The sequence below is a fragment of the Pongo pygmaeus genome, chromosome 6 (genome assembly GCF_028885625.2).
Source record: "Pongo pygmaeus isolate AG05252 chromosome 6, NHGRI_mPonPyg2-v2.0_pri, whole genome shotgun sequence".
In the NCBI taxonomy this organism is placed as follows: Eukaryota; Metazoa; Chordata; class Mammalia; order Primates; family Hominidae; genus Pongo; species Pongo pygmaeus.
The window spans coordinates 127,566,342-127,708,452 of record NC_072379.2 but is presented as its reverse complement, the minus strand read 5'-3'; the positions used below and the strand labels follow the sequence as shown (position 1 = coordinate 127,708,452).

At 45.0% G+C, this 142,111-nt stretch overlaps 5 protein-coding genes, 1 non-coding gene and 2 pseudogenes across 42 annotated transcripts in view; 2 read left to right on the top strand and 6 right to left on the bottom strand.

Moving 5' to 3' along the window:
• FLNC (filamin C) overlaps window positions 1-2,381 on the bottom strand; it is a 28,933-nt gene extending 26,552 nt beyond the window's left edge. For all 4 annotated transcript variants that reach the window (XM_054494785.2, XM_054494783.2, XM_054494786.2 and 1 more), the window contains exon 1: window positions 1,712-2,381. In XM_054494785.2, the coding sequence (XP_054350760.1) occupies window positions 1,712-2,063 (352 nt within the window). In that variant the 5' untranslated portion in view covers window positions 2,064-2,381. The remainder of the gene's footprint in view (window positions 1-1,711) is intronic.
• An 8,159-nt stretch (window positions 2,382-10,540) lies between these two features.
• Window positions 10,541-41,430, bottom strand: CCDC136 (coiled-coil domain containing 136). 19 transcript variants are annotated; one of them, XM_054495109.2, is made up of 18 exons: window positions 41,275-41,430; window positions 40,381-40,488; window positions 38,197-38,451; window positions 38,031-38,105; window positions 31,145-31,468; window positions 27,918-28,029; window positions 27,155-27,320; window positions 26,780-26,920; window positions 26,286-26,444; window positions 25,826-25,996; window positions 25,145-25,330; window positions 23,052-23,246; window positions 22,328-22,555; window positions 20,371-20,883; window positions 19,759-19,980; window positions 17,748-18,029; window positions 16,733-17,053; window positions 10,541-10,872 (listed from the first exon to the last, which is right to left on the bottom strand). In XM_054495109.2, exons 1-18 carry the CDS (start codon window positions 41,330-41,332, stop codon window positions 10,762-10,764), a joined length of 3,627 nt encoding a protein of 1,208 aa, XP_054351084.1. In that variant the 5' UTR covers window positions 41,333-41,430; the 3' UTR covers window positions 10,541-10,761. The 19 variants fall into 19 exon arrangements, with proteins under 19 accessions (XP_054351084.1, XP_063524506.1, XP_063524509.1 ...); XM_063668436.1 differs by having other exon boundaries at window positions 16,733-16,869; XM_063668439.1 differs by lacking the exon at window positions 23,052-23,246.
• Window positions 41,431-49,292: 7,862 nt separating this feature from the next.
• On the bottom strand, window positions 49,293-49,364 carry TRNAP-AGG (transfer RNA proline (anticodon AGG)). The gene has a single exon. It is a non-coding gene; the product is annotated as a tRNA-Pro (tRNA).
• Window positions 49,365-61,307: 11,943 nt separating this feature from the next.
• On the top strand, window positions 61,308-64,655 carry OPN1SW (opsin 1, short wave sensitive). Its single transcript, XM_054494140.2, has 5 exons — window positions 61,308-61,659; window positions 61,944-62,112; window positions 62,437-62,602; window positions 63,214-63,453; window positions 64,433-64,655. The coding sequence occupies exons 1-5, from the start codon at window positions 61,308-61,310 to the stop codon at window positions 64,550-64,552; spliced, it is 1,047 nt and encodes a 348-aa protein (XP_054350115.1). The 3' UTR covers window positions 64,553-64,655.
• A 940-nt stretch (window positions 64,656-65,595) lies between these two features.
• On the bottom strand, window positions 65,596-97,957 carry CALU (calumenin). 2 transcript variants are annotated; one of them, XM_054494142.2, is made up of 7 exons: window positions 97,569-97,957; window positions 88,233-88,464; window positions 82,325-82,518; window positions 78,026-78,192; window positions 77,228-77,288; window positions 69,393-69,592; window positions 65,596-67,991 (listed from the first exon to the last, which is right to left on the bottom strand). In XM_054494142.2, exons 2-7 carry the CDS (start codon window positions 88,451-88,453, stop codon window positions 67,887-67,889), a joined length of 948 nt encoding a protein of 315 aa, XP_054350117.1. In that variant the 5' UTR covers window positions 88,454-88,464; window positions 97,569-97,957; the 3' UTR covers window positions 65,596-67,886. The 2 variants fall into 2 exon arrangements, with proteins under 2 accessions (XP_054350117.1, XP_054350116.1); XM_054494141.2 differs by lacking the exon at window positions 82,325-82,518 and adding an exon at window positions 82,592-82,785 and having other exon boundaries at window positions 97,569-97,759.
• Window positions 97,958-103,451: 5,494 nt separating this feature from the next.
• Window positions 103,452-128,000, bottom strand: GARIN1B (golgi associated RAB2 interactor 1B). 15 transcript variants are annotated; one of them, XM_054494135.2, is made up of 9 exons: window positions 127,866-128,000; window positions 122,962-123,113; window positions 121,346-122,226; window positions 120,049-120,233; window positions 118,006-118,258; window positions 113,757-113,878; window positions 110,206-110,243; window positions 106,998-107,165; window positions 105,264-105,957 (listed from the first exon to the last, which is right to left on the bottom strand). In XM_054494135.2, exons 3-9 carry the CDS (start codon window positions 121,592-121,594, stop codon window positions 105,944-105,946), a joined length of 1,029 nt encoding a protein of 342 aa, XP_054350110.1. In that variant the 5' UTR covers window positions 121,595-122,226; window positions 122,962-123,113; window positions 127,866-128,000; the 3' UTR covers window positions 105,264-105,943. The 15 variants fall into 15 exon arrangements, with proteins under 15 accessions (XP_054350104.1, XP_054350108.1, XP_054350103.1 ...); XM_054494125.2 differs by lacking the exons at window positions 122,962-123,113; window positions 127,866-128,000 and adding an exon at window positions 106,266-106,391 and having other exon boundaries at window positions 105,263-105,957; window positions 110,206-110,249; window positions 118,006-118,348; window positions 121,346-121,856; XM_054494124.2 differs by lacking the exons at window positions 122,962-123,113; window positions 127,866-128,000 and adding an exon at window positions 106,116-106,391 and having other exon boundaries at window positions 105,263-105,957; window positions 118,006-118,348; window positions 121,346-121,856.
• Window positions 126,831-126,898, top strand: LOC129041811 (U7 small nuclear RNA; annotated as a pseudogene).
• An 11,567-nt stretch (window positions 128,001-139,567) lies between the features above and the next one.
• Window positions 139,568-139,685, bottom strand: LOC129041850 (5S ribosomal RNA; annotated as a pseudogene).
• Window positions 139,686-142,111: the final 2,426 nt, after the last annotated feature.

Here is a 142,111-nt window from a genome sequence, read left to right as displayed (position 1 = left end):
TTCCCTCCCACCCTCAAACCAGCTTTTGCTTCTTCCCCTCTGCTCTGAGCCGGCCCCTCCTCTGCTGAGCCAAGGGGGCTGGAGCCAGGCACCGCCAAGGGGGAGGGGAGAGGTGTGCTCAGGAAGGACGAGGCCTGGAGAGGGGCCGGGAGCCCCCGCAGACTGGAGGGGAGGGGAAGGCTGAGCGGTTTCCTATATGTCTTGCCGAAGCCTCTGGCTCTTCCCCCAGACCCCACCTGGGACAGTCAGTCCTGCCTTTCAAAACCCAGCCTGCTGAGGATGCCGGCCCAGGACTGACTCCTCTCTGACCCCTCAGCCTCCATCACGTAGCCCTCAGTCTCACTACACACTCCAGGCTCCCTCCCCCACCCCCTGCCCTCAGCCTTGTCCTTCTGGAAAGCTCAGAGACATCTGCTGTGTCACGGAGGCAGGGCTATTTCCAGGACAGGGCAGGCGGGTGGGGTGGGGTGGGGGGGCAGTATTGGGGCAGGAGGGGGTAAGGGCTAGGGAGCGGACTGGACAGGGCAAAGGGCCCTGGGCTGACCTCAGCTGCTATATCAGGAGGCCTAGAGATGGCCCCAAGGGAGAGTGGGGCTGACAGACATCAAGTCATCTGGAGAAATCTCAGGGAACATCCTGTGTGGGGCCCACCTGGCTCCACATGAAACTCCCCTCCTGGGGCCGTGGGGTGCACCGTCCAAGGACCCCGTCCTGCAAATTCCAGCAGGGTTCTTAAGAGCTCTCCACAGGGGTGGGCGGGGGGGGGGGGTCTTCCCCAGGCCCCCAGCCTCAGGGATGACTGCAGGACTCTGAGGGCAGGACAGCCTCCTGCCACTCCAAGCCCACCCTTGGTGTCTCTGCTCCCAAGACTGGAGTGCCTCCCCGCCCCCACCCTGCACTACACACCTTCCAAATCTGGTTACACTCAATGACTTCCTCCCTTCCACAGGCCTTCCCCTCCCTCCCCGCAGCCCAGACCGTTAGCTGCAGCCAATCCCGGGGTAGGGGGTGGGCTGGGGCAGGGCCTGGACTTGCGGAAGCCCCCTCCACCGCAGGCTGAAGCAGGAGGAGGACAGTCAGGGGTTAAGTCTCCCCGCGCTCGCTCAGTGCCTTTTTAGGTTTCTGAGGCTGGGCCCTGCCTGTCCTGGCCCCCGGGCCTGAACCCAGCTGCTGAGCACATGCACGAAGAGGGCCTCCCGCGCCAGCTCCCCTCGGCCCCAGAACCCGCAGACGCGGGCAGTGGTTGGGGACCTGTCTTCAGACCTCTCCCGGCCCGCGGAGGGGCTGTGAAGCTGGGGAGCCACTTGTTTTGTTGGGGTCGGGGAGATGCCCCCAGGAATCAGTGACAGGCACTGGTTCTGTCCTCCCAAGTGTGGGCTAGGGTTGCCCGATGGAAAGAAAGGGGACGGTGAGCGGAGGCGGGCGATGGGAGTGTGCATGGGGAGGCGGCAGCTGGAGGGCTCGCAAACCCTAAGGCCTGGACTCCCCAGGGCACCCAGGGAGTGCTCGCTGTCCCCAGAGGGGTGTGCAGGCAGTGCCCGTGGCCCTTGTCGGTGTGAGGGAGGGCCGGGGCCAGGGTCTTCTCTCTGTACCGGGGGGTGCCCTCTGCCCTGTCTCTCAGCTCCCCGCACGCCCACCCCGCACCTGTGTCCCCTGCCCCATGGGACGACCCTATCCCCGCAGCGCCCGTGCCCTCACCCCCCGCACTGACCTATGGACACGAGCTTGATGTGCTCGCGCTCGAGGAACTCGAGGGCCACGGACACGTTCTCCAGCTTCATTTGGCGGAAGTTGGGGCGCGGATGGAACTTGCGGTACATGCGCTTCTGGCTGAGCACCTCGAGCAGCGCGATGAGCCGGAGCCCATCGCTGAGGTCGCGCTGCAGGTCGGTCAGGCGCTTGCCCACGCACTTGAGGTGCTCATTGCACCAGCGCGTGAATGTGTTCTGCTGGATCTTCTTCCACGGCGCGTCCTCCGCCAGGTCCTTCTCCGTGGACGGCATCTCGTCTGTCTCATCGCCCAGGCCGAGGCCGGCGTCTGAGTAGCCGCTGTTGTTCATCATGCTGGCGCGGGCTGGGGGTGCGGCCGGGGTAGGGCCGCGGTTTGGGCTGTTGGGGGCTGTCGGGCGCTGTTGGGGCGCGACCACGGGACTCGCTGCGCTGCGCTGCGCTCCTCTCCAACTTCTCTCGCGCCGGGGCTGGCGGGGCTCGGCGGGCCTCCTAGGCGCTCGGCCGCTCTCTGGCTCTCTCTCCCTCCAGGGGCGGAGCGGTGCTCGGGAAGTGCGGGCTGGGCCGGGGCGGGGGGTTTAAGAAGCCCCCGGACCGCCGCCCCCCCGCCGCGCCCGCGGCCCCCGGGTCCACGTCAGAGCGCCGGCCTCCCAGGAATGCCGCCCGGCCCGCGGGTGGGGGCCGCGCCGCACAGGACGCCCCGCCCCTCCGCCCCTCCCCCGCGCCGCCCGAGCGGCAGGACGGGGTTGAGGGCGCCCACCCCCTGGGCCCCCGGTGCCGCCGCGCTGGAAGGTGGCGGGGAGGGCCGACAGTTCTCCATCCACACCCAACACACCAAACTGTCAGGAATGAAATATGCTCCCTCCACACCCCGCACGGGCTAAAGAGGTAAATGGGGAAACTGAGGCCAGTGATTAGGGCAAAACCCACTGATCTGGTGTTGACAGAATTTTCTAGACTAGTTGGTGGCAGGCTGTTGACAGGGCCTGCGAGGGCTGGCTCCTAGCCCAGGGCATTGTCCACCTGTGGACAGGGAAGGGAAGTGTGTGTGCTTGTGCAGAGACGGCCTGAGAGGAAGCAGGGACCTTGCCCAGGCCAATGAAGGAGAAGCCTGCGGGGGGGCGGGGGGTTGTGTGTGCCTCCCAGCCATTGCTGGACTTTACAGATAGAAAAGCCTCATGTAGGGCCCAAATCCAGAGGCCCAGGAGTAAGACCGGGGCCCCTGCCCCTGACTCAGTGTCCCTGTCACCAGCCCGTTTGGCCTCATCGCCTCAGAATGAAGCTGAGCTCAGGAAAAGGGTACCCAGTGACTCACACTGTGTGTCCCCCTCCCCCAAGTCTGACTCAACTGAGATGATAAGAGGGGAAGGAGAGACTCTTCCCCCATAGTGCCAAGGAGCCCCCTGGGCAACATGCCCATTTGGGCCACAGGGCAGATCCTGCCAGGGAAAGGGTGGGTCAGCCAGGCAGAAACAGGGAGAGCCCCAGCCAGAGCAGCCAGGGGGAAATGTGACCAGGCAGGTAGGCAGGGCCAGGGGCAGAGTGGTCAGGGAGAGCCTAAGGGAGCCAGCCGGGATGCCCAGGCAAAGCTGCACTCAGGGCAAGCCAAAGGCTGCAGGCCTGGGGAATAGAACAGCAGGGAAACCGAGGCACCCAAACAGACTCTCTGGCCTAGGGTGAGGAGAAAGAGCTAGAGAACGTATTTCTTTTTCTTTTTCTTTTTTTTTTTTTTTTTGAGTTGGAGTTTTGCTCTTGTTACCCAGGCTGGAGTGCAATGGCATGATCTCTGCTCACCGCAACCTCTGCCTCCCAGGTTTAAGCAATTCTCCTGCCTCAGCCTCCCAAGTAGCTGGGATTACAGGCATGCGCCACCACGCCCGGCTAATTTTGTATTTTTAGTAGAAACGGGGTTTCTCCATGTTGGTCAGGCTGGTCTCGAACTCCCGACCTCAGGTGATCTGCCCGCCTTGGCCTCCCAAAGTGCTGGGATTACAGGCGTGAGCCACCGTGCCCGGCCTAGAGAATGTATTTCTATAAGGAGAGGATCCATTCTGCAACTTTGTAACATACATGCAGCCATATCTCCCAGTTCCCCCTTTTTCAAGCCATGTGTCCTCAGCTTTCCCATCCTTCTAGACCTAGTAAGTCGAGCTGAGCTGGCTAGGAGGCCATATCTGAGCCTGAGAAGTTTCTTTAAGCCAGGGAAGGTTCTGGGCCCTTTTAGATGAATCATTATATCTAATTCCTCTTCTCCCTCTAGACCTGGTGTAAAAGAAGGGATAGTGAGCATCTTTGGGGGCTCTTTCCCCCAAGGGCCAATGAGGGCACCCCCTGTTACGGAGCTGAGGAAAAAGTGTCAGGGTTCTGTGGGGGCAATGCTTATGATGATGGGGGTCTATGAATACTTTCTTTCTCTTCTCATTGAATGAAATTGCCTGGTCCTTAGGTAGGGAGGGGGAGGAGTAGAGAAGGGACCAGAAAGAGCAAAAGGACCTGCTGTGCATGGCTGGGGGTGGGGGGAGCTCTGGGGACCCTGATAGTGACAGGCGAGGTATAAATAGCCTGGGCCCTGCAGCTCATGTTCTGTCGGCTGCCTGTGACGAGGTGCTCAGGAATTCCACTCTCCTGTTGGCAACCCCTTCTCCCTATCTCTAGAACTCTCATTCTCCCCAAGCCACCTTCAACTCATGGCTAAATCCACCCATCAGGCACCCATGCTGTCCATACACTTGAGAGGCTGAGCTCTGCCGTGAAGAGAGGCCCCGCTCCTAGGACACACAGCTGGGCCTCACAAGGGAACTGTGTATGTACAAAGGCCGCCTTCTGACAGCCAACCTGATATGCCAAGGGCTCAGGGTTCAGCAGTGCTGCCTCTGAATCCCTGATGAGTAAACTGAGACACAGATCTGAGAAAGGATGCATTCATCTTTGAGCTGCTGGGGAGGAGAAAGGGTTAAGGTGAGGTAGCTCGGAGCTGACAGCCCCTTTACAGACCCCAATGGTCCACAGTCCTGTTTTGCAGGCATTATCTGAGATCCCCCAGCCAGCTGAGCGCCTCTGTTCAGGTGGGAGAGGCCGGAGGAAGCCAGGGAGGGGAGAAGGAACTCCCAGCGTAGCTTCCCTTGCTTTCCCTCTGACTCAAGAGCTTGCTCCAGGGGAGGTCAGTGTGCGGGTCCCAGGGGATCAAGTGAATGGTTGGCAGAGGAGAGGAGGGTACAGAATGCCAAAGGATGATTCCCGTCACCCCTCCCCCCCCACAACCATCCTCAGAAACCTGAGCCTGTTGCTCTCCAGGATAAATCGGGGCCTGACTCAGGCCCCAGCAGTCAGTGACACTCAGCCCGACCCAGGCACGGGCTGGTGACTCAGCCCTCAATATAGCCCATGAGCCCAGGCCCTGGGCCTGGCCAGCCAGGCTGGAACAGACCGTGCACAATGCTGGGCCCGGCCTGCCAAGTAGGGCCCCCTCCCCAAGGAGTGCTGACATGCTCCTCCCCAAGCCAGGCAGGGGCACACAGGGGGTTACAAGGGGTTTCATCAGCTGAGTATCTGGGCAGTGCTGGCTGGGGCCACAGGCCGTTTATAGCCCCCTGACTCACCACCCGCTGACCTATCTCAGGAGACCAGGTTGCTGGCTCTTCACCCGGTCCTGCCTCTGCCGTCAAGGGGCTCTGCTCATCAGCCACCAATATTGGCCATATTTATCTTGGGCTGAGCTGAATCCAAGTGAGCGGATACAATGAGCCATGTTTGAAAATCCTGTTTTTCTGGAACCAGGGACATTTCCACAGTCACCTGTGATGACACTGGGCTGACCAGGTCATAGCAGGCACTTTCAGTGATACTGATACTGACTGTGGCTCTGACACAGGTGCCAGGGACAGTGTGGTAGAGTGGAATGATCCATGGGCTGAATTCCAGCCTCTCTACTTCTAGCTCTGTAACCTTGGGCAAGTAATGTAACTCTTTTGGGCCTGTTATCTCATTTTTTTTTTTATGTGTGAAAATGGAAGGAAATCACAAGAAAGATGATTAGCATGGTGCCTGGCATCTAATAGGTGATCCAAAACAATTAGTTTGCTTCCTCTGATTATCTTGGAGACCAAGGGGTTCTGGTGAGAGAGGCCTTCCCCTGCAGCTCTGTGTCCACACCCCCATGGGGACCACTGCCTGGATCTCCAGGCTGTTCCCCTCTCCCCTTCCCTGCAACCCAACATTCCCTCTGCCACAATCAGAACCAGCAGTACCTGTCATCTTTAGAACCACCCACTCTGCCCCAAAAGCAGCTGGTCCTTGCCAGGAGTGGCAGCGGGTGGCTGCTCTACCTCTTGGCCTGGGAGGGGAAACCAAACAGGGCTGGGCTGCAGGGAGCTCGCAGAAAGGAGGCAGTTATGCAGAGGGCAGCAGGGGGGAGAGATGGAGGCTCCTGAAGGTGCTTTGAGTCCCTGGTTCTAGCGCACCTAGGCCCAAGTGCACGCCTGCCTGTGGCTTCCAAGGCATACCCCTCCAGACTTAAGATCAATCCCTCCTGTCTTTTTTTTTTTTTTTTGGTATAAATTTAGAGGGTACAAGTGCAGTTTTGATACATGGATATATTGCTTAGTGTGAAGTCTGGGCTTCTAGTGTAACATCACCCAAATAATGTACATTGTACCCATTAAGTAATTTCTCATCCCTCCCCTCGCCCCACCCCCCCACCGCCCCCCTACCCCCTGCCGCTTCAAAGTCTCCAATGTCCATCAGCTCACATTCTATGTCCCTGTGTACACATTACACACATTATACACATTCTTTAACTCCACATTTTTTTTTTTTTTTAAAGATGGAGTCTTGCTCTGTCACCCAGGCTGGAGTGCAGTGGCACAATCTTGGCTCACTTCAACCTCCACCTCCTAGGTTCAAGCGATTCTCCTGCCTCAGCCTCCCAAGTAGCTGGGATTACAGGCACCTGCCACCACGCCCAGCTAATTTTTGTATTTTTAGTAGAGATGGGGTTTCCCCATGTTGGCCAGGCTTGTCTTGAACTCCTGACCTTGTGATCCACCCGTGAACAGGTGTGAACCACTGCGCCCGGCTTTAACTCCACTTATAAATGAGAACATCCTACTGCCTTTTTTTTAAGCTAGCTCAAGTGAATGTTTCACATTCAACAAAAAAGATTCCTCTTTAATACACCTGGGTAACAGTGTATCATTAAGACAAGGAGACAGTCCAAACCAAATGAAGACAATGGAATTCTAAAATGAACAGAGGGCCGAGTGCAGTGGCTCACACCTGTAATCCCAGCACTTTGGGAGGCTGAGGCGGGCGATTCACTTGAGCTCAGGAGTTTAGACCAGCCTGGGCAACATGGCAAAACCCCATCTCTGCAAAAAATACAAAAATTAGCTGTGCGTGGTGGTGAGCGCCTGTGGTCCCAGCTACTCTGGAAACTGAGGTGGGAGGATGGCTTGAGCCTGGAAGGTGGAAGTTGCAGTGAGCCAAAATTGCACCACTGCACTCCAGCCTGGGCAACAAAGCCAGACCCTGTCTCAATCAATCAATCCATCAATTAATCAATGAAACAAACAGAGAAGGACATGTTCTAAAGGGAGGGGTTTTGTATTCTAAGCAAAAAAGTGGGAAAAGCAGGCCCACATTCCTGTCATTAGGCAGGGTCTAGGTTCAGGTCCCCTAGCTGGGGACCACCCTACTAGAACCTGACTTCTATCCTGGCTTGTAATTCCAGGTTAAATCAGTGATCTTTGGTGTCTTAGTCCATTTGGGCTGCTGTAACAAAACACTATAGACCGGGTGGCTTATAAACAACAAGAATTTATGTCTTACAATTCTGGAGGCTGGGAAGTCTGAGATCAAGATGCCTGCAGATTCCATGTCTGGCCAGAGGCCTACTCCCTCACGGATGGCTGTAGTCATTTTTTTTTTTTTTTTTTTTTTGAGATGGAGTTTCACTCTTGTTGCCCAGGCTAGAGTGCGATGGCATGATCTCGGCTCACCACAACCTCTGCATCCCGGGTTCAAGCGATTCTCCTGCCTCAGTCTCCCAAGTAGCTGGGATTACAGGCATGTGCCACCACGCCCAGCTAATTTTTTGTATTTTTAGTAGAGATGGGGTTTCCCCATGTCGGTCAGGATGGTCTCGAACTCCTGACCTCAGGTGATCTGCCCGCCTCGGCCTCCCAAAGTGCTGGCATTACAGGCATGAGCCACTGCGCCTGGCCTGGCTGTAGTCTTACTATAAACTTACATAGCAGAAAGGGTGAGGGATCTCTCTGAAGTCTCTTTAATAAGGGCTCTGATCCCACTCCTGAGGCCTCTGGTCTCACGACCTAATCACCTCCCAAAGCCCCCCTCCTAATATTATCACTTTAGGGGTTAGGGTTTCAACATATGCATTTGCAGGATAGGGGGCAGACACAAACATACTTACCATAGCATTTGACTATAAGTCCTTTCCACCACCCATACCCATGTTCTTCAGTCAACTGGTGGCGGCAGTAAAGTGGGTAAATAGCAGTCTCACTACACTCAAAAGCAAGCAGCCAGTGGCACCAGGTCAGTTGTGAAATAATTTCTTTAGGTTACAACTGAGAACATACAATCTAATATAATTGACTAGGGTGGTGCTTCTCAAATCTTACTGTGCATACGAATCAACTGGGCATCTCGTTAGAAATGCAGATTCTGCATCAGTAGGTCTGGGTTGGGGCCTGAGATCTGCCTTTCAAATAAGCTCCTGGGCAATGCTGATGCTGCAGATCTGTGGGTCACATGGACTAGCAAGAAGCTAGACCAGCCTAGGTCAGAACTGTCTTCAAAGAGGAGTCACTTAGAGCTGGGGTGCCCAATCCCCAGGCCATGGACCAATACTGTCAGGAACTTGGCCACACAGCATTAGGTGAGTGGTGGCTAGGCGAGCATTACCACCTGAGCTCTGCCTCTTGTCAGATCAGTGGCAGCATTAGATTCTCATAAGGAGCAGGAACCCTATTGTGAACTGCGCATGTGAGGGATCTAGGTTGCACACTCCTTATGAGAATCTGGCTAATGCCTGATGCTCTGAGGTGGGACAGTTTCGTCCCGAAACCATCCCCATCCCCTCTCCATCCGTGGAAAAATTGTCTTCCATGAAACCGGTCCCTGGTGCCAAAAAGGTTGGGGACCACTGATTTAGACAAAGGCAAAAGAGGCATGTGGCACTGTCCTCAGTTTGCCTAGTTGCAGTCACGTTTCTGGGAGGCTAGTCACAGTTTCAGCACTAGCCCCATGTCTGCCAAAATGGACTTTCGATTCAGCTGTGTCACTTCTCTGGGCTGAATACAACTTGAAAATCTCCTAATTCTAAATGTCCTTGCTACTCCCTGTAGGTAAGAGCTAGAGAAGGAATGAATTCATTTAGCTTGGCAGTGCTACCACAGTATACACTCTGTACATGTGTTTCTTTGGATGTTTGGTTGAATGGAACAAAGTCCTTTCGGGTGGGAGGGAGGAAGAAAGAGGGGTCCAAGGAAAGCCAGGAGTCATGGGGTCATTGTTTCCACTATGGTTTCAGAATATGCTTGGGGCTGGGCACTATGCCTCATGCCTATAATCCCAGCACTTTGGGCAGGCTGAGGCAGGAGGATTGCTTGAGCCCAGGAGTTTGAGACCAGCCTGGGCAAAATGGTGAAACTCTGTCTCTACAAAAAATATAAAAATTAGCTGGGCATGGTGTATGCCTGTGGTCCCAGCTACTTGGGAGGCTGAAGTGGGAGGCACTTGAGCTCAGGAGGTGGTGGTTGCAGTGAGCCAAGATAGTGCCACTGCACTCCAGCCTGGGTGACAGAGTGAGACCCTGTCTCAAAAAAAATAAAATAAATAAAATAAAAAGAAAGAAATAAAAAGAATACGCTTGGGGTCTTCTTTCGTATGGAAACATTCATGATGATAAACTCCAATCACAAAGGTTCCACAGGAATGAAGGTAAACAGGAACACACATAAACTACCCTCATCATTCTACTTGTCCCAATTAGATCCATCTTCAGGCCTCTGTCCTGCTCTAAGCTCCAGGAGGCTGAGCTTGAAAGATTACATCACCTGGGCACCTCTGCTCTTTGTCTTCCCGTTGAGTTCAGCTGATAAGGTACCAGTAGAATACCGGCAGGTGAGAGGAGAAGGTAGGGGAATACATACCCCGCTTCATCACGGCTCTGGCGGGGGTTGCACCCCATGTGGCTGCCACTTCTGCCTGGGGCCCATTTTCAGAGCTCCAGCTCTTGCTTCCTTTCCTTCCTACTTCAGCCTGGGATGCTAACAGCTTTACACTGTTGCTAGTGCCTGGTACTTCACTATTTTTTGTTGCTTCTCCTAACTCTGCCTTTTGTACATAGTCCCTTCATTAAACTCTCTTCATGTAAAGCTTTGAGTGTGCCACCTGTTTACTGCTAGGACCCTGGCTGATTAAAGTCATCTCTGAGGGCGAATCCCTTGAGAAGTCACAAAGGCTAAGCCACGAAGGCACACACGTGGATCTTCTTAGGGCAGCCTTCTCATGTAGATAGGTGTGGGCACAGAACCTAAGGGGAGGTCTCCCCAGCCCTCATTCACTCCATTTCTCCATGCTCAGGAGAGTACCTCAGGATGGGGTTAATAAGCACAGACTAACCCCTCTGTGAGTCAGGTGACAGCACAAGGGGCTAGCCTCATTTCTGAGGTCATCTGCAAGGTGAGAAGCCATATTCAGGAGTCAGACCCTTATGTGAGGTACTTGGGGGACTGCTCTGTTCTGGTTGTGTTGTGAGGCATTTCTCAAATAAAAATCCACAGTCTCATGTAATTCAGTTGATATTTAATTACAAGGAACTCAGGTTCTTACACAAGGCAGGAGATGGAAGTCAGCCGCTCCCCACAAGCCTTTTCAGCCTGGGTGACTGAGGCTGAGGAGATGGGGACACATGGAACATATGGGGAGGGTTCTGGCACAGTGTGTCCTGCCCAAAGCTGAGGGTGGTGGCCACTGGGGATCTGCCCTCGCGCTGGCCAAGGTCTGCCATCACTCCATGAGGCAGAACTCTGACTCCTGCTGTCGCATGTTGGGTAACACATACAGAGCCACAGCTGCAATAGCCAAGAATACCATAGGCTTCCACAACCCAAACATGTTCTGTGGGGACCAAAGAGAAACTGTGAGTGCCCAGCCTCCTGAACCCTGCCCTAAGCCAGAAGTCACCTGCCTATGGGTGCCCAAGACACCTCAGGAACATTGTGGATCAGTCTCTCTTACCTCCTGGGTAACCGGTGGAGGTAAGTGATCTCTCAGTCCTGGCACCACTAGACATGTGGCCCAAGACTGTACACACCATCTTAGGTGACCACCTGTATTCAGGCCTCCATTTCTCCCCATGGGCTGAGAATACTAGCTCCCATGTGAAGAAGCAGGCTCAGGGGCCAGACTTCCAAGTGGTTGCAATGAGAAAGGACTGGATGCCATGGCAAGAAAGAGGAGGGGAAATCTGGGGCTTTGGGAAAAGCAGCAGCACCTCATTAGTTTCACTGCAGTGAAGTGAACTCAGAGTCAAGAGGATGGGGAAGGGGGAATAAGGCTGAGGGGAAATGAAGAAAGTGCACCATGGAGTGCAGGTAAGTAGGAGGTTCTTAGGCAGACAAACTTTGACAGAGAATAACATTGGTTCAAGGAAATTTAAGGAAACCTGTCACTGGGCCTGGGTCATTAAAACACTCCTAATCACCAGGTATGTTGACTGACTTCCTGGTGCATGTGCTAGAGTATGCTGAGGCTTCCAGACACTGCTGGCCACTAGGGAACCCTGCTGATTCATGGGACAAGTGGCACCATCGAAGATATCCAAAAAGCATCCATTAGGTAATATGAAAATCTCAGACAAGAAAATACATACTTGGGGAAATAGGTTTTATTTTTATTACTTTTTTGCTCTACTACCTGAAAGGTAGAATTTGGATTTTGAGTCATAAGCTATGGCATAGGTAACAGAAGGATGGTTTCAAGTAAAAATGGAATATAGCCCATTAATGCTAAGAACACATTTTCTCAGATGATAATTGATCTAAAAAGAGGACTTTAAGCCTGCTAAGAGCAAAGAAAATCTCCTGAGCTTATAGAAATAGCTACTAAGAACAACAGAAGGTATGAAATGGAAAGCCAAGCAATGTTACAGGTGGATATACAGAGTAACTCATGTAAGAAAACCAAGAGATCCGGAGGCTGAGGGAGGAGGATCGCTTGAGACCAGGAGTTCAAAGTTACAGTGAGCCATGATCATGCTGCTGCACTCTAGCCTCGGTGACAGAGTGAGACCCTGTCTCTAAAACCAAAAACAAAAACTAAGAAGGGAGCTAGCTAGAAAAAAATATTAACATGCTCAGATGCTTCTATCCTAATGTGCATTGCTAAGAATGTTAGTCTGGTGTTCTTAAAGAAGGGAGGAGCTGAAATCCTTAAATGTGACCCGTGCACCTCACACTGGGCAAAGGCAAGCTTCTACATGGGATGGGGAAAGGGCTGGTGTGGGTGTCCCAAAGGGGTAAGTCGTGTCAAAGTCTCCTTTTAAACTAGGTGACCTAAGTGACAAATCACCGGAATCATGTTTTTGGACATTGAGTTGTTTGACAGAATTTTCTATGATCTTTGCAGATAATATGCAGAAATAAGGGTAGGATGACAGTACAGTTTGTTGAATGGCAGGTAAGTGACCAATGAGCTGAATAAAAGAACCCCAAGCGACGACACTCTAGAGGCTCTGTCCTCACTCTGTCCTCTGTAGATGAAGACAGGGAAGGAGGGCTTGCCACCCCTGTAGATGATGTGAAGGTGGCAGAGGAAGTGAATATTTTAAAACCACAGGGTCAAGATTAAAAACACATACACACAAAACCTTATAAGGTAAGAACAATGAACTATAATAGGGAAGAATGGAAAATTCTGCCTTTGAAGCCTCAAAATCAAATGCAGGTACAGAATGGGGAGAGGACGCTTAGCATACACAATCTGCAGAGGGGCTTATAAAAAATACATGAAATAAATAAATAATATATTAGTTACCTAAAGAGCTAATGTGATCTGAGGTTGCCTAAATCCAAGTATGGTGTCTTCCTACTTGGGACCAATGAAGAGAAACCGCTCAAAATGAGGAAAGACAATAAGGGGAAGCAAGACTGGAATCTTATCTGTTGCTAATATTGAGTCCTTATAATCTGATTTGCAGCTTCCTGGCTGTTTTACTTAACTTCTCTATGCCTTAGTTTAATCATATATTTAAAAAAATAGGAGTAGCTTCTTCACAGGGTTGTTGCAAGGATTAAGTCAGTTAATATATGTAAGTGATTAGAACAGTACCTGACACATAGACTGCATTTTGTTAAGTGCATGCTCTTTTTATTAATGATGGGGTATTTTATAGTTTATAGAATACTTTCATCTACTTCAACCCCTCTAGTCCTGACAAAAACCTGTGAGGAGGGCAGAGGTTTGATCATCCTTTGCTTACATTTGAAGAAACTAGAGCTCAGAGTGTACATTTTGCTCCCTGGGACAACGCCTGTCAGTAGAGACAGACTCAACCAAGTTCTTCTGACCGCCTGGCAGCCACGCTTTCTACCACACTGTGCTCCCTCAGGTCCTGGCTGCACAGGTGCATGTTGGGGCCTCCTGGAGCTCTGGGGATAACAGGCCCCACCAGGAGAACCCTTCACCAGCAGTTCTTCCTCTCCCTCTGATTAGGCCAGGCTGGGTCTGAGGTGGTGGAAGGCTGTGGCTGAATTCTTTGGGTTTCACCCGTAGTGCCTTAAGACTTCTGGGGGACAACGGGAGAAACAGTTATAGAGAGGGGCCCCGTCACTAAAGCAGTTGTGGACCAGGGAGTAAAGGGAATACCTAAAGTCAAGAAGAAAAGTGGAGGCTTGAAGATGATTAACAGGAAAGCTGGGGAGAGAGCAGGAGGAAGGACAGAAAAGGAAATGGAGAGAAGTGCCACCAACAAACGCTCCAGTTGCCACCCTGTGCATTAAGCTACATTCCATTCACAGGAATGTGAGAAGAGAGGAGAGTGGAGGAGGAGGCAGGGAAAGCATGAGAGAGGAGCCAATGCAGGACTAGAGAGAATACCTTATGGGTTCCAGAAGGCAGGTGGAACCCCAGGCTTCTACCTTAGGCCATAAGACCACATTCTGCCTCCTGAATTTGGTATCCTGTTGACAGTCTAGAATACATGTGTGGGAGCTGACAGGAAAGTGGCCAGAATATATCAGTCTTGATTTCCTGAGAACACACATCTCTGGCTAGTAGAAACTTTTCACTAATACCTCATTCTCTCCAGAAAACCTAGCTTGGGAAGCCAATTACCATGGAATCTGGCCCACAAAACAAATAGATAACTAATACAATTTCCCGGCATTCTGTTCTGACTTTTCTGGAGACTGGAAGGCCAGAAGCAGAGAACTGTTCAGCAGAAAGAGCAGAATACAGTAGGGGTTCGGTTCCATTTCACCAAGCTTGATGGACCAACTTAGGGTGCCCTCCTACCAATGCCCTGGGAGGATCATGAGGATCAGAGCTCTTCAGACCTCCTCTCTCTCCCAACAGAAGAGGGATTCCTTATTTTGCCATCTTGGGTAGCAACAGTAGTGAGAACTTGGCTCTGGAGTTAAACCAAGACAAAGAGAGTCCAGGCCAGCCTTGCAAACATCAGCTCATCAGAAGTGGTCAGGCTAGCCATCACACAGAGGATGAGCGGGGAAAAAGAAGTAGTGAGGCAGCTTTGACAGTAGCAACCAAGCTGGGCTTATCCAAGGTTTTCCCAGCCAAGGATTGAAACTCAAACCATGTCTCTGGCAAGCATTCCAACCTCCTATGCATTACGAAGACATGCTCAGAGATGTCAGAGGCTTTGCAGTAGCCCAAGGAAAAGTCAGAACTAAAACTCAGACCTGAGCATCACCTATTATAAAATGGCACAAGCAAGAAGCAAGCAGCTGGGAGAAAAGGGAAAGAGGAGAGGCCAGGGCAACCTGCACCCTCCCTCTATCCCTCAGAAGGAGAGGAAGCAATACCAGTACCTGCATTAGGACGACGTCTCAGCCCACCAGCACCAGAGCAAAGCCGAGATGACCACCAGGCCTACAAGAGGCAAGGAGAAGATGGGGGGATCGGGGGTAGGGGATGACTGCAACACACCAAAATGAGAAAGAAGCACGAGGAGAGACCAGGAGATGTGAGACATAAACACATGGATCCAACAGATAATGAAGATGAGAAAACAAAGGGAAAAGAGAAAGGAATCAAGAGGTTAAAAAACAGGTAAGCTAGAGCAGTTGCATGTCTTTTCTGCTGCCTGGGCCTTGGTTCTTTCCACCGGCAGTCTGCAGGAACTGCAAAATTGAATGGGTTAAGCAGCAGCTAGGTCCAAGTCAGGCGGTGAGTCGTTTTCTTTCTGTCTTGTCATATACTTCTCATATCTTGTCAAGCAGGAGGTATCTGCATCTAGACCTTTCTTGTGACTTTTCCTAGGTTGCTCTAGGAAGAGCCAGTCTTCTACCAGGCCACCTGTGCCTTTGTTCTAGCCTGCTTTCCATTAAGTTTCTTAGTATTTTGGGCTCTGGTCCCTTTGATCCCCTAGGAATCTAATGATATCATTGTAAGACAACATGTACTGAAACAAACTGACAAGGGAGAAGAGCTAGTTCTTTCACTGCAACAATCTTCCAGAGAGAAACTGATTTTGCAAGGTGGTAATACGCATGCCCTAGAGCTGCCTGCAAAAGACGCAGGACCCACGGGGCAAAGGGATCTCTCCATATATAGAAACATAGAATATATTTGAAGTAGAAAAATCAGGTCTAGCTTTAGAAATGTGGCACCGAAGGTAAAGACATCTGTGAGGCTCTGAACCAGCACGTGGTGGAATATGATGAGCTCAAGGAAACATGATAGTGGGAGGGGCTGCAGTGGTTCTGACTTTCCACATCTTAGGTAATGGTCCCCTGGCACAAGGTAAGCAGAGCACTGCACACTGGATCCTTAGCCAGTGCTGAAGACCAAATTGCCGGAAATTCCAGATATCCTCAGAGTTGACTGGATAATCCCACCACAAGAGGCTTTTTTCTTTACCTCTGTTTAGAACAGAAAGAACCTGTAATGTAAGCTGAGGACTTACACAGGAAATACTCTAACTCTGTAGGGACTCTGAGCCCTGAGTTAAGCCCAGGGCAAGAATTCAGTTGCTATATACCTGCAGAGACATACCAGTTATGAAAATATGGAAGTACTTCTATATTGTTGGTAAGTTACCCCTGGCATTCTGGCATATATATTCCAGGATACCTCCACCCCAACCTCTCAATGATCTAGCAACTGAAGGGTTAAGGCTAGGGATGGTCTCCTTGGACTAGTCTATGCTCCTACTGTACAGACGTGAAATATTTTCACTATCACTCTTGATCACTTCCAGGCCCCACCTTCATGTCCTGTGATATACAGAATCCAGGGGGCGACATGAGCCTACAAAGAAGAAATTATCCCCTGACACACCCCTAACAGCAACAACAAAGGTTAAACCTAACAGGGCACCATAGGAAAACCGGACTGAGTGACTTGCCCAGACCGACAGAAATGGCCTGAAGTAGACTTCACACTGTCAATGTCCTTCCTGCAGTGCCAAAAGAGGGATGAGGGAACACTCCCGACATAAGGAAGGTAACAAAGGCTACTATGTAAATGAAAGGACTCCAGAGACCCCACGTTGGTTCCCAGAAAAGGTGGTCATTGTGAGGTGGTTCCACAGCAAACGGGGCTGAGCCCATGATTTCCTGCAGACAGACTGCTCTCGTCTCCCCCTTCTGCATCTCCACCTCCCCGAAGGGTTGTGCCTTAAGAGCGCGAGGCCTCCACTCCTGGAGACATCCATCCTTGGTAGGGCCACCCATTAACTCTGAGGTATCTGAGCCCAAGACCCCACTTCCCACTTGATCTAGCCTTTGGCTCTGGTTACCTTTTTGCTCTCGGAAAGTCTGAGGGGGTTGTTTTCTTCGGCACTTTCAAGGGAAGGGTCAACGTCATCTTCCTCCTCTTCACTGTCTTCTTCCTTCTCCTCTTCCTCTTTGTCCTCTTCATTTTCTTCCTGATCTTCTGTGGATTTAGCTTCCCCAGGATCTGCTGGCTCCGCAACTAGCTCATCCCCACACTGCTCCTTTGCTTCCTCTTTCACTTCCTCCTTTTTTTCCTCCTCCATCTCCTCTTTCTTTTCCTCCTCTTTTGCTAGTCCATCTAATTTCCTCTGGCTGGCCTTGTAGTACAGCACTACCTCCAGACTCTGTGGGGTGGGAGTAGGGCAGGATGGGGGCTGCATTACCTGTGAAGCTCCTAATCTCATGACAATGCTGTACTAGCTCCAGGAAACATGACTTCCAGCATGTCAGAGTGCAAGGGTGTGGCCCGGTGCTCTGGGACTGTGAGCCAATCCCCTGAGCATATGTAGAGGGCATCACACCTCACCTCTCAGGACCACTATGTCTGTTGGCCATTAAGCCATTTCAAACAGCTGCCAGAACTAAAGAGTCTTGGGCTCTGCACCTAAATTGTTGCTTCCCACCCCTACAGTGACTCTTCTTTTACCCAATCTTCTTTCACTTATTAGTACATAACTACTTTGAACAAATTCCTCCCTCTTCATCTATTTGGTCCTTCTCTTGGGCATGTAACCCAGGAAGAACAAGAGCCCCAACAAATGGGGCTGGGCAAACTGAAGGCGTTGTCCAGCCTAGGGGCTGTGGTCCTTTGGGGCTGCACCTCCCGATGCGAGTTGTCTGTGTTCCACTCTCCCCATAACTTCACAGGAAAAGGGAGCACCCACTTTCTATTAAGATGGGAACCACTGTAGACACTTCAGAGATCCCAGAAGCTTCTCTACAAATCCCTTACCTGGTTGAAAGGGTTGTGGAGGCAATGCTTCTTCCCAGGATCTCCTCCTCCTTTCTGCTTATCTGGCTACCAAGGTTACTACTCACCTTTCCGGTCTCAAGGTCGCTCTCAGAAGTATCCGAGCGTGGTTTGGTCACCTTTTTCATTTTAACCCCATTGGCGTTCTTGTTCACGTTCTTATTAGCATTCTTCCCCCGGGCTTCTTTGACAACAGAGGGCCTCTTCTCCCTGAGCTGGCGGAGCTCCTCCTGGCAGCACTGTAGCTGCCCCTCCAGCTGCTCCTGCACTACCAGAAGCCGCCCCTGCTCATCCATGCTAGCCTGGTATTGCAGCTGCAGCTCCCGCAGCTTGGTCTGCAGTTCTTTGATCTGTTGGTAGTGGAGGGCCAGTTACCCAGAGTTGGCTGGTTATGCAACCAGTTGGCTGACCACGCAACCAACCTCGGCCCTGCTTGGGGGTCACTGTCTCAAGAAATCTCCCTGTAAAAGCCCATAGGAAGTAGACAATAAAGAAAATATTCAACTGTGGAAAATGAGCCTCTCAAATAGTTTTACAAATAGCTTCTCCTAACTTGAGGCACCTGATGATGTCCATCTAATAAGATGAAAAAAATGGCAGGGCGCAGCGGCTCACTTGCCATCCAGTGTAATCCCAGCACTTAGGAGGCTGAGGTGGGCAGATCACTTGCGGTCAGGAGTTTGAGACCAGCCTGGCCAACATGGTGAATGAAACCCCATGTCTACTAAAAATACAGACATTCGCTGGGCTTAGTGGAGCATGCCTGTAGTCCCAGAAACCTGGGAAGCTGAGACAGGAGAATCACTTGAACCCAGGAGGCGGAGGTTGCAGGAAGCTGAGATCGTGCCACTGCACTCCAGCCTGGTGACAAAGCGAGACTGTCTCAAAAAAAAAGAAGGTCAAAACAACGATTTAAATGGTGTTGTCTACTGTGACTGGGGAATAACAACAGGGCTGCTACCAATTCTGAACCTCAGGGATTTATTATATAATTCTTTTTTTTTTTTTTTTTTTTTTTTTTGAGACAAGAGTTTCACTCTTGTTGCCCAGGCTGGAGTGCAATGGCATGATCTTGGCTCACCGCAACCTCTGCCTCCTGGATTCAAGTGGTTTTCCTGCCTCAGCCTCTTGAGTAGCTGGCATTACAGGCATGCGCCACCATGCCCAGCTAATTTTGTGTATTTTTAGTAGAGATGGGGTTTCTCCATGTTGGCCAGGCTGGTCTCAAACTCCTGACCTCAAGTAATCCACCCACCTTGGCCTCCCAAAGTGCTGAGATTACAGGGGTGAGCCACCGCACCTGGCCTAGAATTCTTTTTATGAGAACTCCTACTTCATCCAACCCATCTCTCTAACAGGAACAATTACATAAAGAACTGTGTTGTACCCTCCTGAAGTGTGTACTGGGCTCCTGCACCTTACCCTGGAAACAGAGGCAAGTCACATCCTGCTCCCTGATCTCGGGTTTTGTCTTCCTTGGCTGATGGCAGCACACAACCATCCCCTCAGTAGGTACCAATACTAGCCAATCTGGGCCCATGTGTTCGCTGCTCTCTGAATCTCTCCCATATGTATACAAAGAGACCCCCACTGGACTGTGAACCCCTGGCCAGAGACAAGACCTCTGTCCCATTCCTAGGGGGTGCAGAGCACTCTTCTTGGCATTGTGAGAGATCCAAAAGGAGACATGTCCCTGTCCTTGAGCTGCTTACAATCTAGTTGGTGCTCCTAGTTGGTGCACTGGGAGACAAGGCAAATGCATACAAAATGATGAAAGAAGATTGGCAAATGCAAAAATACAGTTCTACAGAAGTGGTCTAGAACACAAAGCAAAAGAGAGAACAGAAGTGGCAAAGGGAGAAAGAGAGAAATCATTTGATGAGAGGAGTCCTGATGACTAGTAAACCCCAGCTCCACGGGCACTTGGGAAATGTCATCAGGGATGGAGCAGACTGCCCAGCCTCTGAGGTGCATGCTCTCCCTGCTTTGTCCCTCTCTCTTTAGCCTCTCTGAAGTGGCCATGATCTCTCTGGCTCCAGGGGCTGCCAGAGGAAACCCTGCCTCCCTGACAGTGGTTACCTCATTCTTGTCGCTCTGGGGGGCCAAGGGCTTTTCAAGGCATTCCATGCACTCCTTGAACTCCCTTTCACAGGCATCCAGCTCTTCCTTCAAGTCTTTCTGCTTGGCCAGTAATTTTTCCATCTGCTCTTGCAGCTGGCTGTGTTCCTCCTGGCTTATCTGGTACATGGCCTGCACCGCCTGCAGCTTGATCAGCACCTTCGCAACCATTTCCTCAAAGTGCTGCGGGGGGTGGGGAAGCAACAATAGCACCCTGAGGAGCACCTCTGCCCCACTCTGCTGGGCCCTTCCCTGAATACCAAACAATGGCCACCAGGAACCAGAGCTGCCCGCGGGGGATTACTATATTTACCCCCATAAAGAGCACCGTGGCTGTGGTGAGGAAACAGACTGAATCTTATGGGCCTCTGTCCAGATGGGGGCTTCTCTCTATGAGAGGGCTGAGTGGGAGACCAGGCTGCCATGGGTAGAGGGCTTCGCTTACTTCCAGTAGTTCCCCAGGTCAGCTCTGACCCCATTCCCACACTTCTTGTCCCTTCCCCTGGCAATGTATCTCTTAAAAAGACAAGAGTCCATCGTCCCCTGCCTGACCTGTCACCTGGCAACCGTTACCTCCATGTCTTCAGGCTCAGCAGGTTCCTCGTCAGTGCAGCTGCTGACAAAACTCTTCTGGCAGGTGTCAGAGCTACTGGTGCTGCCATAACTCTTCTTATAGGTAATGCTGCTGTTGCTGGTGGTGCAGTAACTCTTCCCATAGGCCTCACTGGCACTGGTGCTGCTGTCATAGCTCTTGAGAAAGCTCTCGCTGCTGGTCTGGGTGCTGGTGTAACTCTTGTAATAGCTCTCATTGTCATCCACAGTGGTATCATAAGTCTTGCGACAGTTCTCATTGCTGGGGACCATGCTACCATAGCTCTTCCCGTAGGACTCAAGGCTCATTTTTATAGAAGGGGACTGGATTTGAAGCAGCTGCATTTCTTCCAGGCAGAGCTGCAAGTCTGCCTGCAGCCTCTTCCGCTCCTCTAGGAGCCTCCCTTGCTCTTGCTGCAAGAGCTCCTGCTCCGCCTGACCGGCTTCATACAGCACCTGCAGGGCCTGCATCTGCTCCATGAGCAGCTTGGATTGCTGGGGGCAGGGGTGGGGAGACAGTATCATTACTCTGACACTTCAGTCCTTCCAGCTGCACCTCTCCTGGTACAGACGTCTGAGAGCACACCTTAGAGAATGGCACGCCTACATTTCCACCTCACCCCGGCCTATGTCTCTGACTTAGCCTACAGGTAACTGGCATGTATCAGTTTCTTGCTCATTTGGGAAAATCTCCCCAGGGCAGATACTCCATGATTTCCAGGCTCCCATTTTGGCTGGTTTCTGCACTTTGATACATCCCTGTCTCCTTGAAGCAGTGCCGAGTGGGTTTCCAGAACACCCTGACTCCCTACCACACCCTCTTCTCAGTCAGGTATATCTGTTATCCTGACCTTCAGGCTCAGTCCCCTCGCCCACCCCTAGTTCTAAAATCAGCCCCGGCCTTGAATGTGGCAATATGAAGAATTGGAATCAAAGTCTCACTATTAGTTCCTGTATCTCCTGCCCCTATTCTGAATCTGGCCTCTGGGCATGTTTCCCAGGCTCTCTGGGCCTGGCTTCTTGGCTGCTGATGTCCAGGATGAGATCTGATCAGTTAAGGAAATATTTTATACCTGGTTCCCAGCTGTGTTACCCAGGCCTCCAGCCTGGACATCTGATGCCCCTGGAATATGATCCAGCCTCACAGTGTTGACTTCTGCTACTTCCTGGTTCTCCTTGTTCAGAGTAAGATTGGAATGAATAGATTTGGCCTAAACTGAAACTGTCTACCTGCCCCTCCTTGCCCACGCTGAGATGTCAGAACAACTTTATCCCCCAACCCTGAATAGAATTGTACGGTGATCTCCACCTGTGTCACCTCATCTGCATGACCCCTTGCTGGTACTTGAGAGGCATCGATTTTCTGGTCTAACCCCTGTGACCTTGCTCTGTTACTGCCACCAAAGTTCCAATGAAGATAGTGTGGTCAGTACTAAGAACCCCATATGCTAGGAATTCTTCTCTTGGAAATGAAAGGCCCCAAATTTGCCTCACAGAGAACACCAAAGGTGATAGATTTTGATAACTGAGAAGTGTACTTTTCCACTCAAGAAAAAGATGACATTTAGAGTCAGTCCAAAGGAATCCAAACAAACACCAAACTGATATTACACATCTTACTGGGAATGAGTCAAATGATCTGATGACAGACTTCCGGTCATCTCAGCTCTGCCCTGAGTGCTCATAGTGCTTCAACTGGGCACTGTGAATATGTGTGATAAAGGATAATGGCATCTAGGTGAGGTCCTCAGGCCGTATCTAAAAGCCACCTCTTAATGGAGCCTGTGAGTGGTCACAGCTGGTGAAGGGCAGGGCTTTTGCCTTATCCTTACCCCTGGCCAAACACGCCTTCCCAACTCTGACCCTTCGGCGGTGCCCACTCTCCCTGCCATGCTGTTGTGCTCAGGAGAACTGTCTCCCTACCTCTTGCTATGGTTACCTTGTTTCGATTACATTTTGAGGACTTAGCCAATTTGGAATCATCAGGATTCTCCAACACTTCCTGGAAATGAGACTCTTTGAAATGTCGCAGCTCTTCGTGGATCTCTAATTGTTCTTTTAATACACAGTCTTGGTTCTGTATCAGCTTCTTCTGTTCCTCCTGCATGCCTTGGTAGAGCAGCTGCAGCTCACACAGGTCTTCTAATTTGGTGAGTAGCTCCTGACTCTGAGGTGGAGTAGAAGGAAGGAGGCAAGGGATTGTGGTGTTTACACAGAAAGTCTGATGCCTCCTTGGTGCCTCATCCCCACTGTGAACAATTCCCTGAAGAATCTCAGGGTTGACTTCACAGAGCCCATCTGGGGACAGGGGGAGTCTTTCTATGGAGACCTGCTAAAAGTAGCAACCGTCTCTTACGTTGGGATATATTTTGTAGTTTATAAAGTGGTTTCAGGTGCATTTTCTCCAGATGGACTAAATATCTAAATATAAACTGCTGCACAGATTCCAGAGTATAAAAGGTATTTTAAGATTTAAAGCCCTCATAAGAAAAACTCTAATTGGCTCTATGGAGCTTTTTGGTTTGGGCAGAGTGGTGAGAAAGTAAGGAGTGGTTGGTAAGAAGAAAAAGTTCAATCCCCACCCTTTTATTTTTCCCTAGTCACACAGGGAAGCTTCTCAGAGCAGCTTCCCCACAGTTAGCAGCTGCCTCTGGCAGAGTTACCTTGAGTAAGAGGCCACTCTTGGGCAGTGGCAGTGTGAGCCTGTGCAGCTCTTCCTGCAGCTGGCCCTGCTCCTCCTGCATCCTCCTCTGATCCTCCAGGAGCTCACACTGCTCCATCTGCAGCTGCCCCATCTCCTTCTGGCTGGCCTTGTACTTTTCCTGCAATTCTGTCAGTCTGGACAGCAGTGTGTCACACTGTGGGCGGGGGCGGGTGTGGAGGGGGTGGTTACTCTGTAAGGTAAGCTTCTTGGGTGGCTAACAGAGCACTTCTGCGCTCTCCTGCCTCTTGTGATTCTCTCCCTATGCAGTCACCTTGGACTGGTCACCCCAAGCCACAATGCAGCCTGGCTGTTTAGATACCGATTGGGGATCCCCTGCAGGCTGCTCCTTCAGAGCAGGTTGCTCTGGACTGGTGGCTGGCCTTGTTCTAAACTTCCACCATTCCTTTCTGGGGGCAGTTTGATGGGGAATGCTATTGATGCCCCTTCCTCACTTCCCCCTTCCTCTTCTCCGGCCCTTTCCTTTATACACCATATTCCTACCCTGTTGGGAACTCTTAGCTCCTGTTATTCTTATTAACCCCAGTTGTTTTTGAATGCAATTACACTCCTTACCAATAAGGACTTAATTTCACCCTAATTTTTCCCATTTTTGCTTTCCCAATTCTCTCTTTAAATCTTTAGAAAGTATGCGCTATTGCTAAATTTGGGTTGAGAAGACTAAATCATCCCATTTCCAAAAACCCAGATCTTCCAATATCAGACAGATCTCAATGCTGTTTTATGGCTAGAGAAAAAGCAGGTGCTGTCTGCCAGCATGCTTCTCCTTTCTCATCGTTTTTCCCATTAGCGGAAGAGGTGACGAGCAAGTCACGGATCACCTGGGCTCCTAAATTGAGTAGAAGTGGAAAAAGGAGGAAACGTGAGCCTGGATATAGAAACGCAAAGAGACTGCTGAGGCGGCCCAAATAACCTTCCCAGTCCTCTGTCTCCTAAAGGCCTTTCCCCAGGGACAGGAACTACTGAGTTTTCTGGCAGAATGTGACCAGCTCCACTATCTTTAGAGACTCCTGGGCCTCTTCTCCAACATGCTTCAACACCTTTCCATTTCCCATCAGTAATCAGGAGCTGAAAGTGCTCAACAGGATAAATGATAACAGCTTGCGTTTTATACACGATGGAAAAGAAAAAAAATGAATAAGGCCTTATTTATCACTACCAGGATTTACTGCTAAAAGGAAGTGAGTTAAGAGTAGTATTCTCTTCCATTTAAAGAGGGCACAATTCAACCTTCAACAATTTAATTACTGGCAGGGCATGGCAGCTCATGCCTGTAATCCCAGCACCTTGGGAGGCCGAGGCAGGTGGATCACCTGAGGTCAGGAGTTCGAGACCAGCCTGACCAACACGGCGAAACCCGGTCTCAATTAAAAATACAAAAATTAGCCAGGCACGATGGCATGTGCCTGTAGTCCCAGCTACTCGGGAGGCTAAGACAGGAGAATCACTTGAACCCAGGAGGTGGAGGCTGCAGTGAGCTGAGATCGTGTCACTGCACTCCAGCCTGGGCGACAGAGTGAGACTCCGTCTCAAAAAAAAAAGAATTTAACTACTTCAAAGTCACAGAATAAATCCGAGAAGAGCCTAGGTCCTTCTCTTGCCCAATCAGCGCTCTGGGCACAAGACTGTACCCCTTTATGAGAGCATTTGCAATCTGATCCAGAAAACTGGCCCCTTTCTCTAGTTCCAACAATAATAGTTGTGTAATGGGCCCATGCATATGTTCCTCTCCAAGAACGACTAGATATCACTACAGTTCTAATACCATTGTATAAATATCCACATACATGGAATCGTGTAAAACCTTCAGGGGTTCAGACTGGGATCCAAAGGTATTGATCCTACTAAGCTGTGGCTCTGGCTCAAAGTCATGGTCAGGGCAAACTGTTTTGAAGTTAGCAGCATGTGGCCCTGCCTCTGCTTCCTGCCTAGGAAGCCCATCAAGCCCTTGGGTTGGGTGCCTTCACTTTTTGCCTCTGTACCTCCTCTCTCTGGAGCAAGTGCCCAGGAGCTGTCACCTCTCTGAACAATTACCTTATTAGCACACTTTCCTTTGTCCTCCAGAATGGGCTGGGAGGCCTTGAGCTCTTTCAGCTCCAGCTGGCAGAGCAGGAGGTCCTGCTCCAGCTGGTCATACATGTGCTTCTGCCGCTCCAGCTCATCCTTGCTGGCCTGGTACAGGTGCTTCATCTCCTGAAGCTGAGTGTGCGTCTCTGTGTCCTGGGAAGGGGAGGCAGGCCTGGCCATCACCCCAGGCGCTCCTGCTGCTGGACTCTCTCCTCCCAGGTGGGGATGAAGGGAACCCATCTTCCCTTGTCCTTCTCAGCCCCAATTTCATCCCAGCCAGGGATAGATACCCAAGATGGACCCGTCCCTGACAGGCTTGAAACACAGACCTTCCCAGTGTCGCCTTTCCAGTTAAATAAATAAATAAATGTAAAAATAATTTTAAAAAAACACAGACCTCTGGGGCTTCCTTTTTTGGGAGGTGGGGAGGCAAAGGGACTTCCTTTTTATATGCTGCTTTTCTGATTTAAAATCAAAGGAAGCTGAGAGCCTTGTGACTCCCCGAGGTCACCTTTCTCCTAAGCACCTCTTTGGCCCCCTCACTGCCAGCTCCTCCACACTCCTACCATTCCCTCTCCTCCTCTGCGCTCTCACCCTCACACAAGATGATGCCTGGCTACATCCTCCCTCACCAGGAGCTTCTTTTACCTTCTCACTGCTCTCTTTGAAGGAGGCCACCGTATCCCTGAGGTGCTGCAGCTCTGCCTCATGGCACTGCAGCTCCTCCTGCAGCTGCTGCTGCCGTTCCAGCAGCTTTTCCTTCTCACATGTGACGTTCTGGTGCTGGAGCTGCAGCTTCTGCAGCCGGCACAGTAACTCCTATGGTAGAGGGGGCTTTGGGCAGTGCCTTTGGGCTCCTTAACCCACTCACTCTTCTGTGTGAGTCACTTGACACCAACAGTCTAAGATTTGCTTCTTCCTGCCCTTCACTTCCTAATGTCCTCATATCTAATGTAGTACTCGAGCAGGGCTGGAGTTCTTTACCTGTGGTGCTGCCTATGTGGTTGCTGGAATTATTTTTAACTCACTACTCTTATCCACCTTCCCCAAAACCTCAGAAGGATGCCCTTAGCACCTAAGTTGTCCCCTCACCTCTGGTTGCTGTTACCTTCTCACTCTGGTTTTCTACAAGTGTAGATTTCATGACTTTGAGCTGCCGGAGCTCAGTCTGAAGTTGCAGCTGCATCTTCAAGAGCTCGTTCTGCTCATCCTGGCTAGTATCATATTTTTTCTGCAGGGTACAGAGTCTGGATTTCAGCTCCTCGTTCTGTGGTAGGGAGGATGTGAGTAGAACAGTTACTCTCAAGAAACAGCAGATCTTTCTACGGATCAGTTGGGTTCCTTTGCAGATGCAGACATCTTGAGGAGCTCCCACAGGTCTAGGGTTTGGTTTCTTCTGTGAGACGGACACTCAGTAATGACCACCATTTCTAGAATGCAGTGCTATATGACTTCTACAGTTGGTTTCCAGCAGACTGTGCCCAGTTGCAGGGCAAGAGTCGGCAGAGCACAGCCATACTCACTGTGCCCACCCCGGTTGAAGCAGCCCCTCCATGAAGCCCTTCTGCCCCCATCCCAGATGCCTCCCCGGGCAGTGTTTACCTGGGTGACACTGTGGGAGGTCTGAAACCGAAGCACCTCATTCTGAGCACACTTGAGTTCCCTCTGCAGCCGCCTCTGCTCCTCCTCACTGACCTGGCGATGATGCTGTAGCTCTTCCAACTCACAACACAATTCCTGACACTATGTGGGAAATGGAACAGGGAGGCTTGTTTACTACAGATACCACATGTGCTCCAAGAACAAGCTTGGGGAAAGCATGGTGCTCTGACTGGAAGATTTACATCAGGCAAGTAAGACCCCAGAGTACTACCTCCCTCCACAGTGCATGCCTATGGAGATGTTTCTACCACAGGCTGGGAGAAGGTGAAAGAAAGACAAGAAATGTGCCTGCCTTCCCCACCCTCTGTGCCCTACCTTGTTCTTCATGCCATGCATCTGCTCTTCAGCATCCCGTAGCTGCTGCCGTAACAACTGCATTTCAGGATCAGGCTCTAAGAAATCCATTTCTGAAGTCTGAGACTCTGCTGACGTCATACTCAGTGTTTGGGACTGCAGCCATCTCTCTGTTGCTCTCTGTGTCCTGCAATCCAGAACCGCAGAGCTATGCTTGAAGGGAGTTCTGCCTGGCATCACCAGCCATGCATGCTTGGTCCCGATACCTTCATTTTAGGCCAAAGATAGTAGGGGGTCTTCTATTGTGACTCACCGCTCAGATAAACATGCTTAGAAGACTACAGAAAGTCTCCAGCCCCTCAATCTGCAAAGGTGTGTTTGGCTCTGGGAGACCCTTAGAGTGCCAGTCCAGTTAGTTTTGAGGCTAGGCCTAGTCAAGCCCACTCCAATCTGGAAGCATTGTGCCTGCCATTAGACTGAAACGAGTCTATGCGGACAGTAAAATAATCTCTTCTGATCCACTTTAGGGCAGAGCAAACCAGAACCCAGTGCCTAGAGCAGAAGTAAACTTCAGAACTCACTCCCTCTAGTCTTGAGATAATTGGGTCGGATCCCCATGTCTGCTTGTAGGTGGTATCTGTATCCTTTGGAAACCACGGAAAGGACTGGGTCTCCAGGAGCAGAGGAACGCTCACTGCCCTGGCATCTGCCTTCAGGGAAAGCCCAAGGTAAGGCAGAGTCCTGTGGAACCCCATGACCTCTCACTCTCCAGAGACAGCTGTACCTCTCACTCTCCAGATCTGCAAGCTGCCCCGTGAGGCTGCTGTTGCTCTCCTGCAGGGCCCGGTATTCCTCATTCAGGAAATGGTAGCGTTCCCGCAGCTCCTGCAGTTCTTCTGCAGAGGACAGGCAGAGAGAGATGAGACCAGGAGGAAAGGAAAGCACTGATGACCAGCCCCCAGTTTTCCTGTCTTGAAACCTGAGAGCAGAAGGTTAAAGAGCTTCTTTTTTTCTAAAGACAGAAAAGAGATAGAGGCTTAGAAGACAGGGCCCAGGAAATTCCACAGTGCAGTGAGTCTTTCTCCTCTTCCCAATAGCTGTCCTTCTTCTCATCTGCCCTGAAGATTTGCCCTGTGTGCTCATCTTCAAAGCCTCAACCGAAGCAGACTCTTGAACTTTTAGGAATTTTTGAAAGTTTAATTAACTTTTGGGTTTATTGTATGTAAAATTTCCATTCAACTGTTTATGATTACCTTCCAATTATGCTTTTAGTACAAAAAGCTGAGAGATGTGAACTGTCAGATGTGACTGCCAGTACCTGCCTTTCAGGCATTCTGAGTTTCCTTTTATATCCTTTATTCCCACACCAAATACATTGGTCTGGATGTGGTAAAGAATTCTTGCCAGGCATAGTGGCTCAAGCCTGTAATCCCAACACTTTGGGAGGCCGAGGTGGGCAGATCACTTGAGGTCAGGAGTTTGAGACCAGCCTGGCCAATATGGCAAAAACCCTGTCTCTACTAAAAATGCAAAAAGTAACCAGGCGTGGTGGTGCATACCTGTAGTCCCAGCTACTCAGGAGGTTGAAGTAGGAGAATTGCTTAAACCCAGGAGGCAGAGGTTGCAGTGAGCCAAGACTGTGCCACTGCACTCCAGCCTGGGCAAGAGAATGAGACTCTGTCTCAAAAAAAAAAAAAAAAAAAGGGAATTCTTTCTAATGGCCTTTTATCTGCTGACAGGCCCATCCTAACCAGACTCACATATCATCCTCAAGCATTAGAAGAGATCCGGTTGAAATAATCCAGCGCATGTCTCTAAGCACTAGTCACCTATACCTATACTTTTTCCTTTTTGGTTTTGTTTTGTTTTGAGATAGTCTTACTCTGCCATCCAGACCAGAGTGCAGTGGCACAGTCATGGCTCACTGCATCCTTGACCTCCCTGGACTCAGGTGATCCTCCCACCTCAGCCTCCCAAGTAACTGTGACTATAGGCACGCATCACCAAGCTCGGCTAATTTTTGAATTTTTTTGTAAAGATGGGGTTTCACCACATTGCCCAGGCTGGTTTCCAATTCCCGGGCTCAAGTGATCCACCTGCCTCGGCCTCCCAAAGTGCTGGGAGTACAGGCATGAGTCACCATGCCCACTTTTAAGGCTGTGATGATACAAACACGTGTATCTGTTTTGTCGCTTCATGATTAAGAATTAGGTTGGCCAGGTGCAGTGGTTTACACTTGTGATCCCAACATTTTGGAAGGCCAAGGTAGGAGGATCATTAGAGCCCAGGAGTTCGAGACCAGCCTGGGTAACAGAGCGAGACTCTGTGTCCACTTGCAAAAAATTGAAAAAGAATTATGCCTCTTAGAACATTAATTCTACCGATATTTAAAGAACACTAACTTGCTCTAATTAGAACACAAGACCTATCTTACCTGCTGGAAGATTCAACACCCTAAAAGTAACTTCTAATGTTTCCTCTTAATTCTAATCAGAATTCCTTAGAATACTGCAGATTACCATAGAAGGGAGGAAGGAAACTAATCTTTAATGAAAACTAACCATGCGCTAAGCATTAGACTTGATAGTTTCAGCCTCAGATTTGGTAAGTGTGCAAGTGATTTCAACATGCTTCACATTTCATTTAATTCCCAAAATAGCTCTGTAAGGTTTTTTTTTTCTTTAAATAAACTTTGAATTTTAGAATAGTTTTAGATTTACAAAAAAAGTTGCAAAGATAGTACAGAGTTTCCTGGGAGGGTTCTCACCCAATTTCCCTAATTGTCAACATCTTACATCACCATGATATACCTATTATGACTAAGGAATCAAATATTGATACATTACTATTAACTAAACTCCACAGTTTACTTGGATTTCTCTACATTTTCCCTAAGGTCCTTTTCCTGTTTCAGGATCCCATCTAGCTATAAGGTTTTATTAACCAATTTTGATTTCATATCCTGGATATAGAAACAGGCTCAGAGAAAGACCGTAACCAGACCTCCTACGTTCATCCTGCTAATTAGTGGAGCTGAGATACTGAACTCAGGTCCGTTTGACTCCAGCCCAAGCCTTCCCACTGTGCCAACCTTCCTCTCCCAGCACCATTTAATCTAAAGGCTCTTCTGAGAGGCTTGATACAGCTGGAAAAACTTGCAGTTCTTTGAATCCTTGTTGATTGCCTCTGCTTGACCTGGCCAAATATAGGACCTCCATTATACTCAGATCATAAATCTAGCCTCAGAATAAAAGCAAACTCTCTGATGTCATGAATCCTAGCAACTAGCTGGGAGACTCACTGTCTGAAAGCAGGGCTCTAGGCTTTTGGGTACCTCATGTATCACTCGGAATAACTTTTCTTCTCTAGCTGTCTTTTGCTCTGATTTGTTGCCCCCCAAAGCTTCTATTTTGAGGAGAGCTAATGGAACCTAAGAATTAGCATCCCTGCACCTGGAAGCAGGGCCAGAGGTCCCCTATAAAGCATTCCAGGCAAAGCACCATGATGCCAAGGCAGCAGGAAGAGTTTCCCAAGGTGACAGGTCCCTCTTTGCCCATCCTAGAGCTGGAAATTTTCCCAGGAAGGGTTTTCCCATAGTCAAATCAACAAAGACCCAATGACTCTCTGAAGAATTCCCAGGGTACCTCTCCATGGTGCTATTTCTTACACCACCATGGACTGGTTATGTAACATCTGGGTAGGTTTTTCCCCTTTACTGTCTTTTCAAAAATTTTATTTAAATTTTTCTTTTAGAAAGAGATAGGGTCTCACTTGGTTGCCCAGGCTGCTCGTGAATGCCTGGGCTCGAGTGATCCTCCCATCTTGGCCTCCCAAAGTTCTGGGATTACAGGCATGAACCATCACGCCTGGCCCCCTACAGTCTTGAATTCAACCTAGAGGTTTTTTCTAGAGATTCCCAATTCATGATCTAACACCACCTTCTACCATTTTCCTATATATTATCTCCTTTCCTCTGCTTGACTTTACTGACCCACTTGATGGCTCTCATACCTTGCAACCCAGAGTAATCTGAGAGACCTAAACTACTGGATGGTTCAGAGCTCTTCATTTCCATTTCTGCACGGAGGGAGGCAATCTCCATCTCATAATCTCCCCGAATGCGTTCCATGTCTTCAAGTTCATTCTGCATCCGGCAGAGATCCTCCTGCAGGGATGCTATGTCACTCTCATGTTCAGTTGCAGAATCCTCTGCTGCTTGCCGCAGACTCTGGATCTCAGCCTGGGCCAAATGCAATTCCCGTTCTATTTCCTTAAGTTCGCTTTCTTTCTCATGCTCTAACAGGGAAATCTCCTCCCGTAGAGAACGCAGCTCACCTGCAAAGTCCAAAGGTTGAGATGATCAAGAGGGCAGGTGAACTAACCTACCATGTTCTAGAGGCACAAAATTAAAGGGAGACTTATTTCTTGTCTGCAAAGTCCTGAAAACCTCATCTCTACCCCATCAGAGAAGTATAGCATCATGCCGGACGGAATAAAAGGAGTACCTAAGAAGGGAAAAGAGAGTGACTCTATGTAGTAAGGTCCAATAGAAAAGTAGATTTTGAGGCCTGGCACCAAAACCAATCACTTAGTCTACTGTAAACAAAAAGTATTTCACGCTTCTAAGGAATCACCTGCCAGTTAAACACCTAACTTCATTTATAGTATTTTCTTGATGCCCTGAATCTTTCTAAAAATCCCCTGACTCAAAAAATGTATACAGACTATTTTCACCTATTCATCCTGAGAGCTCAGAAATTACAGAGCCTCAGAGTTCCCATGACCTACCTGTGGTAAGTACTGGACCTAAAACAATGTGCATTTAGAGTTCACAACTCAAATTCAAATATAAGTTCACTGCATAATAACCAAACATGGAATAATAATCTTAAGTGTCAGTCGATAAGGGATTGTTTAAACTGATGATAGCTAGGCTGGGCGCGGTGGCTCACGTCTATAATCCCAGCACTTTGGGAGGCCAAGGCAGGTGGATCACTTGAGGTCAGGAGTTCAAGACCAGCCTGGCCAATGTGGTGAAACCCAGTCTTCGCTTAAAAAAAAAAAAAAAAAAAAAAAAAAAAAAGCCAGGTGTGGTGGCATGCCCCTGTAATCCCAGCTACTTGGGAGGCTGAGACAGGAGAATCATTTGAGCCCGGGAGGCAGAGGTTGCTGTGAGCCAAGATCGCACCACTGCACTCCAGCCTGGGCAACAGAGTGAGACTCGGTCTCGAAAAATAATAATAATAATAAATAAACTGATGACAGTTAAATAGAATATCGTGCAGCCATTTAAAAGAAAGTATCAGATCTATGGTGAAAACAAAGAAGTTTCCATATTAACTGAAGAAAAAGAGCTGTAAAATATATGCTATGATCTAATTTTTGCAAAAAATATTTTATGTATAGTATATAACACACAAATGGACAAACATATAGAAAAAGGCCTGGAAAGATCTATGCCCAAACCATAATGAGTAATTGTTTCTGAGGTATGGGATAACATGTGGTAAGGTTTTTACTTTACATATCACATCTATCTGTGCTGTTTGGATTTTTAGAACAAGCCTATATTTTCTATTTTTTAATTTACAAAATAATGGGTTAAGAGTTCTCTGTATCTATGGAGCATCTCAGAGTTTCTAGACATATGTACCCATCTGGGATCAGAACGAAAAAGTGGAGAGAGTAAAAGGCAATGATACCAACAGTGAATTTAGGATTTGAGGGCCAGGATTAGGGAATTAATGAGGATTGGGTTGGGAAGGTCAGGATTTTCCTATAAATCCTTTGCAAGGCACATTCTCCCATCCCCTTTCCCCAACTTCTGCTCATTCTACTCACCATTCAGATGTCAACTTTTCTAGCCTGTACCTCTACTTCCTCAAAAAAACTAAGAGAAGTCCTCTATTAAATGGTCTCATAAAACCTTGTACTTTGCTATGTGTGTGTGTGTACTTAGTCTCCCCTTCACTTGGTTATAAGCTTTATCAAGGCAGAGAGCATATCTGGCTTGCTCACCATTACAGCTCCAGGATCTAGTATTGTGCCTGAAAACGAAGCTCAATAGATATTTGATGTATTCATGCATAAATAAGGCAGCAGTTCATCTATTCAACAAACTTTTACTAAGTATCTCCTATGTGTATAGAACTAAACATTTGGGGTTTGGGGGGTTTTCCTTTTTGTTTCTGAGACAGTCTCATTCTGTTGCCCAGGCTGGAGTGGAGTGGCATGATCATGGCTCACTGCAGCCTTGACCTCCTGGGCTCAAGCAATCCTCCCTCCTCAGCATCCCTAATACCCTAATATCTGAGACTACAGGCATGGGCTACCATGCCCTACTGTTTTTTTTTTGTTTTTTTTTTTAATGTAGAGATGGAGGTCTCTTTCTGTTGCCCAGGCTGGTCTCAAACTCCTGGGCTCAGGCGATCCATCTTGGCTTCCCAAAGTGCTGGGATTACAGGCATGAGCCACCACACCTAGCCCTGTTTGGGTATTTTTTAAAAATTAGAATAGAATCTAGACTTTCAAAGAAGACAAATTTGGACATGCTTCATAGATAGATGCTGAGTGGTGAGGGCATCTCAGGGGAAGATCTACCCTGCTCCCCTGAGCTCACATGTTGAACTATGGGCATGTCTTTTGCCAATCTTTCCAGTTCTAGAATGATTCTAGCTGTTACGTCTCCTTGATCTATTCAACAACTATTAACTGATCCTTAACTGCGTGCCAAGGCCAAGAATCTCCTGTTAGATTCTCTGACTTCCTATTGGAAGAAAAGTCCACTCTACCACCATTACTGAGCAGCACAGTGAGGTCTGTCTAGCTAGGGAGACACAAGAGGAAGCTGGCCATTAGGACAAAGGCCCTAGAGTCTGGGGTGGGCGTTCTGGAGAAACAGACCAACTTTCACCTCCCTAATATGCTGTTGATGTTAGGGTTGAAGTCTCCCTTAGGTGCTTCTGGCCCTAAAAAAATGGTATTCTCGGCCAAACACGGTGACTGACACCTTTAATCCCAGCACTTTGGGAGGCTGAGGCTGGAGGATCACTTGAGGTCAGGGGTTGGAGACCAGCCTGGCCAAAATGGCGAAACCCCATCTCTACTAAACACACAAAAATTAGCCGGGTGTGGTGGCTGGCATCTGTAGTCCCAGCTACTCGTGAAGCTGAGTTAGGAGAATCGCTTCAATCCAGGAGGCGGAGGTTACAGTGGGCCAAGGTCGCGCCATTGCACTGCAGCCTGGGCAACAGAGCGAAACTCCATCTCAAAAAAAAAAAAAAAAAAAAGGCATTCTCAGATCTACTGGGAACAGAAGAAGGTGCAGGGTCACCTAGAGTCGCCAGGGACAGGACCCGAGGCCTGGGGGCAGACTAATCCGGGAGCGCCCGGGAGTTGAAGAGGCCAGCCAGGGCTCCCCGGGTTCCGAGGCGCTGGCGCCCGTTGAGTATGGGGCTGGGACCGTCCGGGCGAGGCCGAGGGCTGAGGAGTCGGGCTGCGGGCAGAGAAATGGATTCTCACTCACTGGTTATGGCCTCCATGTCGCCGCCCCCCCTAGAGCTGTGTCCCTGGGGGGCCACCCGGCCACTGGCCGGTCCCGCCCCGGAGGGGCTGTGGCGGCCGGAAAGGCCTCTGAACAGCAGCTGCCTCTAAGGCCGCGCGCGCCCCGTCCAGGCGGAAACGGGTGACGCGCGTGCGCGAGGGCAGCCTCGGTCTCTGCTACTGAGGAGCAGGCGCGGTGGCTCACGCCTGTAATCCCAGCACTTTGTGAGGCCGGGGGGGGGGGGGGGGGGGATCACGAGGTCAGGAGTTCAAGACCAGCCTGGCCAAAATGGTTGAAACCCCGTTTCTACTAAAAATACAAAAAATTAGCCAGGCATGGTGGCGGGCGCCTGTAATCCCAGGTACTCAGGACGCTGAGGCAGAAGAATCACCTGAACCCAGGAGGTGGAAGTTGCGGTGAGCCAAGATCTCGCCACTGCACTCCAGCCTGGGTGACAGAGCAAGACTTCGTCTCAAAACAAACAACAAAAAACCCTACTGAGGAGGGAAGCGCTCTAGAACCCTATTTCCCCAGGTAGTTCCTGCCTGCATCTCTGCTTCAATTCTGACTTTTCGCCCGTTTGAATGGAGGAACGTTCCTTCTCCAGGCAAAGGCCTTTTTTTGTACTGCATCTTTTCTTTCATTATACATGATCTAGCATTTCCTACCTTTGAAAAAAGAAAAGAAATAATATTTTGACCCTATTTCTCTTACTTCTCTGCTTGTCTTCAAAATGACTACTGGAGTTATCGGTACTCACCTTTTCCATTTCATCTCCCATGTCCTCTCCAAACCCAATCCAATCGGTGCCTCCATGCACTGAGATGTCTCAGGGTCCTCCCTCTTGCCAAATCCAAGACCATCTCACTTGACTTAGCAACCTGACACAGTGGATCACTGTATCCTTGAAGCACTTTCTGCTCTGGCTTACAGGGCATGACATGCTCCAGGAGTTCCTCTCACTTTACTCTTTTGTTCATTTCTCCTTCTATACTGGACCTCTAAATACTGGAGTGTCTCTGGGACTGGACCCTTTCTCCTCTTCTGGTGTCTCTCCATGTGACTGCACCATTATTTCCCATGGATTCTAATGCCAATTATATGCTAATGACTCCAAATTTACATCTCCGGCCCTGTTTTCTCCCTGGTTCTGCCTTTATATATCCAACTGCCTCAATATATTCACTTGGATGTCCACAGTTACTTCAAACTCAACAGAGGAAAACGTTTTAAATGGCTCCCTTAGCCCCAAAACTTACCCCTTGCCAAGTCTTTCCCAATTCAATAAGCATCATCACCTTCCATCAATTTTCTCAAGGCAAAGTCATCTTTCATGTCTCTGTAATCCCCTGATCCAATTCATTAGCAAATCCTGAGGGCTTCACCTTCAAAATATATTCTGAATCATCTCCATTTCTACAGCCCTAACTCAAGCGACCATCATCTCTTGACTGGACTATTGCAGTAACTTGCTGACAGGACTCACTGTTCTGAGTCACTTCCCTCCATCTTAAGTGTTTCCACTTAGTGGCCAAGTTCTCTTTTAAAAATGTAAAGCAGATCGTATCATCCCAGTCCTGGCTAAGACCCTCTCCTGGCTTTCCACCACACTTAACATGAAAGCCAAACCTCTTGGCTGGCCTACAAGATCCACTGTAATCTGGCCTCTGCCTGCCTCAACAACGTTCTCTTGCCAGGGTCCTCCACATGCACTTTGCTGCAAACACAGTGGCCTCTGTTCTGTCGCTCAAACAAATGAAGCTCATTCTCACCTCTGGGCCTTTGCAGTTGCTGTTGCTTCTGCCTGGTATGCTCCTCCCTCAGATCTTGGATGGCTGAATCCTTTTCATTATTCAGGTCTTAGCTCAAATGTCATCTTCTCAAAGACGACTTTCCTAACTGCCATATCTAAAATAAACTCCCTTCAAGACCAGCCTGGCCGACATGGTGAAACTCCATCTCTACTAAAAATACAATAATTAGCCAGGTGTGGTGGCGCAAGCCTGTAATCTCAGCTACTCGGGAGGCTGAGGCACTGGAATCGCTTGAACCCGGGAGGCAGAGGTTGAAATGAGCCGAGATTGTGCCATTGCACTCCAGCCTGGGCAACAGAGTGAGACTCTGTCTCAAAATAAAATAAAATAAACTCCCATCCCACCTCCTCTCTATATCATATTATTATATCGTGTTCATAGCATTTATTGCCACCTGAACTTGTTTTGTTTATTTTCTGCCTCTCTCTGTTAGAATGTACTCTTCATTAGGGCAGAGATGTGGTCTGTCTCATTCACAGCTGGTCCTCCAAGTATAAAGGCACCTCATAAATAGGTGATAAATAAATTAGTCCCATTTTACAGATAAGAAATGACATCTCAGAAAGATAAGTGACTTGCCCAAGATCACACAATTTCTAAGTGGTAGAGCTGGGCCCAGGAATCTAGGTAATCCCAGACCAATGTCCACACTCTTCCCTATGTGACACATCTCCTGCCACTTTCCTCCTCTGCAAGCCCCTTCACTGATCACCCTTCCTGTGTCTACCTTTGCTTACATTTCCTATCCCCATCTCCTCTCCTCCCCCTCTTACACCTCTGCTTGCTCCTGTCCAGGCCTGCTTCCTGGCCTTCCTTTTTTTTCTCCATTTATACTTTCCTTTTGGCTTGATCTCAGTTCTCCCCAGAGTCCCTGCCGTTTTCTAGGGCAGCTCCCCTAAACCTTCCGGAGGCCCACAGAAGTAACAAAAGCTGCCTCTTTATTTGGTGGTGCGGTGGAATGTGGGACACCTGCCTTGCTGCTTCCCAGAGACAAAGGGACGTGGGTGTTGGCAAAAAGGGATTTGGGGGCCACAAGCTCAGGTCCCAGGCAGCAACAGAAGTGCTGTCATCTACCTCTCTTAATAGGTGCAGAGAGGCCCCACCAGTCACTTCTCATTGGCTTCATGCTTTCCCATGCTGTCCTTGGAGGAACCAGAAAAAGGAATCTGGCTTGGAATTCAACTTGGATCACCCACCCCTGGCACTGACCAGGAGAACAAAGGGACAGGGATGCAGTATGAAGGAGGAGGCTGAAGGGGCAAGAGGAAAGAGCCCACCAGGGACAGGAGGTGACGGGGAGGCCAAGAAACGGAAGGGGAGGACAGAAGAGCCAGGTGGAGGTGCAAAGAAAGAAAACTGGGGACAGAGGAGGATGGAGAGACAAGGAGAGGAAAAGGGTGAGACTAGTAGAGGAAAATGAGGTGAAATTACTGAATTTGGTTATTTTTGTCTGCTATGCTTCAGTCAAACCCTCAGGAAAAAAGTACTTAGGTGACCACTTGGATGGCCACCTCCCTCCAGTCCAAGTCCTGGGAATTACCTTGGAGCTGCTGGATCTGCTTGGTGAACACCTCTGCCTGCTGGGCACTGGCTAGCCGTTCATCCTCCAGGAGCCCTGCAGGGAGAGGGGTACCAGTGTCAAGCTCAGATCCAGGGGAGTGCAGAGCCTCTGGGCCCGGGCACTGGGCCCTGGCCCAGGCACTCACCCTGTAGCTCCAAGGAGTCGTCCTCATGCTGCCCTGCCAGTTCCCGGGTCTCCTCCAGTTCTGCCACCAGCTGCAGCACCTGAGCCCGCAGCTCCTCCAGCTCTGTCTCTGTGAGGCTCAGTCCCCGGTGCTTGTTGACTGACAGAGAGCCAACACTGCCACCTTTCTGCACTTGTTCTTCTTCTTCTTCCACCTCTTCTTCCTCCTCCTCCTCTTCCTCTTCCTCCTCATAGAGAGCTGGGAGTAACACCTCCCCTAGGAGAGACAGCCATCCCACCAAGGAGTCAGCATCAACTTACTTTCTGCAGTCCTTCTAGGGCCCTCAAACTCACTATCCCAGGGCAGAGATGACATACTAGTGCCACCTGGTGTCCCCCAAGGAGCCCCTGGGCAAGACCTGTACTCAAGATGAGTCCTCAGATGTGACAGTCAAGTTGAGAGGCAGCCCCTCCACCTCCCAGGCCCTTCCTGGACCAATGTTGCACTTGGTAGCCTCCTACCACTGCTTGTGGGCAGGCTGGTGCCCGCTCAGCCATGAGACACTTGCACAGGATTACCTGCTTCTTCTAGGCTGGCCTCTGAGTAGCAGGACAAGTAGTCAAGAAAGGAGACAGTGAGCGGATCTTTCGGTCAAATGGGGTAACAGTTACAGTTTGGAGATTTCTCGAAAGTTAAAACAACAACAACAACAACAACAAAAAACTGGCCAGGCATGCTGGCTAATGCCTGTAATCCTAGCACTTTGGGAGGCTGAGGTGGGTGGATCACTTGAGGCCAGGAGTTCCAAACCAGCCTGGTCAACATGGTGAAACCCCTTCTCTACTAAAAATACAAAAAAATTAGCTGGGCATGGTAGTACACGCCTGTAATCCCAGCTACTTGGGAGGCTAAGGCAGGAGAATCGCTTGAACCTGGGAAGTGGAGGTTGCAGTGAGGCGAGATCAAGCCACTGCACTCCAGCCTGGGCAACAGAGTGAGACTCCGTCTCAAACAAACAAACAAACAAAAATAACCAAAGAAAAAGCTATACAGGTGGCTTGTGAAAAATCAGCCTTTCCATAATTAGAAAGCATTGCCCATCAGCAGGTAGAGAAAGAAAATATCTGATTATAGAGGTTTCACTGGACAAACTCTGGAGCCCTTTCAAATGTATATTATTAAATACCTGTGTGAAATTTTCTACAAGGTCCACCTTGTTTTTCCCTGCTGCATGTCACAAGGTCTCCTCTCCCCTAGCTGAGCCATATGAGGCCCCTCCTACTCTGCTGACCACAATGCAGCGTTCAGGGGAAGTTTTAGGCTGTACTTGAGTGTAAAAGAAAGCCTACCATTTTAATGCATTAAAAAAACTGGGGTTTGGTGCTGGCCCCCAGCCTCTGGTTGTGAACACTCGCTCCTTTACTGCAATGCAGTCCCTATAAATAGCAAAATGTTGTCTGGATGGTGATTGTTTGCTTTGTTTTAAAATTCTGAACCTCTGGTCTTACTTTATCTAATATCAGCAGCCTTAGGTTCAACTGGGACCCCTCGTGCCATCTGTCCCCCTTAGGGGAAGCAGGTTTGCCCATACTGAATGTGCAACGTGCAACACTTCACAGGAAGTCCTGGAAAATGGACCAGCGTCCTTCCAGGGGCCTGGTGTTGGCAGCAACTGCCAAGTCACATGGGTGTGGTGGGGATACACGTGTGTTGGAAGGATGGCCTCATGCGCCCCCTCCTAGGCTCTCTCTTTCAGGCAATAAGGTATCCTAAAGAACCAAAGCCACAGGCTTCCATTCGAAGTTAATGGTGGTGGCCCCAGAAAGACAATTCACATGCCCAGTTCCTTGCTTTTTAAAACAAGAGACAGCTTGGGATCTGGGTCGGCAGGCAGTGAGGACAAACCCCCTGCTGAAAGGCTGCTTCAAAGCTCTGTCCAACAAGGCCTCTTTGTTTGGCAGCTCCCTCGGGACACATAACCTGGTTAGCTGGGGGGTGATTGGGGTCCCGAAGGGATGCATCCTGAACTTCTGTCAAAGCCTGAGCCCTGGGAAGGGCTGGAGCTCTGAGCTGCAGGAAGAGGGGCTAAGATGAACTGAGGGAAAGGCTGTGTCCTGGCTCAGAGGCCTGGGGGTCAGAGGGAGGAAGGAAGGGAATTAAGGGAGGAGGGGAAGGGAAAGAAAGAAGCCTTTTGGGAAAACTCACCCTCCATAGCTTGCATCCCCCGTCGTTCCAGGGACCCCCAGCGTTGGCCCTTCTTCCTCTCACAGCCCTCGGAAGCCTCATAGGAGCCTAGAGTGGTCACTGTGGGTCCTGAGAGCAGCGAGAAAGGAGGGGCTGGGGGATGGGGGGATGGCTGCGGGCTGGGGTGCAGAGGAAAGAAGGGGCCATGCCTTCCAGCTCCTCGGGGCTCTGGGATCTGTAATCCCAGTGGAGGTGCCTGACTCACTCTGCCGGCTCTGCGACTCCTCTCTCTCGGCCACCTCTCACGCTCTGCCTGCGGAGACCCCAGCCCTGCCTCCCAGCCTCCACAGAACTCCCTGTTCCAGGACCCTCTTGCTTGCACAGAAAGAAAGAGGGGGTGTGCGTATTTAGTCCGGGGGGACAGGGAGGAGAGGGCCAAGACTGAAAGAGGGCAGGAGCCAGTGAAGAAGAGGCTGAAAGGGTGAGGTGGCCTACGGAGGGAGGGAGGAGTGGGGGGCGTGCGGGAAGGGGTAGGGCTGCGACCGCTCCCCTCCCCTCTCCTCCCATTCTCTCGCTGGACCTTGCCCACCCCACCCTCGCCCCGCGCTCAGGAGTCTCCGGGGCTGCAGGAGGTGCGGGGTCTGGAGCCCCGAAGGCTGGAAGCACCGTTGGACTGAAGTGGAGAGACGCGCTGGGGAGGGACCACCAGGCAGGATGCGGCCGGTGCGCCGAAGCCTCAGCCCCAGGCCGGAAAGATGGAGACCGGGCCCCGGTGGAGGCCAGGATGGAGGGAGCAAGACTTTGGGCGGAGAAGGGGGAGCCGCGGAGGCCGGGAGCACCTGGGGGTCTGGAGGGAGGAGGGATGGAGGAGAGAAAGGAGGGGCGGTAGAGAGGTGAGGGAGGGGCGGCTCTGACCTGGGCCCGGGCAGCTCCAGCCCGCAGCTCCCGCGCCGGCTCCGGCGCCCGCCTCCATGACCGCTCCCGCCGCCGCCTTCCGCCTCCCGGAGCAGAAGCCGCAGCCGCGAGCCCGGGGACCCGAGCCGGGTGCGCAGGGAAGAGGGAGGGCGGGCGAGGGGGCGGGGCCTGGCCGGGCCTCCTGACACCGCCCCCCGCCGCTCGCCGCCGCCCGGAAGCCCTCCCAGCACTCCGGAGCTCCGAGCCGGTGCAGCGGGCGGCGCGGGAGCGTGAGCGCGACTCCGGATACGCCCCAATGCTCTCCCCGAGGGAGCGCGGGGAGCCGCGGGGCCCGGACAGCGTCGGGAGCTCCTAGGCTTAAGGCTGCCCCAAGAGGGAGGAGCCAGATCCCCTGGTTCTGGCGGCGGGTCCCCCCGGGGTCTGCTGTGCCCAGGGACCCTTCTGCACCAGGTGTCAGGGCCCGGTCATGCTCAGCAATGGGGACGGCAAAGGACGAGGTGGGACTGTTTCCTCCAAACGCGCAGACACGCGCGCCCCTCCTTCCCTCCCTCCCCCGCCCGGCCGGCGCCCCCACCTAGCAGTCCGCGCGGACTCCGGCCCCAGGCCCTGCCCACCCCTGCCCGGTGGCCCCTCGGCAGCCTGGGGGCCGGAGGAGGGAATTCGAGGCCCGGATGGGCGAACGGCAGGGCCCTGACCTCTCCGCTTTCCGCGACCCCCCACCGAGCCAGGGCCAGGGACCCTCTTAGGAGGAGCCCTCCCGTGGCCCCATCAAGCCTCAGGGCCGGAAGACCCCCTCTCCTCCGCCCTGCCTTCCCTTCCGGTCCCACACCCGGTGGGCTGCGAGCCACGCCCCCACAGTAGCCCGCTCAAAATGGGCACGACTAATGTTCACTCTCGTGGAAGGGAGATTTGGAAGCCCAGGGGGCTTATTTCACGTCTTCAACCATTCGTTTATTCAAGCCATATCTACTGGGTGCCGGCTCTTGAAGAGGCAGTTCTCACATCTCGGCAGGTCTCGGCAAGGATAGAAATGGGCACAGTTGGGAACAGGGGCTCCCCAGCACATCCAGGAAATGGCTGGGAGATTCCTAAGCCAGGGACACACGCGGATCCCCTCTCTGGCACATCCACTCACAGGTCGAGGGCTAGTATTGTCTGCGTTCCCCCCGCTGCAGGAAAGGGATCCGGATCCAGACCACAAGAGAGGGTTCTTGAATCTCACGCAAGAAAGAATTCAGGGAAGTCCATAGGATAAAGTAAAAAGCAAGTTTATTAGGAAAGTAAAGGAATAAAGAATGGTTACTCCATAGACAGAGCAGCCCCAAGGGCTGCTTTTTTATGGTTATTTCTTGATGATATGCTAAACAAGGAGTGGATTATTCATGACACCCCCTTTTAGACAATGTAGGGTAACTTTCTGATGTTGCCATGGCATTTGTAAACTGTCATGGCACTGGTGGGAGTGTAGCAGTGTGAGGATGACCAGAGGTCACTCTCACTGCCATCTTGGTTTTAGTGGGTTTTGGCCTGCTTCTTTACTGCAAGGTGTTTTATCAGCAAGGTCTTTATGACCTGTGTCTTGTGCCAACCTCCTATCTCATCCTGTGACTTAGAATTCCTTAAACGTCTGGGAATGCAGCCCCGTAGGTCTCAGCCTCATTTTACCCAGCTCCTATTCAAGATGGAGTTGCTCTGGCTCAAATGTCTCTGACATCCCACAGGCTCCCACGTCCACAAGCCATCCCTGTTCCACGGGAAGGAAGCCCTTCTTTGCCTGGACTTCCCCTCCTTTTCAGCTGGGGGTCACCTCCAGGCGGCCTTCTCTGACTGGCACCCCATCCCTGCCCTACTAGGCGTTTCTGTGGTGCTCGCCCCTATCTGTCTGTAACAGCACCAGGCCCTCCGGGTTGTCCGGGCTCTGCCCAGTTTCTTGAAGGTTAGGGGGATCTTAGTTATCGTTGTATCTCCAGCATCTGACCGAGTTTCTGACATAGGATAAATGAGTTAAAGGTCAATCTCCCAGCTACCCAGTTAATGCCCTGTCTTATCATTTAACATGATTTCGTATTTGTAGTGTTAAATGTTGCCTATTAATGATGATGTTGCCTATAAGTCTCTCTCCCTCCCCCCACTCCTTGCTCCTTTTTTCTTCCTCTGTCTCTGTCATTATCTTAGCAGAGAGATGATGAGCAGAGATCAAGAATGTTTTCTTTGCTTCCCAGATGACAGGATTCTACTCCAGATCCTGTGGCCAAGATGACACAGTTGTGGAGAAAGTTGAACAAGCCCACCCAGACCCCTTCTGCAGAGAGTTTACTGCAGATACCAAGCCTGTCCAGATTTGGGGAGCAGAGCATTTGTCAGAGGTGGTAGAAAGGGGCTGCAATGGGGGCTTGAGGGATGCAGTGCTCCGGGAACTGGCAAAGACTAGTTCTGGAAGCTTACTGGCTGTTCTTTCTGCCCAGCGCAGCTCCTCCTGGTTCTGCCTCTGCCAGCAGGACCATGTTAGCAGTTGGCCTTGACTGCTGACCTCTTGGTGAATGGAGGGAGGCACAGCAGGGAAATTGTCGATGGTGACATCCGGGGTTCAAGCTCTCCTCAGGGAGCTCTGATCCTGAGTATTAGGACTAATCTCTCCCTGGCTCCTGGCATGCAGGTCACCTTTCACCCTTGATTTGGGAGAACATTTAAGGGAGACCTGAATCAATCTGTTTTCAGGAGCCAAACTTGGTCAAACCCTGGCCAGACCAGTACTGGGTTGAGGGCGGAGGGGGGCAGTTTAAAAGGCGGGAGAAAAGAGCTTAAGAGATATGAAGGAGGTGGGCTGTGGTCCAGAAATGCATCTCTGAGGGGCCAGGAGTGGTGAGCATGTCAGCCAGGTGATCAACCTAGGGGGATGATCTGAATTAATTCCTGTAATCCCTGGACTCAGGGCTCAGCCTCCCTACTAATCCCATCCCAGGAGATCATCCTCTTTGAGGACTGATGTAGCCATTTATCCCCCTTTACCCTTATTTCTAAATGTCTAGATCCTTTCATTAAAAAGAAAAAATTATGAGTATTTGAAACATGCAGAAAAGTATGGTACAGAGAATAACGTGACAAATAACCATGCACACAGAACTGAAATCCTACAACCAGTCAGATCTTGCCACATTTGATTCAAGGTAGCCCTCTATGGTTTTCCAGTTTTACCTGTATGTATGTTTTACCTTTTACGAATGTATCTACCAACAATACATAATTGCGACTTGTGTGTTTTAGACATTTATGTAAATAGTGTTATATTGTACACATTCTTCTGCAAACTCTTTTTTTGTTTTTTGGGTTTTTTTGCATTTATCCATGTTGTTTCATATAGCTCCAGTTTATGAATTTTAACTACTGAATCACTCATTGCTTGAATACACTGCAATTTATCCATTTTTTGGCTAATTGACATTTTGACGGTTTCCAGTTTTCCATATTAAAAACAGTGCTGCACTTGACAATTTCATGCATTCTCCTAGGATGGATACCTAGAAGTGGAATTTCCGGGTCATAGAGTAGGTGCATCTTAAACTTCACTAGCCGTTGCCAAATTGCTCTATAGTGTAGTTAGACCAATTTAAACACCATTAACAGTGGCTTTATTTATTTATCCTCTGGCCCCCACTGATTTGGAAGTTACACATTCTACTTCTACTCTTTCAGTGATTACCTCTTTATATATTTCTAAACATTCTTACTTAGATCTACAATGAATCAATATCACTATACTTTTTCTGAATAATAGAAAGATCTTAGAACATGTTAACTCTGTTCTTCTTTCCCCACCATCTCCCATATTTCTATCTAGTATTTTAGTTTCTCCTTCTTTCTAACCCCAGGAAGCATCGTCCTCACCATTATCACCACCACCACCATCTTTATCATCATCATCTGTCTCAAGGCTTGTTTAGATCTACTAACAGGTTTATAAATTTCTCTGCTCACCATTCCTTCTTATTTCAGTTTCCTTCTTATAAAATCTACCCTTTTGTGGCATTTCAGTGTAAGTCTTTGAGGGGTTAGCATTCTCAGTTAATGTCTTAAAATGTCTTTATTTCGTGCCCTTTTAATGGAAATTTAGTAGGCATCAAATTCTGGATGACAGTTATTTTTTCTTAGCCTTTTGAAGATATTTTTTCCCTGTAATCTTTTGCTGCTAATAAGTGACAAAGATTTTTTCCGTAATTTTAAAAAATAAGTATTTTCTTTTCTTTTCCTCTTTTTTTTTTTTTTTTTGAAGAAGGAGTCTCACTCTGTTGCCCAGATTGGAGTACAGTGGCGTGATCTCAGCTCACTGCAACCTCTGCCTCCCGGGTTCAAGCGATTCTTCAGTCTCAGCCTCCCAAATAGCTGGGATTACAGGTGCGCACCACCACGCCCAGCTAATTTTTGTATTTTTAGTAGAGACGGGGTTTCACCATGTTGGCCAGGCTGGTCTTGAACTCCTGACCTCAGGCGATCCACCCACCTCAGCCTCCCAAAGTGCTGGGATTACAGGCATGAGCCACCATGCCTGGTCAAAAAAATAAGTCTTTTCTATAATCTTTTTTTTTCCATTCTTTTTTTTCCCCTTATAATTAATCTCCTGTTGCTAGAAGTGAGCTGCAAATATAATTGTTATCTTTGTAGGCAGACAGGCATTTTTATTTCTGGTTGTTTTAAGGTTTTTCTCAGGTGTGGTGGCTCATGTCTATAATCCTAGTGCCTTGGGAAGATGGCCTGAGCCCAGGAGTTTGAAATCAGCCTGGGTGACATGGCAAGACTCTGTCTCTATAAAAATTAAAAAATAACTCCAGCCGGGGTGACAAAGCAAGGCTCCATCTCAAAATAAATAAATAATTAGGTGGACATGACAGCACACAGCTGTGGTTCTACCTACTTAGGAGGCTGAGATGGAAGGATTGCTTGGGCCTAGGAGTTTGAGGCTTCAGTGAGCTATGATCACACCACTGCACTCCAGCCTGGGCAATAGAGTGAGACCCTGTCTCAAAAAAAAAGACTTTTCTCTTTCTTCAGTATCCTGCAGTTTCTCCACAGTGTGTTTCAGAGCTCAGGACTCTTCAACCTGAGAACTGTGTCTTTCTTTCCATTAAAATTCTCAACCATTATCTATTGGAATATTATATTTTCCCCATTCTCTCAGTCACATTCAGGAACTCCTATTAGATATATATTAGTCTGTCTCATTCTTTCCCTCATGTTTTTTAGCTATTCTTTCATATTTTCTATCTTATCACTTTCCCGCTTTTTCATATTTTGAATTATTTCATCAGCTCTCTTTTCCAGTTCACTTATTCTCTCTTTGCCTGAGTCTAATAATCTACTGTTTAATGCATCACCGAGTTTTTAATGTCTTCTTTGTTATTAAGTAAATTTTCCGTGCTAAGAGTCATTAATTTCAGTGGTTATGTCTTTCGTTTCTTCATGTTGTATTTGATTTTTTCCCTATGGTTTATTTTCTTGTCTTTAATACTTCTACATATATTTATTGTATAATGTTTTTCATGTTGTTCTATCATGTGTAGTTCTTGGAGTGCTCTCTTGTTTGCCTTGTCCACCAACCCTTCCTTATGATGAATTGCTTCCTTGTCTAGTTTTGTTTCTTCTCAGCTGAACCTGTGGCTAGAATCTCCCGAAAAGCAGGAACTCCACAAGGGAGTGCCCCAAACTGTTGTGAAATGGGGCTGGTTGAGATTCTAAAGACACCAAGCAATGAACATCAGGGGATTGGTCCAAAGCATTTATTATGGGAATGTACATACAAAGTGAGCTGCCGTGGATCCTCAGGGTAGAGAGTGAGACAAGGAATGTTCTACCTAGGTGTGTCTACAATGAGGGAGTTTAAATGAGGTTTATGAAGTTTAAATGAGGGTTTCAGGAATTTGGCTGGGGACAGGGCTAGCTTCTATATGTTTAGCAACATGGTTGGTCTTTCAGTGTTTTCAGCAACAACCTAAACACCTTTATCAGTGCCTGTGAATGTTCAAGGCCCTAGCTTGGATTCAAGCCTATAGGGGAAAACATTTCAACTGGCTGGGTCACAGAGCACTTAAAGCACTCTGTATCTCTCAGTCTGGACAGAGGGAAAAGCAGGGAAAGTTTATAATATTTTATAATATACAGGTTCATAATTTTTATTGTGAGCTCTTCTTCAGCACATTTTGGGTTTTTGTCATTTTGATGGGTGGGTTGGTTGGTTGGTTTTGGTGGGAGTCCTATATGCCCTGGTTATATGAAAATAGTCTTATAGAACTCTTTCTTGCTTCTGTGTGGCTGTGTGGTATTCCTAAGGATTTCAAGGGTCATAAACCAGGTTTATATTTAATTTCTCCCTTGGATTCAGCACCATGAAGACATAAATCCAGATACAATACAAGCACTTGGTCAGACTTAGAATGTCAGTTTCTCAGGGTTGATTTGTATTTCACCCCTTTTCTTGCTTCTTTGCTTGTTTTCAGTCCTCTTTTCTTTTCTTTTTCTTTCTTTTCAGAGACAGGGTCTGGCTCTTTTGCCCCAGGCTGGAGTGGAGTGATGTGATCATGGCTTATTGTAGCCTCAACCTCCCAGGCTCAAGCGATCCTCCCACCTCAGCCTCCTAAGTAGCTGGGACCGCAGGTGCACACCACCACACCTGGCTAATTTTTTAAATTCATTTTTTGTAGAGAAGGGGTTTTGCTATGTTGCCCAGGCTGGTATCAAACTCGTAGGCTCAAGTGAGCACCCCACCTCAGCCTCCCAAAATGTTGGGATTGCAGGTGTGAGCCACTGTGCTCAGCCTTTAATCTTCTTTTCATGAACAAGATGGATCTTTTATATTCTGAGCTTTATGCAGGGGGTTCGGCTTTAGCTCCTTGCCTCTGGTAAGTGAGGCCACATATCCTACGATTGGAAGCATTGAGACACTCCAGATCTTGGGTGTCTATCTTATCTGTGTATGACATCCACAATAGGCCATTGTGATATCCTTCCCCCCTGCCCCCCTGCCTTTTTTTATTTTGTTTTCATTATTTATTTGTTTGTTTGTTTATTTGAGATGGAGTCCCGCTCTGTTGCCCAGGCTGGAGTGCAATGGTGCCATCTTGGCTCACTGCAACCTCCGCCTCCGAGTTCAAGCGATTCTCCTGCCTCAGCCTCCCAAGTAGCTGGGATTACAGGTGCTCACCACCATGCCTAGCTAATTTTTGTATTTTTAGTAGAGATAGGTTTTCACCTTGTTGGTCAGGCTGGTCTCGAACTCCTGACCTCAGGTGATCCACTCGCCTCGACCTCCCAAAGTGCTGGGATTACAGGTGTGAGCCACCATGCCCGGCTTTTTTTTGGTTTTTACATTCCTTCTTTAATCCTGATAGCTGATAATTTCCTTTATTAAAAAAAAAAAGTTGGGATTGTCCAATTTTAATTTTTGAATTCTATTTTATCCAACATCCCTGTGTGTGTTTGGGAGCACTGAATGAGGGGTAGCTACCTTAGTCCAGTCTTTCATGTTGCCAGAAGTTCCCCTTTAGATTCTCTTTATCTGTAATACGATTCCTAACAATCCCTATATCTCTAGGGTGCATTACAGTTTCTGATTTCATCCTCCCAACAACTCTGAGAAATAAGTTTTGAGACTCAGAACTGTAACTGTCATCCTAGCTTTTGGACTTTGAGTCCAGTGCATTTCATAGCTTAGGTTTTATGTTGAGAGCTTGCCTGAGCTTGACCTCCAGCTCTGGCCCAGCCCGCTCCTTGTCCTGATCTCTCTGACAGGCTGTCTTTCTGACAGATAAAATGCAGGCCAGCCAGATGCTCTGCCAGTCCGCTCTTGGTCAGTTTGGCCCCAGTGGAAATAATGGGGTACATATAGGCCATGGCTAATGGGGGGACTGACTGCCAGCTTGTCCTCAGGGTCCTTTAGCCACACACCATGAGGCTATCTCTTTGCTTCCACCCTAGAAGGGGCAGGCGGTGTATGTGTACGTGGCAGCAGAGAAGGGACAGAAAAAGTAGGGCTCGTCCGGGATTTGAACCCGGGACCTCTCACACCCTAAGCGAGAATCATACCCCTAGACCAACGAGCCACTGGCAGTTATCTCTTGCCAGATGTGTTCTCCCTGCCACATCAGCAGCAGCCACAACAGCAGTCTGTAGTTCTTAGAACGGGCCTCTCCTCTCCTTTCCAGGCTGGCTCCCAGCCCAGGCCGCTGCACTCCAGCAGGCGTTGCTCCTGAGTTCTCTCCTGCTCCTCCGTAGCTTGTTGCAGAGCCACACGGATGCTCCTCTGCCTGGGCCTCCAGGCAGGGTCCATTCTTCCCCCTGACCTGCCAGTTACCCCACCAGGACTCCCAAGCAGAGTTCACGGAGGTGCTGCTGGGGAAGAAGCCAGGCTCCAGCAACCACCACTTCCCTGGGGATCCCCAGGGCTGGTGAGCCCATCTGGGGTCTCTTGCACTCAATTGAGAACTACTCTTCTTTCTTACTTCATGATCAGACCACCAGAAAAGCATTCTCCAAACCCATTAGACTCCCAGGTGAGGACCCAGAAGAGTGTCCCAGCTTGCTCTTGACTAGGTGACGTTTGCTAAATTATGCAGCTTCTTCATCTGCTGGTTGGGGAAGGTAACACCTACCCTGTCTACCTTACAGGGTGAGGATCGCATGAGACAATGTATATGAAAGCACCTTGCAAACTGTAAAGTGCTGTCAAAGGAAACGGGTTATGATGGCAACATGAGGGAGGGGAGAAATACATAGTAGGAAAGCCGGCATTTAATGCTTGCTGTGGGCCAGGCAGTGTGCTCCGTGCTTTACAGATCTTATTTAACCTTCCAGCAACCTTGTGAGAGCAGTATCACCTCACTGTAAAATAAACAACTTGCCTGAATTCAGCTTATTCACGTTTATCTGAATCTGAAGGCTGTTTTAAATGCAGTGCACACTGCTACCCAGACTTTCTAAAAAACCAGAAATGGGGACTATATCTTGTCAATACCCACACTCCCTCCCCCATGGTAGCCTGCCTTGCTCATCTTACCCAGGGAAGCTGCCCAGGAAGAAGCTGCTGACAGCCTAAGGGTGGCCTAGATTGGGAGGTTCCCAAAGAGAGTGAGGGGGGTGATCACACCTTAGAAACTGGGGCCTTGTAGGAGACCCTGGTTGGGCTCTCTGTCTTTTGTGCTTCCACCATCCCTGTACACATCCATCACACCCTGGATTCTTGCTCACTTCCAGAGGGGAGGTCTTTTGTGAGTTGAGAGCTCCACCAAGGCAGATACCTGTTTTATTGGTCTTTGGGTCTTCCCTGGTGTCTGACCCTTGGCAGTACTGCTGACAATACAGACAATTCCCAGGCATTTCTGTGTGCCCAGCCTTGTGTAAGCACTTTACCAGATTAATCCCACTTAATCCTCATAGCAGAACTGTTGTCATAGTCATCATTTAGCACATGTTTGTGGAATGAATGAATGAGTGAAAAAAGAAAATCCAAGGAGTGTGCACAAAAAAATCACTAGTGGCAACAGATATGTGGGTGAGTCCTCACCACTTGGCTTGAAGTAGAAATGGTAACCCTGGAGAAATCTTCCACACGCCATCCTTTTTTTTTTGAGACAGAGTCTCACTCTGTCACCCAGGCTAGAGTGCAGTGGCATGATCTCAGCTCACTGAAACCTCCGCCTCCCAGATTCAAGTGATTCTCCCACCTCAGCCTCCCAAGTAGCTGGGATTACAGGCGTGAGCCACTGTGCCTAGCCCACACTCCATCCTTTCAAGCAGGATTCCTGCTGAACCAATCCCTCCCTTGGATAAGTGGGAAGAATGGCCCTCACTTTAGAGAATACATTGGCCAGCATTCTTTTGTACTCGGGATAAAGTTGGATGATTTCCATCGAAGTGTCTGAACCAGACAACTGGCTCTGCTAACTAATCATGGCCAGAGAGGAAGGCAACAGCTCATCTATTCTCAAACCAAAGAGACTTTTTTGGGTCGCTGTTCCCCAGCTTTAAACTGACTTATAAATAAAAGCACACGCAACATGTCCTTCCATTACCTCAGCACACATTCCCTAAATTGTTCCTCTTGGTGAGTGTGCCAGAAAGTGATGCTGCTCAAAGCTAGGGCTCCTAGGGGAACTTTGCTGAAGATGTTTCAGAGCTGAGACCAGGGTTGGGTCCTAGCCAGTGCTTCTCTCAGAGGTGCTGTTGGAATTTGGGGCAGGATCATTCTTCTTTGTGTGGCCGATCTGGAGCTGCATCCTGTCCACTGAATACCAGTAATTCCTTCTCCACTATTGTGATGGCCATGAAACACCCTGCATGCTTCCAAAAGCCTCCTAGATGGTAGAGTCGGCGGAGAGGAGCATGGCCCTGGTGGAAATCCACTGGCACATAACCTTAAATTTGCTTCCAGGCTAAAATCACTGTGGCCTTCATCCATGCAGTAGGACTTGAGGCCGTCAGTTGCTCCTTTGTCTCTTAGGGAGAATCATGGCCCTCCCTCCAGGAGCTTCCTCACTCTCTTCCTAAGTGTGAGGATGGCTTTTAGGCAGATCCTGAGTCCTCATTTTCACAAGAGCATGTCAGTTCTTCCCTTATCACCTGTCTGGAGAGCCTTATGGGTTAGTATTTAACAGACAACATTGTCACACACATTATCTCAACCTCACTGTCACCTCCTATATATATAAAAAACAGCAAGAAGCTACCACTGGTTGCCTCTGAGAAGGTAAGTGAGTAGTTGGGAGGCTGGGTGGAAAGGAAACTTCTTTTTCTCTGAATATTCTTCTTCCTTTTTTTTTTTTTTTTTTTTTGAGATAGAGTCTCACTCTGTCCGCCAGGCTGGAGAGCAGTGGTGAGATCTCGGCTCACTGCAACCTCCGTCTCCCAGGCTCAAATAATTCTCCTGCCTCAGCCTTTCAGTAGCTGGGATTACAGGCATGTGTCACCACGCCCGGCTAATTTTTGTATTTTTAGTAGAGACGGGGTTTCACTATGTTGGCCAGGCTGGTCTTGAACTCTTGACCTCAGGTAATCCACCTGCCTCGGCCTCCCAAACTGCTGGGATTACAGGCGTGAGCCACCGTGCCTGGCCATAATATACATATATATATACGTATATATATACACACACACATATACACGTATATATATACACACATATATACATATATACACACACATATACGCATATATACACATATACACACATATACACACATATGCACATATATACACACATATATACACATATACATATACACATATATACACATATACATATACGCATATATACACATATACATATACGTATATATACACATATACATATATACATATACGTATATATACACACACATATGTATATATACACACATACACACACACGTATATATACACACATACACACGTATATATACACACATACACACACGTATACACACATACACATATGTATATATACACACACACATGTATATATACACACACGTATATACACACATACACACGTATATATACACACATACACATGTATATATACACATACACATATGTATATATACACATACACACATATGTATATATACACACATACACACATGTATATATACACACATACACACACATATGTATATATACACACACACACACACATGCATATATACACACACGTATATATACACACATACACACGTATATATACACACATACACATACACACATGTATATATACACACATACACACACATGTATATATACACTTATACACATACACACACGTATATATACACATACACATACACACACGTATATATACACATATACACATACACACACTATATATACACATACACACGTATATATACACATACACACACACGTATATATGCACATACACACACGTATATATGCACATACACACACGTATATATGCACATACACATACACACACGTATATATACACATACACATACACATACACACATGTATATATACACATACACATACATGTATATATACACACATACACATACACACATATGTATATATACACATATACACATACACACATATGTATATATACACATGCACATACACACATATATACACATATACACATACACACATGTATATATACACATACACATATGTATATATGCACATATACACATATACATATGTATATATGCACATATACACATATACACATATATACATATATGTATATATACACATACACACATATATGTATATATACACATACACATATATACATATATGTATATATACACATATACATATATGTATATATACACATATACATATATGTATATATACACATATACATATATGTATATATACACATATACATATATGTATATATACACATATACATATATGTATATATACACATATACATATATGTATATATACACACATATACATATACACACATACATATATGTATATATACACACATATACACATATACATATATGTATATATACACACATATACACACATATACATATATGTATATATACACACATATACACATACATACATGTATATATACACACATATACACACATATACATACATATATGTATATACACACATATATACACACATATACACATATACATATATGTATATATACACATATACACATATACATATACATATATGTATATACACACACATATATACACATATACACATATGTATATACACACACATATATACATATATGTATATACACACACATATATACACATACACATGTATATACACACATATATACATATATGTATATACACACATATATACATATATGTATATACACACACATATATACATATATGTATATATACACACATACACGTATACATATATGTATATATACACATATACATATATGTATATACACACGTATACATATATGTATATACACACGTATACATATATGTATATATGTATATACACACGTATACATATATGTATATATGTATATACACGTATACATATATGTATATATGTATATACACACGTATACATATATGTATATATGTATATACACACGTATACATATATGTATATATGTATATACACACGTATACATATATGTATATATGTATATACACACGTATACATATATACATATGTATATACACACGTATACATATATACATATATGTATATATACACACGTATACATATATACATATATGTATATACACACGTATACATATATACATATATGTATATATACACACGTATACATATATACATATATGTATATACACACGTATACATATATACATATATACACACATATACATATATACATATGTGTATATACACACACATACATATATACATATATGTATATATATACACATATATATATATTTTTTTTTTTTGAGAAGGAGTATCTCGCTCTGTTGCCCAAGCCGGAGTACAGTGGCACAATCTCAGCTCACTGCCACCTCTGCTGGGTTCAAGTGATTCTCGAGCCTCAGCCTCCCGAATAGCTGGGATTATAGGCACATGCCACCACACCTAGCTAATTTTTGTATTTTTAGGGGAGACAGGGTTTCGCTGTGTTGGCCAGGCTGGTCTCGAACTCCTGACCTCAAGTGATCCACATGCAGTAGCCTCCCGAAGTGCTGGGATTACAGGTGTGAGCTACCATGCTCGGCCTGTATATTCTTTTGTACTTTTTTAATTTTGAGCTGAATGCATATGTATATGTATATACACATATTCCATTCAAAACAGAAATTAAATTATTAAAAACTGATCAGAGAAAAGCAATAAGTAGGATAGGGAGAAATGCATTTTGAGCCTCCAGAGAGCCAAAATTTCCTCTGGATCAGAGCAGCTCAGCAGTACTTTGACCTCGCCCTAATGGTTTTGAATTGTGCTTTGTGCTGTGTTGAGTCCATACTGAGGGGTCAGTACTAGACCCAATCCTGTGCAACTGGTTGTCCTATCTACTCAAAGATGTTGTTGAGGACATTGTTTATATTATCTCACACCAGTATCTCCTTTGTGAAGTCCCCAGGGAGGCATTCTTGTCTGTCATAACCCCAAGAACAGTTGGTTTGCATTTTTTCTCTGGAGAATTGTGTAAATGAGTGGCTGCTAGAAAGCATGAGGCTGAGTGTGTCGCCCATAGGTAGCAAGTTCACAGAGCCATCAGATGTCAGTATAATTCCTGACTCTTTAACTTCCCACTGTTGTTTCTCTTTCTTCTGCTTCTACATTTGATTCATTATTTCTTGTTGTGTCCTATAGATTCTTGCAAGTCTCCCTTAAACTATTTTAGGAAAAGGAAGAAGTATAAATAAATAAGCTTCTAATGAGAATAAAAATTTTAAAACCCCTTGCTGGGTACAATGGCTCACACCTGTAATCCCAGCACAGGAGGCTGAGGAGGGAGGATTGCTTGAGGCTAGGAGATGAAGACCAGCCTGGGCAACATAGTGAGATCTTGTCAGAAGGAAGAAAGGAAGGGAGGGAGGAAGGAAGGAAGGAGAAGGGAAGGAAGGAAAGGAAGGAAGGGAGGAAGGAAAAGAAAGAGAAAGAAAGAGAAAAGAGAAAGAAGGGAAGGGGAGGGGAGGGGAAGGGAAGGGAGGGGAGGGGAAGGGAAGGGAAGGGGAAAAAGCAAAGCAGGCCGGGCGTAGTGGTTCACGCCTGTAATCCCAGGACTTTGGGAGGCCGAGGCGGGTGGATCACGAAGTCAGGAAATCGAGACCATCCTGGCTAACACAGTGAAACCCCGTCTCTACTAAAAAACACAAAAAAATTAGCCAGGCGTGATGGCGGGCGCCTGTAGTCCCAGCTACTCGGGAGGCTGAGGCAGGAGAATGGCGTGAACCCAGGAGGCAGAGCTTGCAGTGAGCCGAGATCGCGCCACTGCACTCCAGCCTGGGCGACAGAGCGAGACTCTGTCAAAAAATAAATAAATAAATAAAGGAAAGGGAAAGAAAGAAAGAGAAAGAAAGAAAAAGAAAAAAAAAGAAAGAAAGAAAGGAGAGAAAGGAAGGAAGAAAGAAAGGAAAGGGAGAGAAAGAGAGAGGGAGGGAGGGAAAGAAAGAACAAAAGAAAGAGAAAGAAAGACCTCCTGAAACTATTCAGAAAATATCCACTTTGGTAGGACTTTCCTTTTTTCTGGACAATTGGAACAAATGGAAAAACAAATTTTCACTTGATTGTATTATATTGGGTTCTGAGCATTTGTAAGTCTAAATCTAAATCAATGGTTGGATCTCAGCTGGAGGGGAGGGGAGTGGGGAAGGAAGAGTTTTGTCTCTCAGGAGGCATTTGACAATGTCAGGAGACATTTTTGGTTATCATGACTGGGCTGGTAGTGTTGATTTTGGCATCTAGAGGAGAGGGGCACTGTTCAACATCCTACAATGCACAGGACAGCCCCCATGACAAAGAATTATCTGCGATGTCAACAGTGCCGACGTTGAGAAATCCTGGTCTGAGTGTATTTTGTGTGATCTTCTGTAAAGCCTTAGTGTATTCACATGTTCTAAATTAATAAGGTGATTTTCAGCCTGGGAAGAGCACTGTATACACTAAATGCACTTAAGATGCCTCTAGTTTTTATTTTTTATTTTATTTTGGTTTTTTGTTTTGAGACATGGTCTCGCTCTGTTGCCCAGGCTGGAGGGCAGCGGCACAATCTCAGCTCACTGCAACCTCTGCCTCCTGGGTTCAAGCGATTCTCCTACCTCAGCCTCCCAAATAGCTGGGACTATACAGGAGTGTGCCACCATGCCCAGCAAATTTTTGTATTTTTTGGTAGAGACGGGGTTTCACCATGTTGGCCAGGTTAGTGAACTCTTGACCTCAAGTGATCTGCCCACCTTGGCCTCCAAAAGTGCTGGGATTACAGGTGTGAGCCACCGTGCTCAGTCTGCCTCCAGTTTTTATATTTTCTCTTCCTCCTTTACCCCATGCCCCTTCCTCAGAAGCTTGCCTCCTTCTACTCTGTGGCCTCCATGACTTTGGAGAATTTTTGTCCATGGCTTGAGCACTGGTAAGACTTTGCCCTTGGGTGAGGCTCTTTTTGGTCTGAGCCCCTCGGGGACTGGGTTGCCTCCAGCTTGGGCCCATTGTCTCCCTCTGCTGTTGGGGGAACAGGGTAGGAGGGCACTGTCTGGGAAGGCGTGAGGACAGTATTAGGAGGGGCCAAAGGTGTGGCCACCTAGCCTTGTACACTGGATATAAAAGGGCCCGAGGTGTCTTGCACCCTCGCCATTTAGCTTCCCATCAGAAATGTTTGCAGTGGTGGGCACCTCAGCAGAGCCCAGAGGACAGTGGAGGCTGGCTTGTTCCACGCAGGCCAGGCTCACACACAGTCCATGTGCCCTGCTCAGGGATAGGCACCTTAAGGTGACCTCTGGCCCTGGTCCTGAAGTCCTGCCGCGGGCAAGGGATGAGCAGCTCTGCTCATCTGTACAAGGCTAGGTGGCCACATCTTTGGCCCCTCCTAATACCGTCCTCACACCTTCCCAGACAGTGCCCTCTCACCCTGTTCCCCCCATGACTCAGGCAATCTGGCTGGACCCTTAGCTGGCTCTCCCCAGTAACCTCCACCAGGACTCCTACCTGCGGGCGAGTGTTTGTGGGGGATGTGCATGTGTGCGCATGCACATGGGAGTGGCGGTCTTTCGGAAATAATTAAGTCAGTCGGGTGCAGTGGCTCATGCCTGTAATCCCAGCACTTCGGGAGGCCGAGGTGGTCAGATCACCTGAGGTCAGGAGTTTGAGAACAGCCTGGCCAAAATGGTGAAACCCTGTCTCTACTAAAAATACAAAAATTAGCTGGGCATGGTGGCACAGACCTGTAATCCCAGCTACATGGGAGACTGAGGCAAGAGAATCACTTGAACCCAGGAGGTGGAGGTTGCAGTGACCCGAGATTGGCTCAGATCCTACTGAGGAGATGCTGGAGATAGGAGAGAACTATTTTGTTTTGCTTCAGGTTTCATTGATTTTTCTCCATTCTTTATTCATTTTTAATTTCATTGTTTTCTGCTCTTTTTAGTATCTGCCCCTATTTATTTCAGATTTGATTCACTCTTTCAGCTTCTCAAGGTGAAAGTTTAAATTTTAAACATTTATTTTATAGTATAAATACTTAAAGCTATAAATTTTTCTCTACTGCTTTAGCTGCCTCCTTCAATTTCTAATACTTTTTTATTGTTATTCAGCTCAAATTCTTTCAGTTTTTCCTTATGATTTCTCTTTTGACTCACAGGATATTTAGATGTATATTGCTTATTCTTAAGTGTTTGGGGGATTTTCCAGGTATTTTTTGTTATTGATCTATCTGTAAGTTCACTGATCCTTTCTTCTGCTGTCCAATCTGCTGTTCAGCCATCCAGTGAATTCTTCATTGGATATAGTTTTCAGTTCTGGAATTTCCATTTGGCTATTTTATTTTTCCCATTCTTCTGTTGAGATCCATTAACTCACGATGATCATTTTTTTCCTTCCAGTTCTTAAATATATTTATATTGCTGTTTGAAGTTTTTTCTGCTGGTGCCAACTTCTTGGGTCATCTCAGGTTCTGTTTCTATTGACTGCTTTTTCTTTTGGCTGTGACTCATATTTTCTTGTGGGTTTTTTTCTTTCACATGCCTTTTAGTTTTTCATTGTATATTAGACATTGTAGATAGTGAACTTTAGAAACTGGGTTATCTTCCATTGAGGAGTGTTGATTTTTGTTCTAATAAGCAGTTAACTTACTAGTTGATCACCTTGAACCTGCTGAGGCTTGGTTTTGTCTTTTGCTAGTATGAGTCAGCTTTGGCTTTGCCCTTACTCTCAGAACAAATATTTAGTCCTGGGATATAGATTTTAGCTCTATGGTGTGGCCTTTTGGGAGTTTTAAGTGGAAAGCCCTAAGTGTTTACCCAGACCCTCTGACTTGGGATTCAAATCCAAACTCTTTCTCTGCTACAGTGGGTAACAGTCAAAATCTGTTTAGCTCTTTCAGACCTCCAGTGGTTGTCTTTTACTGGGCTCTTAGAAATTCCTCCATCCACAGTTTAGCAGTCAGCCTATGATTTGAGGGGAGTTTATATGCAGATTTAAAGACTTTGCCTTCTGTGGCTTCCTTCATTCCAGGAAATCCACCTTCAGCTGTTCTGGAGTCCCAAACTGTCCTCTGTCCTCTGACTCTTCAAGCCAAAAAAGGATGGGGCTTTCTGCTCAAGTTCTAGCTATCCTGTGCCATTTATACTCAGGAGTACACTCAGGAAAAAAAAAATAACAATGTAGATGGTTCTTTTAATTGAAGAGTTGAGTTCCTTTCAGTTTCTGCCTGCTTTGGATACTTTAGGTGTTTTCAAAAAGTTGTTATTCATATTGTGTCCAGTTTACAATTTTTTTGCCTAAGGGGGCATTCATCTAATAAACTATTCTGCCATTACTGGACCATCCTTTCACTTTTAAACTTATTTATACCTAAAGTGTGTCACTTTTTTTTTTTTTTTTTGAGACAGAGTCTCGCTCTGTCGCCCAGGCTGGAGTACAGTGGCGTGATCTTGGCTCACGGCAAGCTCCGCCTCCTGGGTTCACACCATTCTCCTGCCTCAGCCTCCCGAGTAGCTGGGACTACAGGCGCCCGCCACCATGCCCGGCTAATTTTTTGTATTTTTTAGTAGAGACGGGGTTTCACCGTGTTAGCCAGGATGGTCTCGATCTCCTGACCTTGTGATCCGCCTGCCTCAGCCTCCCAAAGTGCTGGGATTACAGGCGTGAGCCACCGTGCCCGGCCAAGTGTGTCACTTTTAACTCATCTATATATATAGTCTCGCTCTGTCCCCCAGGCTGGAGTGCAGTGGCGTGATCTCGGCTCACTGCAGGCTCCACCTCCCAGGTTCACACCATTCTCCTGCCTCAGCCTCCCGAGTAGCTGGGACTACAGGTGCCCGCCACCACACCCGGCTAATCTTTTGTATTTTTAGTAGAGACGGGTTTTCACCATGTTAGCCAGGATGGTCTCAATCTCCTGACCTCGTGATCCGCCCGTCTTGGCCTCCAAAAGTGCTGGGATTACAGGCTTCAGCCACCGCGCCCGGCCAACTCATCTATATATTTATGATCTGCTGAGGTGGAAAAGATTCATGCATAAAGCCTAAAGTGTAGTACTGAGTACAAGTGCAGGTGGAACTTAGAGCAGAGTTGGTGTCACTGGGGTGGGCTGCACAGAAGAGGTGTTTGTGAGGTAGGCTGTGAGGGCTAGGTAAGACTTCAATGAACAGACAGGAGGAAGACTGTGGTGACTTGTTGAGCTAAGGGTAGGGGTAGGCATGAACATGGCATAAGGACGGTGAACAGACCTGCCTCCCTGGCTGGAGGTCTGAGTAGGAAAGGCACACTCTTTGAGTAGATTCAATGCAAAGAAATGGAGGCAGCCTGGCTCAGGGATGCCCTAGACCTCTAGGCATTGTCAAGTTGCCTAAGTCCTGTTCCATCAAGGCTGTTTACTGATGTGCTTCCAGGGCACTCCCCACTCCCAGCCCTTTCCTGCAGCCCAGGGCTGGTTCCCAGCCTCTCAGCAGACTTAAGATGGGCACCTTCCACAAAGGGGCAGATGAGTTGAGGAAAACTTAACTGATACAGTTGTGCCAGAAGCCAAAATAAGAGGCGTGCCCTTTCTATAGCCCCATTAAAAGAACAACAAAAAGGTGGAAGCATCTTCAGTGAATATGGGTCAGCACCTCCCAGACCTCAGGGAGTCCACTTCTGTTCATCCCAGCACCCAGCATTGCGCATACAGATTATTTGAGCCCAATCTCTTATCCTCTGAAGAACACAATCGGCTTTGGGGCCACAAAAGGTTTAGGTAGTGGTTTAGGGATTTCTAATCCCAAACTTTGTCCTTGGGAGGTTTAGGATTAGTATTGATCATTCACAGAGCCCAAGTGTTTTTAGAGGAGGGGTTTTGTGGGGTGGGAGGATCACCTATAAGAAGACTCAGAGGGGGGTGTGGGGCATCCATGAGAAAGATGTCAGACGAAGAGTTTTATCTGTTCAAAAATATCTCTTCAGTGGGGCCGTGGGATGGGCCTCAGTACCACATTGCCCCTGTCTGGGCCTTCTACCTCCAGGCAGCTTTCATGGGCACTGTCTTCCTTGTAGGGTTACCACTCAATGCCATGGTGCTGGTGGCCACACTGCGCTACAAAAAGTTGCGGCAGCCCCTTAACTACATTCTGGTCAACGTGTCCTTCGGAGGCTTCCTCCTCTGCATCTTCTCTGTCTTCCCTGTCTTCGTCGCCAGCTGTAACGGATACTTCGTCTTCGGTCGCCATGTTTGTGCTTTGGAGGGCTTCCTGGGCACTGTAGCAGGTACTGCAGGGGAAAAAGGGGTTAGGGGAAGGCAACGGTTGCTACTCCACTGGAGGGGGTTCCTAAAGAGGAGTCTGGGGGAAATGAGTCTGGTGCTTTTTAAAATACTGGGGTACAAAGCAACCCAGACTAGAAGTTTGGCCAAAATAGTATGTTTGAGTCTTCACTCCAAATGTCAGTCCAGCCCTGTGTCTCTGTGCTTGCTCCACCCGATCTGTTTGCCACTCTGCCAGCCAGGCTGGGTGGGGCTCTGTCTAGCCCATTATCCTCACATTTCACCACAGGTCTGGTTACAGGCTGGTCACTGGCCTTCCTGGCCTTTGAGCGCTACATTGTCATCTGTAAGCCCTTCGGCAACTTCCGCTTCAGCTCCAAGCACGCACTGACGGTGGTCCTGGCTACCTGGACCATTGGTATTGGCGTCTCCATCCCACCCTTCTTTGGCTGGAGCCGGTGAGAGTGCAGGGCAGTGGTGCTGACTTAACTAGGAGCTCAGGTTGATGTGGGTGGAAAGAGAGCTTGGGTATAACTATTTAGTCTTTGACCTCTACTTTTTAAAGAGTTGCAATATAAGGCCAAAGGGCAGTGGGAGACAAGTGCTAACGTTTACTCTGCAGTTGGAATTGCTGTAAGCTTCTCCCAGTCAGGACAGAAAACCTCCCTGCTTGAAGCCTTTGGGCATTCCCTGGGTTCTAAGTGGAGAACACAATCCAGGCATCTCAGCTCCCACTGCACTCTTGTGAAGAGTCCACTGAGCAAGTGTTTGGTCCTTTGCAGGTTCATCCCTGAGGGCCTGCAATGTTCCTGCGGCCCTGACTGGTACACCGTGGGCACCAAATACCGCAGCGAGTCCTATACGTGGTTCCTCTTCATCTTCTGCTTCATTGTGCCTCTCTCCCTCATCTGCTTCTCCTACACTCAGCTGCTGAGGGCCCTGAAAGCTGTGAGTGGCATTTGATAGTCAGGGAGGAAGGGGTTCGGGGCTCCACATGAGAAGGAAGAGTGCTCTGGAACATAAGATGCCTGGAAATGTCCATAGCCAGAGAGGGTATCTAAAAGCAGCAAAGGAAGTAGGAGGAGGGAGAATGATGGAGAGCCAAAGGACCTAGGCCAGGAGATGGGACAGAAAAGAGGCAATCAGAGTGGATGCCCCCTCCCCCATCCCATAGAAAAGCATCCAGAGGCCGGGCGAGGTGGCTCATGCCTATAATCCTAGCACTTTGGGAGGGCGAAGCAGACGGATCACCTGAGGTCAATAGTTCCAGACCAGCCTGGCCTACATGGCAAAATGCTAAAATGCGAAAATTAGCTGGGCGCAGTGGCATGTGCCTGTAACCCCAGCTACTCAGGAGGCTGAGACAAAAGAATCACTTGAACCTGGGAGTGGAGGTTCAGTGAGCCGAGATCACACCACTGCAACTCCAGCCTGGGCAACAGAGCAAGACTCCCGTCTCAAAAAAAATTAAAAATTAAAAATTAAAAATTTAAAAAAAAAAAAAGCATCCGGAGGGCCAGGAAAAAGAGGGATGTGATGCTCTCCGTGCTCCACCCCAGGTTGCAGCTCAGCAGCAGGAGTCAGCTACGACCCAGAAGGCTGAACGGGAGGTGAGCCGCATGGTGGTTGTGATGGTAGGATCCTTCTGTGTCTGCTACGTGCCCTACGCAGCCTTCGCCATGTACATGGTCAACAACCGTAACCATGGGCTGGACTTACGACTTGTCACCATTCCTTCATTCTTCTCCAAGAGTGCTTGCATCTACAATCCCATAATCTACTGCTTCATGAATAAGCAGGTAAAGCTCTCTGTTCACATTCCTATGGTCCAGAAGACCCTGGTTCTTTTCTCACCATTGACTTTTAACTCAGAGCACCCTGGACTCTACTCAGGTTTCTAGCAGACGAGGGAAGCCACAAAACCCCCGAGTAGGTTGGGAAGCCCTTGGTAAGCACAGGGAGGAAGGCATGGTTACCAAGACAAGAAAATAGAACCCCGGAGGAAAGAACTTGAGTCAGGAAAATGAAGTTGCTCCAAAGAACAGGATGAATGAAAGCATTTTATTGAAAAACTCGTGCAGCAAACCACCATGGCACACGTTTACCTATGTAACAAACCTGCACATCCTGCACATGTATCCTGGAACTTAAATAAAAATAAAAACTCAGATTCCTCTGAATTTCCAGTCCTTGCATTTAATAATTTCTTAATCATTTCCCTTCCAACTTTTAGCCTGCACGAGCATGTGTGAAGCACAGAAATCATACCACATGCATAAATCTCTAAAATGTCTTATCATCTGAAGGTACCGGGGGATTTCCTATCCCATCTGAAATCTGAGCTAATAAACACCAAACCCTAAGTGGCAAAAACCCTACTTTCAGATGGTATTGTTTCCTCAATCCCAGAGGTAAACTCAAAACTAATTTGAAACCTCCCTGGATAGAAGAGAATTGGCAGTCCTTTCCAGCTGGGAGCACCTGCTAGTAACGGAGGGGCCTCTGTTGACAGTGCTTTTATGAAGCAGGATGGTTTGTGAATTTACCAACAGTGAGGTCTCAGATTTGACCAGAATGTTTAGGATTACCGTAGACCCAGGAGTAGTTCTAGACTGGAATCTAGACAGTTTTCAGGATGGGGAAGATAGATTCAAAACCACCTAAGGGCATTCTGGGTACAAAGCATTATGCAAGGCTTTGGTGATACAGAGAATGAGGTATTTTTTCCCATACTTCCTCATCTGCCAAGGTTATCTCCAATTGTGCCTTTTTCTCCAGTTCCAAGCTTGCATCATGAAGATGGTGTGTGGGAAGGCCATGACAGACGAATCCGACACATGCAGCTCCCAGAAAACAGAAGTTTCTACTGTCTCGTCTACCCAAGTTGGCCCCAACTGAGGACCCAATATTGGCCTGTTTGCAACAGCTAGAATTAAATTTTACTTTTAAGTAAGTTTCTATTGTCTCCGTCAGAAACCAAACTACTAAAAACACAAAAAAGATGGTAAGAGGAGTGATGGCAGTTTGGGGAGTCAATTTTTCATTTTCTTACTATTGCCTTCTTGCCTACAAAGCTACTGTTTCCACTGGTCTATTTCAGACCACCCAAAGGCCATTTCAACAATCATCAGTTTCTACTCCTAAGTGGCACCATTCACAGCACTTGGAGAACTGATTTCTACATACAAGGCAACTAAAAAGGAATATGGCTTTAAGTTCTCAGTGTATGGATACTTTCCTTTTCAGTAACTTTTTATTTTATTTTTTCTGCTGGGGATCCATTCTGCGATGATATATGCTGAATTAGAACAAACTTAAGAAAACACCTTAGAAATGGGAGAGACATAAAGAAAAAAAAGAAAAAAACTTAGTGGCCCCAAATATGAGTTTGAAAGAACTTTTGGATAACTGCTATAGCTTTGGCAGGAAGAGCCATGTCCACAAGCCCCTGAGCAAGCACAAATTATTCCAGGTGCTTCCTCCCCGCTGCATTTGGCTAAACCTTTATATTTGTCTTAAACTGTGTGTTTACTAAATAGTTTAATTCTCTTGAGGTTCTCAAAATGAATTTGTGTGTTTTAATACCATTTGTAAACAATACCAAAATGTTAAACAAAATTGTTTTACCTTATGCTCTATAGATAAACGTATGTGTACATTCAGAATCGCTTGTGTTTGGTATCAGATAATTACATAACGAGCAGCAAGTCTCTCCAGTTATACAGTCTAATGGAATTAAAGAAGGGTTATGGCTGTGGTGAGAAGGATGCTAGAAAATACGAGAAAACAGGGAGAAAAGAATAATCATTTAGGAGAAGGCAGTGCTGTCTCTGAGTTTGGGAGAACTTCAAAGAGAGTTCCCATTCTGACATTTTAGAGGATCTGTAATTCTAAGCTAGAGTTCTATTTCTTAGAAAATGAAGGTCATACATACCCCATAATGAATGTAAACAGTTTTATTTAGAAACAGATAGGTACCTGTTCGCATTGCAGAATATAAAACTTGGTTTACACTCTATAAAAAAAACCAATATCCAAATTCAAGAGAGCTAGCATTCACAGAACACACAATATGGGTGTGTAGCTACTGTTCACCAGCCTCAGGCTTGATTTAAACCAAAAAAAAAAAATCCAAAGGGATCATTCAAGATGACCATACAATGCTTGCTGCTGTCTTCGCAGATTAAGGTTTGCTTTTCAAGTGCATGATTTTAACATAAGGCCTGGGCTCTCTGCACCTAGTGAGGTGTGAGGCTCTCTTGCCACACAGTTCACACTCTCACTTAACTAAGCCAGAGTTGGTGGCATTATTAAATTATCACTGGTCTTCTTAATAGTAAAAATGGGGAATCCAGAGGGCAGGAAATTTCCATTACCCTATATTGGGGCTAAACTTAAAAGAGTATATCCACTATCAAGAGCTTAGTACAAAGGCTGGGGTGAAGTTACATGATACCTGGCTTTTTACCATACCAGGGAGCCCACCTCAACATGACTGTGGAAGACCAAAGGATATACCTAGGTTCAGATTATAATAAATCACCCAGCACCACCTGAATGTATTATCCACAAAGATATAGCAATAATAAAGGTTATATATACATATATTTATCTTGGTAACCTGAGGGCTAAAAACGTGGAATACAATAATTCTTCTCAAGAGGTCCATCTCTAAGAAAGGGACCCAAAAGGACAGTGTTTGTGTTGCATAAAATATGGGTAAAGTGGAGTTGGGAACAGAGGGTGGTTTCTTTAGCTCTTTCCACATCTCTCTCTTTGATAAGGACTGAAAACCTGTTGATTCATGATAAACTTTTCCTTTTTTTTTTTTTTTTTTTGGCAGCGGGGAGAGGGAAAGAGGAGGAAATGGGGTGTGATGGGTCAAAGGCAGGAAAGGTGAGCCATGGTCCTCAAACCAAAGAGCCCTCTCTGTAAGTCCTCTGATCTTTGAGTGTGAGCTCAAGCTCTCCAGCGGACACGGAAAAAGGCCTGGTAGTAAGTGGTTTGCATTGTGAGGTATGAGGATCCCTGGTAAATTCAGCAGCATGTGGTTTTTGGAAATCAGCCCACAAGATAAGAACACTGCAACCAAACTCATAACTAATACTGCTAATTTAGCTATTGTCCAAAAGAGAAAGGGAAGAAGAAAAAAATCCCCACTATACTGGGAGGTTCTAGGCTTTCCTGTAAGTTATCCAAATAGTCTTTTTTTAATCTTAGGGTTTCTTAAGAGAATTCCCATTCAGTGACCATTTCTTTCGTTAAAGGCACTTTCAATGACATGATTGGAAAGGAGTGAATTTTAATTGTAGTGAAACCAAGATTAATTCCTTGGCTCACCTGGGAAGAAGAGGAACCGGATGGGGGTATTTACAGTGATTTCAACAGGCAAATAATTAAGTCGTGAGCATTTCAACAGATGCACACCCAGAAAAAAATGTATGCCCTGAAAACACTTGTATTTTTCCTTTAGTTTTCCAGCTGTTTCTATCTATAGCTCTGTAAAGAGATCACATTCACTACTTGATTGATTTTCAAGACACTGGCCCTAACTCTTCCCACCACAGCTGTGCTTGACAAAATTAGCCAACAGTCAGTCCTACAGGGGGAAAAAGAAGAAAATCAATTTGGGCCAAGCTTTCCTAGAGCAAAGGGATCTTTCCTTGCCCAGGTAATGGCAGGTTCAGTTGCTGGACCTATAGCAACTGAATGTAATATGTGGCCCCTACTACCTATGAAATGTTGGACTTTTTGATAGGCAAGACTAAATATAAATTGTGGAGCACATATTTTTTTCCTTTCCTCTCTCCTGAACATTTCTTATTGATCTCAGGCTTACAAAATTAGTTAAGTGAGAATTATTAAAAATCATATAAGGGGTTGAGAAAGAGTAAAGAGCTAATGTTTGTCTACATGTGTGAGTTGAGGATCTTGATCCTTCATATCATACTCCCAACCAGAGAAAAATACAAAAATAAACACGCCATGTTAATATATAATACAAAGTGTAAATCTACAAACACAAGTGTACTAATTAGAGTTGTTCCTCAGAAGCACGGCTTCCCTCCAGTCCCTCAGAGAGGAGGAGGAATGGGGACGGGATGGTTTTCATTACGCCTTTTCATATCTTAAAAAGTTTGTAATAACAGTCTCAGTAGCGCAAACAATTTCATGTGAAACCAGAAGCTGTAAAAATAAATTACTTTTGAGGAAATGAGGGTTCCTCCGCAGCTCAGAACTCATCATGCCGTACTAAGGCCTCCCCAAAATCTGTGGCCTGGCTGCCAACAAATAAGTCGTACTTGTCAACGATCTCCTCCTTGGTAAGCTTGCCATCCTGAAAGTAGAGATAGCAATGAATTGAAGAAGAACATATTTCCCATTAAAAATTCAGAAACACTGTTATAGAAGAATTGGGGTTAATCAGAAGTTAAGATTCTCATTTCTACTAAATTAAGTGTGAACTACTCAGCCCTCATTCCCCCTACATATATACGAAGAGGTTCTAGAAAACAGCAAGTACACGTTCCTTGTTTTCTTTTTTTTTTTTTTGAGACGGAGTTTTGCTCTTGTTGCCCAGGCTGGAATGCAATGGCACGATCTCAGCTCACCGCAACCTCCGCCTCCCGTGTTAAAGTGATTTTCCTGCCTCAGCCTCCCGAGTAGCTGGGATTACAGGCATACACCACCACGCCCAGGTAATTTTGTATTTTTAGTAGAGACGGGGTTTCTCTACGTTTGTCAGGCTGGTCTCGAACACCCAATCTCAGGTGATCTGCCTGCCTCGGCCTCCCAAAGTGCTGGGATTACAGGCGTGAGCCATCGTGCCAGGCCAATTAAACATTTCTTTTATCAAGAAAGTTAAAAGTGGAAGGGTGGAAAGAATGTAACACAACAACTCAATGTTAGAGATAAAGGTTTGTTCCATGAGGAGAAAACTCTCCCTTTAGAGGAAAATATGGAACATCTCCTAGATAGGGATGACTACATGCATTTCCTTTTCTCATACATCTCAGGACACAACACCTGGCTACTAAAGTGACTTTGAGCAAGAACTTAAAGCAGATCAACACTTAAAAAGGCTCTAAAATGAAAAACTGAATTTGAAATTGAAGATTAGCCTAGACAAAAGTATACTCAGAACACTGAAAATCTCCATCTTTAGACTGATTTTCAGCTTACTCCAAGCAGGGCATTAAAATCTCTGAAGCAGGTGACCGGGCTTAGGGACAACAATACTTTTAACAAAATACCTCAGATAATTAATTGATCAAAGACAATTTGAACAGGCTCCAGAGAAAAGCTGATTTATAGCCCACACAAAGGACCCAATTTAAAAAAAGCATATTTGATTTAAGAAGGAAACAATCAGCTTTGAGTAGACAGAATGGGCCTGTAATAGGTAAAGGAACAAATGAAGTAACAAAGAAGAAAAAAAAAATTCCTGGCGATCTAAAAATACCTGATGATGCATGCTGGGCACAGGCTACACACAAAGGCTCTTTTCTGAAGCCAAATTTCCTACAATGCTATCAGCACTGGGCAAAAGGATTTCTAAAATGAGATCAGATAGCTAGTGCTGGCCCTGAAAGGTTTTAATCGCCAGATTCAGATACTTGGCTGACTTAGACTAATTAAGACCTTAAATGCTCTATGCACCTTAACAGAAACTGTTCAGGTGATCCCCTAGAAGCATACTTCAATCAAGGATAGATTGTGTGGGCCTGGCCAGACTTACCTTGTTTTGGTCTGATTCATAGACCAGGTGCCTGGCTTCTGCCTCTGCATGATCATAGTCTGAGGGAAGGATCCAGTCTTTGGTCTCTTCCTTGTCCATCTTCCCATCACGGTTCTTATCCCGAAACTCAACAAACTGCTCTCGCTCTGTCTTTACCCATTCTGGCTCATCAGTATTCCCATCATGGCTGTACATGTCACCTGGGTACACAGACATACACACAAAAGAAGGGTTTGTCTTTTCCCAAAAACTGCCTCATGCTAATCTGGCCTAACCATTTTTCCTCATCCATTTGTTTGGAACCCAATAGCAGCTGCAAGGGTATTTTAGGCCAGACAGACCTTAGAAAGCAAGGTATTTTCCTGAGGCTTAATTACTTATCTTGCAACAAGAATATTTCCGGCTGCTGATTTTAAGTCACATGAGAGCAAAGAGTCCTTACACCTTAATAAGTGCAGAAATAAGAGGAAAGAGCTACCATCAAGAAAGATTTAGACTCGTTCCCTACATTTCATTTCACCCTAAGGTAACTAGTTAAACTGGACCACTTGTTTTAGAAAGGTGTAGCCAATTACTTACAAAGAGTCCATTATACCAGTGGCCTTCAGTTGGGACAAGCATGCCCCTGGGGAAACAGGAACACTGTCAAGGAGTACACTGAGAAAGGTCAGTCAAGAGAGAATCAAATTCCAGATACTCGGTTCCACATATAGTTTTTTCCAAAAATTGATCTTCATAATAATGTACCTCTGGCCATCAAGGCTTTTTTCCCATCTCCCCCCTTTCACAACTGCCCTTGTCCCACTTTATAAAAGAAAGGCATATTTTCAACCATTTTGAAACTAGAGTGTAAAAAGCTCCAAGATAATGAAAAAGAAACAATTAGAAATACTAGTGTCTGGCCGGGCGTGGTGGCTCACACCTGTAATTCCAGCACTTTGGGAGGCCTAGGCAGGCAGATCACCTGAGGTCGGAGTTCGAGACCAGATCACCTGAGGTCAGGAGTTTGAGACCAGCCTGGCCAAAATGGCAAAACCCCATCTCTACTAAAAATACAAAAATTAGCTGAGCATGGTGGTGCGCGCCTGTAATCCCAGCTACTCAAGAGGCTGAGGCAGGAGAATCACTTGAACCCAGGAGGCAGAGGTTGCAGTGAGCTGAGATCGTATCACTGCACTCTAGCCTGGGCGACAGAGCAAGACTCCATCTCAAAAAAAAAAAAAAGAAAAAGAAATACTAGTGTCAGTCTTGAGAATGCAAATGTCTGAAAAAAATGAATAAATTCTTTTGCATGTCAAAAGGTTTTAAATTCTTTGCTTTAAAAAAAAAAAAAAATCTTGAAAAATGGCCTAATTGAGTTTTAGCTAAGGGATCATTAAACATAATTTTTGGGCTAGGTGCAGTGGCTCACGCCTGTAATCCCAGCACTTTGGGAGGCTGAGGCGGGTGGATCACTTGAGGTCAGGAGTTTGAGACCAGCATGGCCAACATGGTGAAACCCCGTCTCTACTAAAAATAAAAAATAAAATTAGCTGGGCATGCTGGCCCACGCCTGTAATCCCCAGCTACTGCGGAGGCTGAGGCAGGAGAATCGCTTGAACCCCGGAGGCAGAGGTTGCAGTGAGCCGAGACCATGCCTCTGTACTACAGCCTGGGTGACAGAGCGAGACTCCACCTTGAAACAAACAAAACCCGTAATCTTTGATGATAGATTACATGATTTCTGGCATGTAACTCAAAAGGAGTTCCAAGAACTAAGCAACATTGCTATGACAAATCTTCCATTTCCATCAACTTATTTACTAATATAAACAAGGTCTGTTAGTACTTCCTCTAAAAAATAAAAATTAGGAATTGGTGCTGAATCCCATTTCACTCTAGCGATAAGTAATTGTCATCCATGGATATGAAACTATTTGAAAAAAAATGTGTCAAAGAAATGCATTTAAAAATATATAAACATAAAATGTTTGTAATAAATGTTATTTTGTTCAATTGTGTATTAATAATTGTAATAGTAACTTAACCCAGAAGACTCTAAAAACACTTAAGAGCCATATCACAGAACACCATTTTCCATATTTCAATTTACATACACAATGTTCTTGCAAATAAGAATGTCAAAGTGACTAAGGCTTTCAAGATAAAATATGTCAGAATATCATTCTGTTGAGGAAGTAAACTGCAAATGAATCTAACAAATAGAAGGCTGACTTGTGAGTTTGAGATCAGCCTGGGCAACATGGCAAAATCCCTATAAGAAATACAAAAATTAGCCAGGCATGGCAGCGTGCACCTAAGTCCCAGCTACTCGGGAGGCTGAGGCAGGAGGATGGCTTGAGCCTAGGAGATCGAGGCTGCAGTGAACCATGATCACGCCACTGCACTCCAGCATAGGTGACAGAGTGAGACCCTGTCTCAATAAGAAGAAGAAAAAAAAGAAACAGGAGGCCGGGTGGTTGACGTCTGTAATCCCAGCACTTTGGGAGGCCAAGGCAGGTAGAGCTCTGAGCCCAGGATTTCCAGACTAGCCTGGGCAATGTAAGGAGACCCATGTCTATAAGAATAATAATTAAAAAAATCAGCTGGGTGTGGTGGTGCTCTTCTGTGGTCCCAGCTGAGGTGACAGGATCACTTGATCTCCCCACCTTGGAGATCAAGGCTGCTGTGATTGTGCCACTGCACATCAACATGGGCAACAGAATGAGACTCTTGTCTTTTTTAAAAAAAAAGAAGAAATAGGAAGAGTGTAAAATGTCCAAGTTGGTTAACAGTTTATTCATTTATTTTTTTAAGACAATACCATGTGGTGACTGATAAGTAGTATAAATATCCCCAAATCCCTATAAATTTAAACAAAAAAGGGCAATTAAGTGATGGTCACATTGTTGCTAACCAAACACCATAATTAAAAAAAAAAAAAAGTACCAAACAAACATTTCCTTTTTAACTATTATGAAATGTAAAAAATTACGGATATTTTCTTATATACCCACAATGCCACTTCCAAATTTTACAAAATCAATTCCTTAGTATCATCTAATACCCAGACTGAATGTAAATTTCTTGATTATCTTTTTAAAGTTGTCGTGTCCAAATTATTCATATGAATGACGGCAGGTAAGAAGCTGCTGTGGTATCTTGTATTTAAATTTTATAGATTTCTTTCAGAATTACTTTCAAAATGTCAATGCTTATCACCAACAGAGATTATTCTTTTCTCTTTTGAGACAGGGTTTTGCTCTGTTGCCCAGGCTGGAGTGCAGTGGTACAGTAACGGTGCACTGCAACCGTTACTCAAACCCTCAGGCTCAAGTGATCCTCCTGAGTTGCTGGGACTACAGGCACACGCCACCATGCCCGGCTAATTTTTTCTTTTTTTTTGTATTTTTTGTAGAGACAGGGTTGCGCCATGTTGTCCAGGTTGGTCTCAAACTCCTGGGCTCAAGTGATTCACCTGCCTCAGCCTCCCAAAGTTCTGGGATTACAGGAATGAGCTACGGCATCCGGCCCAACAGAGACTATTCTTTACAACTGTTTAAATTTCTTAATTAAATATTTCAGATGCCAACTTTAAAACACATAAGGGAATGCTGTTGGTCAAATTCTTTCAGGAGTTACGTAAGTGAACAAGTCTGAAAATGCCTGAGTTATACGACATCTAAGTTAAGTGTACCTGCATTGCATGTAAGGTATGGGAAAACACCTAAAGACAAGTCTAAATAGTTCCTGCAAGTTCTAAGCAAAGGTAATTATTTAGTCAGTGCTGCCATTTTCCTGACCTTGAGGGTTAAGGGTAGAAGTACTCCTCTGTCTTAAAACTCACAAGAGAAGTTCCTCACAGCAGGACTTGCCAATTTTTTCCCATGCTACAGCACATTCAGAAAATGTAGTATTTGTATGGTCCACTGGATCAGCTCCCTGCCCTAGCTGTCCTGAAGGCCAAGAAGACTTACTCACAGGATACAGATTGGAAAGTTCTGAATTAGGAAATAGATACATGCTTAAAAGATATGGTTTTAAAGGAAGCTAGAATACACAATACACTATAACATAAGTGCATTTTAAAGCTAGGTGACCATGATAAACTATTTGAATTTCTATTTTTATTTATTTTTTTGAGACAGAGTCTTGCTCTGTCGCCCAGGCTGGAGTGCAGTGGCGCGATCTCGGCTCACTGCAACCTCCGCCTCCTGGGTTCAAGCGATTCTCCTGCCTCAGCCTCTTGAGTAGCTGGGATTACACAGGCACGTGCCACCACACCTGGCTAATTTTTATATTTTTAGTAGAGACGGGATTTCACCAAGTTGGTCAGGCTGGTCTCTAACTCCTGACCTTGTGATCTGCCCACCTCAGCCTCCCAAAGTGTTAGGATTACAGGCATGAGCCACCATGCTTGGCCGAATTTCTATTTTTAAAAGACTCAGTCTATTTGATGATTTGAAGAGATTATTAATTTTCTTGGGTTGATATTATCTTTAAAAAAATGTTTTTAGAAACACATATATATTTTAGAGATATATACCTAAATGTTTACAGATGAAATGACATAATGATTGGGATTTACTTCAAAGTAAGAAGGAAGCAAGGAAGTGGATGTGGCTGAGAAAAAACTGGCTGTAAGTTGATTGTTGTTGAGGTTAGGCATAGGTACATGAGGATTCATTATACTATTCTAATTTGGGGGCAGGTGCAGTGGCTCACACTTGTAATCCCAGCACTTTGGGAGGCTAAGACGGTCAGATCACTTGAGGCCAGGAGCTCAAGATCACCCTGGCCAACATGGCGAAACCCCACCTCTATTAAAAATACAAAAATTAGCCAGGTGTGGTGGTGCATGCCTGTAATCCCAATTACTCAGGAGGCTGAGGCACAAGAATCGCCTGAACCTGGGAGGCAGAGGTTGTAGTGAGTGGAGATCACACCACTGCACTCCAGCCTGGGTGACACAGCAAGACTGTCTCAAAATAAATAATAAATAATAAATAAATAAATAAATAAATAAATAAATAGTGTATGTCTGCAATGCTCTATAATAAATTTTAAAAATAAAAATAATTATCAGCACAACTTTGGGTGTTTTTTTTTTTTCTTTCCCTGTTTCCTCAGGCACTGATGGGGGCTTCTTTTTAATGCTAAATTTATGAGGCGAAGAACTTTGTTTCTTCATGATCTCCTTCAACATGGCACTAGAAGCTGAAAGATACTGTTTGGGAGAATTTTAGATTTACAAACCCCAGCATCCCAGATGTAAAAGTGTTTGCATTGGTTACTGACTTGTAAAAAAAAAAAAAAGCACACATGCACAAGATAGTTTTGGTAGCTTCAAAATATAACTGCTCTGCCCTTGAATCTATATGATACACAGGGAGACAGAAATATCTCCTTATTTGGCCTCAATGCTTGATAAGTGATGTAGTTAACAGTTATAAAAATTCCTCTCCTTGGGAGGTTCAAATGAGTACCTCAGTTTTAGCAATGGCAATAAAATGGCAAAAGCCAAGAATAAAGAGATAAATCATTTAAAAGTAGAAAACCCTAGTAACATCAACATGGGCTCAGTAAATGCACCTAGGCATTGATCCACTGTCCTGATAAACTTCTCCAAAAAAAAAAAAAAAAAATCAGTTTAGGAAAACATCCTATCTTCCGTTGCTCATCTTTCTTTAAAAAGTTCAAAGTACATCACTGAACCTAAGAAAACGCAGGTAAACAGTCAAGGAGTAATTCAATTGGAATAACTCTAGCATGTAAATAACAGGTATGATAAGACAACATCTAAGTAAAGGAGTGACTTGCTCCATACAGTTTAATGACAGGTGATAGAGGTAAGGATTAAGTCTTCCTTTCAGGCTTAAAATAAACATTTCAGGTTAACTATCAGAGGTCTAAAAACAAACAGGCTTATCTGAAACACAAAACCAATGGTGTGCTAGAATAAGTTACTACAAATGAAAATAAGTATGTGAAATATTAAAAAATATCTAATATCTTTCTAAACAAAGTATTGGTAACAATGACATTTGTAATAACAATCTTATACTTTCCATCTTTACTCACTTTTCTAAAGAGATGGAGTCTCGCTATGTTGCTCAGGCTGGAGTACAGTTGCTATCCACAGGCACAACCTCACTACTAATCAGCAGTTTTGACCTGCTCTGATTCTGTCCTGGGCCAGTTCACTCCTCCTTAGGCAACCTGGTGATCCCCTGCTCCCAGGAGGTCACCATATTGATGATGAACTTCTGACTACAGTCCAGAACTCTTGGACTCAAGTGATCCTTCTGCCTCAGCCTCCCAAGTAACTGGGTATGCCACCACACCCAGCTCCTTTACTCGTTTTAATTTCTGTCACAGTAATTGGGAAACAATTTGCTCAACTACTTGGTAAGAAAGACAACTCTTTTTATTTTTTTTAAAAACAATGAGAATATGTTAAAATTAGTCTGATGATAATAAAACAGAGCTTTACTTGGGAGAAATTAGCCTTGAAGGTGTGACATCCAAAACAATTTTTTACAAAAAATTTAGACAGACAACTAAAAAGGGAAATGTCAAAAGGGAGAAACTTAAAAAACAAAAGGAAAGTAGTCAGAGAATCAGAGAGAAAATATGAACAGAACACAGTAAAAAGGAATGGCTGCAAGAGGGATCAGCAACTCCCCGTGATTTATTTATCCACCTCTTAATCTATTCCCTATCTCCTTTCCCTGGGTTTCCCTATGTCAGTCTGGGCTCCCTGCAACTCTCTTTTTTTTTTTTTTTTTTTTTTTGAGACAGACTCCCGCTCTGTAGCGCAGGCTGGAGTGCAGTGGCGCGATCTCAGCTCACTGCAAGCTCCGCCTCCCGGGTTCACGCCATTCTTCTGCCTCAGCCTCCCCAATAGCTGGGACTACAGGCGCCCGCCACCATACCCGGCTAATTTTTTGTATTTTTAGTAGAGACGGGGTTTCACCGTGTTAGCCAGGATGGTCTCGATCTCCTGACCTTGTGATCTGCCCGCCTCGGCCTCCCGAAGTGCTGCGATTACAGGTGTGAGCCACTGTGCCCGGCCCCCTGCAACTCTTTACCATCAGTTCCATAGAGCATGCAGGATACACTATATCTGTGCTGTTGAGGATGGTAGCCACAGGTGCTTATTAAGCACTTGAAATGTGGCTGGGATGTGCTTTAAGTATTAAAAAAACCCCTCAATAATTTACATTAAGTGGAAATTACAGTATTTTAGAATATTAGGTTAAATAACACACTACTGAAATTTCATCTGTTTCTTTTTACTTTTTAAGGTGGCTATTAGAAAAGTTAAAATTACATATGGGGCTCACATTTATATTTTGATTGGGCAGTGTAGCTACGGATACTTTATCACAACCCACTATCACACTGGTCTGGTTAATGATCTGGTGACAGCTAATGAGCTAGTGAGAATTGACCCTTGGGGTAAATTGTTTCTATGGGCAAATACATCTTTCTTTCTTTCTTTTTTTGAGACAGAGTTTCACTCTTGTTGTCCAGGCTGGAGTGCAATGGCATGTTCTCGGCTCACTGCAACCTCCGCCTCCTGGGTTCAAGCGATTCTTCTGCCTCAGCCTCCTGAGTAGCTGGGATTACAGGCACCTGCCACCACACCCAGCTATTTTTTTTGTATTTTTAGTAGAGACAGGGTTTCACCATGTTGGCCAGGCTGGACTTGAACTCCTGACCTCAGGTGATCTGCCCGCCTCGGCTTCCCAAAGTGTTGGGATTACAGGCATGAGCCACTGCGCCCAGCCAGCAAATACATCTTTCAAAGCTTCTCAGCTTTTCTAAGAAAAACACTAGAAGCAGGGACTTACCAATATACTCTTCTAGATCAATGAAACCATCAGCATTCTTATCTATATCTTCCATTGTTTCCTAAACAGGAAAGAATAAGAAGAGACTATTAAGTTAGTCTCTGAATTTGCCAGAAGAAAGTAAAGTATCTAGTTTAGGCAAACATTTATTATTCATTAAACACACACGTACACGTATGTATGTATGTATGCATGTATGTATGTACGTATGTATGTGTGTATGTATGGTTAAAACCATTTCTAGCCAAGAAATGGTAAAACACGAGCAATTTCCTATGCTTCAATCTAAAATAACCGAGTCTTCCTGGCAGGACACTGACACTGCTTAATGACAAACTATCCCATCAAGCCCTTGATGATCTACCTGGTAGCCTCAGTCTTGCTAAAGTCACACTAACAGGAGATGTGACCAGTGATTATGTGTATAGCTATAGATAGTCTATGTTATCAGTGACTGCCTTCTGTGAGAGTTCTTTAGTATCACTGTTATTACTCAATGTCTGACTATTGGTCATGGGATATTTTAAATAATAGGATTTCCCCCCATTCTTACAATATGAAGCTACCAGTGAAATGGCAAAATACATTATATGACAGAAGGTATTATCATACTAAACAGAATGCCCAAGGCACCTTGATCAAGGTCACAGAAAAACAGTGACAGACCTTGGATTCTGAATCTGGCCAGTACTTACATAGCATATATAGTGATATGCTATATAAGGCTAAAGGGGAAAGATAGAATAAGCCACAAAAAGAGAAACTGAGTCCCTGTTCAGAATCCTTCATCTCACCCACCTGCACTACTATATCTTTCATGTAGTCATACTCCTCAGGGTGCAGGAAAGCTGTGAACTCCTCCTTTGTGGCAATGAGGTCTCCATCCTTGTCTGCCATTTTAAACCTCCGCTCATCTCTAACCATCATCTGTTTATAGTTAAATCCATCATCAGGGTCTGGATCATCTAGAAAACAAAAATTTAGGTCAAATCTTAAAGGCTTTCAGAAAACATGAAAATGTGTTGGGTGGGAAATCAATTTCCAATAAAGATAAACCATGCAAAGAAGAAATAATTGATTACACAGGTAAAACTGCAGCAGTACAAAGACATTTAGTTTTGGGCTACAGCTCCAGTCATCAGATCTCAGAGTCAGCTCCAAGTTCACATGGAACTCTGGCTCCTGAACTATGTAACTCACTGTTATGCTTCACTATTGGTATTAAGGCTACTAGAAGGCTTGAATTTTCTAGTTACATCTGGAAGGCAGTGGTGGCTCTCAAGTCCCATACTGCCTGAGTTTGAACTCTACCATTTTCTAGCTGTTTGGCCTGTGCCTTGGTCTCTTTTATCTGTAAAATAGAGACAGCAATGGTGCCAGCTTCATAGGATTGTTGTAAGGCTTAAATGAGAAAATATATCTAAGTGCTTAGAACAATGCCTGGCACATAGTTGGCTTTCAACAAACGTCAGTTACTGCTATTTTTATTAAACATTAGGATCTCATTAAGAAGATAGAAACCAAAGGCCTTCTACCTCATATAATGGACACTTGGATTCAAGCAATAGAATGCCACCACTTTGAAGGTCACATTCTGTTTTTTTTCAGTCAACGCACAGGTATTGTTCATCCCCATTTATGTAAAATTCTAGAAAATGCAAACTAACTTAGAGTCACAGAAAACAGATGAGTGATTGCCTAGGGACAGGGGAATGGGAAGGATGAGAAGGATTACCAAGGTACATGAGGAAATGTTGGGGGGGTAATGGATACGCTCATTATCCTGATTGCAGTGGTGGTTTCACTGGTAAATACATACGTCAAAACTCAACAATTGTGCACTTAAATACAAACAGTTCACTTTATGTCAATAATAACTTGACAAAGGTATACAAAAAAAAAACCCTTAGATTACAATCAAATTGAATTTGGAAATACCCATCTGTTATGACATCGAGCTACACAAGCAGCAGTTATCTAGTCTCTATATAAGAATATAGAAAAGTGAAATTTAGTTTTTTAAGCTGAAAAAATGTGGAGTTAACTGCAGAAAAGTAATAAAAATTTTTTTCAATCTGAGTTCCTGTATAAACCAAATTAAGATAACAGACATGAAAATTTTTTGGTGAAGATATTTTAAAAAGTAAAAGACACCACATTAATGGTAAGAAATTATTGTTCCTGCAACATATTGATTACATAAAAAGGATATGACACTGGTTTTATAAAAAAGACCCACAGGGCCCCTTTAAGAATAACATCATTACTGCTGACCTTTGAGACTGTTCAATCTTTCCACACCTTAAGCACAGTTTAAAGAAACAAAAACAAAACTACTGTACTAGTTTGAGAGTTGAGCATTTTGAAGCTTCATTCTTTATTGAGTGTCAAAAATTCAGTAAGACAGCTTAATGAGTCATAAGGCTTTGGGATCCTGTGTACACACACACACACACACACACACACACACACACACAAAGCCATAATAGGTTGAGATGGAGAACCTAAGGCAAACAAGCCTTTCTCAGATACTAAAGTGTCTCTTCTAAACAAAGTTTCAGTACTATGTAACACAAATAAGAAACATAACAAGACAACTTATACTTTAAGACTAGATTCTCACATAAGTGCTCTCCTCCCCTCCTTGGGGTAAAACATGGTGACTGGACTCAAATAACCTAATAGCAACATGCACATATATATATAAGGAGGGAAACAGGAAGATACAATTTTTTTTTTTTTTTAATTTATAGTCAGGACCTTGTTCTGTGGCCCAGGCTGGAGTGCAATGCAATCATAGCTCACTGCAGTCTTGGACTCTGGGGCTCAAGCAATCCTCCTGCTTCGGCCTCCCAAGTAGCTAGGACTACTGACAAGTGCTACCACTCCTGGCTAATTTTTAATATAATTTTTTGTAAAGATGGGGTCTGGCTTTGTTGCCCTGGCTGGTCTCGAATTCCTGGACTCAAGCAACCTTTCTGCCTCGGCCTCCCAAAATGCTAGGATTATAGGCATAAGCCACTGTGCCTGGCCAAAACTTTATTTTTAATGACAAAACCTATATTCCTATAGCTCTGCTTGGAATGCTGTATTTATCCTAAGCACCAGTTTTGGCCCTAGCTGGCCTGTATACAGCTTTAGGTAGGCTCTTGATCTAGTTTTGCTATAGGCAGGGTAGATCTCAGTATTTCATATTTTACTTGTGGCAGAGACAGTGTTAACCTTTCTCTCATGGATAGCGGATTCATTGAGACAGATTTTAACTAAAAGCTACGATGATTTATACCTGAACTCCAAATTGAATCAAGAACACACAGTAACAAAAACTCCTCCTCACTTCTCTAAGCCGACTCATGACCCCCTCAGTGCTGTCCACCCTCATGCCTCTGGGGAAAGATGCCTTATAAAGACATTGCTTCTCCAGCCAGTGTTTCAGCTTATGCAGTCTCAGGCAGCAGAAATACCCATTACGTTGAATCATCTGCCTTGTGAGGCAACAGAGCTCTCAACAGATTTTTATGCACATAATCATACACAGCACTGAAGAATCATTCTGGGCAGCAAGTGAGTGCCTAGGTCAGAGCTGAGATTTATTTACACACCATTTTGTTTAGACCACCAATAGCCTACTCTTTGCTTTATATTTATCATTAATTCCAAATAAATCAGGAAGGTGTTGGGTCTCAGCCAGAGCAAGAAGCAGGATGCCTCTCCATCTGTTCTGACTGTTTAATACATGTGTTCTTAATTGGGTGAAGGATATGTTTGGTTCTTGGCTAAGTGTCAAGCATTGAGAGAGAGTGCCACTTTAGTCTTAGGAATGAGAACAAGCCTGACACAGAAATAAAAGTCTCTTTACCAGAAATGCACGCAGTCCTGTAATTAATGCAGACAGCTGGCTATCTGTGGGGAAACAGATCCATTATACACTCACTGTTAGTCAGTGGTGGAGAATGCTTGCTTTAACCCAGAAGGTTGCCTAATTTCCAGGATTAAAATGGAGAAAGTACCATTTATATTAATACAATTCTTGTCTTAAAACTGTAACCATGTGCAACAGAGGAGTTTCACAAATAAAAACACCCTGGGTCATCAACTCAGTAAGACTCACTGCCTAGTATTCAGCAGCAGGCAAGTGTTACAAGTAAAAGAAAATTACTAACAGGTGGCCCAAGCATACGAGCTATCAAATCAACAAAAAGCAATCAAATTAACATTTATTTGCCTTAAAGCATTTGCAAAGCAGGCTGATAAACTCATGTGCCAGAGAAAACAAATGGGAAATTTTCATTTCCAAACTTCAGTAAGCAGACATACTGAAATAGTTAAATTTTATCAAGGAAAACTATTTTATTAAGACTTCTCACCAGTTAGAAAGAAATCTAATTTGGTTTGAATTTTAGGTCCAACACTTTACTGGGACCATGTCAAGAAACATCTCAAAGCCCCCTGCTTTGCACTGTTGGAACTATGTAGCCTTATAGCCTCTTTTTTTTTTTTTTTTGGACAGATCTCACTCTGTCCCCAAGGCTGGAGTGCAGCAGTGCAATCATGGCTCGCAGCTGCCTCAACCTCCTGGGCTTAAGTGATCCTCCCACCTTAGCCTCCTGAGTATCTAGGACAGGCATGTGCCACCATGCTTGGCTAATTTAAATTTTTTTTTTTTTTTTTTTTTTGGTAGAGACAGGGTGTCTCTATGTTGCCCAGACTGGTCTCAAACTCCTGGGCCCAGGCAATCCTCCCGCCTCAGCATCCCAAAGTGCTTATAGGCGTGAGCTATCGGCACCCGGCCCAATGTATTCTTTTAAATGAAATCTACTACAAAAATTGTCTCTATGAGGGATGACATAAAGAAAAAATGGTAAAATATATGTAAAATGCTAAAAATGTAGAAGATACCAGACTTCCAGACTTCAGAAAACGACAATTAAACAAATTTAAAAATACATAATATACAAATTTAAAATTAATAAAGGGAATTAGCTTAGCACTGAATTGAATTACTTAAAGATAAGCTTCCTTTCCTTTACTGTGTGACCCATTTGTTTCTTTGACTCAAGACTACGGTCCCTGCCAGGATGACATCTTGCCCCTTACCCAGGTAAGTGCCATAAGTCACGTTTCTGTACTCATCCCAGGAGATTAAGCCGTCTTGATTCATATCAAACTCCTGCCATTGGTTTTCAACATTGTCATATATGTATTTCTTCTGGGCGTGCTTAATCCAGGATTTCAGCTCCCCCTCCGTCACAAACCCATCTTTATCCGCGTCTATTTTATCTACAATCATTCTACAAGACAAAACAGTTACGTTTCAAGGTGCCAGCTCCACAAGGCTTTTTCCCCCAGATAGTAGGGACCTACCTAAAACGTAGCCGTAGGTGGCATTTTTATACTCCTCCCAGGAAACGAGGCCGTCCTCATTGAGGTCATGCCCCTTCCACTGTCGCTCTACATCCTCGTAAATCCAGCGCTTTTGTGCAAATTTAATCCAGTCTTTGAGCTCATCCACAGTGACAAACCCGTCCTTGTCGTCATCTATTTTACTTACAATCTTTCTGTAGAAAATGCAGAGAAATCCAGCAAAAGGTTAAAAAGACACAGAACTCTGGACTTTGCCAGGTGTGTGCCCAGGGCTAATGCACAGAAATAAAAAATTGTCTCCAAAACAAAACTGCCAGGCCAGCAACTGAAAAAAATGGTCCATTACTGGTCTGTAATAAGCCACGTGAATAAGGTCAACACCGTCACGGCTGGTGCACTTGGATCCAAAAGCAAACTCAGCCTATCTCTTTGCAGGTAGATTTCAGCCTATGGTTAGAATTCAGGAGTGAATATCCATTCCTATCCAAGTTTTCCACTCTTTGCATCAAACAACATGTAAAACTTTGTTTTTCCTTGTTTTCGTTTTTATTTTCTCTAATGAAGATGTGGCTGAACTTTATTTTTCTTTATTGCTTACAGAAGAGAAACTTCAATTCTTGGTAAATAATCATGGTTTTCTAAAAATTCAAAATAGTTACATCAGACTTCAAAAATTTAGCTGCTTTTAGAAAAAGTAACAATTTTGATAAAAATACAAAGATATCAGAAAAGTTCTGGGATCATTTATATCTCAAGGCAAGATTATTTTTAAAAAACAGATAAAAAGACAGGAAGATGCTTATCTAAAAAATGGCTAGCAGCTTTTAAATACTGTGTTGAACTGGATTTTTACAGGAAAACAGAGAACTCTGAGGAAATGATGTGGTGAGAATGTATATCTGATTATGAGAATGTTAATAAGCTGAGAGGGTTAGTATGTAGATTACAAAGCAAAACCACAAAGCTAAAGAATCAGTGGCTTTATGAAGCTTTATAAGTGTCTTTCTTCCAGATCTGTCATCTTATGGATTTAAAAATATGTCCATGATATGAAAACTTCTGTTTAAAGGTGCAATCACTTAACTATAGAGGCAAAGTCATCCTATGTAATGTCACCCAAGTAAGCACCCCAGTTTGGAATATGAAGTTGAAGTCAAAACTCCTAACAGAAGCGAAATCTTGGTATGCTCCTATGCTCTATTATTTGCAGGATTGAAAAGATTGTCACTTGGTAGCAAATAATGTCTTTCCCCAGCTTGTGTTCATTTCATGAATACAACATAGAAAAGTGATCAGAATTGAAGAGTACTACTAACACTATGAAAAGAGACTCATTTTGATACAGATCAGGTGTTAGATACAACTATTACTTAAATCCTGTAAGTAACTAGCATTTTCCTTCAGAGAATGTGTAACTGCTCTAAAATGTTAACAGGAAAGGTAAACCAGTAAGAAGTTATCTCTGGCCTGGTACGGTGGCTCACGCCTATAATCTCAGCACTTTGGGAGGCCGAGGTGGGCAGATCACCTGGCGGGAGGTGAGGAATTCGAGACCAGCCTGGCCAACATGGTGAAACCCAGTCTCTACTAAAAACACAAAAATTAGCCGGGCATGGTGGTGCATGCCTGTAATCTCAGCTATTCAGGAGGCTGAGGCAGGAGAATCTCTTGAACCTGGGAGGTGGCGGTTGCAATGAGCTGAGATCGCGCCACTGCACTCCAGCCCGGGCGACAGAGCGAGACTCCGTCTCAAAAAAAAAGAGAAGTTATCTCTTATATATCCTCTTCTATCTACACAGACATAAGGACAATTTTTGTTGTTGTAACTTTAGTCCTGTAGAATTTTAACACTATTCACAGATGAAGCTATACCAATATTGAAAAGTTCTACATTATTTATAATGGGACGCAGTTTGTGTTCAAATGATACTGGCTACCAATAGTGCCACTGTACAGTTCAGAAATAAAGGGCAAGGAAAAAGGGCAACCAGAAACTCTTCTATCCCCAAAAGATATTTTTAAACTATTATAAATAGCCTGAAGAGAAGGATCGCCCAGATAAAAAAAGACATATGACTGTTCAAGACGGGCTTTTCTTAATTAAGTTGGCTGAAGAGCATTCTATTCAATGCAAACATCTCAAATGGTTTAACCTAGGGGTTGGCAAACTTAAGAAAAAAATTTATTTTTTTTTACTTAAACAGAAATATAGTTTACAAGGCAAACTTCTTTTTTAAAAAAGGGACAGATAGTAAATATTTTTGACTTTGTGGGCAACATATGGTATGGTGTGTGTGTATTTTTTTTTTTTTTAACAAGCCTCTAAAAATGTGAAAGTCATTCTTATCTTGCTGATCATCAAGCCTGCAGGCAGTTGTGTAAGTACACTGGAAGTGGGCACGTCCTATTTTAGGCATAAGGCTCTAAATTATCATCTTTAAATGCCTGTGTAAATTTATAAAGCTAATGGTGTCACAGTCCTGTGACAGGGGAGAACCCTATGGATGCCACTAAATAAGCCTTTATTCTAGGACAGACACAATGCATTAGTGCACCTCATGTTATTTCTTTTAGGAGGTAGCACATATCTCTACATTTCAAGGAGCATAAAGCAAACCCTTCAGTTGTTTAAGAATTTGGATCAATAAATGGGCTCCAGAAGGGTGACTAATATTCCTGAAATTTTCAGTATGCAAAATTTTCTTATTTTGTTATTATTATTTTTCTAGATAGAGTCTTGCTCTGTCACCCAGGCTGGAGGGCAGTGGTACAATCACAGCTCACTGTAGCCTTGACCTTCCCGGCTGAAGGGATCCTCTCCTCTCAACCTCCTTAGTAGCTGGGACTACAGGCACATGCCACCATGCCTAGCTGATTTTTTAATTTGTTGTAGAGAGAGGGTCTCCCTATATTGCCCAAGCTGGTCTCGAACTCCTGAGCTCAAGCAATCCTCCTGGTTCAGCCTCTCAAAGTGCTGGGATTACAGCCGTGAGCCATTGCGCCTGGCCCAAAATTGTATATATAAGTGTGCACTTTTCTGAGGAAAAGTCCTTAGCTTTCATTAGACTCCCAAAGGGTCTGGGCCTGTGATCCCCAAAAGGATAATGAACTGCTCTAGTTCACTTCTATAGTAAATATATCAAGGATTTTTTTTTTTTTTTTGAGATGGAGTCTCGCTTTGTTGCCAGGCTGGAGTGCAGTGGTGCAATCTCGGCTCACTGCAACCTCTGCCTCCCAGGTTCAAGCAATTCTCCTGCCTCAGCCTCCCAAGTAGCTGGGACTACAGGCACGCGCCACCACGCCCAGCTAATGTTTGTATTTTTAGTAGAGATGGGATTTCACCATATTGGCCAGGATGGTCTTGATCTCTTGACCTCATAACCTGCCTCCCTCGGCCTCCCAAAGTGCTAGGATTACAGGCATGAGCCATTGCGCCCAGCCAGAGAACTTTTCTAATATTAAGAACCACTACCTCAAAACAAATCTTCATTTTAAGGATACATAAAATGGCCTATTTGTCAACATTCTTAATAAGAAAAAATACCTGAAACTTGTATATTGAATTGTTTTAAAATGCTTCCTGTGTTCTTTTAGCTATTATTATTAAAGATTTCAAAAACAGTCGTGAATTTTTGCAACTAAAGGCATAAACAATGACTTATCTCTTAATAATTACGTGCCTTATAGACAGATGGAAAAAAGGGGGAACCTGTTGTTCCCAGCTGGTATACATTACTCTACCAAAACAACGTTTGGAAATGCCACAGTAAATAAGTTTTTTAAAAGGTTCATGTGGGATTCTTGCTCCCAACAGTGTATAAAGTAGGGATATTTGTCACTACCAACAAAATTTGGGAGAAGCAAACAGTCTATTCACACATTCCATAAAAAACATGATTTTATCATCTTATTCTAATCAAATACAGAATCTGCATATGTGATGAACTTTTAACATTCACTGATCACAAAAAGGAATACTTTTACTGAAAACTGCCAGCAGAGCTTTATCCCTACCTGCAAGGAGCCAGAACATCCTCATTAAAGTACCATCTACCCTAAATGACACCAACCTAAGGGCCTTTCATTACTTTAGAGTAATTCTGTGAAAAAATATGTGCAGACCAAAATGTGGGTTGGACGTGCACAATATTAATGGGCGTGACATGAAGACTTAGAATACCCTCTGCATTTCTATTTTCTTTTCTTTTCTTTTTTTTTTTTTTGAGACAGCTCTGTTGCCCAGGCTGGAGTGCAGTGGCGCGATCTTGGCTCACTACAAGCTCCGCCTCCCGGGTTCACGCCATTCTCTCCTGCCTCAGCCTCCCGAGTAGCTGGGACTACAGGCAACCGCCACCACGCCCAGCTAATTTTTTTTTGTATTTTTAGTAGAGATGGGGTTTCACAGTGTTAGCCAGGATGGTCTTGATTTCTTGACCTCGTGATCCACCCGCCTCGGCCTCCCAAAGTGCTGGGATTACAGGCGTGAGCCACCGTTCCTGCCCTGCATTTCTATTTTCAGCCTGGAACGTTAGTACAGTTATTAGATTAAAACTGAAAGTGAGGATGGTCTCTCAAAGGAAAGCAACCTAATAGAAAACTAACTCTGTGATGCTTATCTATCTATACTTTCAAATGTTATGTGATAGTGCTCATTCCACATAGCAAAATATTATTTCTGTCAATGTTGAAGAATAAAACATTGTACCCTTCAGTCAGTAGATAACCCAATGAAAAAATAAATCTATTCTGCAGCATCTTCCAAGGCAAATCCTACAATGTCTTATGATCAAAATGCTACCCATCAAGGCAAAATATTTTTAGAAATTGCTATGTGTGGCACAACTTTCCACACAAATCTCTTGAATACAATTCAGAAAGTTGCACCAACAGTACTCACTGAGAAGAATATTTTTACAAAATTGACCTGCATTTTCTTCAAAAGGAAGGCTTTGGAAGGACCAAAAAAGACATTCTCAGATCCCCAATTAGAAATAATCAACTGGGATTCTACCAAATCCATTTTTCAGTTCAAAAGCTGTCTACCGAGAGAGCCAAAGAACCTGACTATGGCCCCGCTGTTACTGAAACAGTAACTCATACTCAGACATTAAGTTACAATTTTCTAAAAGACAAAGTTGGTTTGATTTTTGTTTTTTAATTAAGCAAATATCTGAGAATGAAAATAAAGAGGGTGAAGGACACCTTGGGAAATCATAAACTTTATAGGGATCCAATGTGCAGTTTATTAGCCCATCAAAGACTTGGCTTGTGCCAGGTCAGTAGGGTACACATAGTTTTTAAAAATTAAAAGCAGTAGAGATGAGAAGAGATGAGAAATCCCCCCACGCTATGTTCTTCTGGGAGCAAGATAATGTAGTTCAAGTTGGGTCTTGCAGTACTTGGTATTTTATGCAAAAATGATGCTTTGTAGAATGAGGCACAAACTGTTATTCAATTAAAAATGTATGAAATCAGGCACTTAATGAAATTTTAGAGGTACTAATTCCATGGTTAGCTTTCAGAAGATGTATTAATAGTTCAATATAACTTTACTCATAACTGAGCCAGAAAAGAAGAAAAGAATTAGCCTTTATAAAGAATGTCATTACCCACATTAGACCCCTGAGAGCTGGTACCTTACCCAAGCCTTTCCTTGCTCTCTTCTGGTGTCAGCTGATCAAAGGTCTTTGCTTCTTCAGCACCCAAGAAGGCATCATGGTCATAATCAAAACTCTGAGCATCATTGTGAACCTTGTCACTGAGCTGAGGCTCATGATGTACACGGTCCTTCTTTTCTGTGGGCTTGCTCAAGGCAAACGCTGTGCACAGGGACAGGCACATAAGAAACTGTCGCAGGTCCATGATAATTAGATCTTAAAGAAAATGAAAAGCAGTTAATTCAGGAGGCAGTATGCTTAATAACTAAATAAGAAATTAAAAGCTCACATCCGAGTTAAATTATTAATTTGATACACATCTATGCAAGTCTTTTATATTATCCAAAATATTACTTAATCCATAAAATAAGTATGGTGGAATATCAGACTCTTCAATTATTACGGTGAGAAATTTTTACCAGTTTCCTTCATCTGATTGTAGGCTGATAAGAAACTTATAGTTAAAATGTCCACTTTCTGTTTTCTTTCAAAAGATACCAAAGTAGAACTTTAATCCTTTTGCCCAAGTTCATAAGAATTAAAAATGAAAGAACCAAGATTTAAATGCTGACTCCAAATCCTTTACTTTTGGTATGCATTGGTGGTCTGGTCTTCAAACATGGCTGGTTATTTGAATCATCTAGGAAGCTTTAAGTTTCTCCTATTGATTTAGAATCTCTGAAGCTGAATTCAGACATTCGTAACTTTAAATGTTTTTCAGGTGATTCTGATGTTCATGAGATTAGGAACCAGTGAAATACTTGGCAGCTTCCTTGGTCTATAGCACCAAGTCTCCAACACCCAGGCTCAACCTTGAGTCACCTTCAAAGGCCAAATCATTCAGATGGCCTGGTCATAGATAAGAACTTCTTTATCCTTCTGCACAGTTGTTTCCCATGCTTGCCTAGGCATAAATACCACCTGTAGTACTGTTCAAAGTACAGATTTCCAGGCCCTGATTCAAATTTCCAGAATCTCTGTAGTCACAGGTGACCCTAATGTACAAGCACAAAGCTGGAACACTTGACTGAAAAATTTGACAAAAAACTTGCAAAGAAGCTGCAAAGTAGACATCTGTTTAGCACACTCTACTGATACCCCATGGTACTATCCAGAGTGGTTAAGGTCTCAGAGGAAAAAAAAAAATTAAAAATCAAGAAGAAGGGTTTTCAGGCTTTTACATTTTTTTCTTTCATCACTGGGAAAGCAGCTCAGTGAGGGAGGGCGGGAGGTCCTGAAATGGCAGAGGAGGACATATCAGTAGAGAGTGTAAAGTGTTCTAGAGTAAATACGACAACACAGTAAGACAAACAGAAATGTACCTAATGAGATAATGGGGTGGGGGGTGGGGGGCAGTCATTCCCAAGTGCCCCAGCCTCAAAAAAGGTACTGTTACTGATGATGTGAAGGTTAAGACTTAGGAAAATCCATCAGAAGAAGCAATGTGAAAGCAAGACCATGAAACCCACAGAGAAAGGGGCAGAAGATGGTACTTATCTTACTCTATTCCTATCAATGTTAGAACTTGGCTATGTTTCTCATCATTGTTTCATTCAATCCCATTAAAACACCCACATTTACAGACAAAGATACTTGTATTAAGATGTTCAATGATGACAGTTCATAATGATTAAAAAATCGGAAAACAAAAACAGAGAATTGGTAAAATATATTAAATCTCGATTATGGAAAAATACACAAAGGTTAAAAAGAATGGGCCAGGCGCAGTGGCTCACGCTTGTAATCCCAGCACACTGGGAGGCCAAGGCGGGTAGATCACAAGGTCAGGAGATTGAGACCATCCTGGCTAACACGGTGAAACCCTGTCTCTACTAAAAATACAAAAAATTAGCCGGGCGTGGTGGTGGGCGCCTGTAGTCCCAGCTACTTGGGAGGCTGAGGCAAGAGAATGGCGTGAACCCAGGAGGCAGAGCTTGCAGTGAGCCGAGATCGCGCCTCTACACTCCAGCCTGGGCTACAGAGCGAGACTCCGTCTCAAAAAAAAAAAAAAAAAAAAAAAAAAAAGAATGACATGAGGCCGGGGGTGGTGGCTCACGCCTGTAATCCCAAGACTTTGGGAGGCTAATGCAGGCGGATCACTTGCATCCGGGAGTTTAAGACAAGCCTGGGTGACAGCGAAACGCTGTCTCTACTAAAAATACAAAAATTAGCTGGGCATGGTGGCACACACCTGTAGTCTCAGCTACTCAGGAGGCTGAGGTGGGAGGATAGCTTGAACCCACCAGGTGGAGGTTGCAGTGAGCTGAGACTGTGCCACTGCACTCCAGCCTGGGTGACAGAGATCCTGTCTCGGAAAAAAAAAAAAAAGCAGCCAGGCATGGTGGCTCATGCCTGTAATCCCAGCACTTTGGGAGGCCGAGGCGAGAGGATCACTTGAGGTCAGGAGTTCAAGACCACCCTGGGAAATACGGTGAAACCCTGTCTCTACTAAAAATACAAAACTTTGCTGGGTGTGGTGGCGCACACCCGTAGTCCCAGCTACTCAGGAGGCTGAGGCATGACAAGTGCTGGAACCCAGGAGGCAGAGGCTGCAGTGAGCTGAGATCTCGCCACTGCACTTCAGTGACAGAGCGAGACCCTTTCTCAAAAAAAAAAAAAAAAAGAATGAGATGCATCTATCTGCAGTGAAATGGAAAATTCACCAAGATATGTCAAGAGAACAAAAAAAGCAAGGTGCAAAACAATGTCAAGATCTCATTTACATAAAAAGCAAAACAAAATTAAACAATCTCCCCAGCTTGTTTTTATTTGTATAAAATATAATATGCACATAAATGGTGTGGAAAGATAAACACCCATGTGTAAACAGTGGTAATCTCAAGGTTCATGGGAGAAGAGACAGGAATGGGGTGGGCTGGTAAGATTGGTGTGAAAGTGAACTTTAATACTGTATCCTGCTGTACTGTCTAATTTGTATGAACAGCACATTCTCATGTTTATTAGCTTTCTGTGTGTACCACTTGTAAAATATTGCTCTGGGTGAATAACACTGGCTGACCCTCCAATAATTCAACTGATCAATCAAATCATTTAAAGAGTAAACAGAAAATCCAAGATTTAGTGGCTCTATAAATACAACATTAAAGTGAGTATGCCTTTACTTCAGGGCAAAATGAAACTTCTATCTCAAACTATAAACAATTCTTTTTTTGAGACAGGGTCTTACTCTGTCACCCAGGCTAGATATAGTGGTGTGATGATAGCTCACTGCAGTCTGGTCCTCTGGGGCTCAGACCATCCTCCCACTTCAGCCTCCCAAGCAGCTGGGAATACAAGTGTGTACCACCATGCACAGCTAATTAAAAAAAAAATGTAGAGTCTCACTATGTTGCCCAGGCTGGTCTCAAGCGATCCTCCAGCCCTGGCCTCCCAAAGTGCTGGGATTACAGTCGTAAGCCACCATACCCAGCCTATAAACAAAGAATTCTTTAGATAAACAAAACTTCGGAAACAAAAAACAAAATTATATGTTGTTGATGTTTTGGGATATATCCCAACAATATGTATAATGACAGAGGCTTGCAGAATCAAGTAAAATCAAGAGTCACTTGCAACAAAGGATTTTCCATATGCCTAAGGGGACTTTGTCTTTAGGAAAATTTTACAAATGATTACATTCTCAAAATAAAATACAGCATAATACCCTAACAATTCTTGCCAACCCCAAATATTACAATATGAATAAATACTTATGTACTCTAACATTATCAGGGCCTGGAAAGGATACTGTACCAAGTTTTGAGACATGTAGCATACAGAAATGTAATAGATTGGTTCACTTTGTGATTTAGAGGGAAAACTACATTTATGTTTCAGGCTTAATATCTTGACACAAGGATACCAGAATTCCAAAGAGTAAAAGCCAAGTGATTTAGCTTTATCACTCACCCATTTCTCCTTCCTTCCCCTCTCCTGATTAAACTTCCAATCTCACCCCTTAAACAGGCTCCTCCATTCTGTCCATCAGTGCTTCTCAGGTCTCCACTACCCACAGTCTTTCCCAGACTGTGCTGTTCCTTCATGCTTGCTCCTCCCTTTCCCTCACCCAGTTTCTACCCTGCTGCCTCTGCTTCCTCACCGTCCAATGCTACCCTGAAACCTGGCTTCCTATTGATGAAACTGCCTACAAGGGTCATCAAGGACCCAGATGGACAAAGCCAATGGTCCATCTTTACTTCTTTATCTTTCTGCAGGGAGGAATGAAAAATCTGCACTTTAAATAAGTTCTACTTAAAAAAAAAAACAAAATGTCCTTTGTGCCCACATATATACCAACTCCTGGCTATTAGAAACTTTAACAAAAGGCCTCTTGTTTTATGAATATAGACACTAAAAACAAAAAACACCATCCATACCAAAACTGTACTAGATTTATCTAAAACCATATGGTTTTTGGTATGGAGCATGTATGTTCAAGCAGAAACAAAGGACATCTAAGACAAAGGATATTTTATGTGGGAAGATGTGAAAGGAACAGTAAAAAATAACTTCATACACAGCATTTGAAAAACTACATTAGTGCACTTCGTTTTCTTTTGTTGAGACTGAGTCTATCTCTGTCGCCCAGGATGGAGTGCAGTGGTGTGATCTTGGCTCACTGCAACCTCCACTTCCTGGATTCAAGTGATTCTCCTGCCTCAGCCTCCTGAATAGCTGGGATTACAGGCATGGTCTACCACGCCCGAATAATTTTTGTATTTTTAGTAGATACGGGGTTTCACCATGTTGTTCAGGTTGGTCTCGAACTCCTGACCTCAAGTGATCTTCCCGTCTTGGCCTCCCAAAGTGTCAGGATTACAGGTGTGAGCTACCATGACCAGCCAGTACACTTCATTTCTGAAGCATCTTTGTCTTTTCAACCAAATTGAAACCAAATGATACAAAGTTAATGGCCCTTCTCATTTTCCTCACCCACTTCAACACTTTATAAGTTTAGATTGGGCCAGCAGCAGTGGCTCACGCCTGTAATCCCAGCACTTTGGGGGGCCAAGGCGGATGGAATGCTGGAGTTCAAGACCAGCCTAGGCAATCCCATCTCCACCAAAAATACAAAAAATTAGCTGGATGTGGTGGCGCAGCTATAGTCCCAGCTACCCGGAAAGCTGAGGTGGGAGGACTGCCTGAGTCCCGGAGACACGAGGTTGCAGTGAGTCATGATCATGCCACCACACTCCAGCCTTGGTGAGGGAACAAGACCCTGTCTCAAAAAAAAAAAAAAAAAGTTTAAATTGGATACTTTTGTCCAAAAAGAAAAAAAAAGTTTAGAGGAATAGGTACAGATCACTTCTAGCTGGAAAGATCTTTGTGTACCCATTGGGCCATATATATTGATCACAATACTGGTCCAATGGATATACTATGGACATAATGGACAACATAATATTAGGAAAAATATGATACATATAAACAAAAGACCTAGCTGTATGAGCTTTTATCATGTGATCTAGAAAGTAAACCAATGGTTGTGAAAACTGAATCTCCCCACCTCCCATTTCTCAAACGAGTTTCCCTCTCTAAAATTCTGTCCCTCTTCCAGAAAGGGTAACATCTAATATTTTTTTCTTGGGAAAAAAAAAAATCTAGACCTGTACTGCCCAGTACAGTAGCCACTAGCCACATGTGACTATTAAGCACTTGAAATGTGGCTAGTGTGAATTGAGATTGGTATAAGTGTTACATTTCACATTGAAAGAATGGTATTTTATACATATTAGATTAAATATTATTAAAATTACTTTCACCTGTTTTAGATTTTCACCTGAAAATTTAAAATTACATATGTGGCTTGTATTATATTTTTATTGGACAGCACGTTAGACACAAACCAAAAGATTAGAACAGAAAATATATCCAGTAGCTACGATCCTTTTGTAGTATTAGTATGTCACCAATAATGGTCTTCTATAAAGTTGTTTTCATGAATCGTTCCAGTAATTTATAAAGAGAAAAGATTAACTGGGTTAAGTGTGATTTTAATAATAATGAGTCTTAAGAATTAGTTTCCTCGATCCATCCAAAAATGTCCTTAAAAGCTCTAAATTCTTATCACTTCTCCCTACCCCACCCTTCAGGTAAGAACTTAGAGCTTTCAAGGAAGTTTTTGTCCTTAGTGTCCATAGTGTATCCATTGGACCAGTATTGTGATCGATACATGGCCCAAACTTTCAATTTTGGTAAACTGCCATTGGTCACAGAATACTTAAATTGTTTCAGGGAAATTTAGACGTTTAAATTCAACTTCACAAGAACGTTAACACTGAGTGATCCAACAGTTATTCTGGTTGACCAAAGACCCATTGCTCAATGTTAACAATTGGGAGAAATGGGTGTGGTAGTAAAATTCCAGTTCTCTGAGCTGGATGGATATTCACCAGAAAAGGCATTTATTTCTCCATAACGCAGCAAAAGCAGGATCTCATTGTTTAACTGTTTACTTCAATTGGAGATTACAGGGAACAGCTTGATAGCAATTCAACTACACTAAGGCCCAGGTTATGAGATTTAGAAAATGAAGTTATCTTGTTATCTATCTGACATTCTTTACTTACAAACTTTAGTACTATACCAATGGACTATCACATAAAAGTGATGGCATCCTTCATGATTTGATAAAAGTCATGATACCAACACATAATTTATTTAATGTCTCTCTAGTGATGAAGTTACATCTGTTCATCAACACATTCTAATTATATTGTGTGATGGAGGGAATACATTTATAAGACAGCTGAGATAATAAAAGTGTAAAATCTGGCTGCAGAAGAAAAACCCTGAGAATGTCTGAAACTATTACTCAAGCTTCATTAGTTCTATAACCAAAGCAACCCAGCACAAACTTTAAATTTTTCTGGCTACAGAATAAAAAACTTTTTAAAGAAAAAAGTTCTAGAAATTCTGAGAGAAAAAAGTTTCCTTTTCGTTGACAAGTCTTAATACATAATCAATTGTGAGAGAAATGCTATTTGAAATGTAGGGACAGGAGCCTTGGTTTCTAGTTGTAATTTTGCTGTGCATGTGTAACATGCATGACATTGTTGAGAATTTGGTAGTTATTTTAGCTCAACCTTCCTTCAGTGCCAGATGTCTATAAATAAATTTAAGATCCTAGAAGACCTACCTACTATGATCACTCTAGCTGGAAGCCATCTGTTATCTTTTTTCTTTTTGGACAAAAAGGGTATGATCCAATCAAAACTTCTATAAAACTCGTTTGAACCACTCAATAACAATGACCATAGGTTACTTTAAGTTATCTCCTTAGCTCCCCTTTAGAATCTACATTTCTGGAAGAATGTCTACATATCAGCTAATACAAATTATTATCCCTATATTGTCCCTAATACACTGTCTTGCACTTTTTTGATACCAATACATTTTACTGGATTAATACATCTTACTGAATTAACTGGGTGGTACTTGGCAGCAATGTGGTTCCTGCCTGCTTGTGTTCTCCAACTTCCAATTCCGTTTACTGGATCTGGCAATCAGCCAGGAACAGGCAAAAGTGTTATTTCAGCTGTCTTAACTCTAATACATAAATTACTGCATCAGCAACATCCATACTTAAGAGTTCAGAGAGTGAGAATCTAGGGCCTTATGGCCTAGCTAGCATTTCCAATGGCTATCCTTGGCTACACCTCTGTCTTTTCAATATCCCTGGTATACCTACGTTACAGAAAATCTGTGTTAACACCAATGTACTAGGGTGTGGAGTTGTATACCTCTAGTCTCAGCTACTTGGGAGGCTGAGGCAGGAGGACTGCTTGAGCATGGGAGTTCAAGGCTCCACCTGGGCAACACAGTGAGACCCTCAACTCTAAAATAAATAAATTTTAAAAAATAACACCAATATATAGATCCCAATACTGCTCTAATGGATATTAAGTGCTATCAATAAATACTTCTTGACACATCACTGGATGAATGAAAACAATGATTATATTGAGAGTGACAATGAGTTGGTTTCAAAGCTATATTGAGTACTATTCACTCAGGCATACTCAATACATTTTTGTGAACTCATGGCTTTCCTACTCGTGATTCTCAAAAGAATCCTATTGGAACCCCCCCACCCCCCAACCACAGTAAAACCTCAGATTAGGTCTTGGCAAACTCATTTTCTTGACAAATACAATTTAGAGGTTATAGCTGGTCCCTCATTTGGATTATACTATATAAATTCTTCAGTGATGACTGTCGTTTGGTATTTGGTTAATTAAATCTACTGAGTGAGGTCAAACTTGCATTTGTCTTGTGTCAAGTTCCATTCTATGGCAAAGACTAATTTAACAGAGATTCCAAGGTTCTCTGCCTCCAAGCTGAATAAGCTACCAGAACAAAAAATAACTAGAAGCCACCTTATTCCCAATTCATTAACGTTGACTTCATGGTCCATGCCAGAAAATGAATGCAATTCAATTCTCAAAGACACTATTCTAGAATTTTATACACTTAGGAAGTCAGATCACAGGCTCAAAAGTTTTAGCAGGAGACCCACGGAGCTTGTGCCTTGATGTAAAAGCAGCTTTTGAAACTGCAAGCCACTCTACGCTTAATCACGGCAGCTATAGGGAATTAAGTTTATTTCTGACCGCAGCATGCTAAAAATCAGTAGGATATGGGGCTAGACGCAATGAAAAACGTAAAAAAAATTAATTCCCCAATAAAGCTTTAAAAACTATTTTCCGTCGCTAACTGAAGTACGTAGCGAAATATGGAAGGGCTAAACATTCGGTTTTTCTTTAAAATCATAGATATCACCTAGTGTCGTCACTCGTTCTTTCCCCCCTTGTTTCTGCACCCTTTAGGTGAGTGAACACGACCTTGGCAGATGCACCCTACTTTCGGGATGTGGCCTTGGGGCGGGGCTGGCAGATACAAGCAGGATGGTGAGTGGGAGGCGGCAAGGAACTGTTACAATAACACCATCTAAATGCCCTCCGACCTTCCGGAGGCAAAAAGTGACCCTCTGGTGCCAGGGACTCGGTGAGTGGCATGAACTAGAGACGGAGGACCAGGACGCAGCAAACCAGGCACAGAACAGTACCCAACGGGACGGAGTTCGACCGGACCAGCCCCCTTCCCAGAGCGCGCGGGAAGACGGGCGGCGGCCTCCATCCCAGGCTGCACACCGAGGGCCCCGGGATCTCCAGCAGGATCAGGCCTGGGACCCGGGCGCCAGCAGAGACAGCGGCCCCGAGTAAGGCAGTCTCCTGCCGCGCCGAGAACAAGACCGGGGACAGAAAGAAAGCGAATAAAGATGAGGCAGTGGTGAAGGGGCTGGGCGTCACCGTACTTACCTTTCCTCGTAGCCCCCACAGCACAGGATGCCGTGGCCGCCGCTCACCCACCGGCTCAGCTCACGCGCGCAAGCACCGCCCAACCGGAAGCGGGTCCGCGTCCCGCCCTCATCCGCCTCGCCGGCGGCCTTCCGACCAATCATCAGCAAACCCGCCGCTGACGCATAGCTTCCCCGAGTAGCCATTGGTCTAACAATCGCATAGCTGGGATTGGCTGGAAAGCGCCACGTCCCCGGGACCGCGCCGAGTTGCGTGGAGCGGATTCCCGCCCAACTCTCGTCCCCGGGCTTGTTGGGACGGCGGGCTCCAGCCCCAGCCCCAGCCCCATCCCCAGCTGAGTACTGCGGGTGGCGTGGGCGCGGCCGTGTGGCCGCCACGTCCCCATTCACAGCTCATGACTCTGCTTCCACAGGGCTTCTTAGACTATCCTGCTAGTTATCTTCATTCCCACAAGACCACCAGGGCGGAATTAATCCGACTGAATCAGTCACTAACTTTATTGAACAATCCCAACTTTTTCTTTCCCTTCATCTCTGCGTCCTGTGCTATCTACAGGAGGCTCTTCAGTCTTTGGCACCAGTGTATCTTTTAGCTCCATCTCCCAACACTCCCCCTCATCTTGCGCTCTGGGCATCATCATCTGTTTCCTAACAACCGGTCCTTTTTCATCTCTTAAGATTTTTGATCAAGAGGCTTCCTCTGCCAGGAATAAGTGCGTTTTCCTGATTTTCTGCCTTGCCAATAGAAGTCCCGGTTCGGATGTTAGCTCTAGAAGCCTTCCCTGACCTCACTAAGCATAATTCTTAACCTTATTTACCATCATAGCTGTTTATAGCTTCAGTACGCTTTGCCATATTCTGCTATAAAATGTAGCTTATCCATCTGTCCTCTTCTAGAGTAAGCTCCTGGGTAGGTATCTGTCTATTCATCTTTATATCTGCAGCTCTGAGCTTACTGCCCAGCTCTGTAATGTTAAGTGAAGGGAATGGGCCGAACCCGTTGCACGTCCCTGAAAATTTAATTTCATGTCATGAAATTAAAACAAGTATCAAATAAAGGCTACTATAGCTTCAACACAAATGGAATATAAACCTGTGGCATTCTTAGCACATAAAGCCTCTATAGTTTAAAATCAAATTGAGACAAGTTGTAAGCTCATGAAACAGTTAAGCTGATGAAAGCAAGCTCGTTACTGTCAACGTGAAAGGTTTACAACTAATCCTTCCGGCATTCAAAGGAATGTCAGTGACCCTTGGTGGTAGTCAGGGAAGGCTTCAGAGGAAGATATGACTAAGGCTGGACTAAGGAAGTCCCAAATGGACTATTCAGCAAGAAGAGTAATAGGAATAAGGACAAGTGGAGGGCAGAGTGGGAGTTAAATTCTCAGGCCAGGTAGCAAATGGGTAAAAAAGGGGTGGGGGGAAACAATGAAAGGAAAGCATGGATAGTAAGTTTGGAGAGATAATGGAAGATCTTGTCAATTTGAGGAGGCTGAACCGAAGACAGTGGGAACTGTGGGTCTTCCTGGGAAGGTTTCTAAGCTTGTGCCTACAGGGAAGCCATCTAATGGGTATTAACAATAAAACAGGCTGCCTCAGGAGGCATTATTTCAAAACCAGTTTTTAAAATACCTCCTTAAGGATCACTTGAGGCCAGGAGTTCGAGACCAGCCTGGGCAAAATAACGAGACCCTTCCTCCCCCTATCTCTACTAAAAACAAAAATTAAAAATTAGCTGGGTGTGGTGGCACACACATGTAGTTCAAGCTAGTTGCTTTAGCCCAGGAGGTTGAGGCTGCAATGAACTATGATTGTGCCACTTCACTCCAGCCTGGGCAACAGAGCAAGACCCTTTCTCTTAAAAAATAAAAATAAAAATAATAACTTCTTAAAGTCAGGCACTGTGTTAGGTGCTGGTGAACCCAAAGTAAATAGAACATCGTCCCTGTCCTCAAGGAACTCAGCTTAATGGTGTGCCATCCATCCTGGAATTGTCCTAGTAAAGGCTAAACAGGTAATGAGGGTGCCAGAGATGGGGCCCTCCAACCCTGAGGTTACCTAGTGGAGAAGGGCCTGGCCTAGCAAGGGAAAGGGAAATGGAAATGAACCCTTATATACAAGAGTTTTTTTTGTCTGTTTGTTTTATTTTTTTTTTTCTTTTTTTTTTTTTTTGAGATGGAGTTTTGCTTTTGTCGCCCAGGCTGTGTAGTGCAATGGTGTGACCTTGGCTCACTGCGACCTCCGCCTCCTAGGTTCAAGTGATTCTCCTGCCTCAGCCTCCCAAGTAACTGGGATTACAGGTATGTGCCACCACGCTTGGCTAATTTTTGTATTTTTAGTAGAGACAAGGTTTCACCACGTTGGTCAGGCCAATGTCGAACTCCTGACCTCTAGTGATCCGCCTGCCTCAGCCTCCCAAAGTGCTGGGATTACAGGCATGAGCCACTGTGCCCGGCCACAAGAGAGATTTCAAAAGTGGAAATAAATCCTGAGCTTAGTGACCACTTGAATGAAAGAAATGAAGAAGGAGCACACAAAAGTTAAAAGGTTTAATCATGCGAGACTAGGAGAATGAGCTAGATGCATGGAATGAGGGAAGTCCGTTGAGTTCAAGACATAGGAAGTCTATGCGACGGTGCGACATCTAAAGAGAAAGAGCCAAGAGCCGGGAGGAGATACTTACTTGGGAGGGGTTGTTGGCCAGGAGATGGCTGATGGAGCCATGAGAACAGATAAACTTTTTGAGGAGACGAAAGCAGATTAGGCCTCATGGGAGCCCCAGAGTTAGAAAGTAGGTGGAGGAAGGAAGAAAAGGACCTGAGGGACAACACATATTAGAAATGCTGCCAATAGCTGCACCCAAGGCCATCGAGTGAGAGCAGCACTGAAGGACTGCTTGTGGCCAGCATGATGGTGTCACCACAAAAGGCTGACATTCATCTCCAAGCTTCCCATCTCTGCTCATGGGTGCTACTGAACCTTCAATGTTTCCTGTGTGCAGACACTGTTCTAGGAACTGGGGATACAGCAGTGAACAAAATTAAGTCTGTCATGGTGCTTATATTCTGGTGTGTAGAGGTAGGTGAGACAGCCCATAAACAAGATAAAAAAGCAACATACATAGAATGAGAGGTGGTGACAGGTGCTGTTATCTGAAAAACCAGGGTTTGTTCGCTTAGTGAGTAACAAACAATGCAAAACTCAGTTTTTGATCAATAGCAGTTTTATTACTTGGCATATGTAAGAAGGATACTGGGAATGTTCTCTAAAGCAGTGTCTCCCCAAGGGAAAGTGACAGGAGGGTTTTACGGGGTGATGGAGAGGGTGCAAAATCACATGTAGAGGAGGGGTCCCAGTGGCACAGACGAGTGAGTCATTATGCCAGAACATAGATGGCATGTTATGGCAATGAAGCTATAGCTCCTCCTAGGGTGGAGACTTTGGCATGGTCAAGAGAAAAGTTGATTCAGTTCATCTATAAATTGCCAGGAGCAAGGAGCTGGTTCAAACCAACAAGGTGACCACATTTCATGCAGGGTTTGGGGAAGAACAGGCTGCAGGGCAGAAAGCTGTAAAACAGGCTGATTGCTCGAGTTGACTGAATTCCTTTTATCCTTGGAGACCCTGATATGGTTTGGATCTGTGTCCCTGCCCAAATCTCATGTCAAATTGTAAACCCTAGTATTGGAGGAGGGGCCTGGTGGGAGGTGATTGGATCGTGGGGCGGAGTTCTCATGAATGGTTTAGCACCATCCCCGCTTGGTACTGTATAGTGAGTGATTTCTAATGAGATCTGTTCATTTAAAGTCTGTGGCACCTCCCCCACCCCTTCCTCCTGCTCCAGCCATGCAAGACGTATCTGCTTCCCCATTGCCTTCTGCCATAATTTCCCTGAGGCCTCCCAAGAAGCAGAAGCCACTGTGCTTCCTGTATGGCTGCAGAACTGTGAGCCAATTAAATCTCTTTTCTTTGTAAATTACCCAGTCTCAGGTATTTCTTTATAGCAATACAAGAATGGACTAATACAGACCCTCTCTGTCTGCTTACATAAGGAGAAAAATAAGGCAGGAAAGGAGAACAGTGAGTGTTGGGACTATCAGGAGTGGTGTTGCCATCTCAGAAAAGGTGGCCAGGGAAGCTCATGAGAGGGTGACACGTGAGTGAACATCTGAAGGTGGTGAACATTCCAGGAAAAGGGAACACCAAGGCAAGGCCCTGAGTTGGGAGTATGTTTGAAGTGTTTGAGGAGCAACTGGAAGCCAGTGGGACTGCAGTAGAGTAGCAAGGAGAGTAGAGGACATGAGGTCAGAGAGGGAGCAACAGGAATGGGGGGGGAGAGAGGGACACCATGTAGGGCCTTTAGGCTATTGCAAGGACTTTAGCTTTTGCTATGATGAGTGAGAGGATATGAAGACTGACTATTCGCTAAATTGTTTCTTCTTCTTTCTGTGGACCCAGCTAGACTACATTTCCCAGCCTCCCTTGCAGTGTGGTCATATGACTGAGCTCTGACTGAAGGAAGGAGGGTGGAGATGTTGTACACTACTTCCAGTACTGGCCGTACAGACCTGCCATGTGTAATTCTCCAAGCTCATTCTCTCTGTGGCTAGAAGCTGTGTATTGCAGATGGCAGAGCCACAAGATGGAAGAAGCCCAGGTTCCTGTGAAACTGCCACTCAGCTTTTGAACCAGGAACACCATTTTTGGACTCTTTGTGAATGAGAAGTAGAACTTCTATTAGCTATTTTATGCCATTGATATATTAGGATTTATCTCTTTCAGAGCTAGCATTGCCTTAACTAATACAGAAGGGAAACCATTGGAAGGTTTTGAGCAGAGAAGAAACATGATCTAAGATTTTTAAAGGATCACATTAGACTGAAAGGGAGTAAGGTTAGGAATGGAGTGCATTTAGGAGGTGTTTGCAACAATCCAGGTGAGTGATGATGATGGTTTGGTCCAGGTTGGTAGCAGTGGAAGTAGTGAGAATATCAAATTCTGAATATATTTTGAAAGTAGTTTGAAAGGATTTCCTAATGGGTTGGAAATAGGGTGGAGAGAAAGAGAGGAGTTAAGGATGACTCCAAGGTTTTGAGCAAGTAGAAAAATGAGGCTTCCACTTATTAGGATGGAGAAGACTTTAGAGAGAACAAAATTTTGAGGGATAATTTTTTTTTTTTTTTTTTTTTTTTTTTTGGAGACAGAGTTTCTCTCTGTCGCCCAGGCTGGAGTGCAGTGGTGTGATCTCAGCTCACTGCAACCTCCACCTCCTGGGTTCAAGTGATTCTCCTGGCTCAGCCTCCCGAGTAGCTGGGATTACAGGCATGCACCACCACACCCAGCTAATTTGAGGGATAATATTGAGAGATTTGTTTTGGGCATGTTGAGATACATATTAGACATTCAAGCAGAGATATTCACTAGGCAGTTGGATATGTATCTCTGGAGTACATAGTGGTCTGGACTAAAGATATAAATTTAAGAGTATAATTATGGCATGAAATCTGTGAGTTTTGATTACAAGAGACTTAAGGACTGAATCCTGGGAATTTCTGATGTTCAGACATGATTGGGTGGTGTTGATGAGAATGAATCAGCAAAGGAACAGAGAAAAAGGCCAATGAGGGAGGGGGAAAGCCAGGAGAGTGTCCTGGAAGCCAAGTGAAGAAAAGGTTCAGGGAGAAAGCATGCTGCTGACAGTGAGGTGGGGCCTGGTTGGCCATGGGCTTTAGCAATGTGGGAATCTTTGACAGGTTTGTCGAGGTAGTGGATGCAAAAACCTGATTGAAGGAGTTCAAGAGACAATGGAGATTTTTAAAAGTTGGATCCCCTTCATGGAGTTTGCCATAAAGGGGTGGAGAAAACTGGAGCAAGGAGGCAGAGGGGCCAAGAGAGGTTTTGTTTTATTTTGTTCTGTTTTTAATGTAAGAAATAAGTATGTTTAGGAGGCATGCCAGTATGTTTGTTGCTGATGGGAAGGATCTAGAAGTATAGATCAAACTGATGATGCAGGAAAAAGGAAAAGTTGCTGGTGTGATATCTTTGGGTGAGATGGAATGGGATCTACAACAAAAGGGGAAGAGCTGGACTTTGCTTGGAGAGACAGTTCCTCCATAGTAACAAGGAGAGAAGCTAGAGTCAACGGGTCTGGACCTAGGTAATTGGTAGATATGGTGGTGAGAGCCTGAAATTCTCTTTCAATTCTGACTATGTTCTCAGTGAAATAGGAAGCAGGGTCATCAGGAGGCATTGGCAGTTAGAGGAGAGAGAAGGTGTGAAATAGCCATTCAGTGGAGTGAACAGATTTAGGGGAATGTATGATGATTTCCAGGCAACATCAAGGACCCCCTTGAGGCCATGATGATGACTTTGCAGGGAGACTGGTTAGTATGTCATGTGATCTTCTCCAGAGAGGTTCAGTGGCAAGTTCAGCAGCATCACACAGGCATGGAGCTGGTAGAGAACTGGATTTAGCCAAGGGAAGAAAATGAGAGAGTCACAAAGATGTTGAGAATGCATGCCAGGAAGTGATAATAATAATGACTGATCACAGGTAATCTAGGTTACAGGGGAAGGAAATGAGAACATGAAGAGAGCGAGGGACAGTGAAAACCTGGTAGGAGCAATAGATTGTAGGATTGGTGGGTCAATGGATTATTGGACTCAGGAAAAAATAGGAAGTGGTATGGCTAGGGAGTGGAAACAATGGGGTTAGGTGCAGTTATTAATGACAAACACTAGGGTAAAATCAAGGGAGAGAGTGGTTGAGGAGGGTGGAAAAAGTATTGCTGGAAGGCAGGAGTTCAGGGAACAGAGATCAAAGTATGGGAAGGATCATCTATGTGGATGTTGAAATCACTAAGAATTAGGACATAACTCAGCCTTTGAGTAACGGTGATCCAGGAGCTTATTTTTTAGCCCTCCAACAATTTCAGGCTGAAAACTACTTCAGTGAGGAAAAAGACGCTGCTAGGATATCTTAAGTCAAATCAAAATACCCTCCCCAGTTGGGGGATGGACAGCTTTCCTGAAATACTCATAGTCTGTTTCTCATTAAATGTGAAATTTTTCTTTTTTTGAGACAGGATCTCACTCTGTCACCCAGGCTGAAGTGCAGTGGCACACTCATTGCTCACTGCAGCCTCAACCTCCTGGGCTCAAGCAATCCTCCCATCTCAGCCTGCCTGGTAGCTGGGACTACAGGCACACGCCACCACTCCCGGCTAATTTTTTTGTATTTTTGGCAGAGATGGGTTTTCGCCATGTTTCGCAGGCTGGTCTCAAACTTCTGGGCTCAAGTGATTCACCTGCCTCAGCCTCCAAAGTGTTGGGATTACAGGCACGAGCTACTGCTGCTGACACTATTGTATATTTTAAACAAAGAGGCCAGTCCATAGACCATCTGACAAACACTCCTTCATGACTCCCTTCATCTATAATTGGTAAACCTCTGATTAACCTGTATGTTGAGCCTATATCTCCTATCTCTGGAATCTCTAATTTAAAAAGCACTAACAAGGTATGTCGACATTTCAAGGGAGTGTTATACAAAAAAGAAGTTGAGCCAGTGTTTGCGGCACGGAGATAATAGCAAACTTAGGGAATTTGAACACAAAAGAGAAATTCGCCCTACCTTACATACCTTGTCTTACTACCTCCTATAAGAACCTTTCTGCAGCTCAAACCCAAACCTCTATTAGGAACAACAGGGCTAGCAAGTCCAAGTTAGGGAACAGGCCAACAAAGAAGGAATGAAGCTTTAATCAGAAGACAGGAACTAGCAAGAAAAACAGACAGAAAGGGAAATGGAAGGTGTCTGGCAGTTCACATTTGTCCAGAATGGTCTGAGAAGGGAAGAAAACATATTTCTTTTTTTTGTTTATGGCTTTACTTTCAAGTTTTAAATTAGATAAATAGAAGCTTTGTAAGCATCTCTCAGGGGTGTGTCCCTTTTCTTGTCCTCCTTATCTGTCTACCAAGTCTCTTCCATTCCCTGTTACCACTTCTCTTTGTGTCTCTCATCTGCTTTGACTTTCTCCCGCCACCTTTCTGGTCACCTCCATTTTGCCTTCTTCCACTTCTCTGGTCCTACTTCCCTTTCACTCCTTTCCTCCATCTCTTGGGCCCGGCCATTCTGGGAGCACATCTTGCTAGGCGAGCTCTGGTAGTGGCATGGAGGTGGCGTATGCCGAGGTGCAGTGGCGAGGACATGGTTATGTATAGCTGGAAAGGCTCTGCTGTCACCGTGAGATGACTCTATTTTTCCCTGGTTGCAGTTTTCTCCTCCTCTCCATCCCGATAATCCCTCAGCAGCTGAATGCTGCAAAGTGGTGTTGATGAGGCTTGCATAGATTCTCCCCAGTGCGGAAGGGTGGCTCAGATAGAATTTCCTGTGAGTGTAGGAGAGAAAAGTGTTTGATAGGATATAAATTACCTAAAAAGCTCTTTTGTGGGCACACAGATACTTAGGCTAATTTAAAAAAATTGTCAACTACCTATAATAGGTAACTTATAAGGGTTGGTGGTGGCCGGGCCCAGTGGCTCACACCTGTAATCCCAGCACTTTGGGAGGCCAAGGCGGGCAGATCACCTGAGGTTGAGAGTTCTGAGGTCGAGAGTTCGAGACAAGACTGGCCAACATGGTGAAACCCTGTGTCTACTAAAAATACAAAAATTAGCTGGGTGTGGTGGTGCATGCCTGTAATTCCAGCTACTCCGGAGGCTGAGGCAGGAGGATCACTTGAACCTGGGAGGCGGAGGTTGCAGTGAGCCGAGATCATGCCACTGACTGCACTCCAGCCTGGGTGACAGAGTGAGACTCCGTCTCAAAAAAAAAAAAAAAAAAAAAGAGTTGGTGGTTTATTCATGATATTTTACTTTAGAAAACAGAAATCATCCTTCCCTTTTAAGGAAATCCATCTCTGGTCAGACAGAGGCACATAGGAAGTACTTCACAAATGTTTGTTAAATGAATGTGTGAATGGACGAATGGGCCTTGAGCATGAAGACAGAAGGACTGGGACCTTAGGGAGGTCTGACCCCCCAGCCCCCTGAGCCTACTTCCTTTTCACTCTCTGCATCCCAACCCAAGCAGTAAGAAGGCTCTTCAAGAGCTCCAGGAAAGGAAAAGAGAGGAAAGACCACATGGGGAGTCTGCAGAGGAGATCCCTTACACCTCCCATACAGCAAGAGAAAGCAGCTATAGCGTCAACAGCATCTGGGGGAACTCTGGGGGCCCTGGAGGTGCCACACATCATGGTTTTGCTCAGCCTAGTTGGGAAAAGAAGGCTGAGGTCTCTGTAGCCAGCATTCCTCGACCACACCCCACAGCTTTCTGGAATCACCCTCAGGACCCCAGGATCTGACCCAGCCCTGAGGCTGAATGCCAGGGCTGCCCCACAATGGCAGGGGATTCCTCCCATTGCTGTACCTATGGGTGGGGCCAGCTGTGGCCCGGTGGAGGCTGCCAGAGTGCTGAGTAGTGAGAGGGGCTGCAGGCCGGAGGGGTTCTCTCTTTCCCACTCTCCGTACGTGAATGAAGCCCTCCAACGTAGGTCACAGGTGCAAGGGATGCTGTCTTCACGGGAAGAATCTTTCCCTAGATCAAGTAAAGAAATGCATTTGCTTGTATACTGGTTCACAGAGCACTCACAGGTTACAACTGACATTTGGGGGGGTGCTTATGATGTGCCAGGCACAATTCCAAACAATTACATGCATTCATGGTCCTTTAATCCTCACCTCTGTGAGGTCAGAAAGGGTGAGTAATTTACCAACTGTCACACAAGGAGAGGCAGAGTCAGAATTCCAAGCCTGGCAGCCTGGCTCCAGAGTCCACGTTCTTACCACTGTGTCACGTGAACAAGACAGCACCAGTAAAAGGAGAGACCCAATATGATTCAGATGGGTTAACTGAGTGGATTTCCCCAGGAGACTCATCTAGCTGAACTAGCAATGGCCTTGAACCCAGAAGGCCTTAAGCCAGAGCCTGTTCTTGGTCCACTTGGCCCCGGCTATTCAAAGGATGGCCCACAGCCCAGCACCTTGGGCATTACCTGGGAGCATGTTAGAATCACAGTCTCAAGCCCGCTAGACCCAAGAAATTAGAATCTGCCTTTTAACAAGATCTATGGGGGACTGTTTGGACATTAAAGTTTGGGAAGCACTGCAATAATAGGCCATACCACCTGCTGGTGGTGAGTGGAAAGATTCAGCCACACAGGTGCTGTCGGGCCTCTGGTTTTTCCAATTTTAAGTCTCTCTTTTTCATCCAAAAGTTCCAGAGGCTGGGGTATAACAGTCTTTTTAAACTGAGAGACTACACTCCCTCGCCCAATGAGAAAAGAGGGCCTGGAGGCCACCTGAGATGGTTAATTTCAATTCAATTTCAGCCTAGGAACATCTTGGCTGTGGTAGGTCCCATGATGCCAGATACCCTGTGACCCTAAAATTCTAGCTGTTTTCTCAAGTCCCAGAATGTTTCTCAAGTCCCAGAAATGTTTGAAATATTCCTCACATTCTTCAACCCTAATGCCATGGGGTATGTTTTGAGTGTGTATGTTTATACATATGTGTGTTTGAATGTATGTTTAAATGCAGAGAAATGAATCACCATCATGTCATTAGTCGCATAACATGAGAAAACATTCTTAGGCTTGGACAAAATGTGAGGCAGCCACAGCTGTGCTCACCATTTAGAACAGGGGCTGTAAGCTGGCAGCCTCCAGGCTGAATGTGGTCTGCAGATACGTTTCGTTTGCCCACTAAGTGTTAGCCAATACTATGCTTGAATATTTTATGGGAAGGTGGTATGCCACATACGTCCAGATCTTTTGGCTTCTCTTGAAAAATCAGAATATTTGGCCTGGATTCCAGCATGGCAACAACTAATGGAAGTCTTAATTGAAGCTTTCACTTTCTCATTGCCACTATCCCCACCACTCCCTGCTGTCTTCTCAGTTTTGACACCAAGTGTCAGCTGCCAGCAATTGTTTTACTTGTAACAGAATTTAGAGAAAAGTTAACCTTTTCTTACATCCATGTCACCCAGCCCTTTATCCATTTTTTTTTTAAGTCTGAGTCTCACTCTGTCACCAGGCTGGAGTGCAGTGGCATGATCTCGGCTCACTGCAACCTCCACTTTCCCAGATTCAAGCGATTCTCCTGTCTCAGCCTCCCGAGTAGCTGGGACTACAGGTACGCGCCATCATGCCCAGCTAATTTTTGTCTTTTTAGTAGAGATGGGGTTTCACCATGTTGGCTAGGCTGGTCTCAAACTCCTGACCTCGTGATCCGTCCACCTCGGCCTCCCAAAGCGTTGGGATTACAGGCGTGAGCCACCGCACCCTGCCCTCTTTACCCATTTATACCACCTGCAGTCCTATGCATTTGTAATCCCTGATTTAGACGAAAGTTAGCAGAGTTTCCCTGGGACCTACAGCCTTCTCTAAATTTATAAATATCTTATGATATTCTGGCTGCCTACTGAGCCAACGTGAAGGAATAATTTATTAGTGGCATGGTATATGGGTATTTATTGCCTCCCATTGTGTTCTCAGCCCTCTGCTTCATGCTGTGGATAATTGAGAAGCCTGAAAACAATTTAGTATTCACTGAAGAAATAGCCCTCAACCCTATAAAACAACTAGGGAATAATGAAAGAGAGGTTATGACCAAGGAAGGATTAGCCTGGCAGGAAGGTGTTGTGTGAAGGGTAGGATTTAGAAGGATAGGGAGGATATAGAGTGAAACATCGGGGGAAGGGAGTGGATGGGGGATGAAGGAGGCATGGGATGGCTAAGGTTTGCTGGAGCAGAAGATTTGGGCTGGAGAAGATGATTAGGCAGAGGGCTGCTGTTAGAGGAAGAGTGAGTGAGCAGGTGAGATGGGCAAGATGGGGGAAGATTGTGCAGGGCCATGCATGCCAAATTGAGTGGATGTGGGGTGAACTAGAACCTGGAAATAGGGAACTGGCTGCTTTTTCCAGAATGTGTCATGCTCCCTCATGCAGACTCTGTCTCTTCCTAGAATGCCCTGCCTTACCTGTTTCAGCCAGCTCACCTGCACTCATTATCTATGACTCAGTTCAGAAACCACGCCTCCCAGGCAAGCTTCCTGGCAGGAATGAGGGACCCCCTTATTTGTGCTCCTTTGGCACCCTAGGCATAAGCTTTGAATGTTGCCTGGAAGGAGACGTTTTGTAATTCGGGGATTTTCCCATCTGACACCACCAAATTATAAACTTCTTGAGGGAACATGGTGTCTTTCTACATGGTGACCCTAAAGCCCATCACAGTAATTGGCACTCGGTGCATGGTTTTGAATGAATAAATGGATAAATGAACTTATGGAAGAGTGCTACAGCCTTGAGATGAGAAGGGCTGGGCTGGAGTAGGGTCTGTGGGTGTAGAAATGAAGTAAAGAATAGAAGATACATTTCAAAGAAAGAAATTGGTTAGGACTTGGTGCCAACTTGATTGTGGTGGCCAGAGAGCCTAAAGGAATTCAAACTAAGGCATGGAAGGACAATGGCAATACTGACAGCACCAGGACAACCGGGATGGGGGCTGGAGGGGATCTTATTCTTATATCCAGAGTAGAAAGCTCTTTGAGGCATGGTACCCTGTGCCCTCCCTTACCTGAGCTGTTCTTGCTGGTCTCCACCTTTTTGCTGCTCCTGAAACTCGAGCCATTTAAGGATCAAGGAAATGAAAGTCGAAAGTAAAGGAAAAGAACATTAAATTTGTATTTCAGATCTTGTTCCAAAGTTCCTGATGCAAAGCTTTAGAGACAGATATAAATATGAAAAAGGCCAGCTGTGGCTATATTGGATGGGTGTGACGCATATTAAAGTTCCAGAAAAAAAAATCAGGAAGGGGGAGGTGGAATGGGGTGGGAGGTGGGAAGCAGAGCCCATGCTGCTGATTTTGCTGAGGAGGAGGGGGTGACTCCATCTGTTCACTTCTGCATCTCAGCTATTTATTTTATTTGCTGTTAAGTTGCATGTTGTTGCCAATGTGCAAAAACTGATAATAATTGCAACCAGACTAGAACCAGCCCAAATGAGAGAAAAATCATCACTCAGGGGCTTCATTCTGGGAAACTGATGAGAAGGAGCTAAATGTCTGTACAAAGCAATTATCAAGATAGCAGTGAAGCAAAAACCAATCCCTTCCTCCGCTCGTTTCTTACATCTTTCTGATCTGCCCAGAGTAGGTTGCCATAGCTCCCTAGCTCGTTTTTCCACATCTCTCCTTCCCTTCAAATTAACTGTCAGGCAACAGCTAGCATGACCTTTTCAAAATGTAAATTGGATCACGTCACTTCCCTGTTTAAAATGCTGCTAAGGCTCCCATGACACTAGAAGTCTAAATTTCTTCGCATGGCTTCCCAGGCCCCGCCTGGCTCACTCCTTGCCCTCTTCTATTTATTCTCTTCCACCACTACCCGCTTTTCCCCACTGGCCTTCCACCAAGCTTCTTCCTTTGTGGAAGCCTCAGCCTTGCACCTGCCCATTCCCTTAACCTGCCTGGCCCTTCTTCACCCTTTCTTTAGCTGTCTATTACCTATTTTCTCCTTCAGACCTTAGCCTCCTCTCAACTTCTAGAAATATTAAAGCTGTCTGTGCCAGAGAGTGCCAGTAGGCCCCCAGTGACCCTTTTTGCCTTCTCCCTGGGGGGCACAGTGCCTAATTTTGTGTTGTGTACATGGCTATGCAAAATGGGGGATGCATTTCCCAGCCTCCCTTGCAGCTGAGTGAGGTCATGTGACTGAGTGTGGCCAATGAGGTATAAACAGAAGCTGTTCTTTAAATAGTAATTTAAAAATCAGTGATTTGAGCAGACACAGTGGCTCGCTCCTATAATACCAGCATTTTGGGAGGCTGAGGTGAATGGATCACATGAGGCCAGGAGTTTGAGACCAGCCTGGCCAACATGGTGAAACCCCATCTCTAATAAAAATACAAAATTAGCCAGGCATGATAGTGAGTGCCTATAACCCCAGCTACACTGGAGGCTAAGGCATTAGAATCACTTGAACCCGAGAGGCTGAGGTTGCAGTGAGCTGAGATCATGCCATTGCACTCCAGCCTGGGCGACAGAGTGAGACTCTGTCTCAAAAAAGAAAGAAAAAGAAAGGATGGAAGGAAGGAAGGAAGGAAGGAAGGAAGGAAAGTGATTTGATATTTTGAGATAGCCAAAAAGCAGTTTCAAAATACCTTGCTCTATTAGAGTCCAGTGCCCTCTAGCTCAGCAATATGACATCTCATCGAGAAGTTCCTTAATTACAGAGCTCTGTATGATATATGGAGTGACAATCTCCAGGATATATTCTTTATACTGGGCAACAGATAAGTCTTTTTCTTGTGTTAATAGTTTTCTACCTCCAGCCAAGTTAGAATTAACAATACAAGTTAATACTTATTGAGAGCTTACTTACAATTTGCCTCTAAATCTGCTGAGTGGCATTCTAAGTGCTTGACGCATATGAGCTCATTGGATCCTGACATCTGGATGACGTTGGCACTATTTTCATTTCCATTTTACAGATCTGAAAACTGAGCCCCCAAGTTTCAATATGCTCAAGGGTGCAGTCAGAGCAATGACTTGGGCCCATGTCTTTGTGAGCTCTTCGCTGCTATAAGCGCTTGCCTCCTCCAAGCTGTACTGGTTTTCAGTTTATTACCAGTGCTCAGAAAGAAAGGGAATTTGTTCTGCCTCTGAACTGCTGGTCCAACTGGTTCCTGTTGTGACAAAATTCTCCTCTCTGACACCTCATTTTTCTCTCCTGGTGACATTTGCTAATTTATTTCTGTTCTCCCCTTTCTATTAAACCATAAGTAACAGGCACTAGGACCCTGGATCCCACTTTATCTGGGACTGAATATTCTGTGGTACCCTCTGGTCTAAGTACGCTCAACTCCTGTCTCTTTTATACCAACCAGTTTTATACCAAGACTTAATGCTAAGTCATCTGTACATACAGCGACATTTCCTCAGCCATAAAGAAGATAGATCTGTAGCATGGAGCTTTCCAGAACAGAATCTATATTAAGAAAACGACCACAGAAACTCCATAAAGTCCAAGCAGAGACCTTGGGTGAGTAGGTAAGTAAATCCAATAAGTTGACAATGTTTTAAACAATGGTTTTGGTTATTTCCCTGTAGGACTAGAAACTGGATTAGAAATTAGGTTTTACGTGACTGGGCACAGTGGCTTATGCCTGTAGTCCTGGCATTTTGGGAGGCCGAGACAGGTGGATCACTTTAGGTCAGGAATTTGAGACCAGCCTGGCCAGCATGGTGAAACCCTGTCTCTACTAAAAATACAATAATTAGCTGGGCGTGGTGATGTGTGTCTGTAATCCCAGCTACTTGGGAGGCTGAGGCAGGAGAATCACATCAACCCAGAAGGCAGAGGTTGCAGTGAGCCGAGACTGTGCCACTGCACTCCAGCCTGGGCAACAGAGTGAAACTCTTGTCTCAAATAAACAAATGAACACAACAACAAAAAGAAATTAGGTTTTACTTTTTCACCTGTATACCTAACTTATCCTCATTGTTGGAGAGCTACTTTTCATTTTTTATAGTAGTCCTCCTCTGGCGTCAAGCCCACCATGCTTGCTGTGTGGAGAAGGAGAACAAGGCAAAGGAGAGCTGGAGGAAGGTTGTCCTGAGTCAAGGATAAAGACTGAACAGTGACTGGGCGCGGTGGCTCATGCCTGTAATCCCAGCACTTTGGGAGGCTGAGGCGGGCAGCTCACCTGAGGTCAGGAGTTCCAGACCAGCCTGGCCAACATGGTGAAACCCCGTCTCTACTAAAAATACAAAAATTAGTTGGGGGCATGGTGGCACATGCCTGTAGTCCCAGCTACTCAGGAGGCTGAGGTGGGAGAATTGCTTGAACCCTGGGCGACGGAGTGAGAGTCTGTCTCAAAAAGGAAAAAAAAAAAAAGACTGGATAGTGAGTGGCAGTATATTGAGGCCAGGCTGGTCTCAAATTCCTGACCTCAAGCAATCCATCTGCCTTGACCTCCCAAAGTGCTGGGAATACAGGCGTGAGCCACCGTGCCTGGTCAGGTAAAACCCTGTGCTCATTAACCAAGATATTTGGTTTCTGGATCTCACAGCCCAGACCATCTGGGTTGCAGGAAGGAATGCCAGAGGCTGGCTTGATTTAAGTCATGTACCTCAACTGGTTCTGCTGGTGTAAGTCGGCAAAAATCTGAGACAGGGCTTCACTCTCCCCCTTGGTCATTAGTTGAATGAGACTCTCGCTGGGCTGGGAGGCTTGGAGTTTCTTCTGTAGTAACTATATGAAGAAAAAAGCAGAACCAGGTGGTTAAGGCCTTGGGGTCTTCACATTTTCCTAATATCATGGTCCAGACTCTAAAGTGTTGGAACTCAAAATTTTCCAAAGTGCAGCCACACCAGCTGCTCACAGAGGCAATTCTGAGGCCATTATTTTTTGGTTTACACTCCTCGTATTGGTAAAAATGTCCTTTTGTGCCTTAAGGGTAATATCTTCATTACATACTTTTAACATTACTTAACAGATACTTATTCCTATTAATATACCTTAATATAATGTATGAATAGCCTATTAATATAAGCTTTAATAAAGTTTATGCTGTTTGGTTTTATACTTAAATGTAGGGGAATCATATATTTGTTATAGAAATTTAATTAGTGGAGTTATTTTTTTGAGGCAGAGTCTCACTCTTATGGCCAGGCTGGAGTGCAGTGGCGCGATCTCAGCTCACTGAGACCTCTGCCTCCTGGGTTCAAGCGATTCTCCTGCCTCAGCCTCCCAAGTAGCTGGGACTACAGGTGTCTGCCACCACACTTGGCTAATTTTTGTATTTTTAGTAGAGACAGGGTTTCACCATGTTGGCCAGGCTGGTCTTGATCTCCTGACCTCGTGATCTGCTCACCTTGGCCTCCCAAAGTGCTGGGATTCTAAGCGTGAGCCACCGTGCCTGGCCTAATTAGTGTTTTAAAACTTAATTTCTCTAAGAAATATCCTATAGTGTGCTGCTTTTTACATCGGGGCAAAATTAATTTCTTTCCTGCGGCCTGTGATACTCAAAAGTGCCCCAGTTGTACATGCTGTCCATGTCCATAGTCACTCATTCATTCCATATTTATTGAACGCCAACTAGATGCCAGGTACTAGGGATATAGCAGTAGAGAAGACAGACAAAAACCCCTGCCTTCATGGAGTTTGTGTTGTAGCCAAAGTCAGACTTACATTCATCATGTTCTGGGGCAAAAAGGCCCAGGTATCTTCACTGGTAAATTCTATCAAATATTTAAAGAAGAAGTAATAGCAATGCTTCATGAATTCTTTCAGAAAATAGAGGAGGGAATACTTCCCAGCTTCTTCAATGAGGCTAATATTAACTTGATACCAAAGCTAGGGGATCACGAAGATATCACAAGAAAAATACAGACCAATATCTCTCATGAGCATAGATGCAAAATTCCTTAACATAATGTAAGCAAACTGAATCTAGTAACATATAAAAAAGAAGTATATACACCGTGAGCAGGCAGATTTGATTGCAGGAACACAAAGTTGGTTTAACGTTAAAAAAAATCAATTCATGTAATATACTATATTAACAGAATGAAGGACAAACCACATAATCATCCTAATAGATGCAGAGAAAGCATTTAACAAATCTAATACCCATTCATGATGAAAAAAAAAAAGAAAGAAAACCCTTTCAATAAATAGGAAGAAAGGGAACTTCCTCAACCAGATTAAGGGCATCTACAGATATTCATAATAAGCATCATACTTAATAGCAAAAAACTGAATGTTTTTTTTCTAAGATCAGGAACAAGACAAGGATGACTGCTTTTGCCTCTTCTATTAAACATGTACTGGAGGTTCTAGCTAATGCAATAGAGCAATAAACAAATCTAGATTGGAAATGAAGATGTGAAACTGTCCTTATTGCAGAAGGCATGAGAGAGAGAGAGAGAGAGTGTGTGTGTGTGTGTGTGTGTGTGTGTGTGTGGTATGTATGTAGAAAATCCCAAGGAATCTGTAAAACTGCTATAATGTATAATGAGGTTAATATTAAAAAACCAATTGTATTTCTAATACTATCAATGAATGACCCAAAAATGAAATTAAGAAAACACAAACATAGTTCTGGTCACAACAGCATCAACAACAATAAGATACTTAGGAAAACATTTAATAAAATAAGTGCAAAAGTTGCAGAATTTGTCTACTAAAAACTACAAAATAGGCCGAGCATGTGGCTCACACCTGTAATCCCAGCACTTTGGGAGGCTGAGGCAGGAGCATTGCTTGAGCCCAGGAGTTCAAGACCAACCTGGGCAACACAACAAGACCTCATCTCTATTAAAAACAAAACAAAAGCTACAAAACTTTGCTAAGAGAAACTAAAGTATTGAAATAAATGAAAAGACATTCCATATTCAGATATTGGAAGACACAATATTATCAGATGGCACTTCTCCCCAAAGTGATGTATAAATTCAACATGTGCTTATCAAAATTCTAACAGGTTTTTTTTGTGGAAATTAACAAACTGATTCTAAAATTTATATGAACATGCAACAGATCTAGAATAGCCAACACAGTTTGAAAAAGAACAAAATTAGAAGACTTATATCACCCATTTTCAAACTTAATATAAAGCTACATTAACCAAGACATTGTTGTATTGACACAAGAATAGGCAAATAAGTCAACAGAATGGAACTGAGAATTCAGAAATAAATTCTTATATTGATAGTAAATTGATTTTTGATGAAGGTGCTAAGACAATTCAATGTGGGAAGGAATAGTCTTTTCAACAAATGGTGCTAGGCTAATTACATATCCACATACACAAAAAAAGTACTTAGATCATTACCTCATTCCATACATAAATATTAACTCAAAATGGATCATAGACCTAAATGTAAGAGCTGAATCTATAAAACTTCTAGAATAAAACATAGGATAAAATCTTTGTGACTTTGGAATGAACAAAGAGTTCTTAGATATGCATAGAAAACCTGATCCATAAAAGAAAAAGTTTCATGCCTGTAATCCCAGCACTTTGGGAGGCTGAGGCGGGCAGATCAGTTGAGGTCAGGAGTTCGAGACCAGCCTGGCCAACATGATGAAATCCTGTCTCTACCAAAAAATACAAAAATTAGTTGAGTGTGGTGGTGCATGCCTGTAATCCCAGCTACTTGGGAGGCTGAGGTGGGAGAACCACTTGAACCCAGGAGGTGGAGGTTGCAATAAGCTAAGATTGTGCCATTGCACTCCAGCCTGGGCAACAGAGTGAGACTGTCACAAAAAAAAAATAAAGAAGGAAAAAGTTGATAATTGCACTTTATCAAAATTAAAAACTTCTGCTCCTCAAAAACATCATTAAGAAAATGAAAGGCAATTCATAGACTGAGAGAAAATATTTTCAAATCATATATCAGATGAAGAACTTGTATCCAGAATATACAAAGAATTCTTACAATGCAATAAGAAGAAAAAACCCAATTGAAAAATAGTCAACGCCGGGCACAGTGCCTCACGCCTGTAACCCCAGCACTTTGGTGGGCTGAGGTGGGTGGATCACCTGAGGTCAGGAGTTCCAGACCAGCCTGGCTAACATGGCAAAACCCTGTCTCTACTAAAAATACAAAAATTGGCCAGGTGTGGTTGTGCCTGTGATGCCAGCTACTTGGGAGGCTGAGGCAGGAGAATCACTTGAGCCTGGGAAGCAGAGGTTGCAATGAGCCAAGATCGCACCGCTGCACTCCAGCCTGGGCGACAGAGTGAGACTCCATCTCAAAAAAAAAAAAAAAAAAAAGCAAAACAAAACAAAAACTACAAATATTCTGTGACTCTGCCCTGGAGTTGGCCCCATTCTACAATATGGATGAACCTGAAAAATGTTATGCTAAGTGAAAGAAGCCAGACACAAAAGACTATATGTTGTAAGATTCCATTTATATGAAATGCCTAAGATGAATGTGTATAGACTAAAAACAGATAATGGTTGCCTACAGCTGAGAGTAGGAACAGGGAATGACTGCAAATGGGCAAGGGGAATTTTTTAGGGTAATGGAAATGTTCTGAAACTGGATTGTGGTGATGGTTACATGACTCTATACAATCTACTGAAAGTGTTGAAACTGTGGTTTCAACATAATCCACAATGGTGGATTTTATAAAACAATAAACAATTTATATAGAATTGTTTATATAAAATATATATAAAACAAAACAATTATAAAACAATAAAATCCACAATGGTGGATTTTATGGTTCTAAATGATATTCAATAAAGCTGTTTAGAAAAGGCCTCGCGCTGAGATCACCTTCATAGGGCACTCACATACCAGCTGGGTTAAGCTCTACCTCACTGCTTTGGCCTTGGCTGCAGGCTGGCAATGGTGCTCACTTACCTTCGAATCTCCTGAGGGGCTGCAGCAGTTCTTGGGTACCAGGCAGTGAGTGACAAGAATCCTAGGGTCTTTGGTGGTGATGGACAGCCCCTTTTGCAGAATTTGAACCAGTCGGATCCAGAAGTGGAAGACAGTCTCAGGATGGTCAGGGTGGAGCTTTAGGTAATAAATCTTCTCAGTGACTGTCCTCAACTGCAGGATGCGTTGATGGTGGTCACATACCTGGAGCTCCACAAACTTCAATGGGAGAATCCTGAAGCCACCAGGGAAGACACACATTGGCAACCCTATTGCATCCGATCTGACCCTGTCTTCATTAAAATGAGGAAGGTCTCCTTTAGGACTAAGGCATTTGGAGGTAGAAAAGAGGGTGCTTTAGCACAGTGCTGCTCAACTGTTGGGGAGACCAAATACACCTGCTGAGCTTGTTTAAAATGGCCCTGCAATTTGCATTGCAACTTCTACCTACCCTGCCATGATTCTCATGTGCCCTAGACCCTATTTGAGAGAGACAGCCTAGGAGGTAAGGTGGCTAGAGTCATAGGATTTTGCAATTTTTTTCTGTCTTTCTTTTCTTTTCTTTCTTTCTTTCTTTCTTTTTTTTTTTTTTTTTTTCTGAGGCAGAGTTTTCCTCTTGTTGCCCAGGCTGGAGTGCGATGGCACGATCTTGGCTCACTGCAACCTCCGCCTCCCGGATTCAAGCGATTCTCCTGCCTCAGCCTCCTCAGTAGCTGGGATTACAGGCATGTGCCACCAGGCCCGTCTAATTTTTTATTTTTAGTAGAGATGAGGTTTAATCACGTTGGTCAGGCTGGTCTCAAACTCCTGACCTTAGGTGATCTACCTGCCTCTGCCTCCCAAAGTGCTGGGATTACAGGCATGAGCCATCGTGCCCAGCCAAAATTTCTTTCTTGAAAGCACCAAAGGATCTTGCCCCACTGTCTGGCTTGTGCGTTTATTGAGTTTAATGCCACAGTTAGCCTTCCCAAGGGAGTTAAAGTTCAAGGATCTGGCTTTGGATCTAATATTAGTCAGCTGGGACTGGGCGGTACTTGCTACAGGTACACCAAGAACATCATGGAGAGGTGTGTCACCAAGGTAGCATGGAGAAATGAAGGGTTTTCTTGGACTTTTGGGAATTTCTAGAGATTCTTGAGATATCCTACAGATTATATAAAGAGGCCCCAAAATTTAAAAAGGCTACTTCGTCCCAGACAAGCATGATGTCACTATATGCTACAGCTCTAAGTGAGACTTAGTCCCACTTATTTTACTGATTAAAAAAAAAAAAAAAAAAAAAAACTGGCCAGGCATGGTGGCTCACGCCCGTAATCCCAGCACTTTGGGGGGCTGAGGAGGGTGGGCCACCTGAGGTCAGGAGTTCAAGACCAGCCTGGCCAACATGGTGAAACCCTGTCTCTATTAAAAATACAAAAATTATCCAGGAGTGGTGGCAGGCGCCTATAATCCCAGCTACTCGGGAGGCTGAGGCAGGAGAATCACTTGAACCTGGGAGGCAGAGGTTGCAGTGAGCCAAGATCCCGCCATTGCACTCCAGCCTGGGCGACAGTCTTTTTTGAGACTCAGTCTCAAAAAAAAAAAAGAGAAAGAAAGGAAAAGAAAAAGAAAACTGAGGAGCAGCAAATAACTTGTGATTTAAAAAATTGAGTCCAGTTAGTTGCATACCAAGAACTAGAAATAATCTCCTTTCCCCAACCAGTGCTCCATCTGCCAGACTCACTGCCTCCTTGCCCTTGGGCCCAATGCTGAGAGATTTCCTATGAATTCAGTGGCGTCTGTGCAGCGAGAAAGAAAGTGGGCAGGTAGCTAGCCCCTCACTCCTGTCCACATGACATCTCCCTTTGTCCCACTTGGCCTCTGTCCTTCCAGTGCACCACCTGTCTTAGGATACTGTTGTCTAAAAAAATCAATGTCACTGCTGATGACATCTCTATCTTCTCCTTGAGTTTAGTAGTCAAGCAACCTCCACTTTGCATCCACCCCTCACCCCTCTTGTCCTCCATTCTCATCTGCATTGCTCACCTCTTCAGGAAGATGTTGGGGGCTATGGATGGTCTGTTCCATGTCTGGTTCTGCCCCTGGTGCCATTTGACACTGGCCATGAGTAGGATGTTGGGGAGGGGCAGGCAGGGTACCGAAGAGGTCACCCCCAGGGCCATGGTGTTGGAAGCTTTGTAGATGTCTCTCCAATTCCTGCCCCTTTTGACCTGCAACACAGTCCCCAGGCACAACCTGAGCATTTGGCAAAAGCTGCAGTCTGTTTCAGCCCAGGGTTTCTCAACCTCGACACTATTAATGTTTTGGGTTGCATATTCTTTGTTGAGGGCAGGATACTGCCCTGCACACTAGAGTAGCATCCTTGACCTCTACCTACTAGTTCTAGTAGCACTACCAGCCAAATCATGACAACAAAAAATGTCTCCAGACATTGTCAAATGTTCCCTGGCAGTTGGGGCCAAAAATCAATTCTTGTTGATAGCCACTATGTTGGTTAAACAACTACTAGTATTTAAACAATATTTCAACCACCCATTTGTTAACAATTGCCCACAGGAGTTACAACCCAGGAGTCCCCTGCCATCTGTCATTTCTGCCAATCCTCCCTGGACTGTTTCCTGGCCTTCTTTGAAAAATGTATCCTCTTGGTCCTTCCCTGAGGGGCCCTATTATCTCCTGCACCTTCACTGAACAGGAAGGTCCTCTCTAACTCCAAAGTGCTGTTCATTCTTGCTTCCATCCAACCAGAGGAGAGCCCAGGCAAGGAGACAAACATGCACCGAGTGCCTGTTAGACAAGGTACTTTTCTTGCTGTATTTGCATTTCATCCTCAGGTCAGTTCAACCCTTTTACAATAAAGGGGCCAGATTCAGGCTGCACAGGTTACTTGCACAGTCACCTCCCAAGGAGAAGGCAGAGGACTGGAATCTGAGCCCAGCTGTCTCTGGGACCCCAGGTGCTGTTCTTTCTCCAATCCGCATTATTGTTCTCAAGAAGCTCTCTTTATACTGCCTCTTTGTTCATCTACTTCAGGTGACAGCCTGGGGGCTGAAGTAAACTGGGGGATTAGAATACCAAATTCTCCACTCAGAGCAGAGGACCCGGACCTTTCTCCCTGGGTGACAGCTGTCTGTAGGAGAAGCCTCGTCTGGGGCTCAGCAAAGCCCAGGTCAATGAGAGTGGCCTTGCATTCCAGGTCCACTAGCTTCTCCTTGCCTCGATTCTCACTCCGCCCCAGTTTCAGGGATGGACTCTCTCAGTCATATCTTGGGAACAGGTTTAGAAGAATCAAAAAGTGCTATTCTGCATCACCCAAGAGTACCTGGACGAAGTTGCTTTCAAACACCACGGAGTCAGGAAACAGGTTGAATTCTGGAGAATGAACCACCTGGCAGAGCAGTCCCTCCTCCACACCTAGGCCCACTCCAGGGTTCGGCTCTCGATCCACAGGCAAGAGGCCCCTGAATTCTTCCCAGTCATTCAGGGAAGGGAAGGTTGGATAGGATCTTGTGACTTTTACTGTCTTCTTTGATTTCCTCCAAGTCTTTCTATGTGGAAATGATGACAACATTTCTACACATGCTTAGGGGCCTGCTGCACATTTGTCCTGGGATCTCTCTCCCCCTCCTGGCCTTGGGCAGCTGGCCAAGCCCTGGGACCGCCAGTCAGCTCACAATGATGAATGGATGACATCATGAAAAACCAGGAGGACCTGCAGGAAGGGGAAGTGCAGAGGAGCCTCCCTTTTCCTCCAGAGAGCTTGTGTGCCTTATCCGTGCCTTGACATTCCCCAGCCCTTTTCGGAACCCCAGGACATAGTCCTCCCAGAACTTGCTGAGAAAGCAGTGAGCCAGGCAGAAAGCAAGCAAGGAGGGCTGTCAGGAAGCTCCTTCCACTGCTAAGAGGAAAATGCCCTTCCTGCCTTTCAACCCTTCCTTACTCTGAATGCAGCCTATCTCACACAACTTTAAAAGCTGCATGTCCATTGAAAACCCCAACTTCCTAAGCTTTGCAGCATGTGGGCCTCCAACACCCTGGCGGATCTGCAGGTTATGGAAGCAGTTGCAGGGCAGTTGATACCTGCTCTGTGTTCTGCCTCGGCAGGCTGGTTACTTCTGCAGGACTTATTTCCCTTAGGAGGTCAAACTGAAGAAGCAGGAGAAGTAATTAGTTTCTTATCCAGAGGCTGGCTTTGTCAGGGCGCTGGCTAGGAGGAATAGAACCCCGATGAGCAGCTCTGCTCGGTCCCAAGCTGTTCACCCTCTTGGAGAGTGACAGCATCCCTCACCCCTGAACCAGAGGAGGAAAGAGCCCAAATCATGGGCTGCTAGGTCAGGGAGAAAGAACCAAGCAGGCTGACCACTATTCAAAGCCATTCCTGGGAGAAACTGTTTTCTAATTTGGACCAAATTCTAAATTTTTTTTTTTTTTTGAGATGGAGTCTAGCTCTTGTTGCTCAGGCTGGAGTGCAATGGCACGATCTCGGCTCATCACAACCTCTGCCTCCCGAGTTCAAGCGATTCTCCTGCCTCAGCCTCCTGAGTAGCTGGGATTACAGGCATGTGCCATCACGCCTGGCTAATTTTTTGTATTTTTAGTAGAGATAGGGTTTCTCCATGTTGGTCAGGTTGGTCTCGAACTCCTGACCTCAGGTGATCCGCCCACCTCGACCTCCCAAAGTGCTGGGATTACAGGCATGAGCCACTGTGTCCGGCCCAAATTCTGAACTTATTACATAATGCATTAACCATCAAGGTCAAATGTAACACATGTAGAGAAACAGTTTGACAACCATTACACACAAAGGACAAGCATGGAGACTGACTTTTGTATTTCATCATAAAGTCAGGGAGAAGCCTAAAGGGCCTGGAGGCTCTCCCCATCCAATTCCATCAGTCCTTCCCTCTGGTCGTTCAGATCACACCCCTGCTCCAGCACCTGTTATAGCTCCTGGCTCAGTAAACCAACTTCCAACCTCACTTTTCTCATTATCTTTTGTTTACCAGGTAGGAAAACTGTCTTCATGGTCACATTCTCTAAGGATTAGATCAGAGACCACGTCCTTTGGTTTGCATTTCCCTGGAAATAACCTAGAAAGGGAACACACAGCACAAAAGCGTAGTAATTAATAAATTGATATGTTGCTGTTCACAGTTAAAGCTTAACCACAACAATAAAGCTCATTGGTTTAGACATACAGTTTGAGTATTCTTGGCCACTGAGACACCCAAGAGTCAGTTGGGGAGACGACTTCTTCTCTTTTCCATACAAGTCTGTTAAGCCCACTTCTATGGTGTTCAACTCTCAGAAGAAGAAGGCTTGGGTGCCCAGTCTAGAAAGCTGATTGTGAGCAAATGATTTTTTAGCTCTAAACAAGATGCTAAGTAGCTGTATAAATGGTGCTTTAAGGTGGCTCACACCTGTAATTCTAGTGCTTTGGGAAGCCTAGGCTCCTGGGAGGATCACTCTAGGACAGGAGTTCAAGGCTACAGTGAGCTGTGATCTTGCCACTGCACTCCAGCCTGCACAATAGAATGAGATCCTGTCTCTATTAAAAAAAAAAAAAAAAAGATGTGCACCCCTTCCTACTTCCCCTGCAAACCTCAAAAACAAGCATATTGAATCTTTTTAGAAACCATGTGACAGATACTTAGTTGTCTATTAGTTGTCAGTCTCAACACCCATTCTGTTTCCTTCCTTTTTTTCTTTTTGAAATAAGGTCTCACTCTGTGGCCCAGGCTGGAGTGTAGTGGCACAATCTTGGCTCACTGCAACTTACACCTCCCGAGTTCAAGCAATTCTCCTGCCTCAGCCTCCCGAGTAACTGGGATTACAAACGTGCAGCACCTGCAGCACCATGCCTGGCTAATTTTTGTATTTTTAGTAGAGATGGGGTTTTGCCATCTCTACTAAAGGCTGGTCTCGAACTCCTGGCCTTAAGTAATCCACCCGCCTTGGCCTCCCAAAGTGCTGGGATTACAGGCCTGAGCCACCATGCCTGGCTCATTCTGATTTTTTAGTAATAGAATACTTGATCATTAGTTGGGCGCAGGTCTCCTGCAAGAAAGATTACATCTCCTGGCCTCCCTTGCAGCTAGGTAAGACCATGTGACTACCTTCTGAAAAAGAACATGTAAAATTATTTACCAATAACTTTAAGCAATGAAGAAAATAGGGTTAATTTACAGGAAATTAGGACTGTAGAAATTACAAACAAGCTTCTGGGGAAAGTTATATAGATGTAAGTTCCAATAACTTGAGAAAACATTGCTTTTTCCTCCTTGTGTATTCAGTAATATTGATGCTGCCACAATCACTACTGTTTGCACATTTAGTGATGAAAACTTTGGTGACAGCCTCAACTGTGCTGACTGTCCTTTGGTTTGAGGCTAAAGCCACTTTGGCAGTGCAAGGTATCACTTTGTAGCTTGCACAGGAATTACCAGGACATCTGGTTGTCAGTTGGGGCTGGACCCAGGTTTTGTGAAGCTAAGAGTTTATACAATTTTGGAAACTCTTAAAAATAAAAAGACTGGATGGAGGGGGTCATAGGGAGTTACTGTTTAATGGGTGCAGAGTTTCAGTTAGGGAAGACGAAAAAGTTCTGGAGATGGATGGCGGTGATGGTTGCAAAACAGTGAGAATGTACTTCATGCCACTGAACTGCATACCTTAAATGGTTAAAATGGTACATTTTATGTTGTGTGTATTTCACCACAGTGAAAATATGCTAGAACTTAACAAATAAAATTAAAACCCCCACAAAAGTATGATACAAAATTGCTAGAGGTCCTCCTAGGGCCTCATAAGGCCCATATGAATTAGAGGCCCCGAAGATTTAAGTTTTATTATCTTTGTGGTAAGTCTGTCCCATTTAAATCTATGTCACTATTTAAAACACTTTATTATTACATAAGCAGTGCAAAGCTTTGTAGAATATTGGAAAATACAGCAAGGTTTTTTTTGTTTTGTTTTGTTTTGTTTTGTTTTTGAGATGGAGTCTTGCTCTGTCATCCAGGCTGGAGTGCAATGGTGTGGTCTTGGCTCGCTGCAACCTCCGCCTCCCAGGTTCAAGTGATTCTCCTGCCTCAGTCTCCCGAGTAGCTGGGATTGCAGGCACTCGCCAACACGCCTGGCTAATTTTTGTATTTTTAGTAGAGACGGGGTTTCACCATGTTGGTCAGGCTGGTCTTGAACTCCTGACCTCAAGCAATCCATGCACCTTGACCTCCCGAAGTGTTGGGATTACAGGCGTGAGCCACCATGGCCAGCAATGCAGCAAGTTTTTAATAAAACTCAGCATAGTCCTGCCTCCTGGAGAACATCACTATAACTGTGTGTGTGTGTGTGTGTGTGTGTGTGTGTGTGTAAAACCAAAATGAGATCATACTTTAAATATTGTTTTATGAATTTTTAATAACCTGGTTCGTTTGGTTGACACTCTTTTTAACAACCTGGTTCATTTAGTTGACACTCTCTGCCTTTAAGTTTCCCTATATTTTCATCTTATCTAATTTTCAGGCCATATTATACTTTCTCCAATTAACCAAAATTATTACTACAGCTGGCTTATCTGAATCAGTACCCAATCCAGGACCAAGCATGTTCCCTTAACTCATTTTAATCTAGTATATCCCCCTTTTTAGGACACTTATTAGTGAGAGCAGTTGAGTGAGTTGTCCCATACCACGTCCTACCTTATAGGTTTGTCTGGTTGCTTCCATGGGGTGATGTTTAGCTTGATTCTCTAGCTACTCATTTCCTGTGAAATAGAAGTTCTATCTAAAGGGTTACTGGATTCAAGGTAAACATTTTTTTGAATTAAAATAGTCACTATTTCTTAGTAAAGCTCTATCACGGGATCTCCGTAAGATGCTACTCTTCTCTCCCAAAGCATGCCAGGAGGAAAGTACACATGATGACTACATATCAAAAGAATGATGATCTCAGGAAGTGGAAGAAAATATTTGACAAGACTCTTCTCTGCACTCTCAAGGAAATTAAATATAATATGGACCCTCTGAAACAAAAATATAGACATATCAAAATAAGATGAAATTAAGACCAAAAGAGGTAAGCGAAGAAACAAGAAAAACCAGGCCAGGCGCAGTGGCTCACGCCTGTAATCTCAGCACTTTGGAAGGCTGAGGCGGGCGGATCACCTGAGGTTGGGAGTTCGGAACCAGCCTGACCAACATGGAAAAAACCCGTCTCTACTAAAAATACAAAATTAGCTGGGCATGGTGGCACATGGCTGTAATCCCAGCTACTCAGGGAGGTGGAGGTTGCGGTGAGCCCAGATTGCGTCATTGCACTCCAGCCTGGGCAACAAGACCAAAACTCTGTCTCAAAAAAAAAAAAAAATTGAAAAGAAAAGAAAAAAAGAAACAAGAAAAACTCACTAAAGATCTGGAAGTCATGTTAGAAGCCATAAGAAGTAGAGCTGGCATGACAGAAAACTGAGTCAGCAACATGGATGACAGGCTTGAGAATATGACACAATAAAGCTGGGATAAATATCATACAATAAAGCTGGGGAGAGAGATGAACTGACTGGGGAGAAATGAGAGATATAGAAAATAGTTATGTTGATCCAACATACAGATTGAGTCCTTAGTAACTAGGGAACAAATGAAATTCAAAAAAGTAATGAAAAACATAAAAAGAAACAGCCATTTCTGAAACAAACCAAAAAAAGTCCTGATTTAGCAAAAGAACAGAATGTACTATATTGCAGGTAAAGTTAGCAAAGAAGCCACTGGCTCTTGTGAAGTTCCTAAATCTTAGGGATAAAGAATGCATTAGCTAAGTATCACTGCTCTTTTAGAATTTGTCTAGCAGGGCTGGGTGTGGTGGCTCACACCTGTAATCCCAGCACTTTGGGAGGCTAAGGCGGGCAGATCACTTGAGGCCAGTTTGAGACCAGCCTGGCCAACATGACAAAACTCTGTCTCTACAAACAATACAAAAATTAGCCAGCTGTAGTGGCAGGCACCTGTAGTCCCAGCTACTCAGGAGATTGAGGCAGGAGAATTGCTTGAACCCAGGAGATGGAGGCGGGTGGATCATGAGGTTAGGAGTTTGAGACCAGCCTGGCCAACATGGTGAAACCCCATCTTTACTAAATATACTAAAAATTAGCCAGGCGTGGTGGCACGCGCCTGTAATCCCAGCTACTCGGGACGCTGAGGCAGGAGAATCGCTTGAACCCGGGAGGCGGAGGTTGCAGTGAGCTGAGATCACGCCATTGCACTCCAGCCTGGGTGACAGGGTGAGACTCCGTCTAAAAAAAAAAAAAAAAAAAGACAGAGAGAGAGAGAGAGAATTTGTCTAGCATGTTTTCTGGTTTCCACTGGAAAACCCCATATTAAAAACAACAACAACAACAACATTATACTACAAACATCCAGAAAGAAGAAGCAGTCTACCCAGGGGATAAAAGGAGACTGGCCTCAGACCTCTTTCCAGCAAGTTTAGATGGCATAGGACAATGACACAATGGAGAAAGAATGTTGAGAAGAAAAGTACGTGACCCCATGATTCTATAAATGGCTTAAAATTCATTCAAATATAACAAAAATAATCTCAAAACACTAAGCACACCAAAATAAATCCATAAGCTGGTTCTTTGAAAAAAATTAGTTGGACCACTGAACATTTTACTTTGTAAAAACATGAACATAAAACATGAAATAAGAAAACATAAGTATGTGCAAATAAAGGAGAGGTACAGGCTTCTGGGTGAAGGTAGTGGCATGAAGCTGTACTACTTAAGATGTAGTCCAGGTAGTCAAAGACCCCAAAGTATTGTGACTTATAATAGAATTTTGATTTTCTCTTACATAATAGTTCAAAGGTCAGCAGTCCAGAGTGGATACAGTATCTCTGCCCTTCTCAACATGTGGCTTTGAGCTCTGGGTCCTCAGGTTGCTGCTCCAGCTCCTGCCATCATTATGTCTGCATCCTGGCCGGTGAGAAGGGGGAAAAGAATGGGGAGTTCACACTCATTCCTTTTAAGGCTATGACCTGAAAATGGCATAATCACTTTTGCTCACATCCCATTGGTCGGAATTCAGACACAGGGCCACACCCAGATACAAGGGAAGCTGGGAAATGTAGCTTTTCACTGGGTGGCCATGAGCCCACCTAGAACTGGAGAATTATTTATTATTTAAGGATGAGGGATATTGATGGACAATTAGCAACCCGTGGGAAGAAGCTATGTCACAGAATGACTCCCCTTGCCATACACATTAAGTATGTAGTTTATTTAAAAAACAAAAGATTAACTATTGATAACCTAACAAAGAAAAAGTTTAAGTCAGGTGGCCAAAGGGTAGAAAAGACATAAAATCTGGAGATAGCCTGATAATAGAGAAAGAATGCTAATTAATAAAATTGTCCGTGTTCTCACAAATTACTCCCTCCCTCTCCCCAAATTGGAGAAGAGCAGTCTGAGGGAGTGAGAAATCAGCTCAGGAAGACAATTCAAGAAAACCTTCAAGAGTAGAAGAAAACAATTCAAGAAAAACCTTCAGAAATCCCCTGTCAGTCACAGCACTGTCTCATTAGAGACAGAAAAGCCCAGCTGGGTTCACCATTGTTCAGTTCTTCAGGCTGATTTGACGGAAGGATTACCTCATGAGAATAGGATACACCTCCAAATAGAAAAGAGAGCTTTTTAAAAATTTTCAGGAGACATTCAGCCTTAAAAAAGAAAGAAATTGGCCCGGTGCAATGGCTCACACCTGTAATCCCAACACTTTCAGAGGCCGAGGTGGGAGAACTGTTTGAGCTCAGGAGTTTGAGATCAGCCTGGGCAACATAGTGAGACCTTGTCTCTACTAAAAATTAAAAAAAAAAAAAAAAAAAATTCCCAGGTGCAGTGGCATGCGCCTGTAGCCCCAGCTACCTGAGAGGCTGAGGCAAAAGGATCGCTTGAGCCCGGGAGAGCAAGGCTGCAGTGAGCTATGACATACCATCGCACTCTCGCCTAGGCCACACAGATCCTGGAAAGAGGGAAAGAAAAGAAAAGAAGGAGAGAAAGGAAGGAAGGGGAAAGAGAGAGAAAGAAAGGAGGAAGGAGGAAGGAAGGAAGTAAGGAAGGGAGAAGGGAAGGGAAGGAAAGAAAGGAAGGAAGGAAGAAAAAGCAAGAAAGGAAGGAAGGAAGGAAAAGAAAGGAAGGAAGAAAGGAAATCCTGTCATAGGCAAGAGCATGCATGGACCTGGTGAAATAAACCAGACACAAAAAGACAAATACCGTATGATGTCACTTATACATGGTATCAAAAATAGTTGGCCGGGCAGGGTGGCTCACATCTGTAATCCCAGTACTTTGGGAGGCCAAGGTGGGAGGATCATTTGAACCCAGGAGTTCAAGACTAGCCTGGGCAACATAGTGAGACCCCACCTCTAAAAATAAAATATAGTAATAATAAAAATTAGCAGGGCCTGTGTTCCCAGGCTGAGGCGGGAGGATTGCTTGAAGCCAGGAGATTGAGGCTGCAGTGAGCCATGATCGTGCCACATGTACTCCAGCCTGGGCGACAGAGAGAGACCCTGTCTCAAAGAAAAGAAATTAGTCAAACTCATAGAAGCAGACGGTAGAACAGTGGTTGCCAGGGGCTGGGTAGGGAGGCAAAGATGAGGAGATGATGGTCAAAGAGTACAAAGTTTCAGTTGTAGGATAGATGAATGAGTTCTGGAGATTTACTATGAGGCATCATGCCTACTACTAGCAATGCTGTGCTATATAGTTAAAATTTCCCAAGAGGGTAGATCTTATATTGAATGTTCTTCACACACACACACACACACACACACACACAAATAATAATAATAACAACAATAATAATAATGATAGGGCAAGAGGAGAATTTAGGAGGTGATGGGTATGTCTATGGCATTGATGGTAGTAGGGTTGGCTTCACAGGTATATACTTAACCCACATTCATCAAGTTGTACACATTAAATATATACAGCTTTTTACATCTCAATCATACCTCAATAAAATGGTTAAAAAAAAAAACTTTTAGGAGAGAGCATACCCCATGTCCTCTGACAAAGGCTACAGACAGGCCCCTGAGTCCTCATCACCCCAGGACCTTCAGCCTATGGAAGAGTGAATGTCAATAATACAACCTGCAGCCTTCCAACCCTGTTGTAGCCCTTTGCATTTCCCAGAGTCCCATGAGGAGCTGCCTTACTGCCTGCTGTGTGACAGCAAGCAGGGAAGGAGACAGAGGTGAGCCCACAAGGCTCTGGGTTCGCAGGATGCCCAGGGATGAAGGATGAGGCAGATCAGAGAACTCCTCAAAGACAGAGGGCTTGCTCAGTAGGGGCAGTGGCGGGTGAGGGAGTCAGCCAGTGTGATTGGGAGACTAGTTACATGAGCAAATAAGTAAACATATTGAGGATAATGGTAGCCAGGTTTCTCACTGTGGGAGGAGGTCCTTGTAAGCATGGCAAGCTTGGGAAGGCTAGAAAGAACCCTGAGGTGGTAGACTGAAACTGGAGATATCAAAATGAACTCAGTTTAAAATATATAAATAAATAGAGAGAGAAAGAGAGATGGAGATATATAGTTATAGGTGCATGAGTATATAAAAATGTCTGTGCATATATGGATGTGTGTGCGTGTGTGTGTATTTTTCTAAATCTGTCCATTGAGAGGGCCTACAAGCAGTGACACCACAGTAGGAAGAAGCACACTAAGTGTGTAGATTGGTTTCCAAATACCATCTTCCACTCTAAAGAACCGGGATTTCTTGGAGAAATGGCTGATTCCAAGATTGGGGCAGGAAAAGTACAAGATAAGGGTGGAGCCTCTTGTTTGCCAGAAAGAAAGGAAGTGCTCAAAGAATGATGCAGACAAGTCAAAAGAATGCAGAAGACAGCCTGGAGGTGCTCCTGCAGGCCAAATTCGGGACTGTTTGAATGTCAAAGCAGATAATGACAGTAATGAGTTACAAACTCTTGAATAAAATTGGAACATATGAGTCATACTGATGACAGAGAGAAAGAGAGAGAGAGGAACCTCTTCCTTATAGTAGAATGCCAGCTCTTAATTGTAGAAGGGATAATGGAAGCAGAAAATCACTATTCGGCAGGGCGCCATGGCTCACACCTGTAATCCCAACACTTTGGGAGGCCGAAGTGGGTGGATCACTTGAGCATGAAGTTTGAGGCCAGCCTGGGTAACACAGCGAGACCCTGTCTCTACAAAAATTAGCTGGGTGTAGTGGCACGAGCCTGTGGTCCCAGCTATTTGGGAAGCTGAGGTGGGAGGATCACCTGAGCCTGGGAGGTGGAGGTTGCAGTGAGCTATTATCATGCCATTGCACCCCAGCCTGGGCGACAGAGTGAGATCCTGTCTCAAAAAAAAAAAAAAACCCACCAAAAAAAATCACCATTTGGTGCCATCAGAGTTGCGGCTAATTCAGGCAGAAGTTTTCAATAGAGGCTAAGGCTGATGAGTAGAGGAAGTTTGATGAAGAACTGGTATCAATGCAATCTTGGGATATATTTTTGGAAAAACCTTCTGAATTATAGAAGGGGAAATGATAATGTTATGGTAGAAAAATCTGGCAGACAACAAAATCAGTCCCCCGTTGTGTAGCTGTGAGAATGGCACGGCTCCATTCCCAGGGCACTCCTGCCGAGAAAACAAGACCCAAGTTTGATCATGAGGAAACACCAGACAGACCCACGTGAAAAGGTAAAGCCTGTGCTGTCTAAGACAGTGGAGAACAAGAAAGACAAGGAAAGGCCAAGAAACTGTTCCGGATTGGGGGATGGGGTGGAAGGATCATGCTGACAACACATGGAAACCAAATTCCATGTATGTTCGTGAGGGAAATGTTTCTAGCAGCTTTATCACCCAAACTGGAAATGACCCAGGTGTCCTTCAGCAAGTGAGTTGATAAACAAACCGCGTTACATCTGCACAGTGGAATACCATTTGGCAACAAAAAGGAACAGACTATTGACTCATGCAACAGCAAGGCTAAGTGAAAGAAGACAGAAAGCTCCATATTGTAGGATTCCATTGACCTATTTTGAACTCCTTCCTCTGACGGTGAGAAAGCTGGCTCTCATGATGGTTCCTTATTTGTTCAATCCTAATATGCTGAACATTATAATGTAATGTAGTTTCAGAATTGCTAACCCATATTGTGTGAGAAACAAATTTACCCACTAAAGCGGGGGTCCCCAGCCCCCAGGCTGCTGCAGACTGTTAGGAACTCGGGCCGCACAGCAGGAGGTGAGTGGCTGGCAGTGAGTGAAGCTTCATCTATATTTACAGCCTCTGCCCATTGCTCACATTATCACTCAAGTTCGGCCTCCTGTCAGATCAGCGGCGGCGTTAGATTCTCATAGGCATGCGAACCCTATTGTGAACTGCACATGTGAGTGAGTGATCTAGGTTGCACGCTCCTTATAAGACTCTAACTAGGCCGGAAGCGGTGGCTCATGCCTGTAATCCCAGTACTTTGGGAGGCTGAGGCAGGCAGATTACCTGAAGTCAGGAGTTTGAGACCAGCCTGGCCAACATGGTGAAACCCCATCTCTACTAAAAATACAAAAATTAGCCAGGTGTGGTGGCACATGCCTGTAATCCCAGCTACTCGGGAGGCTCAGGCAAGAGAATTGCTTGAGCCTGGGAGATGGAGGTTGCAGTGAGCCGAGATGGTGCCACTGCACTCCAGCCTAGGTGACAGAGCAAGACTCTGTCTCAAAAAAAAAAAAAAAAAAAAAAAAAAAAAGGTTACTCTAATGCCTGATGATCTAAGGTGGAAGAGTTTCATCCCGAAACCATCAACATCATCCCCGCCACCCCACCCTCCATCTGTGGAAAGACTGTCTTCCAAGAAACCAGTTCCTGGTGCCAAAAAGGTTGGGGACGACTGAATTAAAGCACAGCTTTTATGCACTTCTTTTGGTCTTTAGCCAATCAGTATAGTTTCCCAAATCTACTGAGGTGAGCTCTTTCTTCTCCATTCCCTTCAGTATAGTACAGTTAGATTCATTTGTCACAGTCTGCATTCCAACCTGGGTTCCCCTGACATTCAATTGATTTTTTTCCTTTGCATACAGTGAAACTCACTCTTTGTGGCATACCTTTCTATGAGTTTTGACAAATGCACAGGGTAATGTATCCTCCAACATCGAGTCACCTCTCGTGCTGTTCCTCTGTAGTGAAACCTTCCCCCAAGCCCTAATTGGCCCCACTGAATTGTTTACTAATCTGCCAAGCACGCTTTGGCAGCATCTGCACTTTCTTTTTCTTTTCTTTTTTTTTTTTTTTTTTTGAGACAGGATGTCGCTCTGTCATCCACACTGGAGTGCAGTGGCAAGATCATAGTTCACTGCAGCCTTGAACTCCTCAGCTCAACCGATCCTCCTGCCTCAGCCTCACGAGTCAGTAGGACTATAAGCTGCTGCACCATGCCCAGCTAATTTTTAAAATTTGTTGTAGAGACGTGATCTCTCTATGTTGCCCAGGCTGGTCTAAAGTGATCCTCCTGCCTTGGCCTCCCAAAGTGCTGGGATTATAGGCATGAGCCACTGTGCTCTGCCCTGCACATTTTGATATGCTGTATTTTTGTTTTCATTCAGCTGGGCGCAAACTGTTTTAAAATTTCCCTTTAGTCCTCTTTGATCCATGGGTTATGTAGAAGTGTGTAGTTTATATTTTGGGATTTCCCAGAAATCTTTCTGTTACTGATTTACGGTTTAATTTTGTCATGGTACACTTTGCATGAAATTTGCTGAGGTTTATTTTATGGCCCAAAATGTGGTCTCTCTTAATAAACATTTCATGTGTACCTGAAAAGAAAGTGCATCGTACTACTATTGAATAGAATGTTCAATGCATGCCAATTAAGTCTAGTTATTTGATAGTGTTGTTTACATTTTCTGTATTTTTACTGATTTTTATGGCCTATTTTATCAACTTACTGAGAGAAGAATATTGAAGTCTTGATCTATAATTGTGAACTTGTCTTTTATTTTTCTGTTCTAACAGTTTTTGTCTCAAGTATTTCGAAGCTCTATTTTTACATGCTTGCACATTCAAAACTATTTTATCTTTTTGGAGAATTGATCCCTTTATCACTATACGATGTCCTCCTTATGGCTGCTAATATTCCTTGCCTGGGAGTCTACTTCATCTAATATTAAAATAGCTACCAGCTTTCTTTTGGTGTGTGTTACATAGCTTTCTCTGTCCTTTTACTTTTAACCTTCCTGCCTTTACATTTTTAAAAAAGATTTATTGTAGATTGCATACAGTTTTGTCCATTTTTAAAGCTTATCTGACAATCTCTGACTTTTAACTGATGTGTTTAGACTGACTGTCCACATTTACTGTGATTATTGCTATAGCTGCATTAACATCTACCATATTGATCACTGTTTTCTATTTGTTCCATCTGCTCTCTGCGTCTTTCCTTCATTTATTCTGCCTTTTGTGGGGGTTATTGATCATTTTTTATGATTCAATTTTATCATCTCTATTATCTTATACATATATATCATATTTATAACGTATAAAAACATCTTTTCAAGAAATTTTAGTGGTTGCCCTAATAGTCATAATATGCTTCTACGATTAACTGAAATCCAACTGCAAATAACATTATACTGCTTTGTGTGTAGTGTAAGGATCTTACAACAGGTCCTTCCAATATCTCCCTCCTGTCTTTTCTGATATTGTTGTCATACAGTTTACTTTTATATATGTTATAAACCTACAATCTATTGCCACTATTTTCGCTTTATCTTTTAGAGAAACTAAAATTTGTAAAAAAATTGATTGTCTTATCTTCTTTTATTCCATTTCCAGTGTGCTTCATTTCTTTGTGCAGACTCAAGTTTCAGTCTGATATCACATTCCTTCTGCTTGGAGAATATTCTTTAACATTTCTTGTAGAGCTGGTCTGCTGGCAATGCATTCCTTCAGTTTTCATTTGTCTGGGAAAGGTTTTTTACCTCTTTTGTATTGTGAAGGATATTTTCACTGAGTATAGAATTTTGGGTTGCCAGAGATTTTTGTCTTGTTTTGTTTCATTTTCACTTTAAAGAAAATCAGACCATTTTCTTTTGGCTTCTGTGGTTTCCGATGAGAAGTTTACTGTAATTCTTATTTTTGTGTAGGATATAATAAATTCCTCTTCAAAGATTTAAGCCTGTTAATTTCCTTTAAAATTCAAGAGGGAGAAAATTGTTAAGTACAATGAGTTCTGAGTTCCTCTCCAAAGAACCAATGTATCAATATGTTCAGCTCCTCTGTTCTTGTTCTCCATTTTAAAGTTTGATTTCCTCATTCTTTATGTCTTCTTGCCCCTAGTTTCAGTAAACAACCCCCTCCTAGCCTCTATCACCTGCTCTGTTCTTAGTCACCTGCTTTGTCCTTAGTTATCCTTAGTCACCTGCTCTGCAACCATCCCTTCTGCCAAAACTACTCACACTGCTACTCTGGTTCATACCCTCTCGCTCTCTTTAAAATAGCCAATCAGAATTAGCTTAGACTGTGTGATCCAATCCCAGCCAACAGGGGAAAGACACAGCAGTAGGGACGAGCTACATTAGGAATAAGACCCCCTCCCCTTCCCTCCCCTTCCCTTCCATTCCCCTCCCTTGTCCGGCGTGCTCTCACCATTGCTCTATCCACAAGACATACCCTTCTATAGAAGTAAACTGCCTTGCTGAGAAAACTTTTGCCTGAGTGCCATTTTCACTTGGTGGAAGCAAGCATTTACTTCCAACATTTGTTTCTCTGTATGGAATACAGTTGACCCTTGAACAACATGAGTCTGAACTTTGAGGGTCCACTTACACCCAGATTTTAAAAATACACACAGTTTACTCTCCATGTGGGTAGGTTCCACATCCAGAACTAAACACATTATGTGAAATAGGGTATTGGCTGGATGTAAAGCCCGCCTAGATGGAGGGCTCACATTTCCTATCAGTTGGTTCCACCAGGACTTAGGACTATGTAGATTTAGTATCTGTGGGGGAACCAAGCCCCCTGTGGATACTGAGGGACAACTGTGTTTCTTTCTTCTCTTGCTCCTTCAAGATGTCTTCTTTTTGTTTTGTTTTCAGCAGCAGGAACTTAAACTGTGTAGGTAGTGCATCGTGTGTGTGTGTGTGTGTGTGTGTGTGCGCGCTCGTGTTAGTGTATCCTGCTTTCTGCTCGCTGAGTTTCTTGGATCTGAGGTTTGATGGCTGTCATTAATTCTGAGAAATTCTTGGCTGTTATTTCCTCAAATATTTCTCCTATCCCATTTCTTCCCTTCTCCTGGGATTCCAGCTATGTATGTATGTATGTTTCAAGCTCATGTTTTAGTATTGATTTTAACATCTAAATAAAATGGCAGCAAATAGAATCTATCTTGTATTAAAAGAATAATAAAACCTTACTAAGGCTGGGCACGGTGGCTCACTCCTGTAATCCCAGCACTTGGGGAGGCTGAGGTGAGCAGATCACCTGAGGTCAGGTGTTCGAGACCAGCCTGGCCAACATAGTGAAACCCCGTCTCTACTAAAATTAGCCAGGTGTGGTGGTGCATGCCTGTAATCCCAGCTACTTGGGAGGCTGAGGCAGGAGAATGGCTTGAACCCTGGTGGCAGAGGTTGCAGTGAGCTGAGATCGTGCCACTGCACTGCAGCCTGGGTGACCGAGAGAGACTCCATCTCAAAAAAAAAAAAAAAAAACCCAAAAAACAAAATACAAAACAACAAAACAAACCTTACTAAATGTCAGTATTAAAGAAAGCAAGAATAATTGAAGATTACAAATTACATAACTACAATTCACATGCTAATTAGTCAAGAGGAAAATATCCTATGATGCACCACTGCACTCCAGCCTGGGTGACAGGGAGAGACCCCATCTCAAAAAGAAAAAGGAAAACAAAAGTATAAAGAAAGCTTGAAATTAAAAGAATGAAAGAGAAATATACCATATAAGTACTAACAAAAGAAAGCTGATGAGCTATATTAATGTTAGTCAAATGGACTTTAAACCAAAAACTGTTGCTAAAAAGACAAAGGACCACTGTGGAATGATAAAATGTTCAATTCACCAGGAACATAAAAAAAAAACTCAAATGTATAGTAGTCTCAATCTATATAAAGCAAAATTGACAGAACTGCATATGGACAAAGTAATAATCACAGAAGGTGATTTTAATGCCTTTCTGTAATTGATATAGTATGCAGACCAGATCAGTAAGGATATAGAATATTTAAACATGATTAACAAACTTGATTTAATAGACCACAGGCAGAGAACACTACACCCAACAATTGCGGAATATGCTTTAATTTTAAGTACATAGGGAAATTTACAAGTAAAAAATGGCCAGATTATGAGCAATAAAGCAAGTTTCAGCAAATTTCAATCACTGAATTGCATGTAGCAATATTCAAATCTAGATCGCAATGCACTTAAGCTATAAATCAAACAAAAAATCACTAGGCCGTGGGATTCAGTGAGATTCAGACATCAAAGTGATTGTAAATCAGGAGAGTGCGAGCATCCCCGAAAATCCTCAGGCATGACAGGAGTAGCCTAGGGGCTTGAGTCACTTCATTTAGATAATAAAAGAAACAGTGACCTTAGAAGGTTACAGAACTTGACACCCTCAGATTACACATGAACAAATGAATTGTTAAATGAAAAGCAGTTGAAGTGCTTGTTTCAATGAAGTGGGTTGTTTTTGGTGGGGATGGCGGCAGGGATGGACAGACAGGCCCCAAAATTACTTTAGTTCTGTATTATTGGAATCTTTATGAACAATATTTTTGTAATACATATTTAAACATTTTTAATGTTTTTTTAACGTTTAATGTTTTAACATTTTTAATGTTCATTTTTAATGAACATTAAAAATTCATTTAAATGTTCATTGAGTTTAATTCAGTTGGTGCCTTGTTAAATGTAAGAGACAAAGAGTTAGAGATGACTATGAGGACTTGAACCTGGCTGCCCTGGAATACTGTGGTGATAAGGACAGAAACCAGGACTTCAGGAGCAAGAGCCCTCAGGAGAAGTCAATAAGTTAGCTGATACAGGATGTTCCCCTATTCCCTGACATGACCCACCTACTTGGGAGGCTGAGGCAGAAGAATTGCTTGACCTTAGGAGGAAGAGGTTGCTGTGAGCCAAGATTGGGCCACTGCACTCCAGCTTGGGTGACAGAGTGAGACTCCGTCTCTAAATAAATAAATAAAGTAAAACAAATAAAAATGAGGGAGCTTTGGAACCTGATTCTATGGACAGAACAGAATCTAGGCAGGAACCCTCCCTCCCACAGACAGCCCAGAAGAGATTGAAGATTATAGGACCTAGTTGGAGTCAGGATGGCATGGGCTAAGGAGGAGCAGGAGAGATTCTGAGGCGTGGGTGATGGCATGGCTGGGATTGAACTAGGGAGCAGGAGAGGCTGCCCAGGACTCGCTGACCTGAGGGCTGAGGAGAAGGTGTGGGAAGAGTAGAGCAGAGGAGCCTAGAGAAGCAGCCCCAGTGTGGGGTGGGGGTAAGAGGAGGCAGAGACGGTGCAGGAGCTGTCTCAGTGCCACCAAAGTCCACAGAGAAGTACTGGGGAGGTCAACACTCCTCCAGTGTTGTGGTTCTCAACCCTGTCAGACCCAAGTCCTCTTTTTACGACAAATATTTTGTCACACCGTTTCACCAGCCTGAAATAAAATTCATAATGATTGTAACCTACCTATACATATAAATTTTAAAAATCGATATCCTGCCCCCACTGTAATATACAAGGAAAATATAAAACAACGCATGTCAATATGTAAATGCTTGTGCACGACGTCATTCGAAGCCATGAAATATAGAATCAGAAGCTTGTACCCAGAACGCAGTAGTTACAGAAATAGACCCATAAAGGTGTATTGAATTTACTACTCCAAAACGGTAAAGATCCACTACAGATTGGCAAATGGGGCTCAAAATAGTCAGTCGGGGTGGGGTGGCGTTATTATGAATCAATGAAATGCTAGGGTTAGTCCGCTCCGCCAGGGGGCTGGGAGAGGCACAGCCAATCCGGTGGGGTCCTAAATGCGGCCACATCTTAGCTTCCGAGATCAGACGAGATCGGGCGCATTCAGGCTGGTATGGCAGTGGCGCCTGGTGTTGCAGTTGCAGATCCCCATCCTCTCGGGCTGTAGCGGGGGCGCAGGCGGGCGGAAAAGAGTGAGCGGAATCAGGGGGCAGTTGGAAAGCACGGCGACAAAAGGGGGAAAGAGGGAGGAGCGGGAAGCCAAAAGCCTACAGGACCTGGTATTCCCAGGCGGTCTCCCATCCAACTACTAACCAGGCCGGACCGTGCTTTGCTTTTGATATCAGACCAGATTGGGCACTTTCAGGGTGGTATGGCAGTGGCGCCTGGTGCTGCAGTGGCGGACCCCCACCAGGAGGTCCCGGGCTGCGACGGAGTAAAAGGGGGAGCAGAGTTAGGGGGCGGTTGAAAAGCGCGGCGACAAAAGGGAAGAGGGAGGGAGCGGTTAGCCAAAAGCCTACAGCACCTGGTATTTCCAGGCGATCTCCCATCCAAGTACTAACCAGGCCCGACCCTGCTTAGCTTCCGAGATGAGACCAGATCGGGCGCGTTCAGGGTGCATAGATGCCGGCAGTGGCGCCGGGCTGCCCCAAGAATCCGGCCCAGCCACGCCCGCAGGGTTGTCCGCTCTGCTTACATGGCCAGGTGAAGAAATTGAGGTCTTGAGGCTGGCTGTGATTCATGGGACCACTGGCAATGATTCCAGCAGTCTCTGGTTACTTGGCGCCCATTTCCTTGGCTTGATCTGGGGAGAACTGCAGGGAGAATTCTGGACCCAGGGGAGCTGCCCTGCAGGAGCGGCCTGTCTTTTCCTGCTGGCTTTGCCCTTCCCTCCAAGCCCCACTCAGAGTGAATCCCAACTAAAACCAGGGTTGTGTAGGGTATCTGAACCCCACTTATTAAATAGGTTTTACTGTCCTAGGAACAACTTTGTAATGATTTTCCAAACTGTGAACAACTTTTGGTTTAGCACCAAAAAGAAACAAACAAACAAACAAAACACACGCACAAACCCCAAAGTACCATCTTCCGTTGATTTACATGATGGTTAAATTCCTGGACAATTGTGTGTTTATTAAAACTGGGTGAGTGGGTTGGGGGAGTTAGGGTCTAGACTCAAGTAGCTGTAAACATGTTCTTCACCTGCCGGAATGGTCAGAATGGCATAAGAAGATCATTATTTATTCTCTGTAGGGCTTCCAGCATCATGGCCCTCAACTGCTAGAATGCCGTTAGTGCCCTCCAGCCGCGGTGACTCCCCAGACACCCCATCATTTAAGAAATTCCAAACACCTCCTATGGTGGAGTTCTGCCCACTGGGACTCATTGACCTAGAATCTTTTTTCTTTTTTTTGAGACAGGGTCTTGTTCTATTGCCCAGGAGGCTGGTTTTGAACTCCTGACCTCAAGTGATCCTCCTGCCTCAGCCTCCCAGACTGCTAGGATTATAGGCGTGAGCCACCACACCTGGCCTGACTTAGAATGTTAGACCTGAAAAAAGTTAATAATCTTGTCACACATCTCAGTCCAGACAAAAAACTGTGTTGACAGAGAGACTAGAGAACTAGAGAAAGTTGATACAAAGACACATCTAAAATGGCCAAGAGGACGTAGAGATTATGGGACAGATTAGAAAAATGAGACAGGAGGGGCAGCGGACAGTTTCAAAACACAATGGACAAAAAGGTGTATAGAAGTTCCACAGAAGCAGCCAGGCACCGTGGCTCACGCTTGTAATTCCAGCATCTTGGGAGGCTGAGGCAGGAGGATCACTTTGAGCCCAGGAGTTCGAGACCAGCTTGGGCAACATAGCAAGACCTCACCTCTACAAATAATAATATTTTAAAAAATTAGCCAGGCATCTTTTCGTACCTGCAGTCCCAGCTACATAGGAGGCTGAGGTGGGAGAATAGCTTCAGCCCAGGCATTCGAGACTGCAGTGAGCCATGATTGTGCCACTGCACTCCAGCCTGGGTGATAGAGTGAGACCTTGTCAAAAAAAAAAAAAAAGGAAGGAAGGAAGGCAGGCAGGGAGGAAGGGAGGGAAATTCCACACAAGTATCTACACTTCCTTGGGAGTATGTCTTAAAACCTGAAAAATATTATTTTGCACAATGTGTAGTATAGGTATGGAATTTATTCTACTGGAGGAAAAGGAAATAAATAAAATAATATATGGCTGGGCATGGTGGCTCACACCTGTAATCTCAACACTTTGGGAGGCCGAGGCGGACAGATCACTTGAGGCCAGGTGTTCAAGACCAGCTTGGCCAACATGATGAAACCCTGTCTCTACAGAAAAAAAAAAACTACAAAAATTAGCCAGGCATGGTGGCCCACACCTGTAATCGCAGCTACTGGGATGGCTGAGGCATAAGAATCACTTGAACCTGGGAGGAGGAGGAGGCTGCAGTGAGGCGAGATCACACCACTGTACTCCAGCCTGGGCAACAGAGCAAGACTCCGTCTCAAAGAAAAAGAATAAAAATAAAATTTAAAAATGTTCAGGTGGACTTGGGCAGTGGTGTAATCTATACTTCTCCTTGTGGTGACCGTGAAGATGCTGTATTCAGACCTCCAGCTGCAGGGAGGCCCATTCTGGAGAGACGCAGATTCCTCTAATGTGCACTGGATTTAAGGGTTCCTTGTCAGTCTGCTGAAACTTTCTTGGAACTGTGCTGCAGCCTGAGACTCTCATACCCAGTCCTCCTTGATTTCCCATTGGTCAAATCCAACCAAAGCTGGACAGCGTGCGCCTCCCTTGACACAGTCCATAGAGGTTCCCAACCTCTGGGGCAGAGAGCTGGATGGTAGAGGGTGGAGAGTGGCTTGGCCTGGCCTGGGGTGGGATGGGGGCAGGAGCTTAGAAAACACCCAGCATATTACCAAAGACTTGGTTTGGCCTGCAAGGATAGTAACATCTTTTTCTTTAAAGGTTAGACGTAGTAAATAGAGTTCCTTAAGCCCTTGTTGATTGGTTTCTCATTGTTTGCAGCTA

What these genes read in the sequence shown, in the direction of transcription:
- CCDC136 (XM_054495109.2), bottom strand. Translation starts at nt 41,332, where the DNA reads ATGGAGGCGGGCGCCGGAGCCGGCGCGGGAGCTGCGGGCTGGAGCTGC. An exon ending in GCAGATCTGGAGAGTGAGAG is followed by an intron (nt 27,321 to 27,917) that starts GTACAGCTGTCT and finishes TCTGGATTGCAG; the next exon opens with GACACAGAGAGCAACAGAGA. An exon ending in GCGACCTTGAGACCGGAAAG is followed by an intron (nt 17,054 to 17,747) that starts GTGAGTAGTAAC and finishes CCCACCCCACAG; the next exon opens with AGTCTGGAGGTAGTGCTGTA.
- OPN1SW (XM_054494140.2), top strand. Translation starts at nt 61,308, where the DNA reads ATGAGAAAGATGTCAGACGAAGAGTTTTATCTGTTCAAAAATATCTCT. An exon ending in TGCTGAGGGCCCTGAAAGCT is followed by an intron (nt 62,603 to 63,213) that starts GTGAGTGGCATT and finishes GCTCCACCCCAG; the next exon opens with GTTGCAGCTCAGCAGCAGGA. An exon ending in ACTGCTTCATGAATAAGCAG is followed by an intron (nt 63,454 to 64,432) that starts GTAAAGCTCTCT and finishes CTTTTTCTCCAG; the next exon opens with TTCCAAGCTTGCATCATGAA.
- CALU (XM_054494142.2), bottom strand. Translation starts at nt 88,453, where the DNA reads ATGGACCTGCGACAGTTTCTTATGTGCCTGTCCCTGTGCACAGCGTTT. An exon ending in GAGAGCAAGGAAAGGCTTGG is followed by an intron (nt 82,519 to 88,232) that starts GTAAGGTACCAG and finishes TTTGTCTTGTAG; the next exon opens with AATGATTGTAGATAAAATAG. An exon ending in ATGAATCAGACCAAAACAAG is followed by an intron (nt 67,992 to 69,392) that starts GTAAGTCTGGCC and finishes CTCTACTTTCAG; the next exon opens with GATGGCAAGCTTACCAAGGA.
- GARIN1B (XM_054494124.2), bottom strand. Translation starts at nt 121,594, where the DNA reads ATGTTGTCATCATTTCCACATAGAAAGACTTGGAGGAAATCAAAGAAG. An exon ending in CACCAGCAGAACCAGTTGAG is followed by an intron (nt 110,244 to 113,756) that starts GTACATGACTTA and finishes CTCGAGTTTCAG; the next exon opens with GAGCAGCAAAAAGGTGGAGA. An exon ending in GACCAGCAAGAACAGCTCAG is followed by an intron (nt 107,166 to 110,205) that starts GTAAGGGAGGGC and finishes TACTTGATCTAG; the next exon opens with GGAAAGATTCTTCCCGTGAA.